Here is a 144,179-nt window from a genome sequence, read left to right as displayed (position 1 = left end):
TGGTTAAATGCGGTGATTCGCGCTTTCAGTTTTACGTGAATGCTGCCATCTCTCCACGGTTTCTGGTTTGGGTAGGTTTTAATAGTCACAGTGGTAACAACATCCCCTATACACTTCCTGATGAACTCATTCACCCTGTCCGTGTATACGTCAATGTTATTCTCAGAGGCTACCCGGAACATATCCCAGTCTGTAAGATCAAAACAATCTTGAGGCATGGATTCCGGTTGGTCAGACCAGCGTTGAATATACCTTAGCACGGGTAATTCCTGGTTGAGTTTCTGCCTATAGGAAGGGAGGAGCAAAATGGAGTCGTGATCTGATTTTCCGGAAGGGTGAGTAACAGTGGTCGAGCGTTTTAGCACCGCGAGTACTACAGTCAATGTGTTGATAGAACTTTGGAAGCGTTTTCCTCAAATTTGCTTTGTTAGAATCCCCAGCAACAATGAATGCGGTCTCAGGATATGTGGTTTCCAGTTTGCACAAAGTCCAGTTTAGTTCTTTGAGTGGCGTTGTGGTATCGGCTTGAGGGGGAATATACACGGCTGTGACTATAACCGAAGAGAATTCTCTCGGAGACTTCTTTATTCATGTCTGCAACAATGTACCGAGAACCCAGCTGGCTGTATGCACGGGGAAAGTATATTCACAGAGAGCCATGATTTCTTTAAACAGAGTATTTACAGTCCCTGATGTCTCTCTGGAAGGAGATCCTTGCCCTGTGCTTGTCTACTTTATTGTCCAGAGACTGAACATTAGTGAGTAATATACTAGTAAGCGGTGGACAGTGTGCACGACTAGAAGTCCACTCCGAATACCTCTTCTCCGCCGGTGGCATATTGGAGCAGCCTCTGGGATAAGTTCAATTGCCCAGGGGGGTACCAACAAAGGATCCAATTTGGGAAAGTCGTATTCCTGGTTGTAATGCTGGTGAGTTACCGCCGCTCTGATATCCCAAAGTTGTTTCCGGCTGTATGTAATAACACAAAAAACCTTCTGGGCTAATAATGTAATAAATAACATTTTAAATACTGCAAAGTTGCTTAGGAGCTAGAAGCAGATCTGCCATGTCTGTCGGGACTCTTTTCCAAGTTTAAAATTATAAACATTCAACATTGGCCATGCTGTCAATGAAACATGATTTGTGCCGCTCTCAAAACAACTGTTAACTCGGAACTGCGAAAACTTGACTTCAGTGAGTTCAAGACAACTGGGAAGTCGGGAATAAACGAGCTCTGACTGGGAAAATACGCTTTGAATGGTCATCCAACTCGGAATTGTAAATCCAGCCTCCAGTTGTTTTGAAAGCACTATAAATGCTTTCATATAAAACACGAGGTGACATGGACGACTGCGCACCAGACTTTGATGACAAAATTTTCCCGCGAAGGACCGCCGCGCAATCTTCCTGTTAAAGTGAGCACAGCACAACAAGTCCAAAAATGTCTTGTATGCTGCTGCATAAATTATGTAATATGCCAGGGAGATATGTATACTGTAGCTAAGAAAGTAAAACTAAGTGTATGCTGTGTAGTAAGATGTTAGTAGCCCATGTGCTTCACCCTAATAATATGTTCTATTTACCCCCCTTTATTTATCCTACGGTTCTGACTTGGTACAGGGAGAACACTGTACCAAGAACGACCCATGCTCTGAATTCTGTCACTGTACATTTCAAAAGTGCTAAACAAATAGTTATATTGACTACGTCTGTCCTAGCTCACTCATGAATGTCACTGACAAATCTCAGCTGATAGCCAGGTGTAGTGGTGGTAAGATGTTGGGACTGCTTTTGGGACAGCTTTATGTAGGCCCTAACAGTTTGTCACCGTTATCGTGCAATTAATTTATTGTTGAGTGTTGTGTTGTGTAATGGCTTTGCTGGCATGCATCCCATTTTCTTTGCACCACCAAGATCTACATGCATGTAGCCTATTTGAAATTACGCTTGCTTCTTACATCAACCTTTTCATGTTTATTTAAATACTTTTCATTCAAATTCATATGGTTTGGTTTCAATACATAAAAACCAATTAGTAGGTCCAGGTAGTCACAAAAATAGATGGGTGTTGGTTAAATTGTGATTTTAATGAATGGAGCCAATTTGGAGCGGGACTTTTTTTTCTTCCTGTGAGCTCGGAGATGGTTTTAGCAGATTGTAGAAATGTCTCTCTCTCTCTCTCTCTCTCTCTCTCTCTCTCTCTCTCTCTCTCTCTCTCTCTCTCTCTCTCTCTCTCTCTCTCTCTCTCTCTCTCTCTCTCTCTCTCTCTCTCTCTCTCTCTCTCTCTCTCTCTCTCTCTCTCTCTCTCTCTCTCTCTCTCTCTCTCTCTCTCCTCTCTCTCTCTCTCTCTCTCTCTCTCTCTCTCTCTCTCTCTCTCTCTCTCTCTCTCTCTCTCTCTCTCTCTCAACTCCATACATTTTAGACAACAGGCTGCATACATTTAAATTAAAAATACTAAGACCAGATCTAGATTTAAAATCAGAGGGGGTTTGGAGAAATTGCATATCAGGGCCAGGATTAGGTTGCACGTTACCTGATTTCATCCAAATAAGAATAACTAGGCATCTCTATTTAATAACCTTCCACGGCTTCTCTTTTTTAAGAGACCTACTGCAAGCAAATTCTACAAGTGAGTTTCAGACAATACAAAACAGTCATTTAAAACCATTGGATTTTGGTAGTGACACAAGTTCGTACTGTTCAAATCATAACACAAACGCATGGGCACTTGGACAAGTGGAAGTGCGAGTGGACCGAGTGAGAAAGAGCGAGTTCCCGCCGACACAATGTCTAATGGAGTGGAGAGCATATTGTCAGATGTATTCACCCAGCAACAATGTTCGTTTTCTCCAAAGTTAAGTAAAAATCAGTGCGAAAAGCAATTCCACGAAAATTGTCATTTATTCTGAGAGATGTAAGAAATAGAGGCCAAGGAAAGGTAAGGAAAGTGTAGATTTGCTCCACCATAAACGAAAGGTTTAAGTCACAAATGACTTGACATGCTACCATCTTGGACACAGGATCTGCATGCTTTGTATATATGTGCGTGTATGTATGTATCTATGTGTGTGCATATATGTGTGTGTGTGTGTGTGTGTGTGTGTGTGTGTGTGTGTGTGTGTGTGTGTGTGTGTGTGTATATGTATGTATATATATACAGTACCAGTCAAAAGTTTGGACACACCTACTCATAACAGGGTTTTTCTTTATTTGTACTATTTTCTACATTATAGAATAATAGTGAAGTCATCAAAACTATGAAATAACACATGTGGAATCATGTAGTAACCAAAAAGGTGTTAAATCAAATAAATGTTAGATTCTTCAAAGTGGCCACACTTTGCCTTGATGACAGCTTTGCACACTCTTGGCATTCTCTCAACCAGCTTCATGAGGTACATAGTCACCTGGAATGCATTTCAATTAACAGGTGTGCCTTGTTAAAAGTTCATTTGTGGAATTGTGTTGTGTTGTGACAAGGTAGGGTTGGTATACAGAATATATCCCTATTTGGTAAAATACCAAGTCCGTATTATGGCAAGAACAGCTCAAATAAACAAAGAGAAACGACAGTCCATCATTACTTTAAGACATGAAGGTCAGTCAATCCGAAAACATTTAAAGAACTTTAAAAGTTTCTTCAAGTGCTGTCGCAAAAACCATCAAGTGCTATGATGAAACTGGCTCTCATGAGGACCGCCACAGGAAAGGAAGTCCCAGAGTTACCTCTGCTGCAGAGGATAATACGTTCATTAGAGTTACCAGCCTCAAAAATTGCAGCCCAAATAAATGCTTCAGAGAGTTCAAGTAACAGACACATCACAACATCAACTGTTCAGAGGAGACTGCGTGAATCAGGCCTTTATGGTCAAATTGCTGCAAAGAAACCAATAAGGACACCAATAATAAGAAGAGACTTGCTTGGGCCAAAAACACGAGCAATAGACATTAGACCGGTGGAAGTCTTCCCTTTGTTCTGAGGAGTCCAAATTTGAAATGTGTGGTTCCAACCGCAGAGTAGGTGAACAGATGCATATGTGGGAACTTTTAGCTACATATCATCACCATTACTAGTTTTTGACATTAACACTTCTTATTCCCTTGACTATTCTAATTTCACTCAATTCTAATCTTACTCTAACCTAATTCTATTACTCCATTTACATCTTAAACATCCAACATCTCACCATGCTCTTATTTCAACATTCTAACATATCACTATCAACATCCTAAGACCTTATCCTCCAAGTCCAAATATACTGTACCTTAAAACCAACATCTCATCCTTAACCATTTTACTATATTACTTTAGTCAACCTTTAACATTCAAAATATTTAACCTTTAATTATTATTTTAATAAATTCCAGTCCCAATTAAATTCTTCTTCTTTTTCTTATTTTCTAAGGTCAATGTCAAATGTTCTCTGTTCATTCTTCTTTGTGCTCCATGTGTGAGTGTAAGTAAAACTTCTTCATGGGTGTGTGGGTGCGTGAGTGGGGCCTTCCTATTCATACTTTCTGCCTCTAAAGTGTCACAGAAAACTAAGCCTTTATCTGCCATTCAGAGAGTATGTATGTACAGTTGAAGTCGGAAGTTTACATACACTTAGGTTGGAGTCATTAAAACTCGTTTTTCAACCACTCCACAAAATTCTTGTTAACAAACTATAGTTTTGGCAAGTCGGTTAGGACATCTACTTTGTGCATGACACAAGTCATTTTTCCAACAATTGTTTACAGGCAGATTATTTCAATTATAATTCCCCGTATCACAATTCCAGTGGGTCAGAAATGTACATACACTAAGTTGACTGTGCCTTTAAACAGTTTGGAAAATTCCAGAAAATGATGTCATGGCTTTAGAAGCTTCTGATAGGCTAATTTACATAATTTGAGTCAATTGGAGGTGTACCTGTGGATGTATTTCAAGGTCTACCTTCAAACTCAGTGCCTCTTTGCTTGACATCATGGGAAAATAAAAACAATTATCAGCCAAGACCTCAGAAAAAGAATTGTAGACGTCCACAAGTCTGGTTCATCCTTGGAAGCAATTTCCAAACTCCTGAAGGTACCACGTTCATCTGTACAAACAATAGTACGCAAGTAAAAACACCATGGGACCACGCAGCCGTCATACCGCTCATGAAGGAAACGTGTTATGTCTGCTAGAGATGAACGTACTTTGGTGCGAAAAGTGCAAATCAATCCCGGAACAACAGCAAAGGACCTTGTGAAGATGCTGGAGGAAACAGGTACAAAGTATCTATATCCACAGTAAAATTAGTCCTATATCGACATAACCTGAAAGGCCGCTGAGCAAGGAAGAAGCCACTGCTCCCAAACCGCCATAAAAAAGCCAGAAAACCGCCATAAAAAAGCCAGACTACGGTTTGCAACTGCACATGGGGACAAAGATCGTACTTTTTGGAGAAATGTCCTCTGGTCTGATGAAACAAAATGGAACTGTTGGCCATAATGACCATCGTTATGTTTGGAGGAAAAAGGGGGCGGCTTGCAAGCCGAAGAACACCATCCCAACCGTGAAGCACAGAGGAGGCAGCATCATGTTGTGGGGGTACTTTGCTGCAGTAGGGACTGGTGCACTTCACAAAATAGATGGCATCATGAGGGAGGAAAAGTATGTGGATATATTGAAGCAACATCTCAAGACATCAGTCGGGAAGTTAAAGCTTGGTCGCAAATGGCTATTCCAAATGGACAATGACCCCAAGCATACTTCCAAAGTTGTGGCAAAATGGCTTAAGGACAACAAAGTCAATGTATTGTAGTGGCCATCACAAAGCCCTGACCTCAATCCTATAGAAAATTTGTGGGCAGAACTGAAAAAGCGTGTGCGAGCAAGGAGGCCTACAAACCTGACTCAGTTACACCACCTCTGTCAGGAAGAATGGGCCAAAGTTCACGCCAACTTATTGTGGGAAGTTTATGGAAGGTTACCCAAAACGTTTGACCCATTAAACAATTTAAAGGCAATGCTACCAAATACTAATTGAGTGTATGCAAGCTTCTGACCCACTGGGAATGTGATGAAAGAAATAAAAGCTGAAATAAATATTTCTCTCTATTATTCTGACATTTCAGTCTTAAAATAAAGTGGTGATCCTAACTGACAGGGAATTTTTACTAGGAGTAAATGTCAGGAATTGTGAAAAACTGAGTTTAAATGTATATGTAAACTTCCGACTTCAACTGTATGTATGTATGTATGTATGTATGTATGTATGTATGTATGTATGTATGTATGTATGTATGTATGTATGTATGTATGTATGTATGTATGTATGTATGTATGTATGTATGTATGTATGTATGCACTGAGTATACAAAACATTAATGACACTTGCTCTTTCCATGACATAGACTGCCCAGGTGAATCCATGTGAAAGCTATCATCCCTTATTGATGTCAGTTATTACATCCACTTCAATCAGTGTAGATGAAGGGGAGGAGACAGATTAAAGAAGTCTTTTTAAGCCTCGAGACAGTTGAGACATGGATTGTGTATGTGTGCCATTCAGAGGGTGAATGGGCAAGACTAACTATTTAAGTGCCTTTGAATGGGTTCTGGTAGTAGGTGCCAGGCGCACCGGTTTTTGTCAACAACTGCAACGGTGCTGTGTTTTTCACGCTCAACAGTTTCCTGTGTGTATCAAGAATGGTCCACCACCCAAAGGACATCCAGCCAACTTGACACAACTGTGGGAAGCATTGGAGTCAACATGGACCAGCATAACTGTCAAACGCTTTCGACACCTTGCTGTTCTAAGGGAAAAGAGGAGGGGGTGCAACTTAATATTAGGAAGGTGTCCTTAATGTTTTGTACACTGTGTGTGTGTGTGTGTGTGTGTGTGTATAATATTTCAATTGTGTAGGTCAGTCATAAGTTACAGTACTATAAAACAGAAGTTATCAAATGTACTGCACACCACAATAGTATTAAATCAAAGGAACACAAATCACAAAGAGCTGAAGTGAAAAATATCAATAGCATTTAATCACCAAATATCATATATAAACATTTAGAGATACATTTTTTTCATGTAGCAGACAAAATGTTGTACAAAGTTGGCCTTCTTCCGTTGACTGCTTTGAGTCATCTGTACAAAACACGAGGTGACATGGACGACTGCGCACAAGGAGAGGAAACGCTGTCCCAAGCAAACAACAACAATAGCAGCAAACCAAACCAAAAGTACAGAAAGACATTAAACATTCATATTATTTCATAGCCTAATAAATAAAACGATAGGAAAGCTGTTACGGGCTTTTTTGAATAAACTGATTAAAATGCCCATCCCCCATATTTTTCAAAAACATTCAACGTTCTTTAAATTTTGCAATGAACAAACTGCCCACTGAGTTCATTCTCACAATCAATGCTATTACCTAATGTATAACCGGTAATATGAAGGATACTCAAAGGTCAATCAGAGGTCATCGACCAAAACCCCCACATGCCTATCAGATTCTCACAACACTCATAGTGTAAGGTAGCTCTGGTCCAGAACGCTGTTTGTCAGCGCTCTCAAAGCTGAATGACGCCCTGGACCAGAGCTAAGTGTAAGGTGGCACCCATTGGGAAATCCTCACGGAGTAGGAGAGTGCTTAGGCTACTCACGTTCACCTGTAAAGAAATGTCAAATACTTTTTATTACTAGTTTATACATCAATCTGGAAATGTTCCATAAAATCATGCAATAAGTATATCATAAATGAAACGTACCAAACTAAAACACTGACTTCAGAGTTAATAGCACACTGTATAAAGAGCAATAGTCCTCCTATAATGTGGACTGAGAGTTGTTTTCAATATTTAATTCCCCCAAATCAATCATGAAAAGCCCAGATAAAATGCTTGTCTTTAAAATGCCCATGGTCTGGGATGGGTACTGGGTTGAGATGTGCAGCTTCGATGTATACCATTTTTGTTTGTTAATTTACTTTTGTAAACACATTCTCGAAGAGACGATTATTTTTATGTTTTGTACAATCAGGTTTTTGTCTAGTCTGTCTTGAATAATATATAAATAAAAAAATGGTCCAAACTGAGTTTTCTTCAGTCTATTTAAAGGCTCTACATGATTGAGAATTGCAGAAAAACAGTTCAACTGTACTACTGCTAATACTGTATTCTAACAGTCATTGTAATTGAGTGACTCGTCATATCTGATTGGCTGATGGCAAGTCACTTCCTGGATGTCTCGTGTATACAGTGAGGTCAGTAGGAACGGTGATCTGGTATCTGGTATTCCTACAGAGAGTATGGAAATTCCCGTGGGTTGGAGGTCGCCCCCATAGAATTAGGAATTAGAATACTAGAATGGTTTAAAGGTCAGCCATTTTGGTCAGGGAGTTGGTCAACTATGGTCTGCCAGTGCTGTGATAAGATATTGTGTAAAATGTATCTGCACTGTATATTTGTTAGCTAGCTATCCAGACAGTTTTACTGCCAATATTCCATTCAAACAATGTAGTCAATCTACAGCCATACACTGGCTGAAATCAGTAGATGATAGGACTTAGACAAGTTGTAAATGCAACAAGTACTTATATTGTATCATATAATAGCACTCTCAGATTTCCAAGAAAGCTAAAATGTTGACATTTATGGTCTGGTTACATGTATTTTTGTGGCTATTTATAGAGAAAATGTGTATAAAACACACATACACTGTTTTTATGATTATATAACATATTTGGTTGAAAATAATTCTATTACACAATTTCTGATACATCACATGCCTTTGTTTTAATTTCCTGCATAAGTAAAATCAGGATTATGCCTTTCATTCCATTTAGACTGGTTTGGATTTCTCCCTGACCAATATGGCAGCCATTTTCACTCCATTCTGGAACTTCGAGGGTTAATGACATAACCGCCCTCTAGTAATTTAATAGGATCTCTATGGTCCCCTCACCCTCCCCAGATACGATATGAACATGTCATAAGCCATGTAAAAAAAAAAAAAATTACAGGAAATTTGCTGTAAAACTGCAACATTATCTCTCAGCCTCATGCCAAAATGTATAGAATAACAGGAAATTTGCTTTAAAAATGCAAAATTCTCTCAGCCTCATGGCAAAATGTGTAGAATTGCATGAGATACTGCGGTACACCACTGAACTACAGGGTAGAGGGAGATGACACTGAGCACTGGGGAAGCAGGCTATCTAGGCTGTCCTTTAGCCATGATCCGCTCTTGGTCACACGGTTGACTGCACCTTTTCACAAACAGACTGGTTCAGGCTGAACGATAGCTGTGCCTCTGTGTCCATGGGGAAATTACAAGGGAAAGTACTGTAACTGCACTCCAACTGTGCGCTGTTTCAATTGTGCTGTATCCCTAATACCTTGCAGTCTGAAATGTAATCCTAAACTACACCTATCTCCCTTCACCTCACACAGTCCACCTTAACATTTCCCATGGCCCACAAAATCCATTGAGGGCTGTCCTTTCAGTCAGTACTGTCCATAGAGTCGAGTGTGCCTTTCTCCAGGGCTGGAGCAGAAGTGTCTACTGTCCAGATCTGAGATCTAAAGTCCCGCTCATCCAATAGGAGTGCACCAAGGCACTGCTGGGTGGAACACCAGGCATGACATGAAAGAAAAAACATTTTACAAATATTTCATCAAAAAAAGTGTGTCAAAAATATTACTCCTTTTTCTATAACCCAAATGTGTTTCCTCATAAAGGCTTCCAGGGGCTATAAAGCTCTGCTTGGACTAGAAGGGAATATCAACAAAGGGAATCTGGGAGTGGCATCATCAAATGTTTACACTGAAAGCTGCCCATACATAAGCTACATTCTCCAGAAGTTAGCATACACAAATGCATGAGCTTTTCAGATCACATAGACAAATCATTGCACAAGATGCAAGGTAAAGCTTCAGTAGGTCATCTTCAACCATCCAAATGGAGTATAACATTTGACATATAGGCTATGCATGTTTGTTCATACATCTAATTCAATACATGTATTTGTCTTATATATATATATATATATATATACACAGTACCAGTCAAAAGTTTGGACACACCTAATCATTCCAGAGTTTTTCTTAATTTTTACTATTCTCTATATTGTAGAATAATAGTGAAGACATCAAAACTATGAAATTACACATATGGAATCATGTAGTAACCAAAAAAGTGTTAAACAAATCAAAATATATTTTATATTTGAGATTCTTCAAAGTAGCCACCTTTTGCCTCGAAGACAGCTTTGCACACTCTGGAATGCAAAACCCTGGAATGCAAAGCTGTCATCAAGGCAAAGGGTGGCTACTTTATTCTACAATGTAGAAAATAGTAAAAAAAGAAAAAACCCTGGAATGAGTAGGTGTCAACTTTTGACTGGTACTGTGTGTGTGTGTGTGTGTGTGTATATATATATATATATATATATATATATATATATATATATATATATATGAACAAAAATACATCTTTGGAATATATTTTACGCATGTGTATTTTTAAAATTTATATTTACTATATGTTCATGTAAAATTCACAAAAACGAAATGTACTGTATCAGTTGATAGCAACAGTCCACTGTACTTTTGTTACAATGTTTTTTTTTAAATCTCTCAATCATTTATTTGGCTTTTGGAAGCACTTTTAGAACATATTGAGCATTGATGCTAACTAACATCTAAGTCAATAAAATATTTGTCATAACATCCCTTTATCACACATTCAAATGGAGCGATTTTTTTTAAGGATATGGATGATTTAAAAAAAGTTCCATATCTCACACTTGGGGCAATTTACTGTCATCAAAATAAGAGAAACTCTCTTCTTTTCAAGTGGCCTGTCATATGAGACATGCAATGGCAATGCAGAGAGAGAGATGAATGGAAATCACACTAGAGAAAGGGAGAGGAAAGAGGAAGTTGGAATTATGAAAAAAAAATAACTGTTTTTGCAGAGGTCAAACCCCGACCAGAAGTGGATAAAGAAATGTTGAAGAACAAAGGGAAGAGTAAGAGAATGGATGTCAGGAGATAGTGGATGATGACTGTGGTAATGGTCTAGTCCAGGTGTCAGAGAGAGAGAAGAGTCAGGATCAGCTGGATAGAGAAAAGGATTCCTATTGAAGATTGTAGGGAATGGCCTCTCCCACACTCCGATGTGTTCTCCTAGAAGAGAGAAATAAAGAGAAGACGCAGACTGAGAGGACTAGAGAACAACCACCTATATAATATATATCAAAATAATAACAATAGGAAGTGATGCACAAGAGACCACGGATGTGTCCCAAATGGCACCCTATACCCTTTATAGGGCACTACTTTTGACCAGGGCCCATAGGACTCTGGTCAAAAGTAGGGCATTACTGTATATAAGGAAAAGGGTGCCAAGTGGGGACACAGTATGTCTGTGGTACTAGAGAACTCCTTACCCAGATGTTGTAATCCCAGCATTCGGTCGGGCCTCTCCGGTAGCGTGCAGAGTTCAACACCTCACAGGGATCCTCCTCCTGGACTGTTGGCCTGGGTTAAGGTCAGAGGGTCAACAAGGAAATTCAATGACACTTTAGGCCTATATAGAGTCTTCTATATGGATACGATAACAAGTGATTCACTTATTTACAAAATGTAGGCTACAGCTAGCTGTATTATCTAATAAGTCAATGCATTAGGTTTTTGTAACATGCAGGAGATCATGTCCCCGTTTGTGGACAGCCTTTGTGCAGATTTGTAGACGTTGCAATCCTGGTGGCCAAATGAAGGATACACTCTGTTTTGACCTGGGTCAGTCTCTCGATCTCACAGGAGCTACAGGGCAGTGTCTCAGCCACCACAAACAACAGGTTGGTGTTCTCTATCCTCTTAGCATGAAATAACCTACAACAGAGGAAAAGAGGTCACGTATTTGTACAAACATACACACACACACACACACACACACACACACACACACACACACACACACACACACACACACACACACACACACACACACACACACACACACACACACACACACACACACACACACACAAAACATGCATGCGTACACACACCTGGAGCAGTTCCCGCAGTCCTGCAGCACATTGTATGAGTTGGTGGTGTTGGTGAAGTAGAACTGGCTTTGGATGGTCACACAGCTGCTCTCCTTCTGGTCAAACCCATCTGCCAGAACATCACCTGCAACAAAGGAGGAATGAAACACACAGAAATGTTTTTTGTTTAGGGTATCTTGGCACTTTATTTGACAGTTATGAAATGAGAGGGGGATACAGGCAAGTGGGAGAAACAGTGTGAAAGGTGGACGCGGGGATTGAACCTTCGTCTACAGTGGGGAGCCAGCTTCATACATGTGACATGTACATGTTTATACGTAAAAACACATCGAGCTCCATTAATTTCCAACAAGACAGCCCTGGCAATGTGTTGTCCCGTGTACACCAACTACCTTCCCATAGCTTATGGAAACATATTCCCCTAACATGTCAGCTTGGAGAAAGGCACACATACAGCACAAGAAGAAGAAATGTGCACCAACCTGTGTAGAGCCAACTGTTGTAGGCCAGTCCATAGAGCAGCTGCTGGACTACAGACCTGATATAGATGAATCAGGCAACAACACACAGTGAGAGGGAAGCTGAGTCATAGTGTAATATCACAGTAATAGACAGGACATCTCTCTGACCTAAACCTGACTTAATACTTCATAAACCCATAAGTCTAAACCCTGCCTAGGGGGGGGGGGGGGGGGGGGTTCTACTACCAAGGATACTTTTGCTGTCTAACTTTGATTTATAAGAACCCTTGAAGTGTCCCAAAAATATATGAAAAGAATATTTGATTTAAAAAAATGGTTGCCTTACTGCTATTAGCCCATACAAACGCATTGAATAAGAGAGATCTGAGAGACATGAGAAAGATCAGGAAACTTAAAAAAAATAAAATATGTTTTACATGTATGTAACCCATATTGTTGCCAGTCTCCATTTCTACAGTGCCTTTGGAAAGTATTCCGACCCCTTTTGTTACGTTACAGCCTTATTCTGAAAGTTGATTAAATTGTTTTTTCCCCTCATCAATCTACACACAATACTCCGTAATGACAAAGCAAAAAAAAATGTTTTTCTAAATTTGAGCAACTTTGTTAAAAATAAAAAACTGAAATTATATATACATAAGTATTCCAGACCCTTTAGTCAGTACTTTGTTGAAGCACCTTTGGCAGCAGTTACAGCCTCGAGTCTTCTTGAGTATGACACTACAAGCTTGGCACATCTGTATTTGGGGAGTTTCTCCCATTTTTCTCTGCAGATGCTCTCAAGCTCTGTCAGGTTGGATGGGGGCATGTCGCTGCACAGCTATTTTCAGGTCTCTCCAGAGATCTTCAATCGGGTTCATGTCCGGGCTCTGGCTGGGCCACTCAAGGACATTCAGAGACTTGTCCGGAAGCCACTCCTGCGTTGTCTTGGCTGTGTGCTTAGGGTCATTTTCCTGTTGGAAGATCTGAGCCAGTCTGAGCGCTCTGGAGCAGGTTTTCATCAAGGATCTCTCTGTACTTTGCTCCGTTCATTTTTCCCTCGATCCTGCCTCGTCTCCCTGTCTCTGCCGCTGAAAAACATCCCCACAGCATGATGCTGCCACCACCGTGCTTCATCGTAGGGATGGTGCCAGGTATCCTCTAGACGTGACGCTTGGCATTCAGGCCAAAGAGTTCAATCTTGGTTTCATCAGAACAGAGAATCTTGTTTCTCATGGTGATAGTCCTTTAGGTGCCTTTTGGCAAACTCCAAGCGGGCTGTCATGTGCCTTTTACTGAGGGGTGGCTTCCGTCTGGCCACTCCACCATAAAGGCCTGATTGGTAGAGTGCTGCAGAGATGGTTATCCTTCTGGAAGGTTCTCCCACCTCCACAGAGTAACTCTGGAGCTCTGTCAGAGTGACCATCAGGTTCTTGGTCACCTCCCTGACCAATCCCTTCTCCCCCGATTGCTCAGTTTGGCCAGGCGGCCAGCTAGGAAGACGCTTGCCTCAGCACAATCCTGTCTCAAGCTCTACATACAATTCCTTCGACCTCATGCCTTGGTGTTTCCTCTGACATGCGATGACAACTGTGAGACCTTATATAGATAGGTGTGTGCCTTTCCAAATCACGATCAATCAATTGAACTTACCACAGGTGGACTCCAATCAACTTGTAGAAACATCTCAAGGATGATCAATGAAAACAGGATGCACCTGAGCTCAATTTCGAGTCCCATAGCAAAGGGTTTGAATATTTATGTAAATTAGGTATCTTTTTTTTTTTTTATTGTTAATACATTTGCACATTTAAAAAAAAAATCCCCCGCTTTGCCATTATGGATTATTGTATGTAGATTGATATCCATTTTAGAATAAGGGTGTAACGTAACAAAATGTGAGGGAAGGGGTCTGAATACTTTCCGAATGCACTGTATACTTCCATTCATTTTTTCAACTGGTACTGGGAGACCTTCAACAAGTCTTGTGAGGCCTGTGGGCATCCTAGAGCAAAACAACCGACATGTACGTGTTCGTGAGTCTCACCTTTCCACAGAGGCGTCATATTAGTGTGTAGCCCAAACTGTTCGGACACTACAGCCAGAAGTTAGCAGATCGGCTGTACTGACTTTAGACAAGTCCCAAGACGCTTGTGAGAGGAGAACACCATCATCACCATCGGGTTCGTGAGTCTCATCTTTCCATAGAGGGGTCATAATAGTTTGTAGACTACAGACGATTTTGTGAGAAGACTGATTTTTGTGGTGTCTCATGGTCTGATAAACACCGCTCTAGCTCTGTCACCTTTCACCGCAGATGTGGAAGTGCGAAATAGGCGGATGCGGTGGATGGAGACGCATCCAATGCCAAAAACATATCTCTAGCTTAAACTGACAGACTCTTATGGGGATTATTTTATTATCCTAATGAGATTTCTGCGGGGGCGGGGACATCGACCTTAGTGGGTTAACAGCCGAGACTAGACACGCTTAAAGTGGCAATCAACAACAACGTTTTGGTAAACAGCTGAGGGATGGAGCTGGAGAAATCGAACTACTCTCAAATTCAAACACGGAGCTATGGATGCAAGGACTGACCATGCATTAGATCAAAATTATATTCCTATTTTGAAGTTATACAGTACTCGTTTATTAATTATATTGTAAAACAAGGTTTTATTTTGGATTGTGATGGAGCAAGACAGTTGAACTATTTCTAAGTTATATTCTCCAAGAATCTATGGCTGTATCGTTAAGTTAAAAAATGTATGTACTAATCCCAGATCATCCCTTTAAAGGGTTACGTTTCATACATCTTGTTCTTTAGGTCATGTGATCTGTGCTAAAATAGAGAAAGCCTCACCATGCTGCCGCCGATGTCCACCAGGCCAGACTGAGCATGTCTGCGATGGAGGGCTAGACACAACACATTGGGGACCAGGATGGGAGGAGAAGAAGAGAAAACACAAGGAGAAGCCATTATTCACTGAAAGATTTAGAATAAGTCCCAAACGCCGTTCCCTATAGTGCACTACTTTTTACCAGAGCCTTATGAGGTTGAAGTTGATAGCCCCTTCCAGAAACAACCTTTATCCCCCCTACACTGTTAGAAAAAAAGGTGCTATCTAGAACCAAAAGGAGTTCTTTGGCCGTCCCCATAGAAAAACCCTTTTTGGTTCCAAGTACAACCGTTTTGGGTTCCATTTACAGCTCCTTCGGGTAGTATTCAGACCCCTTGAATTTTTCCACAGCCTTAATCTAAAATGGATTCAATTAAACGATTTCCTCAGCAATCTACACACTTCCCCCCCATAATGACGAAGCGAAAACAGGTTTAGAAATTGTAGCTAATTTATTAAAAATAAAAAACGTATTTACATAAGTATTCAGACCCTTTGATATGAGACTCAAAATGCATTCTATTTCCATTGATCATCCTTGAAATGTTTCTACAATTTGATTGGAGTCCACCTGTGGTAAATTCAATTGATTGGACATGATTTGGAAAGGCACACACCTGTCTATATAAGGTTCCACAGTTGAAAGTGCATGTCATGGCAAAACCCAAGCCATGTGGTTGAAGGAATTGTCCGTAGAGACAGGATTGTGTCCAGGCACAGATCTGGGGAAGGGTACCAAAAAATGCATGCAGCATTGAAGGTCCCCAAGAACACAGTGGCCTCCATCGTTTTTAAATGGAAGAAGTTTGGAACCACCAAGACTCTTTCTAGAGCTGGCCTCCCGGGGCCAAACTGAGCAACTGGGGGAGAAGGGCCTTGGTCCGGGAGGTGACCAAGAACCTGATGGTCACTCTGACAGAGCTCTAGAGTCCCTCTGTGGAGATTGGAGAACCTTCCAGAAGGACAATCATCTCTGCAGAACTCCGCCAATTAGGCCTTTATGGTAGAATGGCCAGACGGAAGCCACTCCTCAGTAAAAGGCACATGACAGCCCACTTGGAGTTTGGCAAAAGGCACCTAAAGACTCGCAGACCATGAGAAACAAGATTCTGATGAAACCAAGATTGAACTCTTTGGCCTGATTGCCAAGCGTCACGTCTGGAGGAAAACTGGCACCATCCCTACGGTGAAGCATGATGGTGGCAGCATCATGCTGTGGTGGTGTTTTTCAGCGGCAGGGACTGGGAGACTAGTCAGGATTGAGGCAAAGATGAACGGAGCAAATTACAGAGAGATCCTTGATGAAAACCTGCTCCAGAGCGCTCACAACTTCAGACTGGGTCGAAGGTTCACCTTCCAACAGGACAACAACCCTAAGCACACAGCCAAGACATTGTAGGAGTGACTTCGGGACAAGTCTCTGAATGTTCTTGAGTGGACCAGCCAGAGCCCAGACTTGAACCCGATCGAACATCTCTGGAGAAACCTGAAAATAGCTGTGCAGCAACGCTCCCCATCCAACCTGACAGAGCTTGAAAGGATCTGCAGAGAAGAATGGGAGAAACCCCCCAAATACAGGTGTGCCAAGCATGTAGCATCATACCCAAGAAGACTCGAGTCTTTATTCGCTGCCAAAGGTGCTACAACAAAGTACTGAGTAAAGGGTCTGAATACTTATGTAATGTGATATTTCAGTTTCTTACATTTTTATAAATTAGCAAAAATGTCTAAAAACAGTTTTTGCTTTGTCATTATGGGGTATTGTGTGTAGATTGATGAGGGGAAAAAACGATTTAATACATTTTAGAATAAGGCGGTAACTTAACAAAATGTGGAAAAAGTCAAGGGGTCTGAATACTTTCCGAAGGCACTGTAGAACCCTTTCTGTAGAGGGATCTACATGGGACCCAAAACGGTTCTACCTGGAACCAAAAAGTAGTTCTACCTGGAACCAAAAATATTTATTGTATGGGGCCAGCCGAAGAACCCTTTTAAAACCCTTTTTTCAAAGAGTTTCCCGCTAAGGTACTTGTGTAGATCTGTGTAGAGCTGCATCTTTACATTTTTTTTATTACATTTTTAGTCATTTAGCAGACGCTCCTATCCAGAGCGACTTACAGTAGAGTGCATACATTTTATTACATTTTTTACATACTGAGACAAGGATATCCCTACCGGCCAAACCCTCCTTAACCCGGACGACGCTATGCCAATTGTGCGTCGCCCCACGGACCTCCCGGTTGCAACAGAGCCTGGGCGCGAACCCAGAGACTCTGGTGGCGCAGCTAGCACTGCGATACAGTGCCCTAGACCACTGCGCCACCCGGGAGATCTTTGATAGGTGGCTAGGTGGAATAGTTAGTCATTTTCTCTGGGCCTGTATCCACCCGTAAAACGTCTCAGAGTAGGAATTGCAGATCTAGGATCAGAACTCCCTGTAAAATGCAAAACTGATCCTAGATCAGCACTCCTATTCTGAAACAGTTCACACATATGGACCCTGGAGATGAAATAAGGTAAGTAAGGTAAGGTAAGACTGCCCTGGTCCTTGAACTCTCACCACAAAGATGCCCCTGGGTGCTGCCCCTGTGTGGCTGCTGCTGACTGGCTCACATGCTGACTGGTACTGAAAGGACTGCCGGCGGGCATAGATGGAGTTGTTATACAGCGCGTGCATAAGATAGGGGTCCACATCACCAAAGAAAAGGCCCACCTAGAACAGAAAGATACTGGGATAACTGACAGGCAGGTAGAAAAGATCTTTGTCAGACCAACATCGCCATATCTTTAATACACAGATCTATCATACAATATATTTGATAACAATCAGTCTGTATTATTTGCACACTGAGCTATAGCAAAAAAACAAGGGTAAGGCTTTGTGACTGGTCTGCACCTATTAAAACTAATGGAGTCAAATAATACAGACTGAATGTTATAATATTAACATACAGCTACCAAAGAATCTCTCAATATCTTCGATAATCAAGTTTATTGTGCTATTTGACCATATAGAGATTGTGTAAGTTGACCTGATTGGTACCTACTGACGTTTACCCTCCATACCTTTTTCCAGTGATCCCTCTGGTTGGACATCACCAGGAAGCCCCCATCGTCAATCAGATAGCAGAGTAAGTCCTAGAGACAGGGAATTGGATTGGATTATTATATCACTACCGACAGGCACATACAGACTCTCACACTCTCTCTTATTCTCTCTGTCACACAGACCAGCACTGGACACACACACAAACAAATCACGCCACAATTCCCCAGACACTTGGTTGACATGAACTAGTCAAACTGTATGTGTGTGTGGGTTGTGTCTGGTTGTGTACTGTGACAGCAGTTTGTACAATTTTGGTATTTGGTATTTGTATTAGGATCCCCATTAGCTGTTGCAAAAGCAGCAGCTACTCTTCCTGGGGTAGGGCTATGTGATAGGACAGGGGTGTCAAACTCATTCCACGGAGGGCCTAGTGTCTGCAGGTTTTTGGTTTTTCCTTTCAATAAAGCCCTAGACAACCAGGTGTGGGGAGTTCCTAACTAATTAGTGATGTTAATTCATCAATCAAGTACAAGGGAGGAGCGAAAACCCGCAGACACTCGGCCCCCCGTGGAATGAGTTTGACACCTGTGTGATAGGAGATGAATTCTTACGTCAGTGTTGACTTCGCAGTCCATCTCACAACTTCTGGATGGCCCACACTGTACAAAGGAAATCAGAGTCATCATGACATAATAACGTTAGACTGGATCTGTTCAAGTCACTTGACAGCAGTCACATAGAGGACTGATCATTTTTTTACCCAGCCTTTCATACGGTACCTTTTGCGAGCCCTGACGACTGTCAGACACGTTGCTGGCCAAGATCTTGAACTTGTCTACCCATGCTTCCAAGTCTAGCTTCACCCCCACAACTGGTCAGCAGGAGAGTTCAAACAAAACCATGAGACCAGACCATGAAAGATAGAGATAACAGAAGAGTAAGAGATAGCCCACTAAAGGAGGAGGCCTTGCTCTGCTCCCGTTGCCAGTGAATTCATGATTCAGAAATCCGCAAAGTGTGGATAAATTCATTGTTTTATTGAAAGCGAACAGCCAAATTAGTTATTTTTGTCAAAGTACTATCGGTTGGGGCCTCCCGGGTGGCGCAGTGGTCTAAAGCACTGCATTGCTAGCTGTGCCACCAGAGATTCTGGGTTTGAGCCCAGGCTCGATTTGTCGTTCGAGCCCAAGCTCGCGGCCTGCACTGCACCCGGCCTGCCACAGGGGTCGCTAGTGCGCGATGAGACAAGGATATCCCTGCCGGGCCAAACCTTGGCGTAAAAATCAGCCTTACAATACAGGCAGTATGCCCGTGTATCATCTCCAATAAACGGCTTCAACCAGCCTTTGAATTCAGGGTTTGATTCCCACTCCTTTCTATATTTTTGAGTGTACAGTTTAGACTGAGACATGATGAGCTAACCAGCTAGATGTTTAGCTTATGTCACAGAGAGGCACACACACAGTGGACAAGGTGAGTAAGTGACTGAGGCTGTGTGAGTCAAATGTAGTGATTTATTTTTGTGCAGTGATTTATTTATGTTAGACAAAGAACATTTTACATACGCCCTGAATGTAAGCCAGGGCGGGATCAGCCAGCGGCGGCTTCCCGCATGCGCGATTCATTTGCAGTCTGGACTTGGAGGGGTGAACATCTCCTGCTCTGACTGCAGCTGGGAGGGACTGCTGCGCGAGGAATGGGCCGCCTGTGAGTGTTTTGGGACGGGGTGGGGCCCACGGCAGCACCCGCTGCTCATTGAGAAGAGTAAGAACGATATGTGCTTTCACGTCAGAGTCTCAAAGTCTCCAATAACACCAGAAAAAGTCGCTAGATTTGTCGCTAGTCACTTTTTTGACAATGTGTCACTAGAGGGGTCTGAATACTCGCTAAATATAGCGACAAAGTCGCTAAGTTGGCAACACTGGACCGAACACCAGCTTCCTCTAGCTGCCATCTCTTTTCCATTTTGTGTAACTAATTTTACCTGCGATATGCTCCATCAACTTTCGCACTAGCGCCGTCTCCCGCCCCCAAAAAATGAATCTGTGACATCAAGCTCCATATAAAGGCATATCGTGACGTTCCTTCGTAGCAGGGCCCTTCCCCACGAGGGCGCACATGCGTAGTTGTTACTCATCTCCGCTGCTGTGGCAGTCGCCTTCATAAAATAATTACATAAAATAATAGCAAATGTTTTAGATGGAAAAGTACACATTCCCTGACTCAAAACCGATAGTACTTTTGACAAAAATAGCTAGTTCGGCCATACGCTTTCAATAAAACAAAACAGTTGCCCACACTGGCAACGGATAAGAGAGAAGCCTGCATCCAGCAACGTCACGAGTAACATGACCCATTTTTCAGCTGTTTCAGTACAGCAGTACAGCAGCACTACAGGGGGGGGGGAGAGGGCAACATCCACTGAACTAGTTTCAATTTATGGAATCACTTGGGTGTTTTGGGATTTTGGGTGAACTTCTACTTTAAGAAGATGGAGCAGGACAAAGCAACCAGGATCTAAGGCCATTAGAGTTGCAAAATTCCAGTAACTTTCCCTAAATTCCCAGGTTTTCCAGAAATCCTGGTTGGAGGATTCCAGATTTCCTGGGAATTTGAGGAAAGTTCCTGGAATTTTGCAACGCTAGGGAACATTGACATTAAAAGATAACACCTCCTCCAATTACTTTATTCATAACCAAAACAGCTTTACCTGCCGGTTTCAGGTTCTTGCCTCCCAGGTTGACTTCCACGGCAGTGCTGACCAGGATTCCGATGGTGCCATTCTCCGAGGTCACCGGATCATCCATGGCTATGACAAAGTTTAACAGGGTCAAAGTTCATGCAAACAGAAAGCAGTGATTGATCTGTGTTAGCCTGACAGGTTAAAAACTAAATGTGTGAATCATGTATTTTCATGTTATATGAGTGAAATGTATTTAAATGCCTACAACCTGTTTGCTATCTAAAAACCTGTCTTTTATCTCCAAGGTCATATACACTACATGGTCAAAAGTATGTGGACACCTGCTCGTCGAACATCTCATTCCAAAATCATGGGCATTAATATGGAGTTGGTCCCGCCTTTGCTGCTATAACAGCCTCCACCTTCCTGGGAAGGCTTCCACTAGATGTTGGAACATTGCTGCAGGGATTTGCTTCCATTCAGCCACAGGAGCATTAGTGAGGTCGGGCACTGATGTTGGGCGATTAGGCCTGGCTCGCAGTCAGGTTTCCAATTCATCCCAAAGGTATTAGATGGGGTTGAGGTCAGGGCTCTGTGCAGACCAGTTATGTTCTTCCATACCGATGTCGACAAACCATTTCTGTATGGACATCGGTTTGTGCACACGGGCATTGTCATGCTAAAACATGAAAGGGCCTGCCCCCAAACTGTTGCCACAAAGTTGGAAGCACAGAATCCTCTAGAATGTCATTGTTTGCTGTAGCGTTAATATTTCCCTTCAATGGAACTAAGGGGGCTAGCCCAAACTAAGAAAAGCAGCCCCAGACCATTATTCCTCCTCCACCAAACTTTACAGCTGGAACTATGCATTCGGGCAGGTAGCATTCTCCTGGCATCTGACAAACCCAGATTAATCTGTCAGACTGCCAGATGAAGCGTGATTCATCACTCCAGAGAACGTGTTTCCACTGCTCCAGAGTCCAATGGCGGCGACCTTTACACCATTCCAGATGCATGGCATTGCGCATGGTGATCTTAGGCTTGTGTGCAGCTGCTCAGTCATGAAAACCCATTTCATGAAGCTCCCAACAGTTCTTGTGCTGACGTTGCTTCCAGAGGCAGTTTGGAACACTGTAATGAGTGTTGCAACCGGGCACAGACAATTTTTATGTGCTACTCGCTTCAGGACTCGGCGGTCCCGTTATGTGAGCTTGTGTGGCCTACCACCTCGCGGCTGAGCCGTTGTTGCTCCTAGACATTTCCACTTCACAATAACAGCATTTACAGTTTACCGAGGCAGCTCTAGCAGGGCAGACATTTTATGAACTGACTTGTTGGAAATGTGGCATCCTATGACGGTGCCACGTTGAAAGTCACTGAGCTCTTCAGTACGGGCCATTCTACTGCCATTGTTTGTCTATGGAGATTGCATGGCTGTGAGCTCAGATTTATACACCTGTCAGCCAAATTCACTAATTTGAAGGAGTTTCCTCATACTTTTAGCCATGTAGCATATATATCAGTGTGTGTTACTCACAGGCTCTGGGTGGAGCTCTGAACATATAGCCCTTGTTGTCAAGGCTGCGGCGGTAGTAGTTGGAGTTGAAGGGCTCAGGGTCCTCATCCCACGACTCAGCAGCCCTTGGAAGCACAAAACATTTCACATTCACGCAGTATTGGTTGAGTATTCAAGCAGTATTGCTTGAGAAATACATAAGTATTCAAGCAGTATTGCTTGAGCAATGCCTAAGTATTCAAGCATACTCACATTCAACTGCCATAATGCTCACAGACAGGAAAGGCATGCAATTATTAACAAACAAACAAACAGTACATTTTATTAGTCAGAGTGATATCTGTAACTGCTCAAAGACACACTCACGAGTTGGGGAAGACCCGGGTTACACCTCCGTCTGTGGCTGCAAATAATGCCAGGAAACCATACCTGAAGCAAAAAGTAATTTAGTTCACTCAGACGTTTCACATATTGTTATTATTCAAATGAATTAGTTTTAATATCAATGATATAGGTTATTATTTGTTGAGTTCACTCACGTTTGGATATCCTTGTTCTTCCACACTCTAGATGCTAGCTGCCAGATGATTCCAGAATCCAAGATCAGGTTGTGAATGAGGCCTTGATCACCTGTGAACACACACAGTTAATGTAACCCGTCAGTCTTTATAAAATATCATAGGTGAAAAATTTGCTTTTTGCACAATTCCATGTCATCTTCAGCAGTTCAAAGCTGGTGTAGTATGGTGAATGGCATGGCCCTAACCACTCTACAAACTCATTGACATAAAGAAGAGAAACTCACAGTCTTCAGATTCTGGTGTGATCTCCACCATGAGAGACAGGAAGTTCTCCAGGAACTGTGTGTTGTTGTCAGAGATGTGCAGACGCTTGCAGTATTCCCTAAAATAAGAATGGTTAGACAGAGATGAGATCACACACACACACACACACACACACACACACACACACACACACACACACACACACACACACACACACACACACACACACACACACACACACACACACACACACACACACACACACACACAGATCTCTGTACCTGGGAGCCAGGAACACGTGTCCCCCTGATTCAAAGGAGCTGGGCAGCAAAGATTGCAGATCTGCAACGGAGAGAAAAAGTTATCAACCGCCCATGTCATCGGGATCAGTGTCATCAAGCCGCACATAACGCCCTGGACCAGAGCTAAAGGGAGACAGCGGCTCTCTGGGTGGGCAGTGGTACTCACACTGGAGCTGCAGCATCACATCACTCAGGTCTGCCTGGATGTAGTATTCACTGTAGGGCGGCAGTACCAGGCCCAGACTACAAGTGGCAGCATCCCCAACAGAAAACAGAGGGAATTAATCAAAGTCTGAGGCTCAATAGAAGACACTACCGCCATTAAGCTGCTAGATATAGAGTCCGTCCACCTACACTCTCAACCCTGTCATCTTCAGCAGTTCATATCCTATTGCTATGGTTACCAGAACTAAACCTCTACCCTTCAACCCACACCTCCATCTCCTGCCTTCTCACCTGTAGTCTGTACCATTGATGGGTGTCCAGGTGTAACTCCGAACTCCCTCATCTATGTATCGCTGCAATGAAGGGGGAAAAGCCACATATTAAAATAGGTTTGCTCTCACGTAAGTGTGTTGATCAACCGTCCATGACCATGGCTGTTGGCTTACTGGGGTTGACAAAGTCATTACTGTGAATTAAGTATGTGAAGTAAAGTATACCTGATATATTGCCTAGGTGTGAAGTAATTAACAAATAAACACACACATACACACACTTGCCTCATCAATTGATTTTACAAGCGTCTTAATCTGCATGTCACCCGGTCTGCCATCAATCATATGTTTGCGGATCTGGAATGTAGAGATAGTATGTTACCTACGCAGTGTTCAGTGTTTAATTGCCATATTGTAATTACTTCGCCACCATGGCCTATTTATTGCCTTACCTCCCTTATCCTACCTCATTTGCACACACTGTATATAGAATTTTTCTACTGTATTATTGATTGTATGTTTGTTTATTCCATGTGTAACTCTGTGTTGCTGTATGTGTCGAACTGCTTTGCTTTATCTTGGCCAGGTCGCAGTTGTAAATGAGAACTTGTTCTCAACTAGCCTACCTGGTTAAATAAAGGTGAAATAAAAAAAAAAATATATATATGCTGTCGCATCTCCATGGTCTAACCCAAGAGCATGTTTTAGAACAGTAATCTCAGTAGGAAATATGCTAACATGATTGCCATTCCTAGCTAGATTTGTTTTTTTTTTTTTTTTTTTTTTTTTATCCCATTTTCTCCCCAATTTTCGTGGTATCCAATCGCTAGTAATTACTACCTTGTCTCATCGCTACAACTCCCGTACGGGCTCGGGAGAGACGAAGGTCGAAAGCCATGCGTCCTCCGAAGCACAACCCAACCAGCCGTACTGCTTCTTAACACAGCGCGCCGCCAACCCGGAAGCCAGCCGCACCAATGTGTCGGAGGAAACACCGTGTACCTGGCCCCCTTGGTTGGCGCGCACTGCGCCCGGCCCGCCACAGGAGTCGCTGGAGCGCGATGAGACAAGGATATCCCTACCGGCCAAACCCTCCCTACCCCGGACGACGCTATGCCAATTGTGCGTCGCCCCACGGACCTCCCGGTCGCGGCCGGCTGCGACAGAGCCTGGGCGCGAACCCAGAGACTCTGGTGGCGCAGTTAGCACTGCGATGCAGTGCCCTAGACCACTGCGCCACCCGGGAGGCGCTTCTTAAGTTCTTGCGTAAGAAGTGTTTTGTGAATCTGGGCCCAGGTGTTCTTAATGTTTTGTATACTCAGTGTATATAATTTATGGCACAGTGCATGTTATTATACTCACTTCCTGTTTGGAGCTGTCCTCCACCTCAGCATCCAGGAAGTCAAGTGTTACAGGCTCTGGTAGGTCGAGCAGCTGTTGCAGAAAAGCACCAGTCACATTAGGGATATCACATCATTCCCATGTTTTACAGTAACACATTCAGTTGAATACATCTCAGTTGTATTCTATGTTCAGTTTAATACATGCAGTGGCAGTCTTATCTTAGCTAATTGGAATGACATGCAATAAGCAGTACACACTAGGTTCTATATCTAACCTACATCCAACCACATTCACTTTGTATCAAATCGAAATGTACAATCTACAATCTATTTACAATGCTCCCTATAAACTGCACAGTGATCTTTCAGTGGGGGAATAAATTATACATAACCTTTGGGTGAAGGTTTGGATGCAGGAGAAGGTATCCATTTGGGTCGATGGCGTATATGTACCCATTGGCTCCAAGCTGCAAAGTTACGAAGCAGAGAATAAATTATTACTTGTGTGCATGCAAGCGTGTGTGAAGTAAGATATGATGCGGTATACTGACGTTGTATCGTGGTGTCAGCTTTTTGATTTCGTCCAGATGCACGTCCACCCCCATGACACCTAATATGAGCTGATTCTGTGGAGAAAATAACCAGTAAACGAAACCTCAAGAAATTGTGATTCATTAAAGAAAGATTGTCCATTAGGTCAACGTGAACTGTTTTAAATGACTGCACCTGTGAGTTTCCATCCACGGTGAGATTAAAAACAGGCATGGTTCCAGTAAAAACCAGTCCCAGACCCTATAAAGAAACAAGACAAACAGAAGAACAAAACGTTAAGTGTTTTCCCTAATAGTCCTCCCCCACACTACCAACAGAAGACATCATAATCCAGGCCTAGGCTTAATCTGTGTCTAGGAAACCGCCCCAATGTGTCTACATTGAGCAATGGCACCTCACTATATGATTACAGGAGATTGTAATGCTTATGGAACTTAGAAATTAGATGTGAATATATTATCATCCACCTTCAGAGCACTTGTAAGGGTCGATGCCGGAGATGAGAAGCAGGTACGGGGAGTCAAACATTTAATCGGGAACAGACATAGAACAAGACAGGAACAGCATTAGCACACGGGTAAACAAGGACGTATGACAATCAATGCAGAAGCAGGGAACAGAGCAGGGAACCAGACAGATATAGGGAAGGTAATGACAAAGGTGATTGAGTCCAGGTGAGTCCAATAATTGCTGATGCGCGTGATGGGGGGAAGGCAGGTGTGTGTAATGATGATGGCAGGAGTGCGCAATGCTGAGGAGCCTGGCGCCCTCGAGTACCAGGGGGGAACAGCGGAAGCAGGAGTGACAGCACTCAATGGTATGTCTCTGTCAGTGGACTATGTGTATATACTGTACGGTCAACTGCCCTTAGAACCGACTTCTCTGGTTTTAAACAGCCTATGTGGCATCAATATGAGTCAGAAACATGAATTGTCAAAATTGACTACAAGGTGTAAATAGGATAATTTTGGTCATGAATTCAGTCTCGTCCAAATTTGAGTTTGGTAAGTGACTGCGTCATTACTTACTTAAGGGTTTGGTTTGTATTATAATTATGTCAACATTTCATGCCCCCTTTTGCCTATTACCACATGGTGCCACCATATTTTAGTGGAAAAGACAGGGCAAGTTCGCTTTGCATGGCCCGTTGCCCTGGGTGGACGGAGAACTCTCCTTAGGAGGACCAATGGAATGGTCGAAACTGAGCAAACCCCACCCAACCGGGGCACTCAAAACCAGTGGTGTAAAGTACTTAAGGAAAAATAATTTAAAGTACTACTTAAGTCGTTTTTGGGGCAATCTGTACTTTACTATTTATATTTTTGACAACTTTTACTTTTAATGCACTACATTCCTAAAGAAACAAATGTAAAGTCGTGGCCAAAAGTTTTGAGAATGACACAAATATTAATTTCCACAAAGTTTTCTGCTTCAGTGTCTTTAGATATTTTTGTCAGATGTTACTATGGAATACTGAAGTATAATTACAAGCATTTCATAAGTGTCAAAGGCTTTTATTGACAATTACATGAAGTTGATGCAGAGTCAATTTTTGCAGTGTCGACCCTTCTTTTTCAAGACCTCTGCAATCCGCCCTGGCATGCTGTCAATTAACTTCTGGGCCACATCCTGACTGATGGCAGGCCATTCTTGCATAATCAATGCTTGGAGTTTGTCAGAATTTGTGGGCTTTTGTTTGTCCACCCGCCTCTTGAGGATTGACCACAAGTTCTCAATGGGATTAAGGTTGGGGAGTTTCCTGGCCATGGACCCAAAATATCGATGTTTTGTTCCCCGAGCCACTTAGTTATCACTTTTGCCTTATGGCAAGGTGCTCCATCATACTGGAAAAGGCATTGTTCGTCACCAAACTGTTCCTGGATGGTTGGGAGAAGTTGCTCTCGGAGGATGTGTTGGTACCATTCTTTATTCATGGCTGTGTTCTTAGGCAGAATTGTGAGTGAGCCCACTCCCTTGGCTGAGAAGCAGCCCCACACATGAATGGTCTCAGGATGCTTTACTGTTGGCATGACACAGGACTGATGGTAGCGCTCACCTTGTCTTCTCCGGACAAGCTTTTCTCCGGATGCCCCAAACAATCGGAAAGGGGATTCATCAGAGAAAATGACTTTACCCCAGTCCTCAGCAGTCCAATCCCTGTACCTTTTGCAGAATATCAGTCTGTCCCTGATGTTTTTCCTGGAGAGAAGTGGCTTCTTTGCTGCCCTTCTTGACACCAGGCCATCCTCCAAAAGTCTTCGCCTCACTGTGCGTGCAGATGTACTGGTGGTGCCCCGATCCCGCAGCTGAATCAACTTTAGGAGACGGTCCTGGCGCTTGCTGGACTTTCTTGGGCACCCTGAAGCCTTCTTCACAACAATTGAACCGCTCTCCTTGAAGTTCTTGATGATCTGATAAATGGTTGATTTAGGTGCAATCTTACTGGCAGCAATATCCTTGCCTTTGAAGCCATTTTTGTGCAAAGCAATAATGATGGCACGTGTTTCCTTGCAAGTAACCATGGTTGACAGAGGAAGAACAATGATTCCAAGCACCACCCTCCTTTTGAAGCTTCCAGTCTGTTATTCGAACTCAATCAGCATGACAGAGTGATCTTCAGCCTTGTCCTCGTCAACACTCACGCCTGTGTTAACGAGAGAATCACTGACATGATGTCAGCTGGTCCTTTTGTGGCAGGGCTGAAATGCAGTGGAAATGCTTTTTTGGGATTCAGTTCATTTGCATGGCAAAGAGGGACTTTGCAATTAATTGCAATTCATCTGATCACTCTTCATAACATTCTGGAGTATATGCAAATTGCCATCATACAAACTGAGGCAGCAGACTTTGTGAAAATTAATATTTGTGTCATTCTCAAAACTTTTGGCCACGACTGTACTTTTTTCTCCATATATTTTCCCTGACACCCAAAAGTACTTATTACATTTCAAATGCTTAGCAGGACAGGAAAATGGTCCAATTCACACACTAATCAAGAGCACATCCCTGGTCATGCCTACTGCCTCTAATCTGGTGATCTCACTAAACAAAAAGGCTTCATTTGTAAATGATGTCTGAGTGTGCCCCTGGCTATCCATAAATTTAAAAAAACAAGAAAATGGTCCCATCTGGTTTTCTTAATATAAAGAATGTGAAATGATTTCTACTTTTACTTTTACTTTTGATACATTTTATATTTTAGCAATGACATTTACTTTTTATATTTAAGTATATTTAAAACCTATTACTTTTAGACTTTTCCTCAAGTAGTATTTTGCTGTGTGACTTTCACTTTTACTTGAGTCATTTTCTATCAAGGTATCTTTACTTTTACTCATGTATAAAAATTGGGAAGCCTACTTTTTCCACCACTGCGCAAAACGAACTCGCCCACTGGAACCTCTTCCCCAGACAAGACGTGTGGTTAGTAGCTGCTCTAGAGAAAATGGGCTTCCAGAAAGTTGTTCAACAATCTTGGGCAGATGGCCAGGATATGGATTACATCCAACTAGTTTTTTATTGGGCTGTCAACCGTCAAACAGCTACATGTCATTATAGGCTACGCTGCTATGATACTAGGCTGTGATACTGTGGGCTAACTAGATAAATACATAGCCTCTCGCTTATGTGTAATGTCAGAGATAGATTTGCATAGCTATCGTTGAACCTGAAGGTTTTATCCCTGCTAGCTAACATTAGCTAGCTAGCTCATAACCAAGCAAACTTGATGACATGTTTGATGCATGTTGCCAGCTTGCTTTCAATGTTTCAACTCGAAATGGCTAGCTACTTTTCTTGTTTGTTTTGATTGACTGGCAAAGACAAACCCAAAGAAAGACCCACCTCAAACCACACCCCCAAGACAACTCGTGTTTGCCTTCAGTCATGGCCACTAGCATTTCTTAATGAGCATTGATAAAGAATTTGGCCAAAGCAGGAAGTGCAGTCGCTCTTTAAGTCCAATGTAGATGAATTAGCATGAGTGCCAGTCTGTTTGTGCTATCATGCCAACTCTTTGTCACTCAATGTCATACCAAACAGCGACTGACTGCAATGAAGTTGGCATGATAGCACAAACAGACAGGCATTCAGACTATAGATTAGGTATAGCTGAATGTTCTGAGCTAGGTGACCTCACCAAGGCATCCTGATAGACATTGGTCCACTGAACCTGCTTGGCACGGCTGCCTGCCAGGACCATGGGGCGGCCCAGCACATCCAGGTACTCCTGGTAACAACACACAGGAATAGCAAACAGTCAGGCATCAACTGTGTAGCAATACTGATGTTACACATTCTGTAGCTTGTGTCCCAAATGGCACTGTATTCCCGTTATAGTGCACTACTTTGAACACAGGGATATGGTTAAAAGTAGTGTACTATGTAGAAAATAGGGACGCACTCATGCTGATGTCACACAGGAAGCTGAAAAAAAATTCACATGATTATGTGCTGTTGCTGATGGAAAGATGCTCAGTAAAGTTTGTCCAACTTTATATCTTTGCCTGTCATCCAGCTGTAAGTGAAAAACACTTCACAGTAATAACCTCAGGGTAATAATATATACGCTACATTAGAGTCAGTCTCCGATAAACAACAACGATTCCAGGAAGCAGTGCCAGGAGGAGAACTGGCTGACCCAGGATCAGCTGTGTAAGAGGCACTAGACAAACCCACCTGGGTGTTAATCCTTATGGCACAGATGGAGCGGATCTCAAAATAGAAACCTAGAGCGAGAGCAGAGAGAGAGAGGGGGGGGGGGGGGAATAAAAAGAGAGATAGGATGAGAAACAGTGCTCACAATTATGGCACAGATGAGGGAGAGTAAAGATGGAGGTTGTGTATCAGGCGCTTATAAACTAGGCTAGGGGTTATAAACTGAAAGACTACAGTAACTTCTCTTAAGCAGACAAGTGTCATGTTTATGAGGGCACAAGGAAATGAAAACGGCCATTTTGTTACAACCCCCTACTGCATCTAGTTTTGGACAAGAGGGATCTTCACTGATGCTGGTTAGGAAAAATAGCCCCTGCACAGATCCCACTCACCTTTATTGGCACACGCTATCCATTGCAAGGGTGTGACATCATAGTTGTGCTGCCCCACAGAGAATGTAAAGACCCGCACCTTAGGAGAAAGAGAATTCAAAGAACCCATTCATCTTTATTCTGGGACATTAACACAGAGATACACGGCCAACTGTGATATCCATTGTGGTATCCTTTGACCAGAAATCCCATTTGGAAGATTCCTGTAATCAGGAGGAAATAAGCAGGAGGAATTTTTTAAACCCTAGTGACGCATTTATGGATTCCAAGAATGAAATCATCAATGAATAAGGAAAAATGAAGTTACCAATGAAATAGTGATTGAAATGTTTTGTGTGTGTGTTTAGTTTCTGAGAAACGGACCGTTTTGTTGGGCCAGTTGTACTGCTCAAAGATGTCCTGAGCTCGATCCTCTCCTCCATCAGTGAACAGCATGATTATTTTATTGCAGTGAGCTCGCGGGACATTGGTCTTCTAGAAAGAGAAACAGAAAGAGTGTATGTTAACATTAATCAAAACACAGCAAGTGAATGATTAATACAGACTGTAAGTGTGTGACGAATTAAGCAGGCAAGAGGGGAACAGTGTCTATGTCCCAAAGGGCACCCTATTTAAAAATAGGGATCTGGTAAAATGTAGTGCACTATATAGGGAATAAGATGAGCTGCTCCCCTAATATGGCTTTCACTATGATGCCCTACAAAGGCAAAGAGCAGTAACTACGCAAACAGTGAAACTGAGAAAAATGGCTTAAAGTGTATTCAAATTCAGCATGTTGTAGGAAGATATGTGATAATGCACTGATGTATTATCTTATTATGAAGTAATGTGTTATGCATATCAACCATGACCACTGATTTGACCTATGACCCATAAAATGCAGTTACTGCACGCTGTCTTTGTAAGACCTTAAACAACTATACTGAACAAAAGTAGAAATGCAACATGCAACAATTTCAATGATTTTACTGAGTTACAGTTCATATCTTTGACTTTGTATAACTATCATTTTTACACTGTCATTTCCTTTATGTTAGCTAGTTTTTACATATTTAGTTTGCTATTGTCACGACTTCCGCCGAAGTCGGTCCCTCTCCTTGTTCGGGCGGCGGTCGACGTCACCGGCCTTCTAGCCATCGCCGATCCACTTTTCATTTTCCATTTGTTTTGTCTTTGTCTTACACACCTTGTTTCACTCACCCAATTACTTGTTAATTATTTAACCCTCTGTTCCCCATGTTTGTTTGTGAGTGATTGTCTTTATGTAATACGGTCCGTTATTATGGGCTCGCATTATTGCGTTGTATTTGTGACATTTTTGAGTAAATTACGTTTATTACTCATATCTGCTGTCCTGCGCCTGACTCCTCCACACCAGCTACAAACAGACGTCATTACAGCTATCTTTCTTACCACTGTAGGCTCTGCCCTAATATATGTGCTCTCTATAACCTCTGGGTCCGCATGGCAAATGGCCAGGAATCCAAGGAAAGCACAAAGGTCAATGCCTTCACCTCTGGGTCCGCATGGCAAATGGCCATGAACAGAAGGAAAGCACAAAGGACAATGCCTAAGGACTAGACAGCCATTTTCCTTATGAGGAGCCAAAATGTTATACTCTCTGTTACAGTATACAGAGGACTGACTATTGAATGTGTGATATAATAATACTATAGTATCCATGTTTGGTATCAATCTTAAACGTGTTCACTGAGGATAACTCTAATGCTATCTATATGGATGTATGGTCACTGTAGTAACTTGTATCTATACAGGGTGAACTCTAAATGACTCTATGCAAAGAGTTTGATGGTCGTCTCTGGAATTGGTCTCATCCCCCACACAAGCCTTTAGAATCTATGCTGTCACACCCTGTGGAGATTGGGTTTGTTGGTCAGGTTACGCTAAACTTGGTATCGTTTGATTGGTCAATGGTGGTTGGTTGTGGGTTAAAAGAGTTACACCTTCAGATGTTATGGATGGAATTAAATGCCTTTGTCCTCTCTCTTATCCTGTTTCCAGTCTATGGAGGAAAGTTGTATGATCAATTCTCATTTCCTAGGCTTCTAGTCTAGTAGGCATCTCTTTGTTCATGCTTTGTCTTGTAAGTTAACCTTAGGATCTATATGCCTAGAATTAGGTTTTGTTAATGTCAGTATTGCCTTGTAACTTAAGTATGTGAATCCATTCATTTTACAGTTATTAAATAATACTTGATTGCAAATGTTTTTACTATAATGTTAAATGGTATTCAGTAAATTCGGATATTCAGTTTAATAAACTTTGATCATATTAATTGCAAAGTCTTATTACAAGTCGCATGTGATGTTGTCACGACTTCCGCTGGAAGTCGGCTCCCCTCCTAGTTCGGGCGTCGTTTGGTGGTCGACGTCACCGGCCTTCGCCGCTCCAACTGGCCACCGTTCATCCAGCTCCTTCGGGAAGAGAGAGGTTGTCCGCCCTCGTCTCGTGCCTCTCGGGGAGAGCTCTAGAGTGGGCAAACGCCGTGTGGGGAGAAGGAGATACGGTGTTGGACCACTTTGAGGAGTTCATCCACCGCTTCCGGGCAGTCTTCGACCATCCGCCCGAGGGTAGAGCGGCGGGGGAACGGCTCTTCCACCTGAGGCAGGGGACGAGGAGCGCCCAGGAGTTCGCCCTGGAATTTCGGACCTTGGCCGCCGGAGCAGGATGGAACGACAGGGCCCTTATCGACCACTACAGATGCAGCCTGCGCGAGGACGTCTGTCGGGAGTTGGCCTGCAGGGATGCCACCATCACCTTTGACCAACTGGTGGATCTGTCCATTCGGTTGGATAACCTGCTGGTTACCCGCGGACGTCCAGAGAGGGCTCTGTCGGTTCCATCTTCCAGCACCACCGCTCCGGTGCCAATGGAGCTGGGAGGGGCTGCGCTTAGGGAGGCTGGAGGAGGGGCCTTCACGTGCACTATCTGTGGCCGCAGAGGGCACACTGCCGGTCGGTGCAGGGTTGGTCCCTCTGGGAGTCGAGGCAGCAGGCAGGGCTCTCTGGCGTCACCCCAGGTGAGTTTGCACCACTCTCATCCAGAGTCCTCTGTTGTCCACCTGTTTGTTAATGTTTGTTTTCCTGAGTTTTCCCCGCATTCCCAGCATAAGGCGCTTGTCGATCAGGCGCGGCTGGGAATTTTATCGACAGAGCGTTCGCCCTTAGTTTAGGAGGGTCACGAGGAGAAAATCAGTCTCTTTCTCATTGACTCTCCTGCGTTTCCCGTGGTACTAGGCCGTCCCTGGTTGGCTCGTCATGACCCCACCATTTCATGGCAACAGAGGGCTCTCACGGGGTGGTCGCGAGAGTGCTCAGGGAGGTGTGTAGGGGTTTCCGTTGGTGCTACCACGGTAGAAAGTCCAGACCAGGTCTCCACCGTGCACACCCCCCCAGAATATGCCGATTTGGCTCTCGCCTTCCCCAAAAAGAAGGCGACTCAATTACCACCCCATCGACGGGGGGATTGTGCGATAAATCTCCTGGTAGACGCTACACTTCCCAGGAGTCACGTGTATCCCCTGTCGCAAGTGGAGACGGCGGCTATGGAGACATATGTCTTTGAATCCCTGCGTCAGGGGTACATTCGGTCCTCCACTTCACCTGCCTCCTCGAGTTTCTTTTCGTGAAGAAGAAGAAGGAGGGAGGTCTGTGCCCATGTATTGAGGTCTAAATCAAATCACGGTGAGGTACAGTTACCCGCTACCTCTCATCGCCACGGCGATTGAGTCAATGCACGGGGCGTGCTTCTTCACTAAACTGGATCTCAGGAGCGCTTACAACCTGGTGCGTATCCGGGAGGGAGACGAGTGGAAGACGGCGTTTAGTACCACCTCAGGCCATTATGAGTACCTCGTCATGCCGTACAGGTTGAGGAATGCTCCATCAGTCTTCCAATCCTTTGTAGACAAGATTTTCAGGGACCTGCACGGGCAGGGTGTAGATCGATGACATTCTGATATACTCCGCTACACGCGCCGAGCATGTGTCCTTGGTGCGCAGGGTACTTGGACGACTGTTGGAGCATGACCTGTACGTCAAGGCTGAGAAATGCCTGTTCTTTCAGCAGGCCATCTCCTTCCTAGGGTATCGCATTTCCACATCAGGGGTGGAGATGGAGAGTGACCGCATTTCAGCCATGCGTAATTGGCAGACTCCCACCACGGTAAAGGAGGTGCAGCGGTTTTTAGGGTTTGCCAATTACTACCGAAGATTTATCCGGGGTTTTGGCCAGGTGGCTGCTCCCATTACCTCACTGCTGAAGGGGGGTCATGTACGTTTGCAGTGGTCGGCTGAGGCGGACAGGGCTTTTGAGCACCTAAGGGCTCTGTTTACCTCGGCTCCCGTGCTGGCCCATTCGGATCCCTCTTTGGCGTTCATAGTGGAGGTGGACGCGTCCCAGGCTGGGATAGGAGCCGTGGTCTCTCAGCGCTAGGGTACGCCACCGAAGCTCCGCCCCTGTGCTTTCTTCCCGAAGAAGCTCATCCCGAGAGTTGTTGGCTGTGGTTAAAGCTTTGAAGGCGTGGAGACATTGGCTTGAGGGGGCTAAACAACATTTCCTCATCTGGACTGACCACTGCAACCTGGAGTACATCCGGGCAGCGAGGAGACTGAATTCTCGTCAGGCAAGGTGGGCCATGTTTTTTACCTGTTTTGTGTTTACCCTCCCCTACAGACCAGGTTCCCAACATGTTAAGGCAGATGCACTGTCCCGGCTGTATGACACAGAGGAGAGGCCCATGGATCAGACTCCCATACTCCTGGCCTCCTGCGTGGTAGCGCCGGTCGTGTGGGAGCTGGACGCGGACATTGAGCAGGCGTTAAATACAGAGCCCACTCCCCTCCAGTGTCCCGTCGGGCATCTGTACGTTCCGTCTCCTGTCCGTGACCAGTTGATCTATTGGGCCCACACGTCACCCTCTGGTCATCCGGGGATCGGTCGGACCGTGCGCTGTCTGAGTGGGAAGTACTGGTGGCCTACCTTGGCCAAGGACGTGAGGGTTTATGTTTCCTCCTGCTCAGTGTGCGCCCAGTGTAAGGCTCCTAGACACCTGCCCAGAGTTAAGCTACATCCCTTACCCGTTCCACAACGGCCTTGGTCACACCTGTCGGTGGATTTTCTGACCGATCTTCCTCCCTCACAGGGAAACACCACGATCCTGGTCGTTGTGGATCGTTTCTTTAAGTTCTGTCGCCTCCTCCCTCTGCCCGGTCTCCCTATGGCCCTACAGACTGCGGAGGCCTTGTTTACACACGTCTTCTGGCACTACGGGGTGCCTGAGGATATAGTGTCTGATCGAGGTTCCCAGTTCACATCGAGAGTCTGGAGGGCGTTCATGGAACGTCTGGGGGTCTCGATCAGCCTCACCTCAGGTTTTCACCCCGAGAGTAATGGGCAGGTGGAGAGAGTGAACCAGGATGTGAGCAGGTTTCTGCAGTCTTATTGCCAGAACCGGCCGGGGGGGTAAGTGGTGTTCGTGCCCTGGGCCGAGATGGCGCAGAACTCGCTCCGCCACTCCTCCACTATCTCTCCCCCTTTCAGTGCGTATTGGGGTACCAGCCGGGTTTTGGCATCAGAGTCAGACCAAGGTTCCTGCAGTGGATGACTGGTTCAGGCGCGCGGAGGAGACATGGGAAGCTGCCCATGTTCACCTCCAGCAGGCCGCGCTGCGCCAAAAAAACAGCGCAGACCGTCACCGCAGTGAGGCCTCGGTGTTCGCACCGGGGGACCGGGTCTGGCTCTCGACCCGAAACCTGCCCCTCCGCCTGCCCTGCCGGAAGCTGGGTCCGCGGTTTGCGGAGCCATTCAAAGTCCTGAGGAGAGTGAACAAGGTGTGTTACAGGTTACAGCTCCCCCCGATTACCGTATTAACCCCTCGTTCCATGTGTCTCTCCACAGGCCGGTGGTGGTTGGTCCACTCCAGGAGTCTGAGGTGCGGGAGGTTCCTCCGCCCCCTCTGGACATCGAGTGTACTCTGTCAGTTCCATCCTGGATTCGAGGCATCGGGCGAGGGGCCTTCAGTATCTCGTGGAGTGGGAGGGGTACGGTCCGGAGGAGAGATGCTGGGTTCCGGCGGCGGACGTGTTGGACCCTGAAATGATGCAGGAGTTCCACCGTCGCCATCCGGATCGCCCGGTGACTCGCCCTCCGGGTCGTGCCTGAGGCCGGTGTCGGCGCACCGCTGGAGCCGCGCGTCAAGGGGGGGTACTGTCACGACCTTCGCCGAAGTCGGCTCCCCTCCTTGTTCAGGCGGCGTTCGACGTCACCGGCCGTCTAGCCATCGCCGCTCCATTTTTCATTGTTCCATTTGTTTTGTCTTGTTCCCCCGCACACCTGGTTTACATTCCCTAATCACACTGCATATATACACTGCTCAAAAAAATAAAGGGAACACTTAAACAACACAATGTAACTCCAAGTCAATCACACTTCTGTGAAATCAAACTGTCCACTTAGGAAGCAACACTGATTGACAATAAATTTCACATGCTGTTGTGCAAATGGAATAGACAACAGGTGGAAATTATAGGCAATTAGCAAGACACCCCCAATAAAGGAGTGGTTCTGCAGGTGGTGACCACAGACCACTTCTCAGTTCCTATGCTTCATGGCTGATGTTTTGGTCACTTTTGAATGCTGGCGGTGCTTTCACTCTAGTGGTAGCATGATACAATACACACAAGTGGCTCAGGTAGTGCAGCACATCAATGCGAGCTGTGGCAAGAAGGTTTGCTGTGTCTGTCAGCGTAGTGTCCAGAGCATGGAGGCGCTACCAGGAGACAGGCCAGTACATCAGGAGACGTGGAGGAGGCTGTAGGAGGGCAACAACCCAGCAGCAGGACCGCTACCTCCGCCTTTGTGCAAGGAGGAGCAGGAGGAGCACTGCCAGAGCCCTGCAAAATGACCTCCAGCAGGCCACAAATGTGCATGTGTCTGCTCAAACGGTCAGAAACAGACTCCATGAGGGTGGTATGAGGGCCCGACGTCCACAGGTGGGGGGTGTGCTTACAGCCCAACACCGTGCAGGACGTTTGGCATTTGCCAGAGAACACCAAGATTGGCAAATTCGCCACTGGCGCCCTGTGCTCTTCACAGATGAAAGCAGGTTCACACTGAGCATGTGACAGACGTGACAGAGTCTGGAGACGCCGTGGAGAACGTTCTGCTGCCTGCAACATCCTCCAGTATGACCGGTTTGGCGGTGGATCAGTCATGGTGTGGGGTGGCATTTCTTTGGGGGGCCGCACAGCCCTCCATGTGCTCGCCAGAGGTAGCCTGACTGCCATTAGGTACCGAGATGAGATCCTCAGACCCCTTGTGAGTGAGACCATATGCTGGTACGGTTGGCCCTGGGTTCCTCCTAATGCAAGACAATGCTAGACCTCATGTGGCTGGAGTGTGTCAGCAGTTCCTGCAAGAGGAAGGCATTGATGCTATGGACTGGCCCGCCTGTTCCCCAGACCTGAATCCAATTGAGCACATCTGGGACATCATGTCTCGCTCCATCCACCAACGCCACGTTGCACCACAGACTGTCCAGGAGTTGGCGGATGCTTTAGTCCAGGTCTGGGAGGAGATCCCTCAGGAGACCATCCGCCACCTCATCAGGAGCATGCCCAGGCGTTGTAGGGAGGTCATACAGGCACGTGGAGGCCACACACACTACTGAGCCTCATTTTGACTTGTTTTAAGGACATTACATCAAAGTTGGATCAGCCTGTAGTGTGGTTTTCCACTTTAATTTTGAGTGTGACTCCAAATCCAGACCTCCATGGGTTGATAAATTTGATTTCCATTGATAATTTTTGTGTGATTTTGTTGTCAGCACATTCAACTATGTAAAGAAAAAAGTATTTAATAAGAATATTTCATTCATTCAGATCTAGGATGTGTTATTTTAGTGTTCCCTTTATTTTTTTGAGCAGTGTATATTCCTCTGTTCCCCCCATGTCTTTGTGTGGAATTGTTCTTTGCTACGTGTTTTGTGTGACGCGCCAGGCTGGTTTTTTCCCGGGTACCGTGTTCACCCGTAGTATGTTTATTATTGTTAAACATTTTTGCTTCATTGTGACTTTGTCGCGCTTTACACTTTCGCTTTTGGCTGGAAGTTTGTTTGATGCAGTTGCGTCCTACGGTTGTTTGCTTCTGCCTAATAAAGTGTGCGCCTGATCACAACTCTCTGCTCTCCTGCACCTGACTTCTACACCAGTAGCGCACAACCTTGACAGATGTACAGTTGAAGTGTGGCATATGGCCAAAATACCACGACTATGGGCTGTTCTTAGGCACGATGCATCGCGGAGTCATTGAGAGCCACTCTTAAATGTTCTGCTGGTTGGCCTGTTATCTGTAATGAAATGTCCTTCATGTGCCTGCTCAAAGCACAAAATAGCAAGCACACACATTTTCTTTGGAAAATGTCCTTGTCTATTTCATAGTAGGAGCCCTAAAGAATTGGCCATCACTTGTACAGAATGCGGTCGTTCAGAGTGTTGAGCTTTAAGTCATTTACGTTTAGTAGCTGATTGAAGGCAAAGTGGAAACCAGACTTGTAGTCTGTGGTGCCTTTAGCTTGCATGAGCTTTACAGCCTCTTTGAAGATCTTCTTGTTGCGAACGTTGGCCTGGACCAGGTGTTTGAAGCAAGGGACCACTGCCTCTGCCTTTTCATTAAACTGAAACAAGAAAGGAAAGAGAATGACAGAGCAGAAGTGGGATTGAGGAACAATGACAGAGCAGGCTAGATTGACAGCAAGAGATAGACAGTGAGAGAGCAGGCGAGATTGACAGCAAGAGATAAGACAGTGAGAGAGCAGGCTAGATAGACAGCAAGAGATAAAGACAGTGAGAGAGCAGGCTAGATAGACAGCAAGAGATAAAGACAGTGAGAGCAGGCTAGATAGACAGCAAGAGATAAAGACTGTTAGTGAAGGAGGAAATTGGTTATGAACAAATGTATAACTGTTCATATGAGTGATTGCTGTGTTGTTTAAGGTTGTGCAACATGTTTTATGCTGATGTCTATGAAAATAGTACGAAATAGAATTCTACAACAACAACAAAAAAGTAAATCCCAGGTGTAACTACAGTAACTACCACACTATCACAAACACACTCACCCTGGCCACGTTGACATAGTCGTCATCAGACAGAGTGTCCAGCATCTCCATCACTGATGACTTGATCAGCTTCAAAGTGAGGCCGCTCACACTGCCACTCCTGCGGGGGGACAGGGGAAAGGTATCATGAGACGCGCGCACTGCACTGCACTGCACTGCACTGCACTCTCTTATAGTGTAACCAGTCATTTTGGTACTAAGTTGTTGGAACTTAAATTAGAGAACTCACACATCAACGAGTATGATCATGTCTTTGGGGGATGAGGCCCCTTGGATGTACCTTATGAAAAAGAATGAAGAATTCTCAAAATGAACTCTTCAACCATAATCAAAATCAATTATTAAAAGAAAACAGAATAGGTAACACATACCATGGCCTTCTCCTCACATCATAAAGGTCGATCTTATCAGGGGCCCTCCATGGTGTGGCTACAGATAAGGCAATAAAAACATATAGAATTGTAACTTGCAGTTTTTATTTGCCCCTACCAGTATGCCACCAGACGATGATATATATATAAGACAATGGAGCTAATATTGTATTTACATTTCATAGGTTTTGTGGTATTACTTTCCTTTGAGTTTTTGTAACCTTCAAGTAAGCCCTCTTTGAGGAAGTAGATGCTTAAAGGACCCGTGCAAAAACCTGACTTTCCTGTGTTTTATATATACAGTATTTACACACTATGAGGTTGCAATAATACTGTGACATTGTGAAAATTATGAAAACGCGTAAGAGCTATTTGCAGTAAATTAGTTAGTAGACCAAGAGAGTTCCTAACCTCTCTGCCAGTAACAGCTAGTTTTCACCTCCCCACTCAGACCCCTCCCAGACAGTCCTAGCAAAATTCTAGCTTGAGAAATTGTTCTTTGGCAGAAATCAATTTTAGTTTATTTTTGACCATTTTAATTGAAACAAATCACAGTGAGGTACTTCATTGTTGCCCAGAAATGATAGATAAATAACAGGTTTATAGCTAGAAACTCAGTGAGTGCATCCCAAATGGTACCCTATTCCCTATATACTGTAGTGCACTACTAGGGGCCCTAGTAAAAAATAGTGCACTATAAAGGGAATGGGTGCCCTGATTAAAAATAAGGCACTATAATAGGGAATAGGGTGGGACACAGATATATGAGACAGAGGAGGGTTATTATAGAACACTTCAATTGTGCAGACTTGCTGACATTCAGTTTAGTTTCACAACCCAGCATATTTCCAACCATTCATATAACCATATAACCATTCACATTTAAGTAAACGTTTATTGCTTTACAGTATATTGCATTGTCGTGAAGGAAAGGCCCAAAGAGATCCTATAATTCTAATAAGGACATCATGTATTCCTGTAATAACAACATCTTGTATTGCTGTAATAAGGACATCCTGTATTCCTGTAATAACAACATCTTGTCTTGCTGTAATAAGGACATCATGTATTCCTGTAATAACAACATCTTGTATTGCTGTAATAAGGACATCCTGTCTTCATGTAATAACAACATCTTGTATTGCTGTAATAAGGACATCATGTATTCCTGTAATAACAACATCTTGTATTGCTGTAATAAGGACATCATGTCTTCATGTAATAAGGGCATCCTACATTCCTGTAATAAAGACATAATTTATTCCTGTAATAAGGGCATCCTGTATTCCTGTAATAAGGGCACCATGTATTCCTGTTATAAGGACATCATGTACCTGGGTAGTAGCGGGTGACCCCAGTGGCGCTACCAAATGCCTGCCAGAGTAGTGAAGGATCCTCTTGACTGTTCTCCATAAACACCTTCTCCAGCGCCTGTGTCCAGTTCAGCTCATTTAGAATCACTGGGGCTGAAGGGAAAGACCAGGTAGAAGACGGATTGATCTCACTTACAGTGCCTATAGAAAGTCTACACACCCTTGAACTTTTTCACATTTTGTTACAAAGTGGGATTAAACTGGATTTAATTGCAATTTTTTGTCAACGATCTACACAAAATACACTGTATTGTCAAAGTGAAAGAAAAATTATATATATTTTTTAAAGATGAATGAAAGCTAAAACACTAATATACCTTGATTAGATATGTATTGACTCAGGAGGTTAATACTTGCTAGAAACACCTTTGGCAGAGTCTTCTTGTGTAAGTCTCAAAAGAGCTTTGCCAACTGTATTGTGCAATATTTGCCCATTAATCTGTTAGAGACTATGTGACTTGAGCTCGTTTTAGTTGCATAATGAGTCCTTTTATGATTTCATAATCCCATTATCAGTAGTAATAACTTGTGATTGGTTAGGATGTTGGAGCTGGAGAGTGTTATTGCAGCAACAAAGGGGAGTCCAGAAAGTCTTTGAATGTCCAGATACACCAAATGACCAAAAGTATGTGGACACCTGCTCGTCGAACATCTCATTCCAAAATCATGGGCATTAATATGGAGTTGGTCCCCCCTTTGTTGTTATAACAGCCTCCACACTTCTGGGAAGGTTTTCCACTAGACGTTGGAATATTGCAGCGGGGACTTGCTTTCATTCAGCCACAAGAGCATTAGTGAGGTCGGGCACTGATGTTGGGCGATTAGGCCTGGATCGCAGTCTGTGTTCCAATTGATCCCAAAGGTGTTCGATGGGGTTGAGGTTAGGGCTCTGTGCAGGCCAGCCAACTTCTTCCACATCAATCTCGACAAACCATTCCTGTATGGACCTCGGTTTGTGCACGGGGGCATTATCATGTTGAAACAGGAAAGGGCCTTCCCCCAAACAGAATCGTCTAGAATGTCATTGTATGCTCTAGCGTTAAGATTTTCCTTCACTGGAACTAAGGGGCCTAGCCCAAACCATGAAAAACAGCCCCAGATTCCTCCTCTACCAAACTTTACAGTTGGCACTATGCATTGGGGCAGGTAGCGTTCTCCTGGCATCCGCCAAACTCAGATTTGTCCGTCGGACTGCCACATGGTGAAGCGTGATCCATCACTCCAGAGAACACGTTTCCACTGCTCCAGAATCCAATGGCGGCGAGCTTTACACCACTCCAACCAACGCTTGGCATTGCACATGGTGATCTTAGGCTTGTGTGTGGCTGCTAAGCCATGGAAACCCATTTCATGAAGCTCACCGAGAAACAGTTACTGTGCTGACGTAGTGAGTGTTGCAACCGATGACAGATGTTTTTTTTATGTGCTATGCGCTTCAGGACTCGGCGGTCCCGTTCTGTGAGCTTGTGTGGCCTACCACTTCGCGGCTGAGCCGTTGTTGCTCCTAGACGTTTCCACTTCACAATAACAGCAGTTACACTTGACTGGGGCAGCTATAGCAGCGCATACATTTGACAAACTGACTTGTTGGTGCCACGTTCAAAGTCACTGAGATCTTCAGTAAGGCCATTCTACTGCCAATGTTTGTCTATGGAGATTGCATGGCTGTGTGCTCGATTTTATACACCTGTCAGCAATGGGTGTGGCTGAAATAGCCGAAACCACTCATTTGAAGGGGTGTCCATATACTTTTGTATATATATTGTAGGTCATTGTCCTCCTGAAAGGTGAATTCCTCTTTTAGTGTCTGGTGTAAAGTGGACTGAAGCAGGTTTTCCTAGGATTTTGCCTGTGCTTAGCTCCGTCCCATTTATTTTCATTCTGGAAAAACTCCTCAGTCTTTGCCGATGTCAAGCATACCTATACCACAATGCAACTACACCATGCTTGAGGTGTGTGGGTGGTTTAATACATCATCCACAGCATAATTATTAACTTGACCATGCTTAAAGATATATTCAATGACTGATTTATTATTGGTACACATCTACCAATCACTGCCCTTTTCTTTATGAGGCTTTTGAAAAGCTCCTGGGTCTTTGTATTTAAATCTGTGATTGGAAATGTTTACTTCTGAACTAATTTAGACTTGCCTAAACAAAGAGGGTGAATACTTATGCAACGACTATATTTTTGTTATTTAATTTGTATTAATGAGTAGAACACCACAACATTTCTGTTCTCCATTGATTGACATGGGCAGGAGCTCCCCGGAGAGGAGTACAAGCACCTCAAATTTGTGCTGCTTGAGCTCCTGTTCCTCTTATAGAATATTAGCTCAAAAGAATTGTGGAGCTTCTACACCTAAATATAAACAGTACTGGCACCCAAAATGGAGTACCGGTACTTATTGAGTCCAAGTCAAGCGCTGCTGTTCTCCCCTCTACTAACTAGTAAACCTTATACTTTCCACCTGTCTAAATTAAGATTGTAAAACACTCTACATTATTGAGGAGACAAACTCTCTGCCAAAATATTTGTTGTTTCACAACCATTGTGTCATATGTGTTGTACATCAGTTGTACTACCCAAGTATGTACAGGGCCGTAGTCTCAACTGAGCAGCAAATGACTGCTAAATATTATAATAATAAGACATTCATTGTCCATTGCACTAATGTGAAACTCACCTCCTTTGTAGATGTCTGTGGGGATCTGAACGGCTGTGAAGGAGTAGTTGACCTTATTTTTGAAGTTAGGGTCATACACAAACTCCACCTGTAGTGGAGGGCTCACTGTTTCCCCATCACCATCTTGCAGGGAGTACTGCTAACACACGTACACATGTAGATACATACACACGCACACACACACACACGCACACGCACACGCACACGCGCACACACACACACACACACACACACACACACACACACACACACACACACACACACACACACACACACAATATTACTACCACTTCTTTCTTCAGCAGATTTCAAAAGCTTAATCAACAAATGAGAGAGGATGTGTAGAAATTAGCTTTTCACTTTTTACTCACATAGTCTAGCTCTGCCTTGGAATCGTAATACGTCATGTTCCATTCCTGGTAGAGAGCAAAATAAAACATATATAATATGGATGATGACAAGTTGGCCTAGAGTTGTAAAGCTAACGGTAATTTACCAAATATTTGGAATCGTAAGTAATTTTGGTAATTAACAGGTAATCTATGGCAATCTATGGTAACTTTGGTAATTTATAAAAAATGTATTCATATATAGTATTCATTTTTTGTATATGTGTCCATATTGACCTTGAGGTTGTAGTGGACAGACTATATAGTTCAAGTGAAAATAGCCTAATTAATGAAAAAAAGCATCTCGTCATCAATGGCATTATTTTCAACGAACCAAGCAACTCTTCCAACTATTGACTTTTTCACAACTGTCACCAGTTTGGCGCGGCCGTAAAGTTAAACTGTTACATTGGTGCCGTGACCCGGATCACTGGTTGCTGCGGAAAAAGGAGGAGGTCGAAAGGGGGGTGAGTGTAACGGATGTGAAATGGCTAGCTAGTTAGCGGTGGTGCGCGCTAATAGCCTTTCAATCGGTGACGTCACTTGCTCTGAGACCTTGAAGTAGTGGTTCCCCTTGCGCTGCAAGAGCCGCGCTTTTGTGGAGCGATGGGTAACGATGCTTCGTGGGTGACTGTTGTTGATGTGTGCAGAGGGTCCCTGGTTCGCGCCCGGGTCGGGGCGAGGGGACGGACGCAAAGTTAAACTGTTACACATACACAGAGAGCGAGCCAGTAGTGGTGAGGCTCACAGAGGGAGTCACTGCTGCTGGGAGGGCTGGGGTGGTGTGGCAGGGGAGGGATGGGGGATGAGTCCACAGGCCCTGTCCTGCCTCAATGGGCTAATGGACCAAACCAAGTGGAAAAGTGGAATGTCAATGTATGTAGGACTCAGCAGTCACTTTACAATTGTAGAAACAAAACAAAAAAAACAGATATCCAAAGAAAACAATGGCAGACTAAAATGCAGGGAGAAAAATCATGAAACAAAGAGAAGGGGGGTAGAGCTCAAGGAAGGGTAAGAGTGTGATGTGTCAGTGTATGAGTGAGCCAGCAGGTGTTGTGTGTGTGTGGGGGTGTTCTTGGTTTTACTATCCTTGTGGAGACCAGAAGTCCTCACAAGGATAGTAAAACCAGGATTATTCAGACAAGTGGGGACATTTGGCCGGTCACCACATTAAAAGGCTATTTTAGGCTTAGGGGTTAGATTTATGGTTACAATTAGGGTTAGAATTAAAGTTAGGGGTTAACTTTAGGAGTTAGGGTTAGGTTCAGGGTTAGGGGTTTGGGGTTAAGGTTAGGTTAAGGGTTAGGTTTGGGAATCAACTGTTTGTTCCCCACAAGGATAGTAAAAAAAAATATTCTGTGTGTGTAAGAGTGTGTATGGGAGAGAGAGTGTGTGTGTGTGTGTATGTGGGGGGGGGGGGGGGGGGCTTATGGGTAGGCCAAGGTGAAGAGGTGGGGCTTTAGGTGGAACTGAAAGGTGGTGATGGACTCAGAGTCAGAGGGAGTTCCAGGGCCTGGTTACAGTACCTTAGGTAATAATTTGCACAGAGAACCTCAAATATTTCCTTAGGTAAGGGAATACTTAAGGGGGTTTACGGTAGTTTGAAGGCATGTATGGCAGAAAGAGTATTTACAATGGAGATGGCTTAATTTACTGACTAAATTTGTTTTGTGAGACAGCAAAATATAACTTCTATAATGAAGACAGGACACTCAATTGCTTCAGAAGATAATAAACCACGTTTCTTGAAGTTACTTTTTTCCCAACTTGTTTCAATTACTTTCTAGCATGTCAAGCTAGCTTACAGAATAGCTAGCAAGCTAACAAGAAGCATTGCCTGATGTGAACCATGCAAATAGTCTGGGTAGCCATTTGATTAGATGTTCGGAAGGACGCCTGTATCTTTGTAGCGAATGCATTCAAAGTATAATTTATAACTTCACCATGCTCAAAGGGATATTAAATGTGTTTTTTTTACCCATCTACCGATACTGCCCTACCAAGTAAAAGAGCAGGGACTGCTCATAGATTGAAACTGAGAAAAAGGACTTAAACGTTTTTACATTTTCCAGTCAAATGAATTGTAGTCTGATCATTGGAGATGTAGTTATCTGTTTAACTATGAGGTTATTTTTTATTCATATTGACCCTGGCCTCTGACATGACCTTTGACCCTAGACAGCAGTTACTGCCTTCTTGCTTGGTACACCCAATGGAATACATTTCCATTATGATAGTTTTTTTTAAACAAAAACATGTGTTCATAGATTTATTTGTATGTGGCTGTCAGTGTTATATAGTTTGACACTTGTATCAGCAAACAACAATAAATAATACCAAGGTAAACCGTAGTAACTGCAGCCCAAATCTCGGTGAAACCAAGGTAAAAGGCAGTAACTGAAGTGAGTGACGGAAGTTACTGCTTACAAATAACTGTACAGTATGTGTGGGGTACAGAGTTATGTTAAATACTATTGCACACGGAGTGCAACTTATTATGTGACTTGTTAAGCAAATTTTTACTCCTGAACCTATTTAGCTTTGCCATAACAAAGGGGTTGAAAACTTATTGACAAAAAAAATTGAAAAACATAATTCCACTTTGACATTATGGTGCATTGTGTGTAGGCCAGTGACAAAAGAAATCTACATTTAATACATTTTAAAGTGAGGCTGTAACGCAACAAAATGTGGAGAAAGTCAAGGGGTGTGAATCAGTTACATATTTGGGTTCACAATCTGTTTGGGCAAAATAATGTTCATAGTTAGAAAAATCAGGTCACCCTACCAAAAATCCTGCCGAATGCTGCCTTTTCGATGTTACAGCCAAATGAACCTAGTGGTAAATTGACAATGACCAAACAAGGTGAATAATGTAACCTGTGGATTGAATCACCAGTGGCATAGACAGAAATACATTTTGGGTGGAAGCAGCTAACTTCCTGCAATTTTACACATTTTGCCATTGGGCAAAGAGACTAATGTGTGGTTTTATATCTAATCTCATGCTATTCTACACATTTTGACATGAGGCTTAGAGAAAATTTAGCATTTTAAAAGATAATTAATGCTAAAATATAGGTGTGTTGACTTTAGGGCTGACACAATTTAGTCGACTGGTCGATTGTTTGGTCGACCAAGATTTTTTTTAGTCGAGCAGCTGCAAATATACAGTGCGATCGGAAAGTATTCAGACCCCTTTTTCCACATTTTGTTAGGTTACAGCCTTATTCTAAAATGTATTACATTTTTTCCCTTCATCAATCTACACACAACCCCATAATGACAAAGCAAAAACAGGTTTTTAGAAATTTTTGCAAATGTATAACAAATTTAAAACTGAAATATCAAATGTACATAAGTATTCAGACCCTTTGTTGAAGCACCTTTGGCAGTGATTACAGCCTTGAGTCTTCTTGGGTATGATGCTACAAGCTTGGCACACCTGAATTTGGGGAGTTTCTCCCAATCCTCTCAAACTCTGTCAGGTTTGATGGGGAGAGTTGCTGCACCGCTATTTTCAAATCTCTCCAGAGTTGTTCGATCGGGTTCAAGTCAGGGTTCTGGCTGGGCTACTCAAGGACAGTCAGAGACTTGTCCCGAAGTCATTCCTGCATTGTCTTGGCTGTGTCCTTAGGGTCGTTGTCCTGTTGGAAGGTGAACCTTCACCCCAGTTTGAGGTCCTGAGCGCTCTGGAGCAGGTTTCCATCAAGGATCTCTCTGTACTTTGCTTCATTCATCTTTGCCTCACCCTGACTAGTCTCCCAGTCCCTGCCGCTGAAAAACATCCAAAATGCATTATGCTGCCACCACCATGCTTCACCGTAGGGATGGTGCCAGGTTTCCTGCAGACGTGATGCTTGGTATTCAGGCCAAAGCGTTTAAGCTTGCTTTCATCAGACCAGAGAATCTTGTTTCTCATGGTCTGAGTCTTTAGGTTCCTTTTAGCAAACTCCAAGCAGGCTGCCATGTGCCTTTTACTGAAGAGTGGCTTCCGTCTGGCCACTCTACCATAAAGGCCTGATTGGTGGAATGCTGCAGAGATGGTTGCCCTTCTGGGATGTTCTCTCATCTCCACAGAGGAACTCTGGAGCTCTATCAGAGTGATCATCGGGTTCTTGGTCACCTCCCTGACCAAGGCCCTTCTTCCCCGATTGCTCAGTTTGGCCCGGCGGCCAGCTCTAGGAAGAGTCTTGGTGGTTCCAAACTTCTTCCATTTAAGAATGATGGAGGCCACTGTGTTCTTGGGGACCTGGAATGCTGCAGAAATGTTTTGGTACCCTTCCCCAGATCTGTGCCTCGACACAATCCTGTCTCGGGGCTCTACGGGCAATTCCTTCCACCTCATGGCTTGGTTTTTTCTCTGATATGCACTGTCAACTGTGAGACCTTATATAGACAGGTGTATGCCTTTCTAAATCATGTTCAATCAATTGAATTTACCACAGGTGGACTCCAAGTTGTAGAAACATCTCAAGTATTATCAATGGAAACAGGATGCATCTGTGCTAAATTTCGAGTCTCGTAGCAAAGGGTCTGAATACTTATGTAAGGTCAAGGAGAAACAGGATGTTGAGGGCACCAGTACCAGCAGCGGTGAGGAGGTCATTGATGACTTTGAGGAGTGCATGATGATGGTTGTGTGAACATTTACTGTTGATATAATCATTACATCAATAGGGGATGTGCTTCGTATCATGACCCCCTGCTGAATCTTTTATACATTACAAACGCAGACTGTCTGCTGGTAGGGTGTGTTACAGTAGTGTTACCTTGACGCTGTCGTGCCAGGGATGGTCTCGCTGGACACGTTCTGCTTCACTGGCCAGCCTCTGCAGGTTCAAGAGTTCAGGTTAGAGAACAGAGAAAACAAAGGTCCTACCCTTTATTTTGAATAGGCCTAGTTGAATGGGAGGGATATTAAAAAAATTATATTCACATTATTTATAACAGGGCCTGCCATGTCAAATAGTGTCCACTGCCAAATGGTTTCCACCCCTGGGTCACAACGGGATTCAATTAGCTGTTAGCGTCTGTTGCTAGGGCCGTTGCTAGAAACGGTCAAACCCTGACCGGCCTACGTAATGAACCAAAACGTCTGCTATACTGGTTGCTATGCCGGTTGCTAGCTCTTTAACCTCAGTGCTCACGGAGGACGGAGGACATGGGCGGTTAAGGGTCTATTTCACCTCATAAGCATAGCCTCATAGCCTAAATGGTCTGACTTCATAGAAATGTAATGGGTTTAGAAGACTAAAAGAGCTGGGCATTTGTCTTTCTGTGTAAATCACATAACCACCTGATGTTCTTACCTGTACAAAAAAAGTGAAAGTTATACTGAAAGTAAACCTATGGTCCCTTTATGACTAGAATGGCCCCATTTACAAGAAATGGGTATAGCAATAGGAGAGCTAGACAGCCCCCCTCACCTGAATTTCACTTTCTATTGTGCAGGTATAAATAGGTGCTGGTGCAATGCTTTTTTTCACAACTATATCAGAATCTCAGCCTCAGAAGAAACTAGTACCAAGAAGGTAAGTCTATTCACATTTTTAAAATTCATTTTTTATATTATCTTTTATAAACAATTTATTCTGCTGATAGGAAAAATTGGTAGAGGACCTGATCGATATACAGTACAATATTTGCATTGCAAAAGGAAAAATCGAATTGCTATACTACAATGTTTGTAGAAGCTGTCTATAATTTGTGCAAAAAGGAAATGTAACATTGTCTTATATTGTTCGTATACATCTTCTATATTATGGGGCAGTTTCCTGGACATATATTAAAACTATAAATTAATTATACAATAACAAATGTTTACTGTAACTTGAATTTTAACTTAAACACCAAATGGTTTGGGGTGCATTTTTTGTTCCTAAATAAACTGAACAAAAATATAAACGCGACATGTAAAGTGTTGGTCCCATGTTTCATGAGCTGAAATAAAAGATCACAGAAATATTCCATACACACAAAAAGCTTATTTCTCTCAAATGTTGTGCACAAATTTGTTTACATTCCTGTTAGTGACCATTTCTCCTTTGCCAAGATAATCCATCCACCTGACAGGTGCGGCATATAAAAAAGCTGATTAAACAGCATGATCATTACACAGGTGCACCTTGGGCTGGGGACAGCAAAATGCCACTCTAAAATATGAAGTTTGTCACACAACACAATGCCATAAGTTTTGAGGGAGCGTGCAATTGGCATGCTGACTGCAGGAATATCCACCAGAGCTGTTGCCAGAGAATTGAATGTTCATTTCTCTACCATAAGTCGCCTCCAACGTCCTTTTAGATTCAAAATGTATTGGGAGCAGGTTATCAAGTCATTGCGTTCGCAATAGGAATATATTGCATTTGAAATGTGTTCATTTTGTGTGAAATTTCCAGTAGGGAATCTTGGATTAAGAAGCATTTTCAATGGCGATTCACAATTGAACTTTTTTTTGCCCCGGACCGAGCTAAATCTGTCTGTCAAACTGCCACTAAATGTAGTATTTTTTTGTGAAATAAATAGAAGTCAAATTGCGTACTTACATCAAGTGCTTTGCGTTTCTTGGCAAGTAGCTTCTCGATGTCTGAAGCTACCTTCTCCACCATCTCATAAGGAGAATTCTTTACCAGGCTGAACTGCCTTCTTTTCTCATTGTAGATCTGCAAAAAGAGTAAAAAAACAGACATCAACTTGAGTGCAGTTAAATGACAGTTCCACATATGTTGTACATGTACTGATTGTATTACTGCATTTAACATCATTTGCAAAAGTTTCCGATCCTTGAGTTGACAGCAACAAGGAGGCACCCAGCACATACAGACCATATATCTGTTTGTATGTGACGCTTAGCAGACTGCGATACACTACATGGCCAAAAGTATATGGACACCTACTCGTCAAACATTTAATTCCAAAATCATGGGCATTAATATGGCGACCCCTTTGCTGCTATAACAGTCTCCACTCTTCTGGGAAGGTTTTCCACTAAACGTTGGAGCATTACTGCGGGGACTTGCTTCCATTCAGCTACAAGAGCATTAGAGGTCAGGCACTGATGTTGGGCGATTGGGCCTGGCTCGCAGTTGGCGTTCGCATTCATCCCAAAGGTGTTGATGTGGTTGAGGTCAGGGCTCTGTGAAGGCAAGTCAAGTTCTTCTACACCGATCTCAATAACCCATTTCTGTATGGACCTCGCTCTGTGCATGGGGGCATTATGCTGAAGCAGGAAAGGGTCTTCCTCAAACTGTTGCCACAAAGCTGGAAGCACAGAATCGTCTAATATGTCATTTTATGGTGTAGCGTTAAGATTTCCCTTCACTGGAACTAAGGGGCCTAGCTCGAACAATGAAACAGCCCCAGACCATTATTCCTCCCACACCAAACTTTAGAAATGGCACTATGCATTGGGGCAGGTAGCGTTCTCCTGGCATCCGCCAAACCCAGATTTGTCCTCCGGACTGCCAGATGGTGAAGAGTGATTGATCACTCCAGAGAACGTGTTTCCACTGCTCCAGCCAACGCTTGGCATTGCGCATGGTGATCTTAGGCTTGTGCGCGGCTGCTCGGCCATGGAAAACCATTTAATGAAGGTCCCGAAGAACAGTTTTTGTGCTGATGTTGCTTCCAGAGGCAGTTTGGAACTCGGTAGTGAGTGTTGCAACCGAGGACAGATTTTTACACGCTTCAGCACTCGTGGTCCCGTTCTGTGAGCTTGTGTGGCCTACCACTTTGAGGCTGAGCCATTGTTGCTCCTAGACGTTTCCACTTCCCAATAACAACACTTACAGTTGCCCAAGGCAGCTCTAGCAGGGCAGAAATGTTACGAACTGACTTGTTGGAAAGGAGGAATCCTATGACGGTGCCACGTTGAAAGTCACTGATCTCTTCAGTATGGGCCATTCTACTGCCAATGTTTGTCTATGGAGATTGCATGGCTGTGTGCTCAATTTTAAACACGTGTCATCAACGGGTATGGCTGAAATAGCTGAATCCACTAATTTGAAGGGGTGTCCACATACATCTGGCCATGTAGTGTAGCTACTAAGGCCGTGACGATACCAATATCACAATATTCCTTAGTAAGGTGGCAAGGAAACAAAACATGAGGTGGATTAAACTTCTTTAGGAAAACAACCCTAATGTTGGAAACAAACATCATTATGTTGCCATCCAGTGTCACATGTAATTATTTTTCAAGCTATAGCACACAATATCTTACATACAGCAGGTATTTAAAGGACCAAAGGTCTGCTTCGTATTTTCATTTTTGCCATGGGAAAAATATTGTAATACTGGTATCCACCCAGCCCTAGCAGCTACAGTGCAGACATGACGTACTATTCAACCCAAATAATATTTTTATGTTCATGGGTTGAGTTAAAGGTCCAATGCAGCTGTTTTTATCTCTATCAAATCAGTTTTGGCTAACAATTAAGTACCTTTCTGTGATTGTTTTCAATTAAAATGGTTAAAAACTAACACAAAGCTTCTTAGCAAAGAGCAATTTCTCAAACAAAAATGTTGATAAGACTGTCTGGGAGTGGTCTGGTTGGGGAGGTGAAACTATCTGTTATTGGCAGAGGTTTGGAACGCTCTTTCTTATTGGTCTACTAACTAATTTACCACCTGGGGATGTCACCAGGGAGGCCAACACTCCATCCCACCAAAACAGGCTGAAGTTTCAAGCGGTCTTTTAAAACAGCTCTTACACTAAAAGGACATTATCATCAATTTCACAGTATTCCAACCTCAAAGTGTGTTAGTATATATAAAACACAGGGAAATCACATTTTTAACTGCACTGGGCCTGTAATTCCACAAATTCAATGAGAAATAATTTAATTATATCTGTAAATTTAATTCAATTAAAATTCCAGGTCAGTCTTTGAATTCAGAGAACTAAATTCCTCTCCATTCCAATGTTAGGTAAATTCCAAGAATTAAATTCCCAATTCAATATTATGTCACAACAATTCCACAAATTCAATTCCCTCAGGCTTTCAGACTGATCATGTGACTGTTCACACAGCCGTACTATACTGGAACTATAGAAATACAAATCCTGCAGTCAATGTTTGATACATTGCATTAACTGGGAAATGTAATAATACTGAATTCCAATTTAATTCAATTCCACAGATTAAATGTTTTACAATTCCAATGAAATTCCAATTTTAAAAAGTCCATAAAGTCTAATTCCAATTCAATAACTTGAAAGATTGTTGAAATTCAATATAAATTCTCCACTTCATGAATGAATTCAATAATTAAATAGGAATTTCTAATGAAATTGGAATTGACCCCAACCCTGTTACATTCCCTCTCAGAAAAGCAAACATGGGTGGAGAAGAATCAACGCCAGCACGGACACCATCACCACCCCCACCAAAGAAGGGTAAGAGAGAGATGACATATCTGTAAAATACAGTCAACCACTGATAGTGAATATCAGGTGTGAGTGCAAATTCTGTTCAAGCAAAGTGCATCGGTCCCAATTCTTTTTACTTGTTCTGGGAACCTGCTTACACCGTTTTAGTGCATGCATTGACCACAGCCCCAAGGCTTTACATATATAGTACATACCCTGTATCATACCCTGCCTACTCTCATTAATGATGTGTCATTGTAATCAATCTTCAAATTCTTTTGAAAATAAGAGATGGGGGGTGTTGGAATGTGGAAAACAATAATGAACTAATTTAATCAAAATGTGTTCCATGTGTTCACACAGAATTTGACCAACAATGGAGGAAAACATGTTGGAGGTAAGTACTGTACTGACTGACCAATATGGAGGAAGAAAGAGAAAGTAAAACAAACGTTTAGGTTATAATTACAATCACTATCAAGGGTTGTGTTGTGTGAATGGTGTGCTATACTAAACTGCTGATATCAGTTTTCCCACCATCTTAAATTAGTCCTGGTGTTATCTTGATACAATTTCCATGTACATAATTATAAGCAGTCTATGGCCTCTGTTTCTAAATGCTAAATGTTTAGCATTTGTGGCACAAATCCATTGCAAGTCAATGGTACCGCAATAAGCATTTTCCACGCTTCATGTCCAAATCACCTATAAGTAACTTAATTGAGCTACACAATCTATTTGAAATACTTTAGGATGACTAGGACATGAATCATGCAAAAACATGCTAATATCGGTACCATTGATTTGCATTGAACCTGTGCCACAAATGCTAAAAGGTTAGCATTTGGAAACAGTGGCCAGGTAAACATAAGAAGTAACAGGTACTCTTCATTGTCTCTCACAGTAAAGGAGAGAGAAACCACATGGTGGATGAACTGAGGAACTTTAAACTGAGTGATCCTGACGTGGGTCAGCTCAGATGCCTGCTATATGGACAAATCGGTGCAGGAAAGTCCAGCTTCATCAACTCAGTCAACAATGTCTTCCAAAATCGGATAACAAGTAGTGCCCTGGTAGCTTCTCTCTCCAGCACAAGCCTCACCATGACAGTAAGCTGCAGTGCCTAATACATTTAACACAGACACAATGCAGGCATGGGATATGGCTCCCTAATATATCCTGGTACACTAAGACACAGTATTTCATGAGCTACAAACAGGAGACTGGAGACTCAGATGCACAAATGTAATATAATTTACATATTTTTATGTGAAAAGGTGCATAAAGAAAAGGGACAAGACAAATGAAAGCACACAAATCTGTCTATAAAGAAAATATAAATGAGTTGAATACATCACATAATCAAGACTAGACAAACGCAAAGCATGTAACTACACAGTAGAATACAAAGAAAAAAAGTACACAGTAGAAATGTTATATTTAAGCAATAAGGCCCGAGGAGGTGTGGTATTTGGCCAATACACCACGGCTAAGGGCTGTTCTTAAGCACGACGCATCACAGAGTGCCTGGACGCAGCCCTTAGATGTGGTATATTGGCCATATACATTTACATTACATTTAAGTCATTTAGCAGACGCTCTTATCCAGAGCGACTTACAAATTGGTGCATTCACCTTATGACATCCATATATCACAAACCCATGAGGTGCCTTATTGCTATTATAAACTGGTTACCAATATAATTAGAACATTAAAAATAAATGTTTTGTCATACCCATGGTATACGGTCTGATATACCACGGCTGTCAGCCAATCAGCATTCAGGGCTTGAACCACCCAGTTTATAATATGTATTCTACTGCTTAGTTATATCCTTTGAGTTAAAAACCGAAACATTGGTCTTGCAATATTTACTTTATGCACCTTTTTGTACATTTCGGGGCATTGTGCCCTAAATCAATTTTATATAAAGAGTAGGAGTAAAGGGTTTGAATAGTTACAGTACCAGTCAAAAGTTTGGATACACCTACTCATTCAAGGATTTCTTAATTTTTTACTATTTTCTACATTGTAAAAAAACTAAAGTGTTAAACAAATAAAAATATTTTTTATATTTGAGATTCTTTAAGTAGTCACCCTTTGCCCTGACAGCTTTGCACACACTTGGCATTCTCTCAACCAGCTTCATGAGGTAGTCACCTGGAAGGCATTTCAATTAACAGGTGTGCCTTGTTAAAAGTTAATTTGTGGAATTTCTTTCCTTCTAAATTAATGCATTTGAGCCAATCAATTGGGTTGTGATAAGGTAGGGGTGGTATAAAGAAGATATCCCTATTTGGGAAAAGACCATGTCCATATTATGACAAGAACAGCTCAAATAGGCCAACAGAAACGACAGTCCATCACTACTTTAAAACATGAAGGTCAGTAAATCTGGAACACTTCAAGAACTTTGAAAGTTTCTTCAAGTGCAGTCGCAAAAAACATCAAGCGCTATGATGAAACTGGCAATCAAGAGGACCGCCACAGGAAAGGAAGACACAGAATTACCTCTGCTGCAGATGATAAATTAGAGTTAACTGCACTTCAGATTGCAGCCAAAATAAATGCTTCACAAAATCCAAGTAACAGACACATCAACTTCAACTGTTCAGAGGAGACTGCGTGAATCAGGCCTTCATGGTCAAATTGTTGCAAAGAAACCACTACTAAAGGACACCAATAAGAAGAGACTTGCTTGGACCAAGAAACATGAGCAATGGACATTAGACCGGTGGAAATCTGTCTTTTGGTTAATTTGAGTTTTTTTTGTTCCAACCGCCGTGTCTTTCTGAGATGCAGAGTTGGTGAACGGATGATCTCCGCATGTGTGGTTCCCACCGTGAAGCATGGAGGAGGAGGTGTGATGGTGCTTTGCTGATTCATTTAGAATTGAAGGCACACTTAACCAGCATGTCTACCACAGCATTCTGCAGCACTACGCCATCCCATCTGGTTTGTGCTTAGTGGGACTATCATTTGTTTTTCAACAGGACAAGGACCCAAAACACACCTCCAGGCTGTGTAAATGCTATTTGACCAAGGAGAGTGATGGAGTGCTGCATCAGATGACCTGGCATCCACAATCAACCAGCCTCAACCCAATTGGGATGGTTTGGGATGAGTTGGACCACAGAGTGAAGGAAAAGCAGCCAACAAGTGCTCAGCATATGTGGGAACTCCTTCAAGACTGTTGGAAAAGCATTCCAGGTGAAGCTGGTTGAGAGAATGCCAAGAGTGTGCAAAGCTGTCATCAAGGCAAAGGGTGGCTACTTTGAAGAATCTCAAATATAAAATATATTTTGATTTGTTTAACCCTTTTTTGGTTACTACGTGATTCCAGGTGTTATTTCATAGTTTTGATGTCTTCACTATTATTCTACCATGTAGAACAATAGTACAAATAAAGAAAAACCCTTGAATGAGTACTAAATGTTTGACTGGTAATATATATATACACTTACACTAGGAACAGCTTTCTACTATTGAGTTGCACCCCCTTTTGCCCTCAAAACAGCCTTCATTCATCCGGGCATTTTCTACAAAGTGTCGAAAGCATTCCACGGGGACGCTGGCCCATGTTTACTCCAACGCTTCCCACAGTTGTGTTAAGATGGCTGGATGTCCTTTGGGTGATGGACCATTCTTGATACACACGGGAAATTGTTGAGCGTGAAAAACCCAGCAGCGTTGCAGTTTTTGACAAAAACCTGTGCGCCTGGAACCTACCAGAACCTGTTTAAAGGCTCTTAAGATATATTGTCTTGACCATTCACCCTTTGAATGGCACACATACACAATCCATGTCTCAATTGTCTCAAGGCTTAAAAATATTCTTTAACCTGTCTCCTCCCCTTCATCTACACTGATTGAAGTGGATTTAACAAGTGACATCAACAAGGGATCATAGCTTTCACCTGGTCAGTCTGTCATGGAAAGATCAAATCACATTTTATTTGTCACATGCACCGAATGCAACAGGTGTTGTTTCACCTTACAGTGAAATGTTTACTTACAAGCCCTTAACCAACAATGCAGTTAAGAAAAAATAAGTGTTAAGGAAAAAAATAGATAAGTAAAAAATTACAAATAAAAGTAACAAATAATTAAAGAGCAGCAGTAAAATAACAATAGCGAGGCTATTAACAGGGGGTACCAATACAGAGTCAATGTGCGGGGGCACCAGTTAGTCGAGGTATTATGTACATGTACTGTAGGTAGAGTTCAGGTGAAAGATCAGGTGTTCCTAATGTTTTGTACACTCAGTGTATATATTTGTTGATTCTGAGCCTCAGTTTGGTATGCTTTCATGTTTCTGAGTGTGAGGGTATTTAACATTTCCATAGAAAAAAAGATGCATGTAATTAAATAAATGTATTTTCAGTATGACACACACTACATTCAGGGCCGTTCAGGAGAAAAACGTCTTCCCTTTGCATTCAATGACCTCATGGGTCTGGAAACACAAAAAAATAGGTTGCACCCTGATGACATCATCAATGCTCTGAAGGGCCATCTACCAGAGGGCTATAAGGTAATGCAGATGTCAAACACACACACATGTACATAGAGTTGAAGTCGGAAGTTTACATACACCTTAGCCAAATACATTTAAACTCAGTTTTTCACAATTCCTGACATTTAATCCTAGTAAAAAATCTCTGTCTTAGGTCAGTTAGGATCACCACTTTATTTTCAGAATGTGAAATGTCAGAATAATAGTAGAGAATTATTTATTTCAGCTTTTATTTCTTTCATCACATTCCCAGTGGGTCAGAAGTTTACATACACGCAAATAGTATTTGATAGCATTGCCTTTAAATTGTTTAACTTGGGTCAAATGTTCCGGGTAGCCTTCCACAAGCTTCCCACAATAAGTTGGGTGAATTTTGGCCCATTCCTCCTGACAGAGCTGGTGTAACTGAGTCGGGTTTGTAGGCCTCCCTGCTCGCACACGCTTTTTCAGTTCTGCCCAAAATGTTCTATAGGAATGAGGTCAGGGCTTTGTGATGGCCACTCCGATACCTTGACTTTGTTGTCCTTAAGCCATTTTGCCACAACTTTGGAAGTATGCTTGGGGTCATTGTCCATTTGGAAGAGCCATTTGCGACCACGCTTTAACTTCCTGACTGATGTCTTGAGATGTTGCTTCAATATATCCACATAATTTCCACATAATCTATTTTGTGAAGTGCACCAGTCCCTCCTGCAGCAAAGCACCCCCACAACATGATGCTGCCACCCCCGTGCTTCACGGTTGGGATGGTGTTCTTCGGCTTGCAAGCATCCCCCTATTTCCTCCAAACATAATGATGGTCATAATGGCAAAACAGTTATATATATTTTTCATCAGACCAGAGGACATTTCTCCAAAAAGTACAATCTTTGTCCCCATGTGCAGTTGCAAACCGTAGTCTGGCTTTTTTTATGACGGTTTTTGAGCAGTGGCTTCTTCCTTGCTGAGCGGCCTTTCAGGTTATGTCGATATAGGACTCGTTTTACTGTGGATATAGATACTTTTATACCTGTTTCCTCCAGCATCTTCACAAGATCCTTTGCTGCTGTTCTGGGATTCATTTGCACTTTCAGCACCAGAACATTATCATCTCTAGGAGACAGAACGCGTCTCCTTCCTGAGCGGTATGACGGCTGCGTGGTCCCATGGTGTTTATACTTGCGTACTATTGTTTGTACAGATGAATGTGGTACCTTCAGGAGTTTGGAAATTGCTCCCAAGGATGAACCAGACTTGTGGAGGCCCACATTTTTTGTCTGAATTAGCCTATCAGAAGCTTCTAAAGCATGACATTTTCTGGAATTTTCCAAGCTGTTTAAAGGCACAGTCAACGTAGTGTATTTAAACTTCTGACCCACTGGAATTGTGATACAGTGAAATAATCTGTCTGTAAACAATTGTTAGAAAAATGACTTGTGTCATGCACAAAGTTGATGTCCTAACCGACTTGCCTTAACAAGACATTTGTGTAGTGGTTGAAACGAGTTTTAATGACTCCAACCTAAGTGTATGTAAACTTGCGACTTCAACTTTGCACGTACGCGCACACACTAACAAATCTTATATTTTCTTGGCCAGTTCAATCCTTTACAACCATTATCGGACCAAAAAAAGGAATTCATTCAGAATCCCAGCTTAAGTGGCAAAACTCACTGCCTGGTGAGTATTGTGTCAGCGGTCAACATCTCTATCATGTCAAAGGAAGTCATAGACAAGATGAAGAACATCAGGGCAGAAGCCAGCAGACTGAGTAAGTACGCTCTTTAAACTCTGTTTCTCAACGGTAACTACAACTATGGCTGGCGATCAGTTGTCACCTTTCAGCTGCAGCTCTTGACTTTTCACTATTACATGATACAGTGTTACTTATGCTAGTCCTTCTATTCATTAAATATTCATTTCTATGGCAGAAATCCCTCAAGTTGTTGTCATGACCATGCCAGACAAGGCTTGTGAGCTGGTGAACAAGGATGTGAAGAGAATCTACTACAGCAAGGAGATCAAAAAGAAGGTAAATCAAATAACCTCAGACCTGATCAAATTTTACATTGCCTGGACAAGTGTTTAACATGTCAGCTAACCATATAATATGATGAGGCAATCTGATGCCCAACTGCACAGTTGATGACGTGGCACGCAACCATCGGTTGACGCAATGCAATGTCTGTGATGTAGTCAGCCATTAAATCTTGGTTATGCTGACATGATTCAATGATCATCACTCAAGCAAAACTGATCCAGCCCTTTTTGTCTCCAACGTTTTTCAGATGCAGGAATGCAGTAATGAGCTAGGCGTTCCCATGAACTGCATCCTGCCGGTGAAGAACTACCACGAGGAGGGGATGCTGGATAACGACATGGATATCCTGATACTGAACGCCATGACTCAGATTATGAACTTCGCCAAAGACTACCTCTGGGACCTCCAACAACATGCAAATCAAAAATAGAATGAATATTAAGAGATGAGTTAGTGAGCCCTGCAGTTTAAGATTGGAATAAAGTTCTTAATTTCTATATTTTTGACATTGTGGTGGTATCATTTTACTTCCATGTAGAGGCCTAAATATGTTATCTGCGGCTCTGTGAGAAATGTATTTTGAGTGAGTATGCATTTCATGTGACAAGAAAATCTTTAAAATAAACTGAGCATTTCTGTGCATATATAGTACACCCAACAGTGTACAATTGTGTTAGATAAACTAGCATCCTTCACAAAATTCTTTAGATGACTTAAACTGATTTTAAATCATACTTTGTTTTACTGATATTGCTGTAACATTAATTTCATGTGACATTATTGTATATTTTTTGTGTGTAGCTTTAAAGTTGACTTAATTTCCAGGTAAATTTTAAGTTAAATTAAAAAAAACAGGGGGTATCAAAAACATCACATCTATCTCTCTAAAACCAGGTTTCCATCCAACCATTTCATGGGGATGAATTACCTGACACATAAAGAAACTCATGATAGGCCTGATGGAAATGGCAAATTTGGCTGTAAAATTTCCCAATGCCGACAAAACAAAATACACTACACAAGGGTGGATAATATTGTGGGTCTGTGAAATATATTATGCGACAGTTGTGGCGGAAATGCATTTAAGCCCAAATATTGATATAATAACCATCATATCGAAGTACACTTGGAGTCACGCGATGGTATGTTATCTTGTACAACCACCACGATGTGGAAAAGAATGCAGAGTTTATAGGCAGGTTAAATATCCTAAATTATGATGAATTTATGCTAGTTAACCTGATGAATGTGAAGTGGATGGCTGTATTAAACATATCTTCATGAGAGGGCCATGAACAGTACCTAGTAATGTCTTATACTGTTAGAAAGCGGCTTTGTTGCTTTTTTGGGGTATTGATTATTTGTATTAACTTTTTGCACTAGCACACACTGCTATAGTATATAGTATGAAAAAATGTCATTTGCTATGAACAACAAATTCATGAAAAATGACAATTGATATGCTATGACATTTCAGCTGCCTAATTACTAATAATTTTGTATAAAACTAGTGGTTGGAAAATCAGACAAATTTCCTGGTGCACTGCTCTTATTCATTGATGTCTCTATCCCCCTGTGAAGAAAACAAAGTATTTTTGTATCACATCTTCAAATTGTGTTAAGTTAAAATCGATATAGAATGAGACTTCCTATGGCTGCAGTAGACTGTCAGCGCCATGCAGTTTGTTTGCCTGTGATGTACCGTCACCACAAATTGACGGACAGTCCGGTCAGCGATGGCCCTTTTCCTAACCTTAACCTAATTCTCCTAACCTACTATGTTAATTCCCCTAATCTGCGTAAGTCGTATCTTTTTCAAAGTGGCGCGTTTTTAGGGAATCTCGATTCAAAAAGCCCCACCGGTGACGTCTCTGGTAATTCCTTTGTCTCCGTCTTTCTGGCAGATGGACGTCTACTTTGTGTATTGCTGCCACTGTTGGTTTGAGTGCACACTACACACTCAACCCAAAGTAAAGATTGTGACTAAAACTAACCAGTAACCTTACATAAAAGTAACAAGCTTCCTGTCCCATCAGAACATGCAAGAGTATTGTAGCGAACACATATTTAAATGCAAGGTAAACGTTTGAATTTGATTTGACATTGCACTTTTAATTGGTTCAATATCTTTTTTGAGAAATAGGCTGTCACCAGTAGGGTTGCCAACTTTCTCACTACCAAATAAGGGACAAAAGGTGGCGTGCCAGTGCACGGTGTCACGGCGGTGTGGGTATGGCATTGTGGGAATGAATATACAGTGTATATTCTTATTCAATTGGAATGCAAAACATTTTTATATTCCATTTAGTCTATAGCTTTACTAAAACTGTATCATGTAAACTTATGTGAATAAACCTCAAAATAAATGATCAAAGAAATCACAATTTGGAAAAAATTAAATGGAAAAGAGGAGCATGAGTCACTCACCAAGTCTACTTTTTCCATGTATATTTTTTGCTGCTCTTGACTGTTTCAGGCAGTCCTTTGTCCTTTTGCATAGCCAGAGAGAAGTCCTTATATGACAAGTCACAATTCACAGATATTTCAAGTTCATTTTTGATGAGCTCTGTGCTGCATCTGTTTCTTGAGTCTGACCATGTAATGGTCATCAGAGAAAACATCCTCTCTACAAAGGCATTTGAGCCTGGCACACTGAGAACAAATGAGACAATCCTGAACATGTTGATCAAGTTGGCTTTCCCTAGGTTTTGGAAAACTGCCACCCACTTGTCAATGGGATTTATATGTTTAAATGAATGACTAGAATATTCCACCCTGAAACCATACGATTGTATGAAATTGATTAGAATCATGAGATTATTCTAATGATGTGTGTGGTTTTAGTCAGTAGAATTATATATCCGTGAGTGTAGTTTTTAGTCAGAATTAGAGGATAACAATATATCTGTATTATAGTATCTTAAAAACAGACTGTCTGAGCAAGATTCGGTGCCGACCTTGGCTGGGGGACACAGAGTACTTCCCAGGGTCTCCCTATCTTGAGGGAGGACGGGGAGTGATTCTCACGTCCCCTAATCTTTGTCGGCTGCGTAGTAGGACAGTGTGTGCGTAGGATAGCTAATGTTTGTGTGTGAAAGTATGTGCGTATGATGAATACTGTTTGTGTGGAAGTATGTGCGTAAGAAGCCAGTATAAAATGAATGGTTTTGTACAACTAACCAGCGCTCTCGTGAATAAACCTTATTGACTATTTTAGCTGGGCCTCCGTCTGTTTCATTTCAATCAATATCTTACAAATCCTGATTAGCAGACTGAGTAGTTTAATTGAATTGGTTTATGAACATCGAGAACATAATTCTCGTGACACCCCTTCTCACTGGTGGATTTTGTGGTATCCTGTCTGGCTTTCTGTATTTTCTCCCGGCTAGCACAAACTCTTCATAGAGTTCGTCCATACTGACTGTCTCTGTCATTTTGAGGGCAACCACCACCTGCTCCAGGTCAGTGAAGGAGAGCTCCTCATAGAGGCCGATCGGTTTCAGTTTCAACATTACATTTTCTGGTGAGAAATCAAACCACTTGTCAATGAATGTAATGACAGTGTCATAGAACTTCACAAAGTCCTGTTGCTGCGTGGACCTTTGTGCTGACAATTGTTTGTCCATCAGCTGCTTTGCTTGGTCTGGTATCCAAAAAAGCTGTCCTGTTTACGCTGAAGCATCTTAATTTTGAATTTTTGGACTTCCTCGTAAACATCTGTGATGCAGAGCGTTGTTTCCTCCAGCTTTTTATGAGTTGGTCAAAAACACACCCCACGTTGTGGAAAAAGCACAGAGAAATCTCAGCAGCTTCCGTTTTTTCTTCATACTCAAAATATACTCTTCAGTGTCACAGGACAGGTCTCCCCAAGGGACCTGAAGTATGACGTAAGAGCTGGCCAGCTTTGCAGGAGACGATCGACAGCTGGATGAAGAGAGGGCCATCTACTGCAAACATGTTGCAGAATTTCACACCACTCAATGTCAACAGAGGCAAAAAATGCACGCAGTTCCTCTCATCGGGAAGCAGAAACTGAGAAGTGGCTGTAGATCTTTAAAACAATTGTCTCAATATCCACTGACAGCTGATCGCAGGCGTGCTTACAGGCATTATGAACTACGTGAGCTGGGCAAATAGCTTTCAGAATGCGATCGTTGGCACTGCTCAATAACTGGTAAACGGAGTGGTGTTTTCCAAAGTTGACATTGGCATTATCTGCGGCATAGGCTGTGATGTGTCTAATATCCAGTTCATGCTTTTCCAGACAGTTCATCAGAGCTTGATGTATGCCATTATCAGTTTAATCACTGTCTTCATAAACGTCAAGTGACTTGCACTGCACTCCATCAGACACAGAGAAATATCTCACGCACACTGGAAACAGTTTTCTATTTCCCTTGTTTGAGGACCGAGGTAGACAGTTTCAAGTTGGATATTCAACGGATATTCGCGCTTTCAAACTTCAATAGCTTTCAAACCACTTGAGCCACAGACTCCAAATAATTCTCATGATGTTGGAAAAATTGGGCACAACATTGCACAGGTCTTATTTTCACGATTTGGACATTAATTCGCTTTCCAAAGCTAATAAACATGTGGAAATGTGAGCAGCATTTGGTATTCCTAGTTGAATTAGTTAGGGAGTGTAAACGAATTTCAATTGCTCCTTGGTCATGTGACCTACTTGAGTCAAACAAGGTTCAGAATGTCCACTGACTACCCTTCTATATTGCACACCCTTTGGTTTGTCCATTTTCATTTCGCACGTTTTTACATGAATTTAAAAAAAATTAAAATGTCAATAGCTCCTTGGTCATGTGACCTACTGACATCAAATAAGGTTCAGAATGTCCACTGACTATGCCTTCATATCGCACACTCTGATGTTTGTCTACTTTCATCTCATGCTATTAGACTTAAATCTGTAAGCTTTGCAGGCCTTCATTTTACATGGGTGTTAAAAAAACATTTTAAGTTAACAAAATGTTCCAGCCTCGCAATAACTATCTTTCACATGGACACTGAAAAGATCCACAAATGGCTGTATGTGGTATGGATCAATGACAGGAGAGGTGTTCAAACAGAGGTGCTTAAAGGAAGACAGGTAGGCCTCATGAAAAACACTGTTTCATGTGCTCTTTTTAATCACAGTAGTAGGCAGGGATTTGTCAGAGTGAGCTTGATAACGTGAAATTATCATTTTCATAGCATCACTTTCATATACTGTACATTAAGACAAATCCTTCTACGTTGAGTATTACAACGCAGTTTACATAACCTGATAATGACTAGATATTTGAGTGCATTCACAACAAGCCACCTGCAGACAACTTACAAAATGCTATAGTGCATTTGAGGGTTCCTTTTTCATATGCAAATGGTTATTTGATGCATGGCCTACTATTTCTAACTGGAAAAATAAATTCTTATGTCTTTTGTGTAACACCAAAATGTATAACATTAGACACCACAACTACACGTTGAAACTACAGTTTTTTCCCTGTGCAGTGATCAACTTACATTTTGATAGCTTTTAGTATTTCTGAGTGACGTAAAGGTATCGACACAGTGATTCACTTTTAATGTCATTACAGAAAACATACAACTACAACAAAATGATCGAGTTAACAACACGTTAGAAACAAAGCGCGTCATGAAACTGGCAAATAAAGATGACAAGGGAAAGGGAAATATTGATGATGGCCAGAAATTCAGTCAACACCAACCAACTAGATCATTACTCCAGAGACAGAGAGACAGAAGACGAGGCAGAGACTCTAGAGGACAGGAAAGATGACATACAAGCACAAAGTGCAATGTTTTTTTCAAATGTTAAAGGATTGTGATAGTTTGTTTTCAGTTCATGTTTAAGAGGACAACAACTCTTCTAAATGGGTTTCATATGCATATTGCAGGTCACAGCTCTGTGGTGAAGAAACAATTGCGAGCTGACGGTTGCTGTTGTGAGGTCTACAGACAAAAAGTCCTCTTTCCTTCTCCATCATTCAGTTGAAAACTCTGCAGCCCCACAAATGCTTGTGGGTGAGGTAATAAATACTAGTCATAACATGACAATAAGCATTTTTTTTAATCACAATTCTAAACATAGCGTAAAAAAAATTCATACAGTACGAAGAATGAACATAGAAGTACATTAGATGTGCACCTAACCAAGTCTACGGACACGTATGAAATATATGTAGTTAACTGGAATTGGAGTTGAATGTTTCTGATGACGTACACTTGAATATTTATGGCCCTTATTCTGTCATTTTAAAGTAAATAGTGAAGATGTGTCATCACATAAACACAATATTGTCAGCAATAACACACTTTTTTGACTACATAACACCTTATGTATGATTACTTAATCTCCCTAACAAGGCATATATGCCGTTGAAGTCGGAAGTTTACATACACGTCAGAAAAATACATTTAAACTCGAACTACAACGAGTCTCCTTCCTGAGCGGTATGACAGCTGTGTGGTCCCATGGTGTTTATACTTGCGTACTATTGTTTGTAGAGATGAACGTGGTTCCTTCAGGCGTTTGGAAATTGCTCCCAAGGATGAACCAGACTTGTGGATGTCTACATTTTTTTTCTGAGCTCTTGGCTGATTTCTTTTTTGATATTCCCATGATGTCAAGCAAAGTGGCACTGAGTTTGAAGCTAGGCCTTGAAATACATCCACAAGTACACCTCCAATTGACTCAAATTATCACAAGCTTCTAGAGCCATAACATCATTTTCTGGAATTTTCCAAGCTGTTAAAAGGCACAGTCAACTTAGTGTATGTAAGCTTCTGACCCACTGGAATTGTGATACAGTGAATTATAAGTGAAATAATCTGTCTGTAAACAATTGTTGGAAAAATTACTTGTGTCAAGCACAAAGTAGATGTCTTAAACGACTTGCCAAAACTATAGTTTGTTAACAAGAAATTTGTGTGGTTGAGTGGTTGAAAAACTAGTTTTAATGACTCCAACCTAAGTGTATGTAAACTTCCGACTTCAACTGTATGTTTGTATCTGGTGTGAATATTTTTTTTTTTTTAAATCTACAAAGAAAATAATAAATGCCTTAATATAATTTGGTTTTCTGAGAAGTATTTTAAATACTTTCAAATATTATTTGTTTTTCTGAGACCTGTATTTGAATATCAAAGAAAATAGTTGCCTTTTAGTTGAAACTCTATATAAGCTATATTCCACTACCGTGAGTATTTGAAAAGTTAGTATTTTCAAATAAACTACAAAACACAATTATTTTCTGCCCTGGTCTGGTGGGGACCCAACACAACAGCGGCACACTACAGAATAGCGGCACACTACAGCCCCTGCAGGAGGCCTTTTGGTAGGCTATCATTGTAAATAAGATTTTGTTCTTAACTGACTTGTCTAGTTAAATACAATTAAATATAAATGGTTACAATTCAGGTCATGTGACGTGATTAACCAAAAGACAGGGCCCTAACTATGAGGTGTGTGTGTTAATGCATAGCTGTGTGTGAAGAGGTGATGAGTGGTTGTTTCTTTACATTACACAGACACTGCCATCTAGAGGATGTGGTATGGAAGTGTGACACATGTATGGATACACAGCTGTTTCACAAGACCAAGCAAAGCTCTATTGAAATTATAATTTTCCTTTACTCATATAATTGAAGCAAACTGGTCAATTATAGTAGATTGGCAGCTTTGATGTCTCCGGTGGTCTGTCATTTGGCTGAGGAAGAGAAAGCACAAACATTTTACAGCCTCTCAATACCTTTAAGCACTGTACCTGCTTTGTGTTTTTACCTACATTTGTTGCAGTAGTACAAAGTTTGTACATACGTTGCACACTATACATACACTGAGTGTACAAAACATTAGGAACACAAACTTTACAGGTGAAAGGTAGGATCCCATATTGTCACTTGTTAAATCCAGTTCAATCAGTGTAGATAAAGGGGAGGAGACAGATTAAAGAAGGATTTTTAAACCTTCTTGAGACAATGCAGAAATGGATTGTGTATGTGTGCCACTCAGAGGGTGAATGGGAAAGACAAAATATTTAAGTGCCTTTGAACAGGGTATGGTAGTAAGTGCCAGCCGCACCGGTTTGAGTGCAAAGCTGCTGGATTTTTCACACTCAACAGATTCCTGTGTGTATCAAGAATGGTTTACCAACCAAAGGACATCCAGCCAACTGTGAGAAGCATTGGAGTAAACGTGGGCCAGCATCCCTGTGGAACGCTTTCGACACCTTGTAGAGTCCATGCCCTGACGAATTGAGGCTGTTCTGAGGGATAAAGGGGGTACAACTCAATATTCGCCAGGTGTTCCTAATGATTTTTAGACTCCGTGTCTTTATTAAAGGTCAAAAGAAAATAATTTAAATATTAAGACATTTAAGCTAGTCTAAACTAAGGTGAAGCTCCAATTTTGTTTTTTGTAACTGTGCACAGTGGCCGGAGTTTGCACTTTCGGGACTATGCCATTGGTTCTGCCAGATAAGGACATTTTTGCAAATATATAAAAAATATAACCTGAAACATTACATTTACAGAAGTGGTCAGAGATTTAACTCAGTACTTTGTTGAAGCACCTTCGGCAGCGATTACAGCCTCGAGTTTTCTTGGGTATGACGCTACAAGCTTGGCACACCTGTATTTGGGGAGTTTCACCCATTCTTCTCTGAAGATCCAGATATGTTCAATTGGGTTCAAGTCCGGGCTCTGGCTGGGCCACTCAAGGACATTCACAGACTTGTCTCGAAGCCACTCTTGCGTTATTTTGGCTGTGTGCTTAGGGTCGTTGTCTTGTTGGAAGGTGAACTTTCGCCCCAGTCTGAGGTCCTGAGTGCTCTGGAAGAGGTTTTCATCAAGGATCTCTCTGTACTTTGCTCCGTTCATCTTTCCCTCGACCCTGATTAGTCTCCCAGTCCCTGCCACTGAAAAACATCCCCACACCATGATGCTGCCACCACCATGCTTCACAGCAGGGATGTTGGCAGGTTCTCTAGATGTGACACATTATATTCAGGCCAAAGAGTTCAATCTTGGTTTCATCAGAACAGAGGATCTTGTTTCTCATGGTCTGAGAGTCATTAGGTGCCTTTTGGCAAACTTCAAGATGGCTGTCATGTGCCTTTTACTGAGGAGTGGCTTCCGTCTGGTGGAGTACTGCAGAGATGGTTGTCCTTCTAGAAGGTTCTCCCATCTCCCCAGAGGAACTCTGGAGCTCCATCAGTGACCATCTGATTCTTGGTCACCTCCCTGACCAAGGCTCTTCTCCCCCAATTGCTCAGTTTAGCCCGGTGGCCAGCTCTAGAAAGAATCTTGGTGGTTCTAAACTTCTTCCATTTAGGAATTCGGCGTTCTGTCAACGGGACAGCTGTAAATCATACAGCGCGTGATGTCAAGATGTGTCTTATATCGTGTCTTATATCGGCTGAAAGCTTAAATTCTTGTTAATATAACTGCACTGTCCAATTTACAGTAGCTATTACTGAGAAAAAATGCGATTCTATTGTTTGAGGAGAGCTCCTAACAACAAACGTTTTTTCACTGCGATAGGTTTGATAAATTCACCTCTGAAGGTGAAATGTGTACTTACAATCTGAATTCTTGCTCTGATTTATCATCCAAAGGGTCCCAGAGATAACATGAAGTGTTGTTTTGTTAGATAAAATCCCTTTTCATATCCTAAAAAGGTCCATATAGCATGCGCGATCGATTTTGTATTTCCACTCGTTCAATTTGCAAAGAAAGGAATCTGTGAATACCTCACCTTAAACGTTGTTTCAACGACTCAAATTCCATTTGTATCTATTCCTCAGAGATCCTAGAAGGTAACAAGACTTCACTATTTCATTAGGGGTGTAGTATATCCTGTTGGACACCATATTTGGTCAGAGAGCGACGCCTTCATGGCATGCCGATGACGAGGGCGGCCATCACTTTAATGAGTGTTTCTTTGTCAAATAAGCACCAATCGGGGTCAAACAAAGCTAAATAGATAGCCAATGAGCTGGGCTTTACGGGAGTATCCGGAAACCATGTATATGTCGTAAAATGTAGCTTTTAACCTTGTACGACAGCATGCCTTTTCATTTTGGACAAAAACTATAAGGATATTCAGAGTTATGAAGTTATGAAAACTGGTTGTTTTGCAAATGTTGAACTTATAATATGGCTACTAATACTTGGAAAGTTAAATAAAAGTCCAAGTATACAGATTTGACGATATTCTTGCAGAAAAAATGGAATATGAGTGCGAATGTCTCCTTCACGATTTGCCCAAATCTACCTGGGGACTTCACACTAAAAGTCTTGAGGATCAATCAAACTCCAAATTATCCATCTGAAACATTGCACATACACTGCTGCCATCTTGTGGACACTATCGAAATTACAACCAGAGTGATGGCTATAACAATGACCTTTCTCTTGCATTTCAAAGATGGTGGTATCAAAACACTGGTTTGTTTTTTCATTGTATTTTCTTCTACCAGATCTAGTGTGTTAAATTCTCCTACATTCAATTCACATTTCCACAAACTTCAAAGTGTTTCCTTTCAAATGGCACCAAGAATATGCATATCCTTGCTTCAGGGCCTGAGCTACAGGCAGTTAGATTTGGGTATGTCATTTAGGATAAATTTTTTTAAAAGGGGGCTATCCCTATTAAGAATGATGGAGGCCACTGTGTTCTTGGGGACCTTCAATGCTGCAGAAATGTTTTGATATCTTTCTGCAATTCTGTGCCTCGACACAATCGTGTCTCGGAGCCCTACGGACAATTCCTTTGACCTCATGGCTTGGTTTTTGCTCTGACATGCACTGTCAACTGTGGGACCTTATAAAGACAGGTGTGTGCCTTTCCAAATCATGTCCAATCAATTGAATTTACCACAGGATGATCAATGGAAACAGGATGCACCTGAGCTCAATTTTGTGGCTCATAGCAAAGGGTCTGAATACTTACGTAAATAAGGTATTTCTGTTTTCTAAAATCTAAAAACATGTTTTTGCTTTGTCATTATGAGGTACTGTTTGTAGATTGATGACTAAAAAAAATATTTTATCAATTTTAGAATAAGGCTGTAACATAACAAAATGTGGAAAAATGGAAAGGGAATTTCAACTGAAATGTGTCTTTCGCATTTAACCCAACCCCTCTGAATCAGGTCAAGGTGTCTGAATACTTTCTGAATGCACTGTATATACACTACCATTCAAAAGTTTGGGGTCGCTTAGAAATGTTCTTGTTGTCCATGAAAACCTACATGAAATGAGTTGCAAAATGAATAGGAAATATAGTCAAGACGTTGACAAGTTATAAATAATGAGTTTTAATTGAAATCCTTCAAACTTTGCTTTCGTCAAAGAATCCTCCATTTGCAGAAATTACATCCTTGCAGACCTTTGGCATTCTAGTTGTCAATTTGTTGAGGTTATCTGGAGATTTCACCCCATGCTTCCTGAATCACCCCCACAAGTTGGATTGGCTTGATGGGCACTTCTTACATACCATATAGTCAAGCTGCTCCCACAACAGCTCAATAGGGTTGAGATCCGGTGACTGTCCTGGCCACTCCATTATAGACAGAATACCAGCTGACTGCTTCTTCCCTAAATAGTTCTTGCATAGTTTGGAGCTGTGCTTTGGGTCATTGTCCTGTTGTAGGAGGAAATTGGCTCCAATTAAGTGCCGTCCACAGGATATGGCATGGCGTTGCAAAATGGAGTGATAGCCTTCCTTCTTCAATATCCCTTTTACTCTATACAAATCTCCCACTTTACCTCCACCAAAGCAACCCCAGACCATCACATTGCCTCCACCATGCTTGACAGGTGGCGTCAAGCACTTCTCCAGCATCTTTTCATTTTTTCTGTGTCTCACGAATGTTCTTCTTTGTGATCTGTAGACCTCAAACTTAGATTTGTCTGTCCATAACACTTTTTTTCAAATCTTCCTCTATCCAGTGTCTGTGTTCTTTTGCCCATCTAAATCTTTTATTTTTATTGGCCAGTCTGAGATATGGCTTTTTCTTTGCAACTCTGCCTAGAAGGCCAGCATCCTGGAGTTGCCTCTTCACTGTTGACGTTGAGACTGGTGTTTTGCGGGTACTATTTAATGAAGCTGCCAGTTGAGGACTTCTGAGGCGTATGTTTGTCAAACTAGACACTCTAATGTACTTCTCCTCTTGCTCAGTTGTGCACCGGGGCCTCCCACTCCTCTTTCGATTTTGGTTAGGGCCAGTTTGCGCTGTTCTGTGAAGGGAGTAGTACACAGCGTTGTACGAGATCTTCAGTTTCTTGGCAATTTATTGCATGGAATAGCCTTAATTTCTCAGAACAAGAATAGACTGACACGTTTCAGAAGAAAGGCCTTTTTTTCTGGCCATTTTGAGCCTGTAATCGAACCCACAAATGCTGATGCTCCAGAGACTCAACTAGTCTAAAGAAGGCCAGTTTTATTGCTTTTTTAATCAGAACAACAGTTTTCAGCTGTGCTAACATAATTGCAAAAGGGTTTTCTAATGATCAATTAGCCTTTTAAAATTATAAACTTGGATTAGCTAACACAACGTGCCATTGGAACACAGGAGCGATGGCTGCTGATAATATGTAGATATTCCATAAAAAAATCTGCCGTTTCCAGCTACAATAGTCATTTACAACATTAACAATGTCTACACTGTATTTCTGATCAATTTGATGTTATTTTAATGGACAAAAATCAAGGACATTTCTAAGTGACCCCAAACTTTTGAACGGTAGTGTATAACACACTGTGGCTGAGGAAAGGCACTACACCCAATATAAGTGAACCCCAATTGTGTTCAATAAAGACATGAAACTTATAATTGTTTGTGTGTTATTAGTATAAGCAGACTGTGTTTGTCTATTGTTGTGACCTAGATGAAGATCAGATCAATTTTTATGAGCAATTTATGCAGAAATCCAGGTTTTTCCAAAGGGTTCACATACTTTTTCTTGCCACTGTATTTAGCAGATGTTATTGCGGGTGTAGTGAAATGCTTGTTCTCCTAGCTCCAACAGTGCAGTAGTATCTAATGACTCACAACAATACGCACAAATCTAAAAGAAAAAGAATGGAATTAAGAAATATATAAATATTAGGACGAGCAATGTCGGAGTGGCATTGACTAAAACACAGTAGAATAGAATACAGTATATACACATGAAATGAGTGAAGCAGTATGTAAACATTATTAAAGTGACTAGTGTTCTATTACTAAAGTCACTGATTCCATACCTATGTATATAGGGCAGCAGCCTCTAAGTCGCAGGGTTGGTACCGGGTGGTAGCCAGCTAGAGATGGCTATTTAACAGTCTGATGGCCTTGAGATAGAAGCTGTTTTTTAGTCTCTCGGTCCCAGCTTTGATGCACCTGTATTGACCTCGCCTTCTGGATTGTAGCGGGGTGAACAGGCCGTGGCTCGGGTGGTTTGATGTCCTTGATGATCTTTTTGGCCTTCCTGTGACATCGGGTGCTGTATGTGTCCTGGAGGACAGGTAGGGTGCCCCCCCGGTGATGCATTGGGCAGACCGCACCACCCTCTAGAGAGCCCTGCGATTGTGGGTGGTGCAGTTGCCATGCCAGCCCCACAGGATGCTCTCAATTGTGCATCTGTAAAAGTTTGTGAGGGTCTTAGGGGCCAAGACAAATTTCTTCAGCCTCCCGAGGTTGAAAAGGCACTGTTGCGCCTTCTTCACCACACTGTCTGTGTGGGTGGACCATTTCAGATTCTCAGTGATGTGTACGCCAAGGAACTTTAAGCTTTTTATCTTCTCCCCGGCGGTCCCGTCGATGTGAAGAGGGGCGTGCTCCCTCTGCTGTTTCCTGAAGTCCATGATCAGCTCCTTAGTATTGTTGATGTTGAGGGAGAGTTTTTTTTTTCCTAGCACCACTCCGCCAGGGTCCTCACCTGTAGGCTGTCTGGTCATTGTTGGTTATCAGGCCTAGTACTGTTGTGTCGTCTGCAAACTTGATGATTGAGTTGGAGGCGTGTGTGGCCACGCAGTCATGGGTGAACAGGGAGTACAGGAGGGGGCTGAGCACGCACCCTTGTGGGGGCCATGTGTTGAGGATCAGCAAAGTGGAGGTGTTGTTTCCTTCCTTCACCACCTGGGGGCGGCCCATCAGGAAGTCCAGGACCAAATTGCACAGGGCGGGGGTTCAGACCCAGGGCCACAAGCTTAATGATGAGCTTGGAGGGTACTATGGTGTTGAAGGCTGAGCTTTAGTCAATGAACAGCATTCTTACATAGGTATTCCTCTTGTCCAGATGGGATATGGCAGTGTGCAGTGCGATGGCATCGTCTGTGGATCTATTGGGTTGGTATGCAAATTGAAGTGGGTCTAGGGTGTCAGGTAAGGTAGAGGTGTTATGATCCTTAACTAGCCTCTCAAAGCACTTCGTGATGACAGAAGTGAGTGCTACGGGGCGGTAGTCCTTTAGTTCAGTTATCTTTGCTTTCTTGGATCCCCGAGCAATGGTGGACATCTTAAAGCAAGTGGGGACAGAAGACTGGGTCTGCACATACTCTGAGGACGCGGCTAGGGATGCTGTCTGGGCCGGCAGCCTTGCGAGGGTTAACGTGCTTAAATGTTTTACTCATGTCCGCCACGGAGAACGAGAGCCCACAGTCCTAGGGTGCGGGCCGCGTCGGTGGCACTGTGTTATCCTCAAAGCTGGCGAAGAAGTTGTTTAGCTTGTCCGGGAGCAAGACATCAGTGTCCGCGACGTGGCTAGTTTTCCCTTTGTAATCCGTGATTGTACTGACGTTTTGCCTGTTTGATTGCCTTACAGAGGGAATAACTAAACTGTTTGTATTCAAGCATATTCCCAGTCTCCTTGCCATGGTTAAATGCGGTGGTTCGCGCTTTCAGTTTTACGTGAATGCTGCCATCTCTCCACGGTTTCTGGTTTGGGTAGGTTTTAATAGTCACAGTGGTAACAACATCCCCTATACACTTCCTGATGAACTCATTCACCCTGTCCGTGTATACGTCAATGTTATTCTCAGAGGCTACCCGGAACATATCCCAGTCTGTAAGATCAAAACAATCTTGAGGCATGGATTCCGGTTGGTCAGACCAGCGTTGAATATACCTTAGCACGGGTACTTCCTGGTTGAGTTTCTGCCTATAGGAAGGGAGGAGCAAAATGGAGTCGTGATCTGATTTTCCGGAAGGGTGAGTAACAGTGGTCGAGCGTTTTAGCACCGCGAGTACTACAGTCAATGTGTTGATAGAACTTTGGAAGCGTTTTCCTCAAATTTGCTTTGTTAGAATCCCCAGCAACAATGAATGCGGTCTCAGGATATGTGGTTTCCAGTTTGCACAAAGTCCAGTTTAGTTCTTTGAGGGCCGTTGTGGTATCGGCTTGAGGGGGAATATACACGGCTGTGACTATAACCGAAGAGAATTCTCTCGGAGACTTCTTTATTCATGTCTGCAACAATGTACTGAGAACCCAGCTGGCTGTATGCACGGGGAAAGTATATTCGCAGAGAGCCATGATTTCTTTAAACAGAGTATTTACAGTCCCTGATGTCTCTCTGGAAGGAGATCCTTGCCCTGAGCTTGTCTACTTTATTGTCCAGAGACTGAACATTAGTGAGTAATATACTAGTAAGCGGTGGACAGTGTGCACGACTAGAAGTCCACTCCGAATACCTCTTCTCCGCCGGTGGCGTCTTGGAGCAGCCTCTGGGATAAGTTCAATTGCCCAGGGGGGTACCAACAAAGGATCCAATTTGGGAAAGTCGTATTCCTGGTTGTAATGCTGGTGAGTTACCGCCGCTCTGATATCCCAAAGTTTTTTCCGGCTGTATGTAATAACACGAAAAACCTTCTGGGCTAATAATGTAAGAAATAACATTTTAAATACTGCAAAGTTGCTTAGGAGCTAGAAGCAGATCTGCCATGTCTGTCGGGACTCTTTTCCAAGTTTAAAATGATAAACATTCAACATTGGCCATGCTGTCAATGAAACATGATTTGTGCCGCTCTCAAAACAACTGTTAACTCGGAACTGCGAAAACTTGACTTCAGTGAGTTCAAGACAACTGGGAAGTCGGGAATAAACGAGCTCTGACTGGGAAAATACGTTTTGAATGGTCATCCAACTCGGAATTGTAAATCCAGCCTCCAGTTGTTTTGAAAGCACTATAAATTCATAGAATGCCAGACTTTGATGACAAAATTTTCCCGCGAAGGACCGCCGCGCAATCTTCCTGTTAAAGTGAGCACAGCACAACAAGTCCAAAAATGTCTTGTATGCTGCTGCATAAATTATGTAATATGCCAGGGAGATATGTATACTGTAGCTAAGAAAGTAAAACTAAGTGTATGTTGTGTAGTAAGATGTTAGTAGCCCATGTGCCTCACCCTAATAATATGTTCTATTTACCCCCCTTTATTTATCCTACGGTTCTGACTTGGTACAGGGAGAACACTGTACCAAGAACGACCCATGCTCTGAATTCTGTCACTGTACATTTCAAAAGTGCTAAACAAATAGTTATATTGACTACGTCTGTCCTAGCTCACTCATGAATGTCACTGACAAATCTCAGCTGATAGCCAGGTGTAGTGGTGGTAAGATGTTGGGACTGCTTTTGGGACAGCTTTATGTAGGCCCTAACAGTTTGTCACCGTTATCGTGCAATTAATTTATTGTTGAGTGTTGTGTTGTGTAATGGCTTTGCTGGCATGCATCCCATTTTCTTTGCACCACCAAGATCTACATGCATGTAGCCTATTTGAAATTACGCTTGCTTCTTACATCAACCTTTTCATGTTTATTTAAATACTTTTCATTCAAATTCATATGGTTTGGTTTCAATACATAAAAAACAATTAGTAGGTCCAGGTAGTCACAAAAATAGATGGGTGTTGGTTAAATTGTGATTTTAATGAATGGAGACAATTTGGAGCGGGACTTTTTTTTCTTCCTGTGAGCTCGGAGATGGTTTTAGCAGATTGTAGAAATGTCTCTCTCTCTCTCTCTCTCTCTCTCTCTCTCTCTCTCTCTCTCTCTCTCTCTCTCTCTCTCTCTCTCTCTCTCTCTCTCTCTCTCTCTCTCTCTCTCTCTTCGGAGTGCATGCTGGGAGTGAGTCGTCAAGCAGGAGTGTTTGTGAGAGCGAATGGAAATTCTTTTCACTCTATTGGGTTTTGGTATGTATATATATATATATTGATTAGTTTAGTTGTTTTAAGGGTATATTGTTTAACTATCATTAAGCACGTATAAGGGTGGTGGGATCGTTGAGGTTGTTTGTGTGTTTTTTCGCGAGGGCACAACCAGCGGGTGGGGCTGGTTGAAATGGCCACTCGCGGATGTGTAGAGTTTGAAAAACTTAGTCGGAGGCATGGAGTGAAGATTCTAGCCGAGGCCGGGTGTTCAGTAGAAGAATGTAGTCTTGCTGTGGGTGCGATCATTGGGTATGATAGCATAAAATCAGCCTCAAGGATGAATAGCGCTGTAGTGATCTTCTTAGATTCTATTGAAAAGGTGAATAAAATAGTTGAGACGGGTGTTGTGTTACGGGAGACACAGACGCAGGTGTTTCCGCTTATGAATCCGGCGAAAAAAGTGATACTTTCTAACGTGCCACCTTTTGTTAGAGATGAAGTGTTGCAGCGAGAGTTATCTCGTCATGGTCAAATCGTATCTACAATAAAGAAGGTTCTTTTTGGATGCAAATCTCCGTTGCTGAAACATGTCGTGTCTCATAGGAGGCAAGTGCATATGATATTAAAAAAGGACGTAGATGAACTGAATTTAGCGTTCAGTTTTAAGATTGATGGATTTGATTACGTATTTTACGCTTCGACTGAATCAATGAAATGTTTTGGTTGTGGAAGAGAGGGGCATTTGGTGCGCAGTTGTCCCGAGAATGAGCGCGCTGAGACCGGTAGTAGTTATAGTGCTGGTGCAAATAACGCACCAACGCGAGGGGATGAAAATGCTAAGGGTGCAGGGGAAGGGAGAAGGTGGGCAGATGTGGTTGGAAAAGTAGGAGAAGAAGGCATTGTGGATAAGGTGGAAATTGTGGTAGATCAGAAAAATGAGGGATTGGAAACAGGTGGTGAGATTGCGACTGCCGTCGCTGAGGTGGTGCTGGAGAATGAAATTGGAGGGCAAGAGGAGGTTGAAAAAGAAGCAGATGTTTTCAAAATACCGAGGAGTAAAAGGAAGAATGTAAGGGGGGGTGAAGGGTCTAGTTCTAAGAGAAAGGTAGAGAGTGATAAGTCAGTTGAAGATGAACAAGTGGTAGAGATGGTGGAGTTTTCTTCTGGGGAGGATAGCGAGAGTGAGTCATCTGACGCGTCACAACAATATAGTGAGACAAATGGGGTGGAAGGGAGATATGGAATAGAGAAGATACGTCAATTTCTAAAGGTGACAAAAGGGAAGAAATATATGCAAGATTACAATGTAAATGATTTTTTCCCTGAAAGTGAATTGTTTATTGAATCAGCAAAGTTTCTGATGTCAAAAATTACAGGAGGAGGGTTGAAAAGCCCTGAAATTGCTAGACTCAAGAAAGTGGTCACGAGAGTGATAAGTGATGTAAATTCGAAAGAAAATGAAAGAGTTTAGTTGCAGTTTTAACTCTGTAAAGAGATGTGGTGGCTGTATCATCCTCTGTATATTTTTTTCATACATGAGCAGTTTTAAGATTTCTTCTTTAAACGTAAATGGGGGAAGAGATGGTAAAAAAAGAGCCATGGTGTATGAGTTAATTAGGGGAAAGGGAAGTGACATAATTTTTTTACAAGAAACGCATAGTAATTTGGAAAATGAAGTTATGTGGCAACAGGAGTGGGGGGGGACAGTGGTGTGTAGTCATAAAAACTCAAAAAGTGGGGGTGTGGCTATTTTGTTCTCAAAAGGGTTTTTGCCTTTGTCTTATGAGGTTGAGGAGATAGTTGAGGGGAGGTTATTAAAAGTCAGAGCAAGGTATGAAAACATCACTATGTGTCTGATAAATGTATATGCCCCAGTGGTGACAGTTGAGAGGGTATGTTTTTTAGAGACATTATCAAATACCATTGAGAAATGTAATAAAGAGGATTTTTTATTTATTGCTGGGGATTTCAACTGCACAGTCAGCGATTTAGATAGAAATCACCAAGAACCTCATATAGCTTCAAGGATTTTTTTAAAACGCCTCATTGTAACACATGAACTGTGTGATATTTGGCGGAGTCAAAATGGAGGCACAAGGCAGTACACCTGGGCGCATGTGAGAGAGAACACCATCTCTATGGCTAGGTTAGATAGGTTTTATTGTTTTGAGCATCAATCTCAGGTCTGTAAATCAAGTGTGATAACCCCAGTGGGATTTTCTGATCATTGTTTAATAACAGAGGTGGTGTTCATTAATGATGTAAAACCCAAAAGTGCATACTGGCATTTTAATATAACTTTATTGAGTGATGCTCATTTCAGGAAATGTTTCAGTTTTTTGTGGGAGAGGTGGAGGTCTAAAAAGGACAGTTTTGTATCCCTTCAACAGTGGTGGGATATAGGGAAAATCCAGATTCAACAATTCTGTAATCAATACACGAGGAATGTCACCAAGGATATCACCAGATCAATGAAAGCCTTAGAGGTTGAAATAGTGGAACTCATGACGTTGGTTGAGACCACAGGAAATCGAGGCCATACGCAGGCCCTCAAGAGGAGAAAAGCTGCATTGGCAGACCTGCTGGGTATCAGAGCACAGGGGGCATTGGTGAGAAGTAAGTTTCAGGGAATATCTGAAATGGATGCCTCATCCAAGTTTTTCTTTGGTTTAGAGAAAAAGAATGGACAAAGAAAAATTATTCATTGTCTCAAATCAGCTGTTGGACAAGAGCTCACTAGCCCGAGTGAAATTAGAAAGAGGGCAGTAGAGTTCTATGCTGAGCTCTATAAGTGTGAGTACAAAGAGGATAAAACAGTGACACAGCAGTTCTGTGATGGGCTCCCAAAGGTGGCTGCAGAAGCGCAGGTTGAGCTGGAGCAACCATTGTCTTTGCAGGAGTTATACACTGCATTAAAAGGCATGGAAAATGGAAGGGCACCAGGCATTGATGGGCTTCCCGTTGACTTTTTTAAGTCTTTTTGGGCTATGTTGGGAGAGGATTGGCTTGAGGTAGTTAATGATAGTTTAACCGGAGGGTTACTACCAATAAGCTGCAGAAGGGCTGTCCTCACCCTATTGCCCAAAAAGGGTGACCCTAGGGAGGTGAAGAACTGGAGGCCGGTGGCTTTATTGTGCACTGATTATAAGATATTGTCAAAGGCTTTGTCCAACAGGCTGAGGGAGGTGATGGGGCAAATCATACATACGGACCAGTCCTACTGTGTTCCTGGCAGGCAGATAGGGGATAACATTTCTCTGATTCGTGATTTTTTGGACGTCTCTAAGGCTATTGGGTTGGATGCTGGTCTAATTTCAATTGATCAGGAAAAGGCATTTGACCGAGTTGAACATAAATATTTATGGCACACGCTTGAGGCGTTTGGGTTCAGCTCGGGTTTTATTGCCATGATAAAGGTGATATATGGTGACATTGAAAGGGTATTGAAAGTTAACGGTGGTTTGAGTGCTCCTTTTAAAGTGTGTAGAGGTATTAGGCAGGGATGTTCTTTGTCAGGGATGTTGTATGCCATTGCTATAGAGCCACTACTAAATAGCATTAGAAGTCGCATTGAAGGGGTGTACCTTTCAGAGGATATTCCTCCTATTTGTCTCTCAGCCTATGCTGATGATGTAGTTGTGTTAGTGAAAAATCAAGCGGAGGTGGATAGTTTGAGTATAATGGTTGATCGTTTTAGGGGAATATCCTCTGCAAAGGTAAATTGGGAAAAGAGTTGTGCTTTACAGATTGGAAAATGGGCTGGAGGGATCATGGCTTTGCCAGGGGGGCTAGAATGGTGTAAGGGAGGTTTTAAGTATCTTGGAGTGTACCTAGGAGATGAGGGGACTATGGAAAAAAATTGGAGTGGGGTGGTTGAAATGGTGGAAGGGAGGATGAGGAGATGGCGTTGGTTATTATCTCGTATGTCATATAGGGGGCGCACTATTATAGTTAATAATGTGATTGCCTCTGCACTGTGGCATCGGTTGTCAGTTTTAGAACCACCATCTGGCCTTCTGGCTAAGATACAGGCAATTATTGTGGATTTCTTTTGGGATAAATATCATTGGGTTCCACAAAGTGTTTTATATTTATCAAAAGAGGAGGGGGGTCAAGGTCTTGTACATCTTGCTAGTAGAGCTGCTGCTTTCCGGTTTCAGTTTATTCAAAGGTTGCTTTATGGACCGGAAAAGGTGGTGTGGAGAGGGGTGGCAGGTCTTGTATTACAGAGGGTTGGAGGATTAGGATTAAAGAAGGCTTTATTTCTGGTTGATAGTAGACAGATTTCTAGGGAGGGAGTACCTCCGTTTTACAGAGGTCTTCTCAGAGTGTGGAGTATAATGAAGGTGTCCAGACGAACTTCAGCGGAGTCAGTGCATTGGTTGTTGGAGGAACCTCTGGTGTATGGGGCAAGACTGGATTGTACAACTGCAGCTGTTCCACATTTCTCTAAGATTTTGGTGAAGGGCAAAATCATCACCTTAAAACAGTTAATGGCCATAGCTGGGCCCGCCTTAATGGATGGAAGACGGTTGGCTGAACATTTGGGGGTGAGGTCGGAAAGGATTGTCGAACAAATGCTGGGAAGCTGCAGGAAGGCTCTGTCAGAGGAAGAGTGGGGAATGCTTAATAGCCACGAGAAGAAGGTACAAGATGAAGACGTCTCATTTCCAAGACTAGGGATTACACCAAATATCCCAGAGTCAGAGAGAAAGGGTTTATTGTTGGATTTGAGAGGGTTGGAGGAGGTGGGTTTGGATGAGGTGAATGGGAAGGACTTGTATAGGGGGTGTGTCAAGGTGATAAATAAAGATAAATTGAAAGATAGAAAAGACACTCCATGGAGGGTAAAATTGGGAATTGATGACAAGGTAAAGCCAGCATGGAGAGCACTGTATAAACCACCGTTACAAAAGGGTACTGGTGATATGCAATGGAGGGTTTTACATGGCATTATTGCAGTTAATGCTTTTGTATCTGTCATTAACTCAGATGTTAGAGATGGATGTCCTTTTTGTAATATAAGAGAAACCATTTTTCACTGTTTTATGGAGTGTGAGAGTGAGAGGATAAAACCTCTATTGGAAATACTGGAATCTTTGTTTAGAGCTGTAGGTGAGATTTTCAATAACAATGTTTTTATTTTGGGGTTTCAATATAGTAAGCAACAGAAAAGAAAATGTCAACTGTTAAATTTTATCTTGGGACAAGCTAAGATGTCAATTTTTTTGAGTAGGAAACATAAGATAGACACGGGATATGAGAAGGATATAAGATGTGTTTTTAAAGGATTAGTGAAAGCAAGAATAAAAGTGGATTTTGAATTCTTCTCAGCTGTAAAAGATCTCCCTGTGTTTGAGGAGAAGTGGGCATATGAAGGAGCGCTTTGTTTTGTAGAGGAGGGGAAATTATTTTTTGTTGAGGAAATAAGTTGAATGTATATGTTCTTTTGTATTTTTATTTATTTTGTGTAGGAATTACATTTATTGTTTCATTTCTGAAAAGGCAGTGTGTCATTATTGATGTTAACAATTGAGTAGAAAATAAAGGTTTTATAAAAACTCAAACTCTCTCTCTCTCTCTCTCTCTCTCTCTCTCTCTCTCTCTCTCTCTCTCTCTCTCTCTCTCTCTCTCTCTCTCTCTCTCTCTCTCTCTCTCTCTCTCTCTCTCTCTCTCTCTCTCTCTCTCTCTCTCTCTCTCTCAACTCCATACATTTTAGACAACAGGCTGCATACATTTAAATAAAAAATACCAAGACCAGATCTAGATTTAAAATCAGAGGGGGTTTGGAGAATTGCATACCAGGGCCAGGATTAGGTTGCACGTTACCTGATTTCATCAAAATAAGAATAACTAGGCATCTCTGTTTAATAACCTTCCACGGCTTCTCTTTTTTAAGAGACCTACTGCAAGCGAATTCTACAAGTGAGCTTCCAGACAATACAAAACAGTCATGTAAAACCATTGGATTTTGGTAGTGACACAAGTTCGTACTGTTCAAATCATGACACAAATGCATCGGCACTTGGACGAGTGGACCGAGTGAGAAAGAGCGAGTTCCCGCCGACACAATGTCTAATGGAGTGGAGAGCATATTGTCAGATGTACTCACCTAGCAACAATGTTCGTTTTCTCCAAAGTTAAGTAAAAATCAGTGCGAAAAGCAGTACCAGTCAAAAGTTTGGACACACCTACTCATAACAGGGTTTTTCTTTATTTGTACTATTTTCTACATTATAGAATAATAGTGAAGTCATCAAAACTATGAAATAACACATGTGGAATCATGTAGTAACCAAAAAGGTGTTAAATCAAATAAATGTTAGATTCTTCAAAGTGGCCACACTTTGCCTTGATGACAGCTTTGCACACTCTTGGCATTCTCTCAACCAGCTTCATGAGGTACATAGTCACCTGGAATGCATTTCAATTAACAGGTGTGCCTTGTTAAAAGTTCATTTGTGGAATTTTTTTCCTTAATGTGTTTGAGCCAGTCAGTTGTGTTGTGACAAGGTAGGGTTGGTATACAGAATATATCCCTATTTGGTAAAATACCAAGTCCGTATTATGGCAAGAACAGCTCAAATAAACAAAGAGAAACGACAGTCCATCATTACTTTAAGACATGAAGGTCAGTCAATCCGAAAACATTTAAAGAACTTTAAAAGTTTCTTCAAGTGCTGTCGCAAAAACCATCAAGTGCTATGATGAAACTAGCTCTCATGAGGACCACCACAGGAAAGGAAGTCCCAGAGTTACCTCTGCTGCAGAGGATAATACGTTCATTAGAGTTACCAGCCTCAAAAATTGCAGCCCAAAGAAATGCTTCAGAGAGTTCAAGTAACAGACACATCACAACATCAACTGTTCAGAGGAGACTGCGTGAATCAGGCCTTTATGGTCAAATTGCTGCAAAGAAACCAATAAGGACACCAATAATAAGAAGAGACTTGCTTGGGCCAAAAACACAAGCAATAGACATTAGACCGGTGGAAGTCTTCCCTTTGTTCTGAGGAGTCCAAATTTGAAATGTGTGGTTCCAACCGCAGAGTAGGTGAACAGATGCATATGTGGGAACTTTTAGCTACATATCATCACCATTACTAGTTTTTGACATTAACACTTCTTATTCCCTTGACTATTCTAATTTCACTCAATTCTAATCTCACTCTAACCTAATTCTATTACTCCATTTACATCTTAAACATCCAACATCTCACCATGCTCTTATTTCAACATTCTAACATATCACTATCAACATCCTAAGACCTTATCCTCCAAGTCCAAATATACTGTACCTTAAAACCAACATCTCATCCTTAACCATTTTACTATATTACTTTAGTCAACCTTTAACATTCAAAATATTTAACCTTTAATTATTATTTTAATAAATTCCAGTCCCAATTAAATTCTTCTTCTTTTTCTTATTTTCTAAGGTCAATGTCAAATGTTCTCTGTTCATTCTTCTTTGTGCTCCATGTGTGAGTGTAAGTAAAACTTCTTCATGGGTGTGTGGGTGCGTGAGTGGGGCCTTCCTATTCATACTTATTGCCTCTAAAATGTCACAGAAAACTAGGCCTTTATCTGCCATTCAGAGAGTATGTATGTACAATTGAAGTCGGAAGTTTACATACACTTAGGTTGGAGTCATTAAAACTCGTTTTTCAACCACTCCACAAAATTCTTGTTAACAAACTATAGTTTTGGCAAGTCGGTTAGGACATCTACTTTGTGCATGACACAAGTCATTTTTCCAACAATTGTTTACAGGCAGATTATTTCACTTATAATTCCCCGTATCACAATTCCAGTGGGTCAGAAATGTACATACACTAAGTTGACTGTGCCTTTAAACAGTTTGGAAAATTCCAGAAAATGATGTCATGGCTTTAGAAGCTTCTGATAGGCTAATTTACATAATTTGAGTCAATTGGAGGTGTACCTGTGGATGTATTTCAAGGTCTACCTTCAAACTCAGTGCCTCTTTGCTTGACATCATGGGAAAATAAAAACAATTATCAGCCAAGACCTCAGAAAAATTATTGTAGATGTCCACAAGTCTGGTTCATCCTTGGAAGCAATTTCCAAACTCCTGAAGGTACCACGTTCATCTGTACAAACAATAGTACGCAAGTAAAAACACCATGGGACCACGCAGCCGTCATACCGCTCATGAAGGAGACGTGTTATGTCTGCTAGAGATGAACGTACTTTGGTGCGAAAAGTGCAAATCAATCCCGGAACAACAGCAAAGGACCTTGTGAAGATGCTGGAGGAAACAGGTACAAAGTATCTATATCCACAGTAGTCCTATATCGACATAACCTGAAAGGCCGCTGAGCAAGGAAGAAGCCACTGCTCCCAAACCGCCATAAAAAAGCCAGAAAACCGCCATAAAAAAAGCCAGACTACGGTTTGCATCTGCACATGGGGACAAAGATCGTACTTTTTGGAGAAATGTCCTCTGGTCTGATGAAACAAAATGGAACTGTTGGCCATAATGACCATCGTTATGTTTGGAGGAAAAAGGGGGAGGCTTGCAAGCCGAAGAACACCATCCCAACCGTGAAGCACAGAGGAGGCAGCATCATGTTGTGGGGGTACTTTGCTGCAGTAGGGACTGGTGCACTTCACAAAATAGATGGCATCATGAGGGAGGAAAAGTATGTGGATATATTGAAGCAACATCTCAAGACATCAGTCGGGAAGTTAAAGCTTGGTCGCAAATGGCTATTCCAAATGGACAATGACCCCAAGCATACTTCCAAAGTTGTGGCAAAATGGCTTAAGGACAACAAAGTCAAGGTATTGTAGTGGCCATCACAAAGCCCTGACCTCAATCCTATAGAAAATTTGTGGGCAGAACTGAAAAAGCGTGTGCGAGCAAGGAGGCCTACAAACCTGACTCAGTTACACCACCTCTGTCAGGAAGAATGGGCCAAAGTTCACGCCAACTTATTGTGGGAAGTTTATGGAAGGTTACCCAAAACGTTTGACGCGTTAAACAATTTAAAGGCAATGCTACCAAATACTAATTGAGTGTATGTAAGCTTCTGACCCACTGGGAATGTGATGAAAGAAATAAAAGCTGAAATAAATAATTCTCTCTATTATTCTGACATTTCAGTCTTAAAATAAAGTGGTGATCCTAACTGACAGGGAATTTTTACTAGGAGTAAATGTCAGGAATTGTGAAAAACTGAGTTTAAATGTATATGTAAACTTCCGACTTCAACTGTATGTATGTATGTATGTATGTATGTATGTATGTATGTATGTATGTATGTATGTATGTATGCACTGAGTATACAAAACATTAATGACACTTGCTCTTTCCATGACATAGACTGCCCAGGTGAATCCATGTGAAAGCTATCATCCCTTATTGATGTCAGTTATTAAATCCACTTCAATCAGTGTAGATGAAGGGGAGGAGACAGATTAAAGAAGTATTTTTGAGCCTCGAGACAATTGAGACATGGATTGTGTATGTGTGCCATTCAGAGGGTGAATGGGCAAGACTAACTATTTAAGTGCCTTTGAATGGGTTCTGGTAGTAGGTGCCAGGCGCACCGGTTTTTGTCAAGAACTGCAACGGTGCTGTGTTTTTCACGCTCAACAGTTTCCTGTGTGTATCAAGAATGGTCCACCACCCAAAGGACATCCAGCCAACTTGACACAACTGTGGGAAGCATTGGAGTCAACATGGACCAGCATAACTGTCAAACGCTTTCGACACCTTGCTGTTCTAAGGGAAAAGAGGAGGGGGTGCAACTTAATATTAGGAAGGTGTCCTTAATGTTTTGTACACTGTGTGTGTGTGTGTGTGTGTGTGTGTGTGTGTGTGTGTGTATAATATTTCAATTGTGTAGGTTAGTCATAAGTTACAGTACTATAAAACAGAAGTTATCAAATGCACTGCACACCACAATAGTATTAAATCAAAGGAACACAAATCACAAAGAGCTGAAGTGAAAAATATCAATAGCATTTAATCACCAAATATCATATATAAACATTTAGAGATACATTTTTTTCATGTAGCAGACAAAATGTTGTACAAAGTTGGCCTTCTTCCGTTGACTGCTTTGAGTCATCTGTACAAAACACGAGGTGACATGGACGACTGCGCACAAGGAGAGGAAACGCTGTCCCAAGCAAACAACAACAATAGCAGCAAACCAAACCTAAAGTACAGAAAGACATTAAACATTCATATTATTTCATAGCCTAATAAATAAAACGATAGGAAAGCTGTTACGGGCTTTGTTGAATAAACTGATTAAAATGCCCATCCCCCATATTTTTCAAAAACATTCAACGTTCTTTAAATTTTGCAATGAACAAACTGCCCACTGAGTTCATTCTCACAATCAATGCTATTACCTAATGTATAACAGGTAATATGAAGGATACTCAAAGGTCAATCAGAGGTCATCGACCAAAACCCCCACATGCCTATCAGATTCTCACAACACTCATAGTGTAAGGTAGCTCTGGTCCAGAACGCTGTTTGTCAGCGCTCTCAAAGCTGAATGACGCCCTGGACCAGAGCTAAGTGTAAGGTGGCACCCATTGGGAAATCCTCACGGAGTAGGAGAGTGCTTAGGCTACTCACGTTCACCTGTAAAGAAATGTCAAATACTTTTTATTACTAGTTTATACATCAATCTGGAAATGTTCCATAAAATCATGCAATAAGTATATCATAAATGAAACGTACCAAACTAAAACACTGACTTCAGAGTTAATAGCACACTGTATAAAGAGCAATAGTCCTCCTATAATGTGGACTAAGAGTTGTTTTCAATATTTAATTCCCCCAAATCAATCATGAAAAGCCCAGATAAAATGCGCGTCTTTAAAATGCCCATGGTCTGGGATGGGTACTGGGTTGAGATGTGCAGCTTCGATGTATACCATTTTTGTTTGTTAATTTACTTTTGTAAACACATTCTCGAAGAGACGATTATTTTTATGTTTTGTACAATCAGGTTTTTGTCTAGTCTGTCTTGAATAATATATAAATAAAAAAATGGTCCAAACTGAGTTTTCTTCAGTCTATTTAAAGGCTCTACATGATTGAGAATTGCAGAAAAACAGTTCAACTGTACTACTGCTAATACTGTATTCTAACAGTCATTGTAATTGAGTGACTCGTCATATCTGATTGGCTGATGGCAAGTCACTTCCTGGATGTCTCGTGTATACAGTGAGGTCAGTAGGAACGGTGATCTGGTATCTGGTATTCCTACAGAGAGTATGGAAATTCCCGTGGGTTGGAGGTCGCCCCCATAGAATTAGGAATTAGAATACTAGAATGGTTTAAAGGTCAGCCATTTTGGTCAGGGAGTTGGTCAACTATGGTCTGCCAGTGCTGTGATAAGATATTGTGTAAAATGTATCTGCACTGTATATTTGTTAGCTAGCTATCCAGACAGTTTTACTGCCAATATTCCATTCAAACAATGTAGTCAATCTACAGCCATACACTGGCTGAAATCAGTAGATGATAGGACTTAGACAAGTTGTAAATGCAACAAGTACTTATATTGTATCATATAATAGCACTCTCAGATTTCCAAGAAAGCTAAAATGTTGACATTTATGGTCTGGTTACATGTATTTTTGTGGCTATTTATAGAGAAAATGTGTATAAAACCCACATACACTGTTTTTATGATTATATAACATATTTGGTTGAAAATAATTCTATTACACAATTTCTGATTCATCACATGCCTTTGTTTTAATTTCCTGCATAAGTAAAATCAGGATTATGCCTTTCATTCCATTTAGACTGGTTTGGATTTCTCCCTGACCAATATGGCAGCCATTTTCACTCCATTCTGGAACTTCGAGGGTTAATGACATAACCGCCCTCTAGTAATTTAATAGGATCTCTATGGTCCCCTCACCCTCCCCAGATACGATATGAACATGTCATAAGCCATGTAAAAAAAAAATAATTACAGGAAATTTGCTGTAAAACTGCAACATTATCTCTCAGCCTCATGCCAAAATGTATAGAATAACAGGAAATTTGCTTTAAAAATGCAAAATTCTCTCAGCCTCATGGCAAAATGTGTAGAATTGCATGAGATACTGCGGTACACCACTGAACTACAGGGTAGAGGGAGATGACACTGAGCACTGGGGAAGCAGGCTATCTAGGCTGTCCTTTATCCATGATCCGCTCTTGGTCACACGGTTGACTGCACCTTTTCACAAACAGACTGGTTCAGGCTGAACGATAGCTGTGCCTCTGTGTCCATGGGGAAATTACAAGGGAAAGTACTGTAACTGCACTCCAACTGTGCGCTGTTTCAATTGTGCTGTATCCCTAATACCTTGCAGTCTGAAATGTAATCCTAAACTACACCTATCTCCCTTCACCTCACACAGTCCACCTTAACATTTCCCATGGCCCACAAAATCCATTGAGGGCTGTCCTTTCAGTCAGTACTGTCCATAGAGTCGAGTGTGCCTTTCTCCAGGGCTGGAGCAGAAGTGTCTACTGTCCAGAACTGAGATCTAAAGTCCCGCTCATCCAATAGGAGTGCACCAAGGCACTGCTGGGTGGAACACCAGGCATGACATGAAAGAAAAAACATTTTACAAATATTTCATCAAAAAAAGTGTGTCAAAAATATTACTCCTTTTTCTATAACCCAAATGTGTTTCATCATAAAGGCTTCCAGGGGCTATAAAGCTCTGCTTGGACTAGAAGGGAATATCAACAAAGGGAATCTGGGAGTGGCATCATCAAATGTTTACACTGAAAGCTGCCCATACATAAGCTACATTCTCCAGAAGTTAGCATACACAAATGCATGAGCTTTTCAGATCACATAGACAAATCATTGCACAAGATGCAAGGTAAAGCTTCAGTAGGTCATCTTCAACCATCCAAATGGAGTATAACATTTGACATATAGGCTATGCATGTTTGTTCATACATCTAATTCAATACATGTATTTTTCTTATATATATATATATATATATATATATACACAGTACCAGTCAAAAGTTTGGACACACCTAATCATTCCAGAGTTTTTCTTAATTTTTACTATTCTCTACATTGTAGAATAATAGTGAAGACATCAAAACTATGAAATTACACATATGGAATCATGTAGTAACCAAAAAAGTGTTAAACAAATCAAAATATATTTTATATTTGAGATTCTTCAAAGTAGCCACCTTTTGCCTCGAAGACAGCTTTGCACACTCTGGAATGCAAAACCCTGGAATGCAAAGCTGTCATCAAGGCAAAGGGTGGCTACTTTATTCTACAATGTAGAAAATAGTAAAAATAAAGAAAAACCCTGGAATGAGTAGGTGTGTCAACTTTTGACTGGTACTGTGTGTGTATATATATATATATATATATATATATATATATATATATATATATGAACAAAAATACATCTTTGGAATATATTTTACGCATGTGTTTTTTGAATTTATATTTACTATATGTTCATGTAAAATTCACAAAAACGAAATGTACTGTATCAGTTGATAGCAACAGTCCACTGTACTTTTGTTACAATGTTTTTCTAAATCTCTCAATCATTTATTTGGCTTTTGGAAGCACTTTTAGAACATATTGAGCATTGATGCTAACTAACATCTAAGTCAATAAAATATTTGTCATAACATCCCTTTATCACACATTCAAATGGAGTGATTTTTTTTAAGGATATGGATGATTAAAAAAAAGTTCCATATCTCACACTTGGGGCAATTTACTGTCATCAAAATAAGAGAAACTCTCTTCTTTTCAAGTGGCCTGTCATATGAGACATGCAATGGCAATGCAGAGAGAGAGATGAATGGAAATCACACTAGAGAAAGGGAGAGGAAAGAGGAAGTTGGAATTATGAAAAAAAAATAACTGTTTTTGCAGAGGTCAAACCCCGACCAGAAGTGGATAAAGAAATGTTGAAGAACAAAGGGAAGAGTAAGAGAATGGATGTCAGGAGATAGTGGATGATGACTGTGGTAATGGTCTAGTCCAGGTGTCAGAGAGAGAGAAGAGTCAGGATCAGCTGGATAGAGAAAAGGATTCCTATTGAAGATTGTAGGGAATGGCCTCTCCCACACTCCGATGTGTTCTCCTATAAGAGAGAAATAAAGAGAAGACGCAGACTGAGAGGACTAGAGAACAGCCACCTATATAATATATATCAAAATAATAACAATAGGAAGTGATGCACAAGAGACCACGGATGTGTCCCAAATGGCACCCTATACCCTTTATAGGGCACTACTTTTGACCAGGGCCCATAGGACTCTGGTCAAAAGTAGGGCATTACTGTATATAAGGAAAAGGGTGCCAAGTGGGGACACAGTATGTCTGTGGTACTAGAGAACTCCTTACCCAGATGTTGTAGTCCCAGCATTCGGTCGGGCCTCTCCGGTAGCGTGCAGAGTTCAACACCTCACAGGGATCCTCCTCCTGGACTGTTGGCCTGGGTTAAGGTCAGAGGGTCAACAAGGAAATTCAATGACACTTTGGGCCTATATAGAGTCTTCTATATGGATACGATAACAAGTGATTCACTTATTTACAAAATGTAGGCTACAGCTAGCTGTATTATCTAATAAGTCAATGCATTAGGTTTTTGTAACATGCAGGAGATCATGCCCCCGTTTGTGGACAGCCTTTGTGCAGATTTGTAGACGTTGCAGTCCTGGTGGCCAAATGAAGGATACACTCTGTTTTGACCTGGGTCAGTCTCTCGATCTCACAGGAGCTACAGGGCAGTGTCTCAGCCACCACAAACAACAGGTTGGTGTTCTCTATCCTCTTAGCATGAAATAACCTACAACAGAGGAAAAGAGGTCACGTATTTGTACAAACATACACACACACACACACACACACACACACACACACACACACACACACACACACACACACACACACACACACACACACACACACACACACACACACACACAAAACATGCATGCGTACACACACCTGGAGCAGTTCCCGCAGTCCTGCAGCACATTGTATGAGTTGGTGGTGTTGGTGAAGTAGAACTGGCTTTGGATGGTCACACAGCTGCTCTCCTTCTGGTCAAACCCATCTGCCAGAACATCACCTGCAACAAAGGAGGAATGAAACACACAGAAATGTTTTTTGTTTAGGGTATCTTGGCACTTTATTTGACAGTTATGAAATGAGAGGGGGATACAGGCAAGTGGGAGAAACAGTGTGAAAGGTGGACGCGGGGATTGAACCTTGGTCTACAGTGGGGAGCCAGCTTCATACATGTGACATGTACATGTTTATATGTAAAAACACATCGAGCTCCATTCATTTCCAGCAAGACAGCCCTGGCAATGTGTTGTCCCGTGTACACCAACTACTTTCCCATAGCTTATGGAAACATATTCCCCTAACATGTCAGCTTGGAGAAAGGCACACATACAGCACAAGAAGAAGAAATGTGCACCAACCTGTGTAGAGCCAAGTGTTGTAGGCCAGTCCATAGAGCAGCTGCTGGACTACAGACCTGATATAGATGAATCAGGCAACAACACACAGTGAGAGGGAAGCTGAGTCATAGTGTAATATCACAGTAATAGACAGGACATCTCTCTGACCTAAACCTGACTTAATACTTCATAAACCCATAAGTCTAAACCCTGTCTAGGGGGGAGGGGGGGGGGGGGGGGGTTCTACTACCAAGGATAATTTTGCTGTCTAACTTTGATTTTTAAGAACCCTTGAAGTGTCCCAAAAATATATGAAAAGAATATTTGATAAAAAAAAATGGTTGCCTTACTGCTATTAGCCCATACAAACGCATTGAATAACAGATTCACTACACGGAACAACAGATAGACCCCCCCAAAAAAAATCTAAAGGAAGTTTGTTCTGAAGTGTCTGTCCTATATCTGAGAGACATGAGAAAGATCAGGAAACTTAAAAAAAAAAAAATGTTTTACATGTATGTAACCCATATTGTTGCCAGTCTCCATTTCTACAGTGCCTTTGGAAAGTATTCAGACCCCTTTTGTTACGTTACAGCCTTATTCTGAAAGTTGATTCAATTGTTTTTTCCCCTCATCAATCTACACACAATACTCCGTAATGACAAAGCAAAAAAAAAATTTTTTCTAAATTTGAGCAACTTTGTTAAAAATAAAAAACAGAAATTATATATACATAAGTATTCCAGACCCTTTACTCAGTACTTTGTTGAAGCACCTTTGGCAGCAGTTACAACCTCGAGTCTTCTTGAGTATGACACTAAAAGCTTGGCACATCTGTATTTGGGGAGTTTCTCCCATTCTTCTCTGCAGATGCTCTCAAGCTCTGTCAGGTTGGATGGGGGCATGTCGCTGCACAGCTATTTTCAGGTCTCTCCAGAGATCTTCAATCGGGTTCATGTCCGGGCTCTGGCTGGGCCACTCAAGGACATTCAGAGACTTGTCCCGAAGCCACTCCTGCGTTGTCTTGGCTGTGTGCTTAGGGTCATTTTCCTGTTGGAAGATCTGAGCCAGTCTGAGCGCTCTGGAGCAGGTTTTCATCAAGGATCTCTCTGTACTTTGCTCCGTTCATTTTTCCCTCGATCCTGCCTCGTCTCCCTGTCTCTGCCGCTGAAAAACATCCCCACAGCATGATGCTGCCACCACCGTGCTTCATCGTAGGGATGGTGCCAGGTATCCTCTAGATGTGACGCTTGGCATTCAGGCCAAAGAGTTCAATCTTGGTTTCATCAGAACAGAGAATCTTGTTTCTCATGGTCATAGCCCTTTAGGTGCCTTTTGGCAAACTCCAAGCGGGCTGTCATGTGCCTTTTACTGAGGGGTGGCTTCCGTCTGGCCACTCCACCATAAAGGCCTGATTGGTAGAGTGCTGCAGAGATGGTTATCCTTCTGGAAGGTTCTCCCACCTCCACAGAGTAACTCTGGAGCTCTGTCAGAGTGACCATCAGGTTCTTGGTCACCTCCCTGACCAATCCCTTCTCCCCCGATTGCTCAGTTTGGCCAGGCGGCCAGCTAGGAAGACGCTTGCCTCAGCACAATCCTGTCTCAAGCTCTACATACAATTCCTTCGACCTCATGCCTTGGTGTTTCCTCTGACATGCGATGACAACTGTGAGACCTTATATAGATAGGTGTGTGCCTTTCCAAATCATGATCAATCAATTGAACTTACCACAGGTGGACTCCAATCAACTTGTAGAAACATCTCAAGGATGATCAATGAAAACAGGATGCACCTGAGCTCAATTTCGAGTCCCATAGCAAGGGGTCTGAATATTTATGTAAATTAGGTATCTGTTTTTTATTTTATTGTTAATACATTTGCACATTTAAAAAAGAAATCCCCCGCTTTGCCATTATGGCGTATTGTATGTAGATTGATATCCATTTTAGAATAAGGGTGTAACGTAACAAAATGTGAGGGAAGGGGTCTGAATACTTTCCGAATGCACTGTATACTTCCATTCATTTTTTCAACTGGTACTGGGAGACCTTCAACAAGTCTTGTGAGGCCTGTGGGCATCCTAGAGCAAAACAACCGACATGTACGTGTTCGTGAGTCTCACCTTTCCACAGAGACGTCATATTAGTGTGTAGCCCAAACTGTTCGGACACTACAGCCAGAAGTTAGCAGATCGGCTGTACTGACTTTAGACAAGTCCCAAGACGCTTGTGAGAGGAGAACACCATCATCACCATCGGGTTCGTGAGTCTCATCTTTCCATAGAGGGGTCATAATAGTTTGTAGACTACAGACGATTTTGTGAGAAGACTGATTTTTGTGGTGTCTCATGGTCTGATAAACACCGCTCTAGCTCTGTCACCTTTCACCGCAGATGCGGAAGTGCGAAATAGGCGAATGCGGTGGATTGAGACGCATCCAATGCCAAAAACATATCTCTAGCTTAAACTGACAGACTCTTATGGGGATTATTTTATTATCCTAATGAGATTTCTGTGGGGGCAGGGACATCGACCTTAGTGGGTTAACAGCCGAGACTAGACACGCTTAAAGGGGCAATCAACAACAACGTTTTGGTAAACAGCTGAGGGATGGAGCTGGAGAAATCGAACTACTCTCAAATTCAAACACGGAGCTATGGATGCAAGGACTGACCATGCATTAGATCAAAATTATATTCCTATTTTGAAGTTATACAGTACTCGTTTATTAATTATATTGTAAAACAAGGTTTTATTTTGGATTGTGATGGAGCAAGACAGTTGAACTATTTCTAAGTTATATTCTCCAAGAATCTATGGCTGTATCATTAAGTTAAAAAATGTATGTACTAATCCCAGATCATCCCTTTAAAGGGTTACGTTTCATACATCTTGTTCTTTAGGTCATGTGATCTGTGCTAAAATAGAGAAAGCCTCACCATGCTGCCGCCGATGTCCACCAGGCCAGACTGAGCATGTCTGCGATGGAGGGCTAGACACAACACATTGGGGACCAGGATGGGAGGAGAAGAAGAGAAAACACAAGGAGAAGCCATTATTCACTGAAAGATTTAGAATAAGTCCCAAACGCCGTTCCCTATAGTGCACTACTTTTTACCAGAGCCTTATGAGGTTGAAGTTGATAGCCCCTTCCAGAAACAACCTTTATCCCCCCTACACTGTTAGAAAAAAAGGTGCTATCTAGAACCAAAAGGAGTTCTTTGGCCGTCCCCATAGAAAAACCCTTTTTGGTTCCAAGTACAACCGTTTTGGGTTCCATTTACAGCTCCTTCGGGTAGTATTCAGACCCCTTGAATTTTTCCACAGCCTTAATCTAAAATGGATTCAATTAAACGATTTCCTCAGCAATCTACACACTTCCCCCCCATAATGACGAAGCGAAAACAGGTTTTAGAAATTGTAGCTAATTTATTAAAAATAAAAAACGTATTTACATAAGTATTCAGACCCTTTGATATGAGACTCAAAATGCATCCTATTTCCATTGATCATCCTTGAAATGTTTCTACAATTTGATTGGAGTCCACCTGTGGTAAATTCAATTGATTGGACATGATTTGGAAAGGCACACACCTGTCTATATAAGGTTCCACAGTTGAAAGTGCATGTCATGGCAAAACCCAAGCCATGTGGTTGAAGGAATTGTCCGTAGAGACAGGATTGTGTCCAGGCACAGATCTGGGGAAGGGTACCAAAAAATGTATGCAGCATTGAAGGTCCCCAAGAACACAGTGGCCTCCATCGTTTTTAAATGGAAGAAGTTTGGAATCACCAAGACTCTTTCTAGAGCTGGCCTCCCGGGGCCAAACTGAGCAACTGGGGGAGAAGGGCCTTGGTCCGGGAGGTGACCAAGAACCTGATGGTCACTCTGACAGAGCTCTAGAGTCCCTCTGTGGAGATTGGAGAACCTTCCAGAAGGACAATCATCTCTGCAGCACTCCGCCAATTAGGCCTTTATGGTAGAATGGCCAGACGGAAGCCACTCCTCAGTAAAAGGCACATGACAGCCCGCTTGGTGTTTGGCAAAAGGCACCTAAAGACTCGCAGACCATGAGAAACAAGATTCTGATGAAACCAAGATTGAACTCTTTGGCCTGATTGCCAAGCGTCACGTCTGGAGGAAAACTGGCACCATCGCTACGGTGAAGCATGATGGTGGCAGCATCATGCTGTGGTGGTGTTTTTCAGCGGCAGGGACTGGGAGACTAGTCAGGATTGAGGCAAAGATGAACGGAGCAAATTACAGAGAGATCCTTGATGAAAACCTGCTCCAGAGCGCTCACAACTTCAGACTGGGTCGAAGGTTCACCTTCCAACAGGACAACGACCCTAAGCACACAGCCAAGACATTGTAGGAGTGACTTCGGGACAAGTCTCTGAATGTTCTTGAGTGGACCAGCCAGAGCCCAGACTTGAACCTGATCGAATATCTCTGGAGAGACCTGAAAATAGCTGTGCAGCAACGCTCCCCATCCAACCTGACAGAGCTTGAGAGGATCTGCAGAGAAGAATGGGAGAAACTCCCCAAATACAGGTGTGCCAAGCATGTAGCGTCATACCCAAGAAGACTCGAGTCTTTAATCGCTGCCAAAGGTGCTACAACAAAGTACTGAGTAAAGGGTCTGAATACTTATGTAATGTGATATTTCAGTTTCTTACATTTTTATAAATTAGCAAAAATGTCTAAAAACAGTTTTTGCTTTGTCATTATGGGGTATTGTGTGTAGATTGATGAGGGGAAAAAACGATTTAATACATTTTAGAATAAGGCGGTAACTTAACAAAATGTGGAAAAAGTCAAGGGGTCTGAATACTTTCCGAAGGCACTGTAGAACCCTTTCTGTAGAGGGATCTACATGGAACCCAAAACGGTTCTACCTGGAACCAAAAAGTAGTTCTACCTGGAACCAAAAATATTTATTGTATGGGGCCAGCCGAAGAACCCTTTTGGAACCCTTTTTTCTAAGAGTTTCCCGCTAAGGGACTTGTGTAGATCTGAGGGTATAAACAATGTTGTGGTAGCTGCATCTTTGATAGGCTAGGTGGAATAGTTAGTCATTTTCTCTGGGCCTGTATCCACCCGTAAAACGTCTCAGAGTAGGAGTGCAGATCTAGGATCAGAACTCCCTGTAAAATGCAAAACTGATCCTAGATCAGCACTCCTATTCTGAAACAGTTCACACATATGGACCCTGGAGATGAAATAAGGTAAGTAAGGTAAGGTAAGACTGCCCTGGTCCTTGAACTCTCACCACAAAGATGCCCCTGGGTGCTGCCCCTGTGTGGCTGCTGCTGACTGGCTCACATGCTGACTGGTACTGAAAGGACTGCCGGCGGGCATAGATGGAGTTGTTATACAGCGCGTGCATAAGATAGGGGTCCACATCACCAAAGAAAAGGCCCACCTAGAACAGAAAGATACTGGGATAACTGACAGGCAGGTAGAAAAGATCTTTGTCAGACCAACATCGCCATATCTTTAATACACAGATCTATCATACAATATATTTGATAACAATCAGTCTGTATTATTTGCACACTGAGCTATAGCAAAAAAACAAGGGTAAGGCTTTGTGACTGGTCTGCACCTATTAAAACTAATGGAGTCAAATAATACAGACTGAATGTTATAATATTAACATACAGCTACCAAAGAATCTCTCAATATCTTCGATAATCTAGTTTATTGTGCTATTTGACTATATAGAGATTGTGTAAGTTGACCTGATTGGTACCTACTGACGTTTACCCTCCATACCTTTTTCCAGTGATCCCTCTGGTTGGACATCACCAGGAAGCCCCCATCGTCAATCAGATAGCAGAGTAAGTCCTAGAGACAGGGAATTGGATTGGATTATTATATCACTACCGACAGGCACATACAGACTCTCACACTCTCTCTTATTCTCTCTGTCACACAGACCAGCACTGGACACACACAGAAACAAATCACGCCACAATTCCCCAGACACTTGGTTGACATGAACTAGTCAAACTGTATGTGTGTGTGGGTTGTGTCTGGTTGGGTACTGTGACAGCAGTTTGTACAATTTTGGTATTTGGTATTTGTATTAGGATCCCCATTAGCTGTTGCAAAAGCAGCAGCTACTCTTCCTGGGGTAGGGCTATGTGATAGGACAGGGGTGTCAAACTCATTCCACGGAGGGCCTAGTGTCTGCAGGTTTTTGGTTTTTCCTTTCAATAAAGCCCTAGACAACCAGGTGTGGGGAGTTCCTAACTAATTAGTGATGTTAATTCATCAATCAAGTACAAGGGAGGAGCGAAAACCCGCAGACACTCGGCCCCCCGTGGAATGAGTTTGACACCTGTGTGATAGGAGATGAATTCTTACGTCAGTGTTGACTTCGCAGTCCATCTCACAACTTCTGGACGGCCCACACTGTACAAAGGAAATCAGAGTCATCATGACATAATAACGTTAGACTGGATCTGTTCAAGTCACTTGACAGCAGTCACATAGAGGACTGATCATTTTTTTACCCAGCCTTTCATACGGTACCTTTTGCGAGCCCTGACGACTGTCAGACACGTTGCTGGCCAAGATCTTGAACTTGTCTACCCATGCTTCCAAGTCTAGCTTCACCCCCACAACTGGTCAGCAGGAGAGTTCAAACGAAACCATGAGACCAGACCATGAAAGATAGAGATAACAGAAGAGTAAGAGATAGCCCACTAAAGGAGTAGGCCTTGCTCTGCTCCCGTTGCCAGTGAATTCATGATTCAGAAATCCGCAAAGTGTGGATAAATTCTTGTTTTATTGAAAGTGTACAGCCGAATTAGTTATTTTTGTCAAAGTACTATCGGTTGGGCCTCCCGGGTGGCGCAGTGGTCTAAAGCACTGCATTGCTAGCTGTGCCACCAGAGATTCTGGGTTCGAGCCCAGGCTCGATTTGTCGTTCGAGCCCAAGCTCGCGGCCTGCACTGCACCCGGCCTGCCACAGGGGTCGCTAGTGCGCGATGAGACAAGGATATCCCTGCCGGGCCAAACCTTGGCGTAAAAATCAGCCTTACAATACAGGCAGTATGCCCGTGTATCATCTCCAATAAACGGCTTCAACCAGCCTTTGAATTCAGGGTTTGATTCCCACTCCTTTCTATATTTTTGACTGTACAGTTTAGACTGAGACATGATGAGCTAACCAGCTTGATGTTTAGCTTATGTCACAGAGAGGCACACACACAGTGGACAAGGTGAGTAAGTGACTGAGGCTGTGTGAGTCAAATGTAGTGATTTATTTCTGTGCAGTGATTTATTTATGTTAGACAAAGAACATTCTACATACGCCCTGAATGTAAGCCAGGGCGGGATCAGCCAGCGGCGGCTTCCCGCATGCGCGATTCATTTGCAGTCTGGACGTGGAGGGGTGAACATCTCCTGCTCTGACTGCAGCTGGGAGGGACTGCTGCGCGAGGAATGGGCCGCCTGTGAGTGTTTTGGGACGGGGTGGGGCCCACGGCAGCACCCGCTGCTCATTGAGAAGAGTAAGAACGATATGTGCTTTCACGTCAGAGTCTCAAAGTCTCCAATAACACCAGAAAAAGTCGCTAGATTTGTCGCTAGTCACTTTTTTGACAATGTGTCACTAGAGGGGTCTGAATACTCGCTAAATATAGCGACAAAGTCGCTAAGTTGGCAACACTGGACCGAACACCAGCTTCCTCTAGCTGCCATCTCTTTTCCATTTTGTGTAACTAATTTTACCTGCGATATGCTCCATCAACTTTCGCACTAGCGCCGTCTCCCGCCCCCAAAAAATGAATCTGTGACATCAAGCTCCATATAAAGGCATATCGTGACGTTCCTTCGTAGCAGGGCCCTTCCCCACGAGGGCGCACATGCGCAGTTGTTACTCATCTCCGCTGCTGTGGCAGTCGCCTTCATAAAATAATTACATAAAATAATAGCAAATGTTTTAGATGGAAAAGTACACATTCCCTGACTCAAAACCGATAGTACTTTTGACAAAAATAGCTAGTTCGGCCATACGCTTTCAATAAAACAAAACAGTTGCCCACACTGGCAACGGATAAGAGAGAAGCCTGCATCCAGCAACGTCACGAGTAACATGACCCATTTTTCAGCTGTTTCAGTACAGCAGTACAGCAGCACTACAGAGGGGGGGGGAGAGGGCAACATCCACTGAACTAGTTTCAATTTATGGAATCACTTGGGTGTTTTGGGATTTTGGGTGAACTTCTACTTTAAGAAGATGGAGCAGGACAAAGCAACCAGGATCTAAGGCCATTAGAGTTGCAAAATTCCAGTAACTTTCCCTAAATTCCCAGGTTTTCCAGAAATCCTGGTTGGAGGATTCCAGATTTCCTGGGAATTTGAGGAAAGTTCCTGGAATTTTGCAACGCTAGGGAACATTGACATTAAAAGATAACACCTCCTCCAATTACTTTATTCATAACCAAAACAGCTTTACCTGCCGGTTTCAGGTTCTTGCCTCCCAGGTTGACTTCCACGGCAGTGCTGACCAGGATTCCGATGGTGCCATTCTCCGAGGTCACCGGATCATCCATGGCTATGACAAAGTTTAACAGGGTCAAAGTTCATGCAAACAGAAAGCAGTGATTGATCTGTGTTAGCCTGACAGGTTAAAAACTAAATGTGTGAATCATGTATTTTCATGTTATATGAGTGAAATGTATTTAAATGCCTACAACCTGTTTGCTATCTAAAAACCTGTCTTTTATCTCCAAGGTCATATACACTACATGGTCAAAAGTATGTGGACACCTGCTCGTCGAACATCTCATTCCAAAATCATGGGCATTAATATGGAGTTGGTCCCGCCTTTGCTGCTATAACAGCCTCCACCTTCCTGGGAAGGCTTCCACTAGATGTTGGAACATTGCTGCAGGGATTTGCTTCCATTCAGCCACAGGAGCATTAGTGAGGTCGGGCACTGATGTTGGGCGATTAGGCCTGGCTTGCAGTCAGGTTTCCAATTCATCCCAAAGGTATTAGATGGGGTTGAGGTCAGGGCTCTGTGCAGACCAGTTATGTTCTTCCATACCGATGTCGACAAACCATTTCTGTATGGACATCGGTTTGTGCACACGGGCATTGTCATGCTAAAACATGAAAGGGCCTGCCCCCAAACTGTTGCCACAAAGTTGGAAGCACAGAATCCTCTAGAATGTCATTGTTTGCTGTAGCGTTAATATTTCCCTTCAATGGAACTAAGGGGGCTAGCCCAAACTAAGAAAAGCAGCCCCAGACCATTATTCCTCCTCCACCAAACTTTACAGCTGGAACTATGCATTCGGGCAGGTAGCATTCTCCTGGCATCTGACAAACCCAGATTAATCTGTCAGACTGCCAGATGAAGCGTGATTCATCACTCCAGAGAACGTGTTTCCACTGCTCCAGAGTCCAATGGCGGCGACCTTTACACCATTCCAGATGCATGGCATTGCGCATGGTGATCTTAGGCTTGTGTGCAGCTGCTCAGTCATGAAAACCCATTTCATGAAGCTCCCAACAGTTCTTGTGCTGACGTTGCTTCCAGAGGCAGTTTGGAACACTGTAATGAGTGTTGCAACCGGGCACAGACAATTTTTATGTGCTACTCGCTTCAGGACTCGGCGGTCCCGTTATGTGAGCTTGTGTGGCCTACCACCTCGCGGCTGAGCCGTTGTTGCTCCTAGACATTTCCACTTCACAATAACAGCATTTACAGTTTACCGAGGCAGCTCTAGCAGGGCAGACATTTTATTAACTGACTTGTTGGAAATGTGGCATCCTATGACGGTGCCACGTTGAAAGTCACTGAGCTCTTCACGGGCCATTCTACTGCCATTGTTTGTCTATGGAGATTGCATGGCTGTGAGCTCAGATTTATACACCTGTCAGCCAAATTCACTAATTTGAAGGAGTTTCCTCATACTTTTAGCCATGTAGCATATATATCAGTGTGTGTTACTCACAGGCTCTGGGTGGAGCTCTGAACATATAGCCCTTGTTGTCAAGGCTGCGGCGGTAGTAGTTGGAGTTGAAGGGCTCAGGGTCCTCATCCCACGACTCAGCAGCCCTTGGAAGCACAAAACATTTCACATTCACGCAGCATTGGTTGAGTATTCAAGCAGTATTGCTTGAGAAATACATAAGTATTCAAGCAGTATTGCTTGAGCAATGCCTAAGTATTCAAGCATACTCACATTCAACTGCCATAATGCTCACAGACAGGAAAGGCATGCAATTATTAACAAACAAACAAACAGTACATTTTATTAGTCAGAGTGATATCTGTAACTACTCAAAGACACACTCACGAGTTGGGGAAGACCCGGGTTACACCTCCGTCTGTGGCTGCAAATAATGCCAGGAAACCATACCTGAAGCAAAAAGTAATTTAGTTCACTCAGACGTTTCACATATTGTTATTATTCAAATGAATTAGTTTTAATATCAATGATATAGGTTATTATTTGTTGAGTTCACTCACGTTTGGATATCCTTGTTCTTCCACACTCTAGATGCTAACTGCCAGATGATTCCAGAATCCAAGATCAGGTTGTGAATGAGGCCTTGATCACCTGTGAACACACACAGTTAATGTAACCCGTCAGTCTTTATAAAATATCATAGGTGAAAAATTTGCTTTTTGCACAATTCCATGTCATCTTCAGCAGTTCAAAGCTGGTGTAGTATGGTGAATGGCATGGCCCTAACCACTCTACAAACTCATTGACATAAAGAAGAGAAACTCACAGTCTTCAGATTCTGGTGTGATCTCCACCATGAGAGACAGGAAGTTCTCCAGGAACTGTGTGTTGTTGTCAGAGATGTGCAGACGCTTGCAGTATTCCCTAAAATAAGAATGGTTAGACAGAGATGAGATCACACACACACACACACACACACACACACACACACACACACACACACACACACACACACACACACACACACACACACACACACACAGAAATCTCTGTACCTGGGAGCCAGGAACACGTGTCCCCCTGATTCAAAGGAGCTGGGCAGCAAAGATTGCAGATCTGCAACGGAGAGAAAAAGTTATCAACCGCCCATGTCATCGGGATCAGTGTCATCAAGCCGCACATAACGCCCTGGACCAGAGCTAAAGGGAGACAGCGGCTCTCTGGGTGGGCAGTGGTACTCACACTGGAGCTGCAGCATCACATCACTCAGGTCTGCCTGGATGTAGTATTCACTGTAGGGCGGCAGTACCAGGCCCAGACTACAAGTGGCAGCATCCCCAACAGAAAACAGAGGGAATTAATCAAAGTCTGAGGCTCAATAGAAGACACTACCGCCATTAGGCTGCTAGATATAGAGTCCGTCCACCTACACTCTCAACCCTGTCATCTTCAGCAGTTCATATCCTATTGCTATGGTTACCAGTACTAAACCTCTACCCTTCAACCCACACCTCCATCTCCTGCCTTCTCACCTGTAGTCTGTACCATTGATGGGTGTCCAGGTGTAACTCCGAACTCCCTCATCTATGTATCGCTGCAATGAAGGGGGAAAAGCCACATATTAAAATAGGTTTGCTCTCACGTAAGTGTGTTGATCAACCGTCCATGACCATGGCTGTTGGCTTACTGGGGTTGACAAAGTCATTACTGTGAATTAAGTATGTGAAGTAAAGTATACCTGATATATTGCCTAGGTGTGAAGTAATTAACAAATACACACACACATACACACACTTGCCTCATCAATTGATTTTACAAGCGTCTTAATCTGCATGTCACCCGGCCTGCCATCAATCATATGTTTGCGGATCTGGAATGTAGAGATAGTATGTTACCTACGCAGTGTTCAGTGTTTAATTGCTATATTGTAATTACTTCGCCACCATGGCCTATTTATTGCCTTACCTCCCTTATCCTACCTCATTTGCACACACTGTATATAGACTTTTTCTACTGTATTATTGACTGTATGTTTGTTTATTCCATGTGTAACTCTGTGTTGCTGTATGTGTCGAACTGCTTTGCTTTATCTTGGCCAGGTCGCAGTTGTAAATGAGAACTTGTTCTCAACTAGCCTACCTGGTTAAATAAAGGTGAAATAAAAAAATATAGAAAAATACGCTGTCGCATCTCCATGGTCTAACCCAAGAGCATGTTTTACAACAGTAATCTCAGTAGGAAATATGCTAACATGATTGCCATTCCTAGCTAGATAGCTGGCTAAATTGGTTGCCTAGCAACACACATCTTAAGAAGATTCGTAAGAAGATATTTGAGACATTCGTAAGAAAATCATTCGATCTTAAAATATTGTTGAGGAATTGATCTTACGAACTCTTATGAACTTCTTATTTTTTTTCTTACGAAGCTTCTTAAGTTCTTGCGTAAGAAGTGTTTTGTGAATCTGGGCCCAGGTGTTCTTAATGTTTTGTATACTCAGTGTATATAATTTATGGCACAGTGCATGTTATTATACTCACTTCCTGTTTGGAGCTGTCCTCCACCTCAGCATCCAGGAAGTCAAGTGTTACAGGCTCTGGTAGGTCGAGCAGCTGTTGCAGAAAAGCACCAGTCACATTAGGGATATCACATCATTCCCATGTTTTACAGTAACACATTCAGTTGAATACATCTCAGTTGTATTCTATGTTCAGTTTAATACATGCAGTGGCAGTCTTATCTTAGCTAATTGGAATGACATGCAATAAGCAGTACACACTAGGTTCTATATCTAACCTACATCCAACCACATTCACTTTGTATCAAATCGAAATGTACAATCTACAATCTATTTACAATGCTCCCTATAAACTGCACAGTGATCTTTCAGTGGGGGAATAAAGTATACATAACCTTTGGGTGAAGGTTTGGATGCAGGAGAAGGTATCCATTTGGGTCGATGGCGTATATGTACCCATTGGCTCCAAGCTGCAAAGTTACGAAGCAGAGAATAAATTATTACTTGTGTGCATGCAAGCGTGTGTGAAGTAAGATATGATGCGGTATACTGACGTTGTATCGTGGTGTCAGCTTTTTGATTTCGTCCAGATGCACGTCCACCCCCATGACACCTAATATGAGCTGATTCTGTGGAGAAAATAACCAGTAAACGAAACCTCAAGAAATTGTGATTCATTAAAGAAAGATTGTCCATTAGGTCAACGTGAACTGTTTTAAATGACTGCACCTGTGAGTTTCCATCCACGGTGAGATTAAAAACAGGCATGGTTCCAGTAAAAACCAGTCCCAGACCCTATAAAGAAACAAGACAAACAGAAGAACAAAACGTTAAGTGTTTTCCCTAATAGTCCTCCCCCACACTACCAACAGAAGACATCATAATCCAGGCCTAGGCTTAATCTGTGTCTAGGAAACCGCCCCAATGTGTCTACATTGAGCAATGGCACCTCACTATATGATTACAGGAGATTGTAATGCTTATGGAACTTAGAAATTAGATGTGAATATATTATCATCCACCTTCAGAGCACTTGTAAGGGTCGATGCCGGAGATGAGAAGCAGGTACGGGGAGTCAAACATTTAATCGGGAACAGACATAGAACAAGACAGGAACAGCATTAGCACACGGGTAAACAAGGACGTATGACAATCAATGCAGAAGCAGGGAACAGAGCAGGGAACCAGACAGATATAGGGAAGGTAATGACAAAGGTGATTGAGTCCAGGTGAGTCCAATAATTGCTGATGCGCGTGATGGGGGGAAGGCAGGTGTGTGTAATGATGATGGCAGGAGTGCGCAATGCTGAGGAGCCTGGCGCCCTCGAGTACCAGGGGGGAACAGCGGAAGCAGGAGTGACAGCACTCAATGGTATGTCTCTGTCAGTGGACTATGTGTATATACTGTACGGTCAACTGCCCTTAGAACCGACTTCTCTGGTTTTAAACAGCCTATGTGGCATCAATATGAGTCAGAAACATGAATTGTCAAAATTGACTACAAGGTGTAAATAGGATAATTTTGGTCATGAATTCAGTCTCGTCCAAATTTGAGTTTGGTAAGTGACTGCGTCATTACTTACTTAAGGGTTTGGTTTGTATTATAATTATGTCAACATTTCATGCCCCCTTTTGCCTATTACCACATGGTGCCACCATATTTTAGTGGAAAAGACAGGGCAAGTTCGCTTTGCATGGCCCGTTGCCCTGGGTGGACGGAGAACTCTCCTTAGGAGGACCAATGGAATGGTCGAAACTGAGCAAACCCCACCCAACCGGGGCACTCAAAACCAGTGGTGTAAAGTACTTAAGGAAAAATAATTTAAAGTACTACTTAAGTCGTTTTTGGGGCAATCTGTACTTTACTATTTATATTTTTGACAACTTTTACTTTTAATGCACTACATTCCTAAAGAAACAAATGTAAAGTCGTGGCCAAAAGTTTTGAGAATGACACAAATATTAATTTCCACAAAGTTTTCTGCTTCAGTGTCTTTAGATATTTTTGTCAGATGTTACTATGGAATACTGAAGTATAATTACAAGCATTTCATAAGTGTCAAAGGCTTTTATTGACAATTACATGAAGTTGATGCAGAGTCAATTTTTGCAGTGTCGACCCTTCTTTTTCAAGACCTCTGCAATCCGCCCTGGCATGCTGTCAATTAACTTCTGGGCCACATCCTGACTGATGGCAGGCCATTCTTGCATAATCAATGCTTGGAGTTTGTCAGAATTTGTGGGCTTTTGTTTGTCCACCCGCCTCTTGAGGATTGACCACAAGTTCTCAATGGGATTAAGGTTGGGGAGTTTCCTGGCCATGGACCCAAAATATCGATGTTTTGTTCCCCGAGCCACTTAGTTATCACTTTTGCCTTATGGCAAGGTGCTCCATCATACTGGAAAAGGCATTGTTCGTCACCAAACTGTTCCTGGATGGTTGGGAGAAGTTGCTCTCGGAGGATGTGTTGGTACCATTCTTTATTCATGGCTGTGTTCTTAGGCAGAATTGTGAGTGAGCCCACTCCCTTGGCTGAGAAGCAGCCCCACACATGAATGGTCTCAGGATGCTTTACTGTTGGCATGACACAGGACTGATGGTAGCGCTCACCTTGTCTTCTCCGGACAAGCTTTTCTCCGGATGCCCCAAACAATCGGAAAGGGGATTCATCAGAGAAAATGACTTTACCCCAGTCCTCAGCAGTCCAATCCCTGTACCTTTTGCAGAATATCAGTCTGTCCCTGATGTTTTTCCTGGAGAGAAGTGGCTTCTTTGCTGCCCTTCTTGACACCAGGCCATCCTCCAAAAGTCTTCGCCTCACTGTGCGTGCAGATGTACTGGTGGTGCCCCGATCCCGCAGCTGAATCAACTTTAGGAGACGGTCCTGGCGCTTGCTGGACTTTCTTGGGCACCCTGAAGCCTTCTTCACAACAATTGAACCGCTCTCCTTGAAGTTCTTGATGATCTGATAAATGGTTGATTTAGGTGCAATCTTACTGGCAGCAATATCCTTGCCTTTGAAGCCATTTTTGTGCAAAGCAATAATGATGGCACGTGTTTCCTTGCAAGTAACCATGGTTGACAGAGGAAGAACAATGATTCCAAGCACCACCCTCCTTTTGAAGCTTCCAGTCTGTTATTCGAACTCAATCAGCATGACAGAGTGATCTTCAGCCTTGTCCTCGTCAACACTCACGCCTGTGTTAACGAGAGAATCACTGACATGATGTCAGCTGGTCCTTTTGTGGCAGGGCTGAAATGCAGTGGAAATGCTTTTTTGGGATTCAGTTCATTTGCATGGCAAAGAGGGACTTTGCAATTAATTGCAATTCATCTGATCACTCTTCATAACATTCTGGAGTATATGCAAATTGCCATCATACAAACTGAGGCAGCAGACTTTGTGAAAATTAATATTTGTGTCATTCTCAAAACTTTTGGCCACGACTGTACTTTTTTCTCCATATATTTTCCCTGACACCCAAAAGTACTTATTACATTTCAAATGCTTAGCAGGACAGGAAAATGGTCCAATTCACACACTAATCAAGAGCACATCCCTGGTCATGCCTACTGCCTCTAATCTGGTGATCTCACTAAACAAAAAGGCTTCATTTGTAAATGATGTCTGAGTGTGCCCCTGGCTATCCATAAATTTAAAAAAACAAGAAAATGGTCCCATCTGGTTTTCTTAATATAAAGAATGTGAAATGATTTCTACTTTTACTTTTACTTTTGATACATTTTATATTTTAGCAATGACATTTACTTTTTATATTTAAGTATATTTAAAACCTATTACTTTTAGACTTTTCCTCAAGTAGTATTTTGCTGTGTGACTTTCACTTTTACTTGAGTCATTTTCTATCAAGGTATCTTTACTTTTACTCATGTATAAAAATTGGGAAGCCTACTTTTTCCACCACTGCGCAAAACGAACTCGCCCACTGGAACCTCTTCCCCAGACAAGACGTGTGGTTAGTAGCTGCTCTAGAGAAAATGGGCTTCCAGAAAGTTGTTCAACAATCTTGGGCAGATGGCCAGGATATGGATTACATCCAACTAGTTTTTTATTGGGCTGTCAACCGTCAAACAGCTACATGTCATTATAGGCTACGCTGCTATGATACTAGGCTGTGATACTGTGGGCTAACTAGATAAATACATAGCCTCTCGCTTATGTGTAATGTCAGAGATAGATTTGCATAGCTATCGTTGAACCTGAAGGTTTTATCCCTGCTAGCTAACATTAGCTAGCTAGCTCATAACCAAGCAAACTTGATGACATGTTTGATGCATGTTGCCAGCTTGCTTTCAATGTTTCAACTCGAAATGGCTAGCTACTTTTCTTGTTTGTTTTGATTGACTGGCAAAGACAAACCCAAAGAAAGACCCACCTCAAACCACACCCCCAAGACAACTCGTGTTTGCCTTCAGTCATGGCCACTAGCATTTCTTAATGAGCATTGATAAAGAATTTGGCCAAAGCAGGAAGTGCAGTCGCTCTTTAAGTCCAATGTAGATGAATTAGCATGAGTGCCAGTCTGTTTGTGCTATCATGCCAACTCTTTGTCACTCAATGTCATACCAAACAGCGACTGACTGCAATGAAGTTGGCATGATAGCACAAACAGACAGGCATTCAGACTATAGATTAGGTATAGCTGAATGTTCTGAGCTAGGTGACCTCACCAAGGCATCCTGATAGACATTGGTCCACTGAACCTGCTTGGCACGGCTGCCTGCCAGGACCATGGGGCGGCCCAGCACATCCAGGTACTCCTGGTAACAACACACAGGAATAGCAAACAGTCAGGCATCAACTGTGTAGCAATACTGATGTTACACATTCTGTAGCTTGTGTCCCAAATGGCACTGTATTCCCGTTATAGTGCACTACTTTGAACACAGGGATATGGTTAAAAGTAGTGTACTATGTAGAAAATAGGGACGCACTCATGCTGATGTCACACAGGAAGCTGAAAAAAAATTCACATGATTATGTGCTGTTGCTGATGGAAAGATGCTCAGTAAAGTTTGTCCAACTTTATATCTTTGCCTGTCATCCAGCTGTAAGTGAAAAACACTTCACAGTAATAACCTCAGGGTAATAATATATACGCTACATTAGAGTCAGTCTCCGATAAACAACAACGATTCCAGGAAGCAGTGCCAGGAGGAGAACTGGCTGACCCAGGATCAGCTGTGTAAGAGGCACTAGACAAACCCACCTGGGTGTTAATCCTTATGGCACAGATGGAGCGGATCTCAAAATAGAAACCTAGAGCGAGAGCAGAGAGAGAGAGGGGGGGGGGGGAATAAAAAGAGAGATAGGATGAGAAACAGTGCTCACAATTATGGCACAGATGAGGGAGAGTAAAGATGGAGGTTGTGTATCAGGCGCTTATAAACTAGGCTAGGGGTTATAAACTGAAAGACTACAGTAACTTCTCTTAAGCAGACAAGTGTCATGTTTATGAGGGCACAAGGAAATGAAAACGGCCATTTTGTTACAACCCCCTACTGCATCTAGTTTTGGACAAGAGGGATCTTCACTGATGCTGGTTAGGAAAAATAGCCCCTGCACAGATCCCACTCACCTTTATTGGCACACGCTATCCATTGCAAGGGTGTGACATCATAGTTGTGCTGCCCCACAGAGAATGTAAAGACCCGCACCTTAGGAGAAAGAGAATTCAAAGAACCCATTCATCTTTATTCTGGGACATTAACACAGAGATACACGGCCAACTGTGATATCCATTGTGGTATCCTTTGACCAGAAATCCCATTTGGAAGATTCCTGTAATCAGGAGGAAATAAGCAGGAGGAATTTTTTAAACCCTAGTGACGCATTTATGGATTCCAAGAATGAAATCATCAATGAATAAGGAAAAATGAAGTTACCAATGAAATAGTGATTGAAATGTTTTGTGTGTGTGTTTAGTTTCTGAGAAACGGACCGTTTTGTTGGGCCAGTTGTACTGCTCAAAGATGTCCTGAGCTCGATCCTCTCCTCCATCAGTGAACAGCATGATTATTTTATTGCAGTGAGCTCGCGGGACATTGGTCTTCTAGAAAGAGAAACAGAAAGAGTGTATGTTAACATTAATCAAAACACAGCAAGTGAATGATTAATACAGACTGTAAGTGTGTGACGAATTAAGCAGGCAAGAGGGGAACAGTGTCTATGTCCCAAAGGGCACCCTATTTAAAAATAGGGATCTGGTAAAATGTAGTGCACTATATAGGGAATAAGATGAGCTGCTCCCCTAATATGGCTTTCACTATGATGCCCTACAAAGGCAAAGAGCAGTAACTACGCAAACAGTGAAACTGAGAAAAATGGCTTAAAGTGTATTCAAATTCAGCATGTTGTAGGAAGATATGTGATAATGCACTGATGTATTATCTTATTATGAAGTAATGTGTTATGCATATCAACCATGACCACTGATTTGACCTATGACCCATAAAATGCAGTTACTGCACGCTGTCTTTGTAAGACCTTAAACAACTATACTGAACAAAAGTAGAAATGCAACATGCAACAATTTCAATGATTTTACTGAGTTACAGTTCATATCTTTGACTTTGTATAACTATCATTTTTACACTGTCATTTCCTTTATGTTAGCTAGTTTTTACATATTTAGTTTGCTATTGTCACGACTTCCGCCGAAGTCGGTCCCTCTCCTTGTTCGGGCGGCGGTCGACGTCACCGGCCTTCTAGCCATCGCCGATCCACTTTTCATTTTCCATTTGTTTTGTCTTTGTCTTACACACCTTGTTTCACTCACCCAATTACTTGTTAATTATTTAACCCTCTGTTCCCCATGTTTGTTTGTGAGTGATTGTCTTTATGTAATACGGTCCGTTATTATGGGCTCGCATTATTGCGTTGTATTTGTGACATTTTTGAGTAAATTACGTTTATTACTCATATCTGCTGTCCTGCGCCTGACTCCTCCACACCAGCTACAAACAGACGTCATTACAGCTATCTTTCTTACCACTGTAGGCTCTGCCCTAATATATGTGCTCTCTATAACCTCTGGGTCCGCATGGCAAATGGCCAGGAATCCAAGGAAAGCACAAAGGTCAATGCCTTCACCTCTGGGTCCGCATGGCAAATGGCCATGAACAGAAGGAAAGCACAAAGGACAATGCCTAAGGACTAGACAGCCATTTTCCTTATGAGGAGCCAAAATGTTATACTCTCTGTTACAGTATACAGAGGACTGACTATTGAATGTGTGATATAATAATACTATAGTATCCATGTTTGGTATCAATCTGAAACGTGTTCACTGAGGATAACTCTAATGCTATCTATATGGATGTATGGTCACTGTAGTAACTTGTATCTATACAGGGTGAACTCTAAATGACTCTATGCAAAGAGTTTGATGGTCGTCTCTGGAATTGGTCTCATCCCCCACACAAGCCTTTAGAATCTATGCTGTCACACCCTGTGGAGATTGGGTTTGTTGGTCAGGTTACGCTAAACTTGGTATCGTTTGATTGGTCAATGGTGGTTGGTTGTGGGTTAAAAGAGTTACACCTTCAGATGTTATGGATGGAATTAAATGCCTTTGTCCTCTCTCTTATCCTGTTTCCAGTCTATGGAGGAAAGTTGTATGATCAATTCTCATTTCCTAGGCTTCTAGTCTAGTAGGCATCTCTTTGTTCATGCTTTGTCTTGTAAGTTAACCTTAGGATCTATATGCCTAGAATTAGGTTTTGTTAATGTCAGTATTGCCTTGTAACTTAAGTATGTGAATCCATTCATTTTACAGTTATTAAATAATACTTGATTGCAAATGTTTTTACTATAATGTTAAATGGTATTCAGTAAATTCGGATATTCAGTTTAATAAACTTTGATCATATTAATTGCAAAGTCTTATTACAAGTCGCATGTGATGTTGTCACGACTTCCGCTGGAAGTCGGCTCCCCTCCTAGTTCGGGCGTCGTTTGGTGGTCGACGTCACCGGCCTTCGCCGCTCCAGCTGGCCACCGTTCATCCAGCTCCTTCGGGAAGAGAGAGGTTGTCCGCCCTCGTCTCGTGCCTCTCGGGGAGAGCTCTAGAGTGGGCAAACGCCGTGTGGGGAGAAGGAGATACGGTGTTGGACCACTTTGAGGAGTTCATCCACCGCTTCCGGGCAGTCTTCGACCATCCGCCCGAGGGTAGAGCGGCGGGGGAACGGCTCTTCCACCTGAGGCAGGGGACGAGGAGCGCCCAGGAGTTCGCCCTGGAATTTCGGACCTTGGCCGCCGGAGCAGGATGGAACGACAGGGCCCTTATCGACCACTACAGATGCAGCCTGCGCGAGGACGTCTGTCGGGAGTTGGCCTGCAGGGATGCCACCATCACCTTTGACCAACTGGTGGATCTGTCCATTCGGTTGGATAACCTGCTGGTTACCCGCGGACGTCCAGAGAGGGCTCTGTCGGTTCCATCTTCCAGCACCACCGCTCCGGTGCCAATGGAGCTGGGAGGGGCTGCGCTTAGGGAGGCTGGAGGAGGGGCCTTCACGTGCACTATCTGTGGCCGCAGAGGGCACACTGCCGGTCGGTGCAGGGTTGGTCCCTCTGGGAGTCGAGGCAGCAGGCAGGGCTCTCTGGCGTCACCCCAGGTGAGTTTGCACCACTCTCATCCAGAGTCCTCTGTTGTCCACCTGTTTGTTAATGTTTGTTTTCCTGAGTTTTCCCCGCATTCCCAGCATAAGGCGCTTGTCGATCAGGCGCGGCTGGGAATTTTATCGACAGAGCGTTCGCCCTTAGTTTAGGAGGGTCACGAGGAGAAAATCAGTCTCTTTCTCATTGACTCTCCTGCGTTTCCCGTGGTACTAGGCCGTCCCTGGTTGGCTCGTCATGACCCCACCATTTCATGGCAACAGAGGGCTCTCACGGGGTGGTCGCGAGAGTGCTCAGGGAGGTGTGTAGGGGTTTCCGTTGGTGCTACCACGGTAGAAAGTCCAGACCAGGTCTCCACCGTGCACACCCCCCCAGAATATGCCGATTTGGCTCTCGCCTTCCCCAAAAAGAAGGCGACTCAATTACCACCCCATCGACGGGGGGATTGTGCGATAAATCTCCTGGTAGACGCTACACTTCCCAGGAGTCACGTGTATCCCCTGTCGCAAGTGGAGACGGCGGCTATGGAGACATATGTCTTTGAATCCCTGCGTCAGGGGTACATTCGGTCCTCCACTTCACCTGCCTCCTCGAGTTTCTTTTCGTGAAGAAGAAGAAGGAGGGAGGTCTGTGCCCATGTATTGAGGTCTAAATCAAATCACGGTGAGGTACAGTTACCCGCTACCTCTCATCGCCACGGCGATTGAGTCAATGCACGGGGCGTGCTTCTTCACTAAACTGGATCTCAGGAGCGCTTACAACCTGGTGCGTATCCGGGAGGGAGACGAGTGGAAGACGGCGTTTAGTACCACCTCAGGCCATTATGAGTACCTCGTCATGCCGTACAGGTTGAGGAATGCTCCATCAGTCTTCCAATCCTTTGTAGACAAGATTTTCAGGGACCTGCACGGGCAGGGTGTAGATCGATGACATTCTGATATACTCCGCTACACGCGCCGAGCATGTGTCCTTGGTGCGCAGGGTACTTGGACGACTGTTGGAGCATGACCTGTACGTCAAGGCTGAGAAATGCCTGTTCTTTCAGCAGGCCATCTCCTTCCTAGGGTATCGCATTTCCACATCAGGGGTGGAGATGGAGAGTGACCGCATTTCAGCCATGCGTAATTGGCAGACTCCCACCACGGTAAAGGAGGTGCAGCGGTTTTTAGGGTTTGCCAATTACTACCGAAGATTTATCCGGGGTTTTGGCCAGGTGGCTGCTCCCATTACCTCACTGCTGAAGGGGGGTCATGTACGTTTGCAGTGGTCGGCTGAGGCGGACAGGGCTTTTGAGCACCTAAGGGCTCTGTTTACCTCGGCTCCCGTGCTGGCCCATTCGGATCCCTCTTTGGCGTTCATAGTGGAGGTGGACGCGTCCCAGGCTGGGATAGGAGCCGTGGTCTCTCAGCGCTAGGGTACGCCACCGAAGCTCCGCCCCTGTGCTTTCTTCCCGAAGAAGCTCATCCCGAGAGTTGTTGGCTGTGGTTAAAGCTTTGAAGGCGTGGAGACATTGGCTTGAGGGGGCTAAACAACATTTCCTCATCTGGACTGACCACTGCAACCTGGAGTACATCCGGGCAGCGAGGAGACTGAATTCTCGTCAGGCAAGGTGGGCCATGTTTTTTACCTGTTTTGTGTTTACCCTCCCCTACAGACCAGGTTCCCAACATGTTAAGGCAGATGCACTGTCCCGGCTGCATGACACAGAGGAGAGGCCCATGGATCAGACTCCCATACTCCTGGCCTCCTGCCTGGTAGCGCCGGTCGTGTGGGAGCTGGACGCGGACATTGAGCAGGCGTTAAATACAGAGCCCACTCCCCTCCAGTGTCCCGTCGGGCATCTGTACGTTCCGTCTCCTGTCCGTGACCAGTTGATCTATTGGGCCCACACGTCACCCTCTGGTCATCCGGGGATCGGTCGGACCGTGCGCTGTCTGAGTGGGAAGTACTGGTGGCCTACCTTGGCCAAGGACGTGAGGGTTTATGTTTCCTCCTGCTCAGTGTGCGCCCAGTGTAAGGCTCCTAGACACCTGCCCAGAGTTAAGCTACATCCCTTACCCGTTTCACAACGGCCTTGGTAACACCTGTCGGTGGATTTTCTGACCGATCTTCCTCCCTCACAGGGAAACACCACGATCCTGGTCGTTGTGGATCGTTTCTTTAAGTTCTGTCGCCTCCTCCCTCTGCCCGGTCTCCCTATGGCCCTACAGACTGCGGAGGCCTTGTTTACACACGTCTTCTGGCACTACGGGGTGCCTGAGGATATAGTGTCTGATCGAGGTTCCCAGTTCACATCGAGAGTCTGGAGGGCGTTCATGGAACGTCTGGGGGTCTCGATCAGCCTCACCTCAGGTTTTCACCCCGAGAGTAATGGGCAGGTGGAGAGAGTGAACCAGGATGTGAGCAGGTTTCTGCAGTCTTATTGCCAGAACCGGCCGGGGGGGTAAGTGGTGTTCGTGCCCTGGGCCGAGATGGCGCAGAACTCGCTCCGCCACTCCTCCACTATCTCTCCCCCTTTCAGTGCGTATTGGGGTACCAGCCGGGTTTTGGCATCAGAGTCAGACCAAGGTTCCTGCAGTGGATGACTGGTTCAGGCGCGCGGAGGAGACATGGGAAGCTGCCCATGTTCACCTCCAGCAGGCCGCGCTGCGCCAAAAAAACAGCGCAGACCGTCACCGCAGTGAGGCCTCGGTGTTCGCACCGGGGGACCGGGTCTGGCTCTCGACCCGAAACCTGCCCCTCCGCCTGCCCTGCCGGAAGCTGGGTCCGCGGTTTGCGGAGCCATTCAAAGTCCTGAGGAGAGTGAACAAGGTGTGTTACAGGTTACAGCTCCCCCCGATTACCGTATTAACCCCTCGTTCCATGTGTCTCTCCACAGGCCGGTGGTGGTTGGTCCACTCCAGGAGTCTGAGGTGCGGGAGGTTCCTCCGCCCCCTCTGGACATCGAGTGTACTCTGTCAGTTCCATCCTGGATTCGAGGCATCGGGCGAGGGGCCTTCAGTATCTCGTGGAGTGGGAGGGGTACGGTCCGGAGGAGAGATGCTGGGTTCCGGCGGCGGACGTGTTGGACCCTGAAATGATGCAGGAGTTCCACCGTCGCCATCCGGATCGCCCGGTGACTCGCCCTCCGGGTCGTGCCTGAGGCCGGTGTCGGCGCACCGCTGGAGCCGCGCGTCAAGGGGGGGTACTGTCACGACCTTCGCCGAAGTCGGCTCCCCTCCTTGTTCAGGCGGCGTTCGACGTCACCGGCCGTCTAGCCATCGCCGCTCCATTTTTCATTGTTCCATTTGTTTTGTCTTGTTCCCCCGCACACCTGGTTTACATTCCCTAATCACACTGCATATATACACTGCTCAAAAAAATAAAGGGAACACTTAAACAACACAATGTAACTCCAAGTCAATCACACTTCTGTGAAATCAAACTGTCCACTTAGGAAGCAACACTGATTGACAATAAATTTCACATGCTGTTGTGCAAATGGAATAGACAACAGGTGGAAATTATAGGCAATTAGCAAGACACCCCCAATAAAGGAGTGGTTCTGCAGGTGGTGACCACAGACCACTTCTCAGTTCCTATGCTTCATGGCTGATGTTTTGGTCACTTTTGAATGCTGGCGGTGCTTTCACTCTAGTGGTAGCATGATACAATACACACAAGTGGCTCAGGTAGTGCAGCACATCAATGCGAGCTGTGGCAAGAAGGTTTGCTGTGTCTGTCAGCGTAGTGTCCAGAGCATGGAGGCGCTACCAGGAGACAGGCCAGTACATCAGGAGACGTGGAGGAGGCTGTAGGAGGGCAACAACCCAGCAGCAGGACCGCTACCTCCGCCTTTGTGCAAGGAGGAGCAGGAGGAGCACTGCCAGAGCCCTGCAAAATGACCTCCAGCAGGCCACAAATGTGCATGTGTCTGCTCAAACGGTCAGAAACAGACTCCATGAGGGTGGTATGAGGGCCCGACGTCCACAGGTGGGGGGTGTGCTTACAGCCCAACACCGTGCAGGACGTTTGGCATTTGCCAGAGAACACCAAGATTGGCAAATTCGCCACTGGCGCCCTGTGCTCTTCACAGATGAAAGCAGGTTCACACTGAGCATGTGACAGACGTGACAGAGTCTGGAGACGCCGTGGAGAACGTTCTGCTGCCTGCAACATCCTCCAGTATGACCGGTTTGGCGGTGGATCAGTCATGGTGTGGGGTGGCATTTCTTTGGGGGGCCGCACAGCCCTCCATGTGCTCGCCAGAGGTAGCCTGACTGCCATTAGGTACCGAGATGAGATCCTCAGACCCCTTGTGAGTGAGACCATATGCTGGTACGGTTGGCCCTGGGTTCCTCCTAATGCAAGACAATGCTAGACCTCATGTGGCTGGAGTGTGTCAGCAGTTCCTGCAAGAGGAAGGCATTGATGCTATGGACTGGCCCGCCTGTTCCCCAGACCTGAATCCAATTGAGCACATCTGGGACATCATGTCTCGCTCCATCCACCAACGCCACGTTGCACCACAGACTGTCCAGGAGTTGGCGGATGCTTTAGTCCAGGTCTGGGAGGAGATCCCTCAGGAGACCATCCGCCACCTCATCAGGAGCATGCCCAGGCGTTGTAGGGAGGTCATACAGGCACGTGGAGGCCACACACACTACTGAGCCTCATTTTGACTTGTTTTAAGGACATTACATCAAAGTTGGATCAGCCTGTAGTGTGGTTTTCCACTTTAATTTTGAGTGTGACTCCAAATCCAGACCTCCATGGGTTGATAAATTTGATTTCCATTGATAATTTTTGTGTGATTTTGTTGTCAGCACATTCAACTATGTAAAGAAAAAAGTATTTAATAAGAATATTTCATTCATTCAGATCTAGGATGTGTTATTTTAGTGTTCCCTTTATTTTTTTGAGCAGTGTATATTCCTCTGTTCCCCCCATGTCTTTGTGTGGAATTGTTCTTTGCTACGTGTTTTGTGTGACGCGCCAGGCTGGTTTTTTCCCGGGTACCGTGTTCACCCGTAGTATGTTTATTATTGTTAAACATTTTTGCTTCATTGTGACTTTGTCGCGCTTTACACTTTCGCTTTTGGCTGGAAGTTTGTTTGATGCAGTTGCGTCCTACGGTTGTTTGCTTCTGCCTAATAAAGTGTGCGCCTGATCACAACTCTCTGCTCTCCTGCACCTGACTTCTACACCAGTAGCGCACAACCTTGACAGATGTACAGTTGAAGTGTGGCATATGGCCAAAATACCACGACTATGGGCTGTTCTTAGGCACGATGCATCACGGAGTCATTGAGAGCCACTCTTAAATGTTCTGCTGGTTGGCCTGTTATCTGTAATGAAATGTCCTTCATGTGCCTGCTCAAAGCACAAAATAGCAAGCACACACATTTTCTTTGGAAAATGTCCTTGTCTATTTCATAGTAGGAGCCCTAAAGAATTGGCCATCACTTGTACAGAATGCGGTCGTTCAGAGTGTTGAGCTTTAAGTCATTTACGTTTAGTAGCTGATTGAAGGCAAAGTGGAAACCAGACTTGTAGTCTGTGGTGCCTTTAGCTTGCATGAGCTTTACAGCCTCTTTGAAGATCTTCTTGTTGCGAACGTTGGCCTGGACCAGGTGTTTGAAGCAAGGGACCACTGCCTCTGCCTTTTCATTAAACTGAAACAAGAAAGGAAAGAGAATGACAGAGCAGAAGTGGGATTGAGGAACAATGACAGAGCAGGCTAGATTGACAGCAAGAGATAGACAGTGAGAGAGCAGGCGAGATTGACAGCAAGAGATAAGACAGTGAGAGAGCAGGCTAGATAGACAGCAAGAGATAAAGACAGTGAGAGAGCAGGCTAGATAGACAGCAAGAGATAAAGACAGTGAGAGCAGGCTAGATAGACAGCAAGAGATAAAGACTGTTAGTGAAGGAGGAAATTGGTTATGAACAAATGTATAACTGTTCATATGAGTGATTGCTGTGTTGTTTAAGGTTGTGCAACATGTTTTATGCTGATGTCTATGAAAATAGTACGAAATAGAATTCTACAACAACAACAAAAAAGTAAATCCCAGGTGTAACTACAGTAACTACCACACTATCACAAACACACTCACCCTGGCCACGTTGACATAGTCGTCATCAGACAGAGTGTCCAGCATCTCCATCACTGATGACTTGATCAGCTTCAAAGTGAGGCCGCTCACACTGCCACTCCTGCGGGGGGACAGGGGAAAGGTATCATGAGACGCGCGCACTGCACTGCACTGCACTGCACTGCACTCTCTTATAGTGTAACCAGTCATTTTGGTACTAAGTTGTTGGAACTTAAATTAGAGAACTCACACATCAACGAGTATGATCATGTCTTTGGGGGATGAGGCCCCTTGGATGTACCTTATGAAAAAGAATGAAGAATTCTCAAAATGAACTCTTCAACCATAATCAAAATCAATTATTAAAAGAAAACAGAATAGGTAACACATACCATGGCCTTCTCCTCACATCATAAAGGTCGATCTTATCAGGGGCCCTCCATGGTGTGGCTACAGATAAGGCAATAAAAACATATAGAATTGTAACTTGCAGTTTTTATTTGCCCCTACCAGTATGCCACCAGACGATGATATATATATAAGACAATGGAGCTAATATTGTATTTACATTTCATAGGTTTTGTGGTATTACTTTCCTTTGAGTATTTGTAACCTTCAAGTAAGCCCTCTTTGAGGAAGTAGATGCTTAAAGGACCCGTGCAAAAACCTGACTTTCCTGTGTTTTATATATACAGTATTTACACACTATGAGGTTGCAATAATACTGTGACATTGTGAAAATTATGAAAACACGTAAGAGCTATTTGCAGTAAATTAGTTAGTAGACCAAGAGAGTTCCAAACCTCTCTGCCAGTAACAGCTAGTTTTCACCTCCCCACTCAGACCCCTCCCAGACAGTCCTAGCAAAATTCTAGCTTGAGAAATTGTTCTTTGGCAGAAATCAATTTTAGTTTATTTTTGACCATTTTAATTGAAACAAATCACAGTGAGGTACTTCATTGTTGCCCAGAAATGATAGATAAATAACAGGTTTATAGCTAGAAACTCAGTGAGTGCATCCCAAATGGTACCCTATTCCCTATATACTGTAGTGCACTACTAGGGGCCCTAGTAAAAAATAGTGCACTATAAAGGGAATGGGTGCCCTGATTAAAAATAAGGCACTATAATAGGGAATAGGGTGACATTTGGGACACAGATATATGAGACAGAGGAGGGTTATTATAGAACACTTCAATTGTGCAGACTTGCTGACATTCAGTTTAGTTTCACAACCCAGCATATTTCCAACCATTCATATAACCATATAACCATTCACATTTAAGTAAACGTTTATTGCTTTACAGTATATTGCATTGTCGTGAAGGAAAGGCCCAAAGAGATCCTATAATTCTAATAAGGGCGTCCTGTATTCCTGTAATAACAACATCTTGTATTGCTGTAATAAGGACATCATGTATTCCTGTAATAACAACATCTTGTATTGCTGTAATAAGGACATCATGTATTCCTGTAATAACAACATCTTGTCTTGCTGTAATAAGGACATCATGTATTCCTGTAATAACAACATCTTGTATTGCTGTAATAAGGACATCATGTATTCCTGTAATAACAACATCTTGTATTGCTGTAATAAGGACATCATGTATTCATGTAATAAGGGCATCCTACATTCCTGTAATAAAGACATAATTTATTCCTGTAATAAGGGCATCCTGTATGTCCTGTAATAAGGGCATCATGTATTCCTGTTATAAGGACATCATGTACCTGGGTAGTAGCGGGTGACCCCAGTGGCGCTACCAAATGCCTGCCAGAGTAGTGAAGGATCCTCTTGACTGTTCTCCATAAACACCTTCTCCAGCGCCTGTGTCCAGTTCAGCTCATTTAGAATCACTGGGGCTGAAGGGAAAGACCAGGTAGAAGACGGATTGATCTCACTTACAGTGCCTATAGAAAGTCTACACACCCTTGAACTTTTTCACATTTTGTTACAAAGTGGGATTAAACTGGATTTAATTGCAATTTTTTGTCAACGATCTACACAAAATACACTGTAATGTCAAAGTGAAAGAAAAATTATATTTTTTAAAGATGAATGAAAACTAAAACACTAATATACCTTGATTAGATATGTATTGACTCAGGAGGTTAATACTTGCTAGAAACACCTTTGGCAGAGTCTTCTTGTGTAAGTCTCAAAAGAGCTTTGCCAACTGTATTGTGCAATATTTGCCCATTAATCTGTTAGAGACTATTTGACTTGAGCTCGTTTTAGTTGCATAATGAGTCCGTTTATGATTTCATAATCCCATTATCAGTAGTAATAACTTGTGATTGGTTAGGATGTTGGAGCTGGAGAGTGTTTTTGCAGCAACAAAGGGGAGTCCAGAAAGTCTTTGAATGTCCAGATACACTAAATGACCAAAAGTATGTGGACACCTGCTCGTCGAACATCTCATTCCAAAATCATGAGCATTAATATGGAGTTGGTCCCCCCTTTGTTGTTATAACAGCCTCCACTCTTCTGGGAAGGTTTTCCACTAGATATTGGAATATTGCTGCGGGGACTTGCTTCCATTCAGCCACAAGAGCACTAGTGAGGTCGGGCACTGATGTTGGGCGATTAGGCCTGGCTCGCAGTCTGCGTTCCAATTGATCCCAAAGGTGTTCAATGGGGTTGAGGTTAGGGCTCTGTGCAGGCCAGCCAACTTCTTCCACACCAATCTCGACAAACCATTTCTGTATGGACCTCGGTTTGTGCACGGGGGCATTGTCATGTTGAAACAGGAAAGGGCCTTCCCCCAAACTGTTTCCACAAAGTTGGAAGCACAGAATCGTCTAGAATGTCATTGTATGCTCTAGCGTTAAGATTTTCCTTCACTGGAACTAAGGGGCCTAGCCCAAACCATGAAAAACAGCCCCAGATTCCTCCTCTACCAAACTTTACAGTTGGCACTATGCATTGGGGCAGGTAGCGTTCTCCTGGCATCCGCCAAACTCAGATTTGTCCGTCGGACTGCCACATGGTGAAGCGTGATCCATCACTCCAGAGAACGCGTTTCCACTGCTCCAGAGTCCAATGGCGGCGAGTTTTACACCACTCCAACCAACGCTTGGCATTGCACATGGTGATCTTAGGCTTGTGTGTGGCTGCTAGGCTATGGAAACCCATTTCATGAAGCTCACCGAGAAACAGTTATTGTGCTGACATAGTGAGTGTTGCAACCGAGGACAGATGTTTTTTTATGTGCTATGCGCTTCAGGACTCGGCGGTCCCGTTCTGTGAGCTTGTGTGGCCTACCACTTCGCGGCTGAGCCGTTGTTGCTCCTAGACATTTCCACTTCACAATAACAGCAGTTACACTTGACTGGGGCAGCTATAGCAGCGCATACATTTGACAAACTGACTTGTTGGTGCCACGTTCAAAGTCACTGAGATCTTCAGTAAGGCCATTCTACTGCCAATGTTTGTCTATGGAGATTGCATGGCTGTGTGCTCGATTTTATACACCTGTCAGCAATGGGTGTGGCTGAAATAGCCGAAACCACTCATTTGAAGGGGTGTCCATATACTTTTGTATATATATTGTAGGTCATTGTCCTCCTGAAAGGTGAATTCCTCTTTTAGTGTCTGGTGTAAAGTGGACTGAAGCAGGTTTTCCTAGGATTTTGCCTGTGCTTAGCTCCGTCCCATTTCTTTTCATTCTGAAAAACTCCTCAGTCTTTGCCGATGTCAAGCATACCTATACCACAATGCAACTACACCATGCTTGAGGTGTGTGGGTGGTTTAATACATCATCCACAGCATAATTATTAACTTGACCATGCTTAAAGATATATTCAATGACTGATTTATTATTGGTACCCATCTACCAATCCCTGCCCTTTTCTTTATGAGGCTTTTGAAAAGCTCCCGGGTCTTTGTATTTAAATCTGTGATTGGAAATGTTTACTTCTGAACTAATTTAGACTTGCCTAAACAAAGAGGGTGAATACTTATGCAACGACTATATTTTTGTTATTTAATTTGTATTAATGAGTAGAACACCACAACATTTCTGTTCTCCATTGATTGACATGGGCAGGAGCTCCCCGGAGAGGAGTACAAGCACCTCAAATTTGTGCTGCTTGAGCTCCTGTTCCTCTTATAGAATATTAGCTCAAAAGAATTGTGGAGCTTCTACACCTAAATAATAACAGTACTGGCACCCAAAATGGAGTACCGGTACTTATTGAGTCCAAGTCAAGCGCTGCTGTTCTCCCCTCTACTAACTAGTAAACCTTATACTTTCCACCTGTCTAAATTAAGATTGTAAAACACTCTACATTATTGAGGAGACAAACTCTCTGCCAAAATATTTGTTGTTTCACAACCATTGTGTCATATGTGTTGTACATCAGTTGTACTACCCAAGTGTGTACAGGGCCATAGTCTCAACTGAGCAGCAAATGACTGCTAAATATTATAATAATAAGACATTCATTGTCCATTGCACTAATGTGAAACTCACCTCCTTTGTAGATGTCTGTGGGGATCTGAACGGCTGTGAAGGAGTAGTTGACCTTATTTTTGAAGTTAGGGTCATACACAAACTCCACCTGTAGTGGAGGGCTCACTGTTTCCCCATCACCATCTTGCAGGGAGTACTGCTAACACACGTACACATGTAGATACACACACACACACACACGCACACGCACACGCGCACACACACACACACACACGCGCACGCGCACACACACACACACGCACACGCACGCGCACGCGCACGCGCACGCGCACACACACACACACACACACACACACACACACACACACACACACACACACACACACAATATTACTACCACTTCTTTCTTCAGCAGATTTCAAAAGCTTAATCAACAAATGAGAGAGGATGTGTAGAAATTAGCTTTTCACTTTTTACTCACATAGTCTAGCTCTGCCTTGGAATCGTAATACGTCATGTTCCATTCCTGGTAGAGAGCAAGATAAAACATATATAATATGGATGATGACAAGTTGGCCTAGAGTTGTAAAGCTAACGGTAATTTACCAAATATTTGGAATCGTAAGTAATTTTGGTAATTAACAGGTAATCTATGGCAATCTATGGTAACTTTGGTAATTTATAAAAAATGTATTCATATATAGTATTCATTTTTTGTATATGTGTCCATATTGACCTTGAGGTTGTAGTGGACAGACTATATAGTTCAAGTGAAAATAGCCTAATTAATGAAAAAAAGCATCTCGTCATCAATGGCATTATTTTCAACGAACCAAGCAACTCTTCCAACTATTGACTTTTTCACAACTGCCACCAGTTTGGCGCGGACGTAAAGTTAAATTGTTACATTGGTGCCGTGACCCGGATCACTGGTTGCTGCGGAAAAAGGAGGAGGTCGAAAGGGGGGTGAGTGTAACGGATGTGAAATGGCTAGCTAGTTAGCGGTGGTGCGCGCTAATAGCCTTTCAATCGGTGACGTCACTTGCTCTGAGACCTTGAAGTAGTGGTTCCCCTTGCTCTGCAAGAGCCGCGCTTTTGTGGTGCGATGGGTAACGATGCTTCGTGGGTGACTGTTGTTGATGTGTGCAGAGGGTCCCTGGTTCGCGCCCGGGTCGGGGCGAGGGGACGGACGCAAAGTTAAACTGTTACACATACACAGAGAGCGAGCCAGTAGTGGTGAGGCTCACAGAGGGAGTCACTGCTATTGGGAGGGCTGGGGTGGTGTGGCAGGGGAGGGAGGGAGGGAGGATGGGGGATGAGTCCACAGGCCCTGTCCTGCCTCAATGGGCTAATGGACCAAACCATGTGGAAAAGTGGAATGTCAATGTATGTAGGACTCAGCAGTGCCCCCCCCCCCCCCCCCCCCGGCTGAGCTGGCCATGCTTTTCGCTACACCCGCAATAACATCTGCTAAATATGTGTATGTGACCAATAAAATTTGATTTGACTTAGTCCACGCCGCCAGTTACAGCTTCAGCTATCCCAGCCCAGCACTGTCGAGCCAGCTCATCCCTGAGCTCCGTCCTCTGCCCCTGACTGGTGATCTCAGACCACCCTGGCTGTAATAATGACTGACTGTGCGCAAGAATGATGATTGATGATGCAGTGTGGCACGGGATGAGCGCATTCTAAACTTTGCAAATCTGAGTAGATTACTAGGAAATAGTACTATTGGACTCCAGCAGCTGTAGACAGACATGGTGGTAAACCTTTGAGTTTCATGGTGAATAAGGGGCATGGAATCTGATGAGAAGAAGAAGAGGAAGAATACATGGGACTTATAAAGTGCTTTTCAAGGACCCAAAGTCACTTTACAATTGTAGAAACAAAACAAAAAAAACAGATATCCAAAGAAAACAATGGCAGACTAAAATGCAGGGAGAAAACAAACAAAGAGAAGGGGGTTAGAGCTCAAGGAAGGGTAAGAGTGTGATGAGTCACTGTATGAGTGAACCAGCAGGTGTTGTGTGTGGGGGGGGGACCAGAAGTCCTCACAAGGATAGTAAAACCAGGATTATTCGGACAAGTGGGGACATTTGGCCGGTCACCACATTAAAAGGCTATTTTAGGCTTAGGGGTTAGATTTATGGTTACAATTAGGGTTAGAATTAAAGTTAGGGGTTAGGTTTAGGAGTTAGGGTTAGGTTCAGGGTTAGGGGTTTGGGGTTAAGGTTAGGTTAAGGGTTAGGTTTGGGAATCAACTGTTTGTTCCCCACAAGGATAGTAAAAAAAAAATATTCTGTGTGTGTAAGAGTGTGTATGGGAGAGAGAGTGTGTGTGTGTGTATGTGGGGGGGGGGGGGGGGGGGGGGGGGCTTATGGGTAGGCCAAGGTGAAGAGATGGGGCTTTAGGTGGAACTGAAAGGTAGTGATGGACTCAGAGTCAGAGGGAGTTCCAGGGCCTGGTTACAGTACCTTAGGTAATAATTTGCACAGAGAACCTCAAATATTTCCTTAGGTAAGGGAATACTTAAGGAGGTTTACGGTAGTTTGAAGGCATGTATGGCAGAAAGAGTATTTACAATGGAGATGGCTTAATTTACTGACTAAATTTGTTTTGTGAGACAGCAAAATATAACTTCTATAATGAAGACAGGACACTCAATTGCTTCAGAAGATAATAAACCACGTTTCTTGAAGTTACTTTTTTCCCAACTTGTTTCAATTACTTTCTAGCATGTCAAGCTAGCTTACAGAATAGCTAGCAAGCTAACAAGAAGCATTGCCTGATGTGAACCATGCAAATAGTCTGGGTAGCCATTTGATTAGATGTTCGGAAGGACGCCTGTATCTTTGTAGCGAATGCATTCAAAGTATAATTTATAACTTCACCATGCTCAAAGGGATATTAAATGTGTTTTTTTACCCATCTACCGATACTGCCCTACCAAGTAAAAGAGCAGTGACTGCTCATAGATTGAAACTGAAAAAAAGGACTTAAACGTTTTTACATTTTCCAGTCAAATGAATTGTAGTCTGATCATTGGAGATGTAGTTATCTGTTTAACTATGAGGTTATTTTTTATTCATATTGACCCTGGCCTCTGACATGACCTTTGACCCTAGACAGCAGTTACTGCCTTCTTGCTTGGTACACCCAATGGAATACATTTCCATTATGATAGTTTTTTTTAAACAAAAACATGTGTTCATAGATTTATTTGTATGTGGCTGTCAGTGTTATATAGTTTGACACTTGTATCAGCAAACAACAATAAATAATACCAAGGTAAACCGTAGTAACTGCAGCCCAAATCTCGGTGAAACCAAGGTAAAAGGCAGTAACTGAAGTGAGTGACGGAAGTTACTGCTTTTTTCCCTTGGTTTCACTGTAACCTTTTCTCCAAAACAACACAGTGGAGGCAGGATATTTCTCCACATGATAAAGCATGTATTTAACGTATCAAAAATGTCATTAACACATTTCTGACCAAACGTGCAGTTACTGCTCTTTTGCTTTGTAGGGCAGAATAGGTGCCCTTTGCGAGGAATTGGAAAACCTTCCTGGTCTTTGTGGTTGAATCTGTGTTTGAAAATCACTACTCGACTGAGGGACCTTACAAATAACTGTACAGTATGTGTGGGGTACAGAGTTGTTAAATACTATTTCACACCGAGTGCAACTTATTATGTGACTTGTTAATTTTAACCTCTTATGGCTCAAAAATCAGCAGTGAGTATCAGCAGTGGAAAGAGGTGGCCATTTCAAACGGCCTCGTACTCAATTCTTGCTTGTACAATATGCATATTATTATTACCTTTGGATAGAAAACACCTTCTAGTTTCTAAAACAGGTTTAATTATTTCTCTAAGTGAAACATAACTCTTTTTACAGCCCATTTTCTGTAAAAAGTGACATTTCCAAGAAGCTATGTCTCTCTTCAAGATACTCTCTATAAAAGGCCTTGGCACTTAGGACTGTAGAAACACGTCACACATCTTCCCCTGGTTGTCATGCGGAAGTGAGAGAAAAAATGACTTGATTATCTCTGTCAGGGACTGAAAAGAACATCTTTGAGTGATAAGTGCGCACTTAATTTTTTTTTCTGGGCGCGAAGTAGGAACTGGACTGCGCTCCTGGAAAACACTCGTTATAGGTGAATATGACCTCCAGCTTCGATTTTCTTTGATACATGTCACAATATCATCCTAAAGTATGTTTTTTCAATATACTTTAATTATATTATTGAAATTTATTCTGGACTTTAGACGTGATGCGACGCAAGAATTTTGTCAAGACGGAGAGGTTAGCACGGCATGGCCAGTGTGTCATGCTAATTCAAGAGGGACATCGTTCGTTCTAGGTCCAAATGAACACGGTTCTGAACAAAGGACCCTTTGGAGAACATTCTGATGGAAAATCAACAAAGATAAGGACCCAATTTGGGATGCTTTTTCATATATCTGTCGAACTGTGCTATCGCTAGCGTTTGACTAGAATCAATGCTGCTGTGTGTTTGTATTGTAGTAAGCTAATATAACGATATATTGTGTTTTCGCTGTAAAACACTTCAGAAATCGGAAATATTGTCTGTATTCACAAGATCTTTCTCTTTCATTAGCTATCCACCATATATTTTTCTGAAATCTTTTCTGATGTGAAATTAGTAGTTGACGTTGGTGTCTGTTTTCTCTGGCTACTGCCGTGCGATTTCTGACTGTAGCTATGATGGTGGCTAAGATGGTAGCAGTAATGTAAAACTGATTTATAGCTAAAATATTCAACTTTTTCGAACAAAACATAGATTTATTGTGTAACATGTTATAGGACTGTCATCTGAGGTAGTTTTTTCTAGGTTATTTAGGTTGGTTCTAGGTTATTTAGGTTGGTTCTAGGTTAGTTTGGTTAGCTTTGTGCATGCTAATTGCATGCTACCGTTGCTGTGAAAAATGTCTGTCTGTCTTTTGTATTTGGTGGTGAGCTAACATAAATATATGTGGTGTTTTCGCTGTAAAACACTTCAGAAATCGGAAATATTGTCTGTATTCACAAGATCTTTGTCTTTCATTAGCTATCCACCATATATTTCTCTGAAATGTTTTCTGATGTGTAATAAGGTAGTTGACGTTGGTGTCTGTATTTTCTCTGGCTACTCCCGTGCGATTTCTTACTGTAGCTATGATGGTAGCAGTAATGTAAAACTGATTTATAGCTAAAATATGCATTTTTTTTGAACAAAACATAGATTTATTGTGTAACATGTTATAGGACTGTCATCTGAGGTAGTTTTTTCTAGGTTATTTAGGTTGGTTTTAGGTTAGTTAGGTTGGCTTGTGCATGCTACTTCATCCTACTTGTGCTGTGAAAAATGTCTGTCCTCTTTTTTATTTGGTGGTGAGCTAACATAAATATATGTGGTGTTTTCTCTGTAAAACATTTAAAAAATCGGACATGTTGGCTGGATTGACAAGATGTTTATCTTTCAAATGCTGTATTGGACTTGTTAATGTGTGAAAGTTAAATATTTAAAAAAAATAGATTTTGAATTTCGCGCCCTGCACTTGAGCTGGATGTTGTCAGAGGTGTACCGATATCGGGCTTGCAGCCCTAACAGGTTTTAAGCAAATTTTCACTCCTGAACTTATTTAGCTTTGCCATAACAAAGGGGTTGAAAACTTATTGACAAAAAAATTTGAAAAACATAATTCCACTTTGACATTATGGTGTATTGTGTGTAGGCCAGTGACAAAAAAAATCGACATTTATATACATTTTAAAGTGAGGCTGTAACGCAACAAAATGTGGAGAAAGTCAAGGGGTGTGAATACTTTCTGAAGGCACTGTATTGTCCCCCCACTAGAATCAGTTACATATTTGGGTTCACAATCTGTTTGGGCAAAATAATGTTCATAGTTAGAAAAATCAGGTCACCCTACCAAAAATTCTGCCGAATGCTGCCTTTTCGATGTTACAGCCAAATGAACCTAGTGTTAAATTGACAATGACCAAACAAGGTGAATAATGTAACCTGTGGATTGAATCACCAGTGGCGTAGACAGAAATACATTTTGGGTGGAAGCAGCTAACTTCCTGCAATTTTACACATTTTGCCATTGGGCAAAGAGACTAATGTGTGGTTTTATATCTAATCTCATGCTATTCTACACATTTTGACATGAGGCTGAGAGAAAACGTTGCTGTTTGTAAAGCTCCTGCAATACTACACATTTTGCCATGGGGCAGAGAGGAACATGTGCAGTTTTATAGCCCATCTCATGCTATTCTACACATTTTGACATGAGGCTTAGAGAAAATTTAGCATTTTAAAAGATAATTAATGCTAAAATATAGGTGTGTTGACTTTAGGGCTGACACAATTTAGTCGACTGGTCGATTGTTTGGTCGACCAAGATTTTTTTTAGTCGAGCAGCTGCAAATATACAGTGCGATCGGAAAGTATTCAGACCCCTTTTTCCACATTTTGCTAGGTTACAGCCTTATTCTAAAATGTATTAAATTTTTTCCCTTCATCAATCTACACACAACCCCATAATGACAAAGCAAAAACAGGTTTTTAGAAATTTTTGCAAATGTATAACAAATTTAAAACTGAAATATCAAATGTACATAAGTATTCAGACCCTTTGTTGAAGCACCTTTGGCAGTGATTACAGCCTTGAGTCTTCTTGGGTATGATGCTACAAGCTTGGCACACCTGAATTTGGGGAGTTTCTCCCAATCCTCTCAAACTCTGTCAGCTTTGATGGGGAGAGTTGCTGCACCGCTATTTTCAAATCTCTCCAGAGTTGTTCGATCGGGTTCAAGTCAGGGTTCTGGCTGGGCTACTCAAGGACAGTCAGAGACTTGTCCCGAAGTCATTCCTGCATTGTCTTGGCTGTGTCCTTAGGGTCGTTGTCCTGTTGGAAGGTGAACCTTCACCCCAGTCTGAGGTCCTGAGCGCTCTGGAGCAGGTTTCCATCAAGGATCTCTCTGTACTTTGCTTCATTCATCTTTGCCTCAATCCTGACTAGTCTCCCAGTCCCTGCCGCTGAAAAACATCCAAAATGCATTATGCTGCCACCACCATGCTTCACCGTAGGGATGGTGCCAGGTTTCCTCCAGACGTGATGCTTGGTATTCAGGCCAAAGCGTTTAAGCTTGCTTTCATCAGACCAGAGAATCTTGTTTCTCATGGTCTGAGTCTTTAGGTGCCTTTTAGCAAACTCCAAGCAGGCTGCCATGTGCCTTTTACTGAAGAGTGGCTTCCGTCTGGCCACTCTACCATAAAGGCCTGATTGGTGGAATGCTGCAGAGATGGTTGCCCTTCTGGGAGGTTCTCTCATCTCCACAGAGGGACTCTGGAGCTCTATCAGAGTGATCATCGGGTTCTTGGTCACCTCCCTGACCAAGGCCCTTCTTCCCCGATTGCTCAGTTTGGCCCGGCGGCCAGCTCTAGGAAGAGTCTTGGTGGTTCCAAACTTCTTCCATTTAAGAATGATGGAGGCCACTGTGTTCTTGGGGACCTGGAATGCTGCAGAAATGTTTTGGTACCCTTCCCCAGATCTGTGCCTCGACACAATCCTGTCTCGGAGCTCTACGGGCAATTCCTTCCACCTCATGGCTTGGTTTTTTCTCTGATATGCACTGTCAACTGTGAGACCTTATATAGACAGGTGTATGCCTTTCTAAATCATGTTCAATCAATTGAATTTACCACAGGTGGACTCCAAGTTGTAGAAACATCTCAAGTATTATCAATGGAAACAGGATGCATCTGTGCTCAATTTCGAGTCTCGTAGCAAAGGGTCTGAATACTTATGTAAGGTCAAGGAGAAACAGGATGTTGAGGGCACCAGTACCAGCAGCGGTGAGGAGGTCACTGATGACTTTGAGGAGTGCATGATGATGGTTGGGTGAACATTTACTGTTGATATAATCATTACATCAATAGGGGATGTGCTTCGTATCATGACCCCCTGCTGAATCTTTTATACATTACAAATGCAGACAGTCTGCTGGTAGGGTGTGTTACAGTAGTGTTACCTTGACGCTGTCGTGCCATGGATGGTCTCGCTGGACACGTTCTGCTTCACTGGCCAGCCTCTGCAGGTTCAAGAGTTCAGGTTAGAGAACAGAGAAAACAAAGGTCCTGCCCTTCATTTTGAATAGACCTAGTTGAATGGGAGGGATATTTAAAAAATGATATTCACATTATTTATAATAGGGCCTGCCATGTCAAATAGTGTCCACTGCCAAATGGTTTCCACCCCTGGGTCAATTAGCTGTTAGCGTCTGTTGCTGGGGACGTTGCTAGAAACGGTCAAATCCTGACCGGCCTACGTAATGAACCAAAACGTCTGCTATACTGGATGCTATGCCGGTTGCTAGCTCTTTAACCTCAGCGCTCGCGGAGGACGGAGGACATGGGCGGTTCTGGTTCTATTTCACCTCATAAGCCCATTTCTAAAGTAGCCTAAATGGTCTGACTTCATAGAAATGTAATGGGTTTAGAAGACTATAAGAGCTGGGCGTTTGTCTTTCTGTGTAAATCACATAACCACCTGATGCTCTTACCTGTAAAAAAAAAAGTGAAAGTTATATTGAAAGTAAACCTATGGTCCCTTTATTACTATAATGGCCCCATTTACAAGAAATGGGTATAGCAATAGGAGAGCTAGACAGCCCTCACCTGAATTTCACTTTCTATTGTGCAGGTATAAATAGGTGCTGGTGCAATGCTTTTTTTCACAACTATATCAGAATCTCAGCCTCAGAAGAAACAAGTACCAAGAAGGTAAGTCTATTAACATTTTTTTTAATAGATTTTTATTTTTATCTTTTATAAACTATTTATTCTGCTGATAGGAAAAATTGGTAGAGGACCTGATCGATATACAGTACAATATTTGCATTGCAAAAGGAAAAATCGATTTGCTATACTACAATGTTTGTAGAAGCTGCCTATAGTTTGTGCAGAAAGGAAATGTAACATTGTCTTCTATTGTTCCTATACATCTTCTATATTATGGGGCAGTTTCCTGGACATATATTAAAACTATAGATTAATTATACAATAACAAATGTTTACTGTAACTTGAATTTGAACTTGTTAAAAATGCATTTCACCTGTCTTTGCTTTCACAAACACCAGCTGGTTTGGGGTGCATTTTTTGTTACTAAATAACCTGAACAAAAATATAAACGCGACATGTAAAGTGATGGTCCCATGTTTCATGAGCTGAAGTAAAAGATCACAGAAATGTTCCATACGCACAAAGCTTTTCTCTTTTTTTGTGCACAGATTTGTTTACATTCCTGTTAGTGACCATTTCTCCTTTGCCAAGATAATCCATCCACCTGACAGGTGCGGCATATCAAAAAGCTGATTAAACAGCATGATCATTACACAGGTGCACCTTGTGCTGGGGACAACAAAATGCCACTCTAAAATATGAAGTTTGTCACACAACACAATGCCATAAGTTTTGAGGGAGTGTGCAATTGGCATGCTGACTGTATGGATATCCACCAGAGCTGTTGCCAGAGAATCGAATGTTCATTTCTCTACCATAAGTCGCTTCCAACGTCGTTTTAGAGAATTTGGCAGTACATCCAACCGGCCTCACAACCGCAGACCAGGTGTAACCAGCCCAGGACCTCCACATCCGGCTTCTTCACCTGCGGGATCGTCTGAGATCAGCCACCCGGACAGCTGATGAAACTGAGGAGTATTTCTGTCCAACAAAGCACTCTGTGTGGAAAAACCAATTCTGATTGGCTGGGCCTGGCTCCCCAGTGGGTGGGTGCGACCCTGCCCAGTCATGTAAAATCCATAGATTAGGGCCTAATTTATTTCAAGTGACTGATTTCCTTAAGAACTTTAACTCAGTAAAATCTTTGAAAATGTTGCATTTATATTTTTGTTCAGTATAGATTAAAAATGTATTGGCAACAGGTTATCAAGTCATTGCGTTCGCATTACGAATATATTGCATATGAAATGTGTTAATTTTGTGTCAAATTTCCAGTCGGGAATCTTGGATTAAGAAGCATTTTCAATGGCGATTCACTATTGAACTTGCTTTTTAGCCCAGGACCGAGCTAAATCTGTCTGTCAAACTGCCACTAAATGTAGTGTTTTTTTGTGAAATAAATAGAAGTCAAATTGCTGACTTACATCAAGTGCTTTGCGTTTCTTGGCCAGTAGCTTCTCGATGTCTGAAGCTACCTTCTCCACCATCTCATAAGGAGAATTCTTTACCAGGCTGAACTGCCTTCTTTTCTCATTGTAGATCTGCAAAAAGAGTAAAGAAACAGACATAAATTTGAGTGCAGTTAAATGACAGTTCCACATATGTTGTACATCTACTGATTGTATTACTGCATTTAACATAATTTGCAACAGTTTCCGATCCTTGAGTTGACAGCAACAAGGAGGCACCCAGCACATACAGACAATATATCTGTTTGTATGTGGCGCTTAGCAGACTGCGATACACTACATGGCCAAAAGTATATGGACACCTACTCGTCAAACATTTAATTCCAAAATCATGGGCATTAATATGGCGACCCCTTTGCTGCTATAACAGTCTCCACTCTTCTGGGAAGGTTTTCCACTAAACGTTGGAGCATTACTGCGGGGACTTGCTTCCATTCAGCTACAAGAGCATTAGAGGTCAGGCACGGATGTTGGGCGATTGGGCCTGGCTCGCAGTTGGCGTTCGCATTCATCCCAAAGGTGTTGATGTGGTTGAGGTCAGGGCTCTGTGCAGGCAAGTCAAGTTCTTCTACACCGATCTCAATAACCCATTTCTGTATGGACCTCGCTCTGTGCATGGGGGCATTATGCTGAAACAGGAAAGGGTCTTCCTCAAACTGTTGCCACAAAGCTGGAAGCACAGAATCGTCTAAAATGTAATTTTATGCTGTAGCGTTAAGATTTCCCTTCACTGGAACTAAGGGGCCTAGCTCGAACAATGAAACAGCCCCAGACCATTATTCCTCCCACACCAAACTTTAGAGATGGCACTATGCATTGGGGCAAGTAGCGTTCTCCTGGCATCCGCCAAACCCAGATTCGTCCTCCGGACTGCCAGATGGTGAAGGGTGATTGATCACTCCAGAGAACGTGTTTCCACTGCTCCAGCCAACGCTTGGCATTGCACATGGTGATCTTAGGCTTGTGCGCGGCTGCTCAGCCATGGAAAACCATTTAAGGAAGGTCCCGACGAACAGTTTTTGTGCTGATGTTGCTTCCAGAGGCAGTTTGGAACTCGGTAGTGAGTGTTGCAACCGAGGACAGATTTTTACACGCTTCAGCACTCGTGGTCCCGTTCTGTGAGCTTGTGTGGCCTACCACTTTGCGGCTGAGCCATTGTTGCTCCTAGACGTTTCCACTTCCCAATAACAACACTTATAGTTGCCCAAGGCAGCTCTAGCAGGGCAGAAATGTTACGAACTGACTTGTTAGAAAGGAGGAATCCTATGACGGTGCCACGTTGAAAGTCACTGATCTCTTCAGTATGGGCCATTCTACTGCCAATGTTTGTCTATGGAGATTGCATGGCTGTGTGCTCAATTTTAAACACGTGTCATCAACGGGTATGGCTGAAATAGCTGAATCCACTCATTTGAGGGCGTGTCCACATACATCTGGCCATGTTGTGTAGCTACTAAGGCCGTGACAATACCAATATCACAATATTCCTTAGTAAGGTGGCAAGGAAACAAAAAATGAAGCGGATTAAACTTCTTTAGGAAAACAGCCCTTATGTTGGAAACAAACATCATTATGTTGCTATCCAGTGTCACATGTAATTATTTTTCAAGCTATAGCACACAATATCTTACATACAGCAGGTATTTAAAGGACCAAAGGTCTGCTTCGTATTCATTTTTGCCATGTAAAAAATATTGTAATACTGGTATCCACCCAGCCCTAGTAGCTGCAGTGCAGACATGACGTACTATTCAACCCAAATAATATTTTTATGTTCCAGGGTTGAGTTAAAGGTCCAATGCAGCTGTTTTTATCTCTATCATATCAGTTTTGGCTAACAATTAAGTACCTTTCTGTGATTGTTTTCAATTAAAATGGTTAAAAACTAACACAAAGCTTCTTAGCAAAGAGCAATTTCTCAAACAAAAATGTTGATAAGACTGTCTGGGAGTGGTCTGGTTGGGGAGGTGAAACTATCTGTTATTGGCAGAGGTTTGGAACGCTCTTTCTTATTGGTCTACTAACTAATTTACCACCTGGGGATGTCACCAGGGAGGCCAACACTCCATCCCACCAAAACAGGCTGAAGTTTCAAGCGGTCTTTTAAAACAGCTTTTACACTAAAAGGACATTATCATTTTCACAGTATTATTCCAACCTCGTAGTGTGGAAGTATATATAAAACACAGGAAAATCACATTTTTGACTGCACTGGGCCTGTAATTCCACAAATTCAATGAGAAATAATTTAATTATATCTGTACATTTAATTTAAATAAAATTCCAGGTCAGTCTTTGAATTCAGAGAACTAAATTCCTCTCCATTCCAATGTTAGGTAAATTCCAAGAATTAAATTCCCAATTCAATATTATGTCACAACAATTCCACAAATTCAATTCCCTCAGGCTTTCAGATTGATCATGTGACTGTTCAGACAGCCGTACTATACTGGAACTATAGAAATACAAATCCTGCAGTCAATGTTTGATACATTGCATTACTGGGAAATGTAAAAATACTGAATTCCAATTTAATTCAATTCCACAGATTAAATGTTTTACAATTCCAATGAAATTCCAATTTTAAAAAGTCCATGCAGTCTAATTCCAATTCAATAACTTGAAAGATTGTTGAAATTCAATATAAATTCTCCACTTCATGAATGAATTCAATAATTAAATAGGAATTTCTAATGAAATTGGAATTGACCCCAACCCTGTTACATTCCCTCTCAGAAAAGCAAACATGGGTGGAGAAGAATCAACGCCAGCACGGACACCATCACCACCCCCACCAAAGGAGGGTAAGAGAGAGCTGACATATCTGTAAAATACAGTCAACCACTGATAGTGAATATCAGGTGTGAGTGCAAATTCTGTTCAAGCAAAGTGCATCGGTCCCAATTCTTTTTACTTGTTCTGGGAACCTGCTTACACCGTTTTAGTGCATGCATTGACCACAGCCCCAAGGCTTTACATATATAGTACATACCCTGTATCATACCCTGCCTACTCTCATTAATTATGTGTCATTGTAATCAATCTTCAAATTCTTTTGAAAATAAGAGATGGGGGGTGTTGGAATGTGGAAAACAATAATGAACTAATTTAATCAAAATGTGTTCCATGTGTTCACACAGAATTTGACCAACAATGGAGGAAAACATGTTGGAGGTAAGTACTGTACTGACTGACCAATATGGAGGATGAAAGAGAAAGTAAAACAAACGTTTAGGTTATAATTACAATCACTATCAAGGGTTGTGTTGTGTGAATGGTGTGCTATACTAAACTGCTGATATCAGTTTTCCCACCATCTTAAATTAGTTCTGGTGTTATCTTGATACAATTTCCATGTACATAATTATAAGCAGTCTATGGCCTCTGTTTCTAAATGCTAAATGTTTAGCATTTGTGGCACAAATCCATTGCAAGTCAATGGTACCGCAATAAGCATTTTCCACACTTCATGTCCAAATCACCTATAAGTAACTTAATTGAGCTACACAATCTATTTGAAATACTTTAGGATGACTAGGACATGAATCATGCAAAAACATGCTAATATCGGTACCATTGATTTGCATTGAATCTGTGCCACAAATGCTAAAAGGTTAGCATTTGGAAACAGTGGCCAGGTAAACATAAGAAGTAACAGGTACTCTTCATTGTCTCTGACAGTAAAGGAGAGAGAAACCACATGGTAGATGAACTGAGGAACTTTAAACTGAGTGATCCTGACGTGGGTCAGCTCAGATGCCTGCTATATGGACCAGTCGGTACAGGAAAGTCCAGCTTCATCAACTCAGTCAACAATGTCTTCCAAAATCGGATAACAAGTAGTGCCCTGGTAGCTTCTACCTCCAGCACAAGCTTCACCATGACAGTAAGCTGCAGTGCCTAATACATTTAACACAGACACAATGCAGGCATGGGATATGGCTCCCTAATATATCCTGGTACACTAAGACACAGTATTTCATGAGCTACAAACAGGAGACTGGAGACTCAGATGCACAAATGTAATATAATTTACATATTTTTATGTGAAAAGGTGCATAAAGAAAAGGGACAAGACAAATGAAAGCACACAAATCTGTCTATAAAGAAAATATAAATGAGTTGAATACATCACATAATCAAGACTAGATAAACGCAAAGCATGTAACTACACAGTAGAATACAAAGTAAAAAAGTACACAGTAGAAATGTTATATTTAAGCAATAAGGCCCGAGGAGGTGTGGTATTTGGCCAATACACCACGGCTAAGGGCTGTTCTTATGCACGACGCATCGCGGAGTGCCTGGACGCAGCCCTTAGATGTGGTATATTGGCCATATATCACAAACCCATGAGGTGCCTTATTGCTATTATAAACTGGTTACCAACATAATTAGAACAGTAAAAATAAATATTTTGTCATACCCATGGTATACGGTCTGATATACCACGGCTGTCAGCCAATCAGCATTCAGGGCTTGAACCAACCAGTTTATAATATGTATTCTACTGCTTAGTTATATCCTTTGAGTTAAAAACCGAAACATTGGTCTTGCATTTTTACTTTATGCACCTTTTTGTACATTTCGGGGCATTGTGCCCTAAATCAATTTTATATAAAGAGTAGGAGTAAAGGGTTTGAATACTTACAGTACCAGTCAAAAGTTTGGATACACCTACTCATTCAAGGGTTTCTTAATTTTTTACTATTTTCTACATTGTAAAAAAACTAGTGTTAAACAAATAAAAATATTTTTTATATTTGAGATTCTTTAAGTAGTCACCCTTTGCCCTGACAGCTTTGCACACACTTGGCATTCTCTCAACCAGCTTCATGAGGTAGTCACCTGGAAGGCATTTCAATTAACAGGTGTGCCTTGTTAAAAGTTAATTTGTGGAATTTCTTTCCTTCTTAATTAATGAATTTGAGCCAATCAATTGGGTTGTGATAAGGTAGGGGTGGTATAAAGAAGATATCCCTATTTGGGAAAAGACCATGTCCATATTATGACAAGAACAGCTCAAATAGGCAAACAGAAACGGCAGTCCATCACTACTTTAAAACATGAAGGTCAGTAAATCTGGAACACTTCAAGAACTTTGAAAGTTTCTTCAAGTGCAGTCGCAAAAACCATCAAGCGCTATGATGAAACTGGCAATCAAGAGGACCGCCACAGGAAAGGAAGACACAGAATTACCTCTGCTGCAGATGATAAATTAGAGTTAACTGCACTTCAGATTGCAGCCCAAATAAATGCTTTACAAGTTCAAGTAACATCAACTTTTCAGAGGAGACTGTGTGAATCAGGCCTTCATGGTCGAATTGTTGCAAAGAAACCACTACTAAAGGACACCAATAAGAAGAGACTTGCTTGGACCAAGAAACACGAGCAATGGACATTAGACCGGTGGAAATCTGTCTTTTGGTTAATTTGAGTTTTTTTGTTCCAACCGCCGTGTCTTTCTGAGATGCAGAGTTGGTGAACGGATGATCTCCGCATGTGTGGTTCCCACCGTGAAGCATGGAGGAGGAGGTGTGATGGTGCTTTGCTGATTCATTTAGAATTGAAGGCACACTTAACCAGCATGGCTACCACAACATTCTGCAGCACTACGCCATCCCATCTGGTTTGTGCTTAGTGGGACTATCATTTGTTTTTCAACAGGACAAGGACCCAAAACACACCTCCAGGCTGTGTAAATGCTATTTGACCAAGGAGAGTGATGGAGTGCTGCATCAGATGACCTGGCATCCACAATCAACCAGCCTCAACCCAATTGGGATGGTTTGGGATGAGTTGGACCACAGAGTGAAGGAAAAGCAGCCAACAAGTGCTCAGCATATGTGGGAACTCCTTCAAGACTGTTGGAAAAGCATTCCAGGTGAAGCTGGTTGAGAGAATGCCAAGAGTGTGCAAAGCTGTCATCAAGGCAAAGGGTGGCTACTTTGAAGAATCTCAAATATAAAATATATTTTGATTTGTTTAACACTTTTTTGGTTACTACGTGATTCCAGGTGTTATTTCATAGTTTTGATGTCTTCACTATTATTCTACCATGTAGAAAAATAGTCCAAATAAAGAAAAACCCTTGAATGAGTACTAAACGTTTGACTGGTAATATATATATACACTTACACTAGGAACAGCTTTCTACTATTGAGTTGCACCCCCTTTTGCCCTCAAAACAGCCTTCATTCATCCGGGCATTTTCTACAAAGTGTCGAAAGCATTCCACGGAGACGCTGGCCCATGTTTACTCCAACGCTTCCCACAGTTGTGTTAAGATGGCTGGATGTCCTTTGGGTGATGGACCATTCTTGATACACACGGGAAATTGTTGAGCGTGAAAAACCCAACAGCGTTGCAGTTTTTGACAAAAACCTGTGCGCCTGGAACCTACCAGAACCTGTTTAAAGGCACTTAAAATATTTTGTCTTGCCCATTCACCCTTTGAATGGCACACATACACAATCCATGTCTCAATTGTCTCAAGGCTTAAAAATATTATTTAACCTGTCTCCTCCCCTTCATCTACACTGATTGAAGTGGATTTAACAAGTGACATCAACAAGGGATCATAGCTTTCACCTGGTCAGTCTGTCATGGAAAGATCAAATCACATTTTATTTGTCACATGTGCCGACTACAACAGGTGTTGTTTCACCTTACAGTGAAATGCTTACTTACAAGCCCTTAACCAACAATGCAGTTAAGAAAAAATAAGTGTTAAGGAAAAAATAGACAAGTAAAAAATTACAAATAAAAGTAACAAATAATTAAAGCGCAGCAGTAAAATAACAATAGCGAGGCTATTTACAGGGGGTACCAATACAGAGTCAATGTGCGGGGGCACCAGTTAGTCGAGGTATTATGTACATGTACTGTAGGTAGAGTTCAGGTGAAAGATCAGGTGTTCCTAATGTTTTGTACACTCAGTGTATATATTTGTTGATTCTGAGCCTCAGTTTGGTATGCTTTCATGTTTCTGAGTGTGAGGGTATTTAACATTTCCATAGAAAAAAAGATGCATGTAATTAAATAAATGTATTTTCAGTATGACACACACTACATTCAAGGCAGTTCAGAAGAAAAACGTCTTCCCTTTGCATTCAATGACGTCATGGGTCTGGAAACACAAAAAAATGGGTTGCACCCTGATGACATCATCAATGCTCTGAAGGGCCATCTACCAGAGGGCTATGAGGTAATGCAGACGTCAAACACACACACACGTACATAGAGTTGAAGTCGGAAGTTTACATACACCTTAGCCAAATACATTTAAACTCAGTTTTTCACAATTCCTGACATTTAATCCTAGTAAAAAATCTCTGTCTTAGGTCAGTTAGGATCACCACTTTATTTTCAGAATGTGAAATGTCAGAATAATAGTAGAGAATTATTTATTTCAGCTTTTATTTCTTTCATCACATTCCCAGTGGGTCAGAAGTTTACATACACGCAAATAGTATTTGATAGCATTGCCTTTAAATTGTTTAACTTGGGTCAAATGTTCCGGGTAGCCTTCCACAAGCTTCCCACAATGAGTTGGGTGAATTTTGGCCCATTCCTCCTGACAGAGCTGGTGTAACTGAGTCGGGTTTGTAGGCCTCCCTGCTCGCACACGCTTTTCCAGTTCTACCCAAAATTTTCTATAGGATTGAGGTCAGGGCTTTGTGATGGCCACTCCGATACCTTGACTTTGTTGTCCTTAAGCCATTTTGCCACGACTTTGGAAGTATGCTTGGGGTCATTGTCCATTTGGAAGACCCATTTGCGACCACGCTTTAACTTCCTGACTGATGTCTTGAGATGTTGCTTCAATATATCCACATAATTTCCACATAATCTATTTTGTGAAGTGCACCAGTCCCTCCTGCAGCAAAGCACCCCCACAACATGATGCTGCCACCCCTGTGCTTCACGGTTGGGATGGTGTTCTTCGGATTGCAAACATCCCCCTATTTCCTCCAAACATAATGATGGTCATTATGGCCAAACAGTTATATATATTTTTCATCAGACCAGAGGACATTTCTCCAAAAAGTACAATCTTTGTCCCCCTGTGCAGTTGCAAACCGTAGTCTGGCTTTTTTTATGACGGTTTTTGAGCAGTGGCTTCTTCCTTGCTGAGCGGCCTTTCAGGTTATGTCGATATAGGACTCGTTTTACTGTGGATATAGATACTTTTATACCTGTTTTCCTCCAGCCTCTTCACAAGATCCTTTGCTGCTGTTCTGGGATTCATTTGCACTTTCAGCACCAAAACATTTTCATCTCTAGGAGACAGAACGCGTCTCCTTCCTGAGCGGTATGACGCCTGCGTGGTCCCATGGTGTTTATACTTGCGTACTATTGTTTGTACAGATGAATGTGGTACCTTCAGGAGACATTTTTTGTCTGAGGTCTTGGCTGATATCTTTTGATTTTCCCATGATGTCAAACAAAGAGGCACTGAGTTTGAAGGTAGGCATTGAAATACATCCACAGGTACACCTTCAATTGACTCAAATTATGTCAATTAGCCTATCAGAAGCTTCTAAAGCATGACATTTTCTGGAATTTTCCAAGCTGTTTAAGGGCACAGTCAACGTAGTGTATTTAAACTTCTGACCCACTGGAATTGTGATACAGTGAAATAATCTGTCTGTAAACAATTGTTAGAAAAATGACTTGTGTCATGCACAAAGTTGATGTCCTAACCGACTTGCCTTAACAAGACATTTGTGTAGTGGTTGAAA

General features: G+C 42.6%; 3 protein-coding genes across 3 annotated transcripts in view; 1 reads left to right on the top strand and 2 right to left on the bottom strand.

Moving 5' to 3' along the window:
• Positions 1-11,069: 11,069 nt before the first annotated feature.
• LOC120021859 (voltage-dependent calcium channel subunit alpha-2/delta-2-like) lies at positions 11,070-51,856 on the bottom strand. The gene is made up of 37 exons (XM_038965707.1): positions 51,845-51,856; positions 51,641-51,757; positions 49,865-49,924; positions 45,072-45,116; positions 44,701-44,836; positions 41,973-42,104; positions 40,639-40,696; positions 40,497-40,547; positions 40,268-40,367; positions 39,662-39,823; positions 31,492-31,602; positions 31,129-31,207; positions 30,758-30,807; positions 30,219-30,308; positions 26,255-26,320; positions 26,080-26,154; positions 25,921-25,995; positions 25,548-25,619; positions 24,471-24,542; positions 24,205-24,266; positions 23,915-23,991; positions 23,728-23,788; positions 23,467-23,564; positions 23,201-23,291; positions 23,028-23,090; positions 22,683-22,786; positions 21,173-21,271; positions 19,242-19,333; positions 19,074-19,121; positions 18,480-18,551; positions 17,974-18,126; positions 15,377-15,429; positions 12,535-12,590; positions 12,053-12,176; positions 11,764-11,873; positions 11,429-11,511; positions 11,070-11,165 (listed from the first exon to the last, which is right to left on the bottom strand). Exons 1-37 carry the CDS (start codon positions 51,854-51,856, stop codon positions 11,070-11,072), a joined length of 3,105 nt encoding a protein of 1,034 aa, XP_038821635.1.
• A 40,339-nt stretch (positions 51,857-92,195) lies between these two features.
• LOC120021849 (voltage-dependent calcium channel subunit alpha-2/delta-2-like) lies at positions 92,196-135,606 on the bottom strand. Its single transcript, XM_038965698.1, has 37 exons — positions 135,595-135,606; positions 135,391-135,507; positions 133,257-133,316; positions 125,695-125,739; positions 125,274-125,409; positions 122,529-122,660; positions 121,187-121,244; positions 121,045-121,095; positions 120,816-120,915; positions 120,210-120,371; positions 112,040-112,150; positions 111,677-111,755; positions 111,308-111,357; positions 110,769-110,858; positions 106,805-106,870; positions 106,630-106,704; positions 106,471-106,545; positions 106,098-106,169; positions 105,356-105,427; positions 105,090-105,151; positions 104,800-104,876; positions 104,613-104,673; positions 104,384-104,481; positions 104,118-104,208; positions 103,945-104,007; positions 103,600-103,703; positions 102,093-102,191; positions 100,163-100,254; positions 99,995-100,042; positions 99,401-99,472; positions 98,895-99,047; positions 96,561-96,613; positions 93,643-93,698; positions 93,161-93,284; positions 92,890-92,999; positions 92,555-92,637; positions 92,196-92,291 (listed from the first exon to the last, which is right to left on the bottom strand). Exons 1-37 carry the CDS (start codon positions 135,604-135,606, stop codon positions 92,196-92,198), a joined length of 3,105 nt encoding a protein of 1,034 aa, XP_038821626.1.
• A 2,569-nt stretch (positions 135,607-138,175) lies between these two features.
• Positions 138,176-144,179, top strand: part of LOC120026196 (interferon-induced protein 44-like) — a 7,050-nt gene continuing 1,046 nt past the window's right edge. The window contains exons 1-4 of the mRNA XM_038971024.1: positions 138,176-138,239; positions 138,576-138,609; positions 139,117-139,321; positions 142,493-142,642. Of these exons, the coding sequence (XP_038826952.1) occupies positions 138,182-138,239; positions 138,576-138,609; positions 139,117-139,321; positions 142,493-142,642 (447 nt within the window). The 5' untranslated portion in view covers positions 138,176-138,181. The remainder of the gene's footprint in view (positions 138,240-138,575; positions 138,610-139,116; positions 139,322-142,492; positions 142,643-144,179) is intronic.

The sequence above is a fragment of the Salvelinus namaycush genome, chromosome 2, assembly GCF_016432855.1.
Source record: "Salvelinus namaycush isolate Seneca chromosome 2, SaNama_1.0, whole genome shotgun sequence".
Classification (NCBI taxonomy): Eukaryota; Metazoa; Chordata; class Actinopteri; order Salmoniformes; family Salmonidae; genus Salvelinus; species Salvelinus namaycush.
The sequence above is the reverse complement of the archived record's forward strand: the minus strand, read 5'-3'. Positions and strand labels throughout refer to the sequence as shown.

Bases quoted from the DNA above. Each gene is read 5' to 3' on its own strand.
- LOC120021849 (XM_038965698.1), bottom strand. The intron at 112,151-120,209 runs GTAAATGACTTA...TTCTCTTTCTAG, and splicing joins CCTTCAATCAGCTACTAAAC to AAGACCAATGTCCCGCGAGC. The intron at 100,043-100,162 runs GTACCGTATGAA...TCCTTTGTACAG, and splicing joins GTCGTCAGGGCTCGCAAAAG to TGTGGGCCGTCCAGAAGTTG.
- LOC120021859 (XM_038965707.1), bottom strand. The intron at 42,105-44,700 runs GTGAGTTTCACA...CTTTCCCTTCAG, and splicing joins CACAGACATCTACAAAGGAG to CCCCAGTGATTCTAAATGAG. The intron at 11,874-12,052 runs GTGTGTGTACGC...CCTCTGTTGTAG, and splicing joins GACTGCGGGAACTGCTCCAG to GTTATTTCATGCTAAGAGGA.